The sequence below is a fragment of the Vigna umbellata genome, chromosome 10 (genome assembly GCF_029865625.1).
Source record: "Vigna umbellata cultivar VRB3 chromosome 10, Vumbellata_1.0, whole genome shotgun sequence".
NCBI classification, from domain to species: Eukaryota; Viridiplantae; Streptophyta; class Magnoliopsida; order Fabales; family Fabaceae; genus Vigna; species Vigna umbellata.
In genome coordinates this window covers 11,588,315-11,710,069 of record NC_142174.1, presented here as the reverse complement: position 1 = coordinate 11,710,069, position 121,755 = coordinate 11,588,315, and the positions used below count along the sequence as shown (strand labels likewise).

General features: G+C 32.6%; 16 protein-coding genes across 26 annotated transcripts; 9 read left to right on the top strand and 7 right to left on the bottom strand.

The window, feature by feature from the left end:
- Positions 1-1,572: 1,572 nt before the first annotated feature.
- ARK3 (armadillo repeat kinesin 3) lies at positions 1,573-11,103 on the bottom strand. 2 transcript variants are annotated; one of them, XM_047312228.2, is made up of 19 exons: positions 10,620-11,103; positions 10,177-10,277; positions 9,930-10,052; positions 9,337-9,522; positions 9,027-9,248; positions 8,769-8,925; positions 8,180-8,329; positions 7,556-7,644; positions 7,125-7,328; positions 6,787-6,900; positions 6,240-6,371; positions 6,005-6,136; positions 5,093-5,237; positions 4,881-4,973; positions 4,312-4,437; positions 4,082-4,207; positions 3,184-3,336; positions 2,162-2,290; positions 1,573-2,073 (listed from the first exon to the last, which is right to left on the bottom strand). In XM_047312228.2, the coding sequence occupies exons 1-19, from the start codon at positions 10,744-10,746 to the stop codon at positions 1,916-1,918; spliced, it is 2,667 nt and encodes an 888-aa protein (XP_047168184.1). In that variant the 5' UTR covers positions 10,747-11,103; the 3' UTR covers positions 1,573-1,915. The 2 variants fall into 2 exon arrangements, with proteins under 2 accessions (XP_047168184.1, XP_047168185.1); XM_047312229.2 differs by having other exon boundaries at positions 3,193-3,336; positions 10,620-11,095.
- An 8,497-nt stretch (positions 11,104-19,600) lies between these two features.
- On the bottom strand, positions 19,601-22,062 carry LOC124836964 (YCF49-like protein). The gene is made up of 4 exons (XM_047312234.2): positions 21,715-22,062; positions 21,510-21,588; positions 21,352-21,420; positions 19,601-19,956 (listed from the first exon to the last, which is right to left on the bottom strand). Exons 1-4 carry the CDS (start codon positions 21,969-21,971, stop codon positions 19,861-19,863), a joined length of 501 nt encoding a protein of 166 aa, XP_047168190.1. The 5' UTR covers positions 21,972-22,062; the 3' UTR covers positions 19,601-19,860.
- Positions 22,063-24,019: 1,957 nt separating this feature from the next.
- LOC124836962 (putative sodium/metabolite cotransporter BASS5, chloroplastic) lies at positions 24,020-29,156 on the bottom strand. Its single transcript, XM_047312233.2, has 8 exons — positions 28,830-29,156; positions 28,609-28,709; positions 26,994-27,121; positions 26,627-26,820; positions 26,302-26,554; positions 25,962-26,215; positions 25,807-25,889; positions 24,020-24,397 (listed from the first exon to the last, which is right to left on the bottom strand). Exons 1-8 carry the CDS (start codon positions 29,005-29,007, stop codon positions 24,314-24,316), a joined length of 1,275 nt encoding a protein of 424 aa, XP_047168189.1. The 5' UTR covers positions 29,008-29,156; the 3' UTR covers positions 24,020-24,313.
- A 4,979-nt stretch (positions 29,157-34,135) lies between these two features.
- On the top strand, positions 34,136-37,433 carry LOC124836978 (SNARE associated Golgi protein family). The gene is made up of 4 exons (XM_047312254.2): positions 34,136-34,560; positions 34,949-35,185; positions 35,259-35,476; positions 36,658-37,433. Exons 1-4 carry the CDS (start codon positions 34,318-34,320, stop codon positions 36,836-36,838), a joined length of 879 nt encoding a protein of 292 aa, XP_047168210.1. The 5' UTR covers positions 34,136-34,317; the 3' UTR covers positions 36,839-37,433.
- Positions 37,434-42,167: 4,734 nt separating this feature from the next.
- LOC124836953 (putative LRR receptor-like serine/threonine-protein kinase At1g12460) lies at positions 42,168-46,111 on the top strand. The gene is made up of 2 exons (XM_047312211.2): positions 42,168-44,245; positions 44,332-46,111. The coding sequence occupies exons 1-2, from the start codon at positions 43,083-43,085 to the stop codon at positions 45,824-45,826; spliced, it is 2,658 nt and encodes an 885-aa protein (XP_047168167.1). The 5' UTR covers positions 42,168-43,082; the 3' UTR covers positions 45,827-46,111.
- A 591-nt stretch (positions 46,112-46,702) lies between these two features.
- On the bottom strand, positions 46,703-50,036 carry LOC124836954 (1-aminocyclopropane-1-carboxylate synthase 6-like). Its single transcript, XM_047312213.2, has 4 exons — positions 49,231-50,036; positions 49,029-49,154; positions 48,776-48,936; positions 46,703-47,986 (listed from the first exon to the last, which is right to left on the bottom strand). The coding sequence occupies exons 1-4, from the start codon at positions 49,582-49,584 to the stop codon at positions 47,140-47,142; spliced, it is 1,488 nt and encodes a 495-aa protein (XP_047168169.2). The 5' UTR covers positions 49,585-50,036; the 3' UTR covers positions 46,703-47,139.
- A 3,750-nt stretch (positions 50,037-53,786) lies between these two features.
- LOC124836975 (protein TPX2-like) lies at positions 53,787-60,259 on the top strand. Of its 2 annotated transcripts, none has more exons than XM_047312250.2 (18): positions 53,787-54,163; positions 54,269-54,403; positions 54,682-54,774; positions 55,198-55,339; positions 55,709-55,817; positions 56,203-56,253; positions 56,539-56,636; positions 56,727-56,802; positions 56,884-56,946; positions 57,245-57,331; positions 57,597-57,655; positions 57,745-57,823; positions 59,024-59,089; positions 59,183-59,245; positions 59,479-59,556; positions 59,652-59,696; positions 59,827-59,915; positions 59,977-60,259. In XM_047312250.2, exons 1-18 carry the CDS (start codon positions 53,974-53,976, stop codon positions 59,978-59,980), a joined length of 1,527 nt encoding a protein of 508 aa, XP_047168206.1. In that variant the 5' UTR covers positions 53,787-53,973; the 3' UTR covers positions 59,981-60,259. The 2 variants fall into 2 exon arrangements, with proteins under 2 accessions (XP_047168206.1, XP_047168205.1); XM_047312249.2 differs by having other exon boundaries at positions 53,788-54,163; positions 59,991-60,259.
- Positions 60,260-63,763: 3,504 nt separating this feature from the next.
- LOC124836956 (subtilisin-like protease 1) lies at positions 63,764-66,025 on the top strand. The gene has a single exon (XM_047312216.2). The coding sequence runs from the start codon at positions 63,788-63,790 to the stop codon at positions 66,023-66,025; it is 2,238 nt and encodes a 745-aa protein (XP_047168172.1). The 5' UTR covers positions 63,764-63,787.
- A 2,203-nt stretch (positions 66,026-68,228) lies between these two features.
- On the top strand, positions 68,229-70,529 carry LOC124836974 (subtilisin-like protease 3). The gene has a single exon (XM_047312248.2). It carries the CDS (start codon positions 68,244-68,246, stop codon positions 70,527-70,529), a length of 2,286 nt encoding a protein of 761 aa, XP_047168204.2. The 5' UTR covers positions 68,229-68,243.
- A 2,108-nt stretch (positions 70,530-72,637) lies between these two features.
- LOC124836957 (YTH family protein) lies at positions 72,638-76,762 on the bottom strand. 9 transcript variants are annotated; one of them, XM_088100430.1, is made up of 9 exons: positions 76,625-76,762; positions 75,663-75,765; positions 74,950-75,179; positions 74,562-74,825; positions 74,399-74,475; positions 73,936-74,320; positions 73,287-73,346; positions 73,115-73,213; positions 72,638-73,032 (listed from the first exon to the last, which is right to left on the bottom strand). In XM_088100430.1, exons 2-8 carry the CDS (start codon positions 75,751-75,753, stop codon positions 73,169-73,171), a joined length of 1,152 nt encoding a protein of 383 aa, XP_087956556.1. In that variant the 5' UTR covers positions 75,754-75,765; positions 76,625-76,762; the 3' UTR covers positions 72,638-73,032; positions 73,115-73,168. The 9 variants fall into 9 exon arrangements, with proteins under 9 accessions (XP_087956556.1, XP_087956557.1, XP_087956558.1 ...); XM_088100431.1 differs by having other exon boundaries at positions 73,115-73,207; XM_088100432.1 differs by having other exon boundaries at positions 73,115-73,176.
- A 2,051-nt stretch (positions 76,763-78,813) lies between these two features.
- On the bottom strand, positions 78,814-80,178 carry LDOX (leucoanthocyanidin dioxygenase). The gene is made up of 2 exons (XM_047312247.2): positions 79,621-80,178; positions 78,814-79,532 (listed from the first exon to the last, which is right to left on the bottom strand). The coding sequence occupies exons 1-2, from the start codon at positions 80,115-80,117 to the stop codon at positions 78,971-78,973; spliced, it is 1,059 nt and encodes a 352-aa protein (XP_047168203.2). The 5' UTR covers positions 80,118-80,178; the 3' UTR covers positions 78,814-78,970.
- A 3,668-nt stretch (positions 80,179-83,846) lies between these two features.
- On the top strand, positions 83,847-86,841 carry LOC124836955 (PGR5-like protein 1A, chloroplastic). The gene is made up of 11 exons (XM_047312215.2): positions 83,847-84,113; positions 84,185-84,300; positions 84,420-84,516; positions 84,608-84,708; positions 84,924-84,980; positions 85,192-85,268; positions 85,365-85,416; positions 85,882-85,992; positions 86,062-86,159; positions 86,304-86,379; positions 86,574-86,841. The coding sequence occupies exons 1-10, from the start codon at positions 83,924-83,926 to the stop codon at positions 86,371-86,373; spliced, it is 969 nt and encodes a 322-aa protein (XP_047168171.1). The 5' UTR covers positions 83,847-83,923; the 3' UTR covers positions 86,374-86,379; positions 86,574-86,841.
- Positions 86,842-88,368: 1,527 nt separating this feature from the next.
- On the top strand, positions 88,369-89,659 carry LOC124836965 (expansin-A7-like). The gene is made up of 3 exons (XM_047312235.2): positions 88,369-88,592; positions 88,692-89,007; positions 89,095-89,659. The coding sequence occupies exons 1-3, from the start codon at positions 88,433-88,435 to the stop codon at positions 89,405-89,407; spliced, it is 789 nt and encodes a 262-aa protein (XP_047168191.1). The 5' UTR covers positions 88,369-88,432; the 3' UTR covers positions 89,408-89,659.
- Positions 89,660-90,648: 989 nt separating this feature from the next.
- LOC124836969 (B-type cell cycle switch protein ccs52A-like) lies at positions 90,649-97,101 on the top strand. Its single transcript, XM_047312242.2, has 10 exons — positions 90,649-91,193; positions 91,271-91,393; positions 91,887-91,991; positions 94,152-94,331; positions 94,433-94,495; positions 94,604-94,798; positions 95,556-95,657; positions 95,746-95,808; positions 95,940-96,008; positions 96,702-97,101. Exons 1-10 carry the CDS (start codon positions 90,783-90,785, stop codon positions 96,753-96,755), a joined length of 1,365 nt encoding a protein of 454 aa, XP_047168198.1. The 5' UTR covers positions 90,649-90,782; the 3' UTR covers positions 96,756-97,101.
- A 982-nt stretch (positions 97,102-98,083) lies between these two features.
- On the bottom strand, positions 98,084-100,011 carry LOC124836970 (protein STAY-GREEN, chloroplastic-like). The gene is made up of 4 exons (XM_047312244.2): positions 99,613-100,011; positions 99,344-99,517; positions 98,693-98,860; positions 98,084-98,608 (listed from the first exon to the last, which is right to left on the bottom strand). The coding sequence occupies exons 1-4, from the start codon at positions 99,739-99,741 to the stop codon at positions 98,270-98,272; spliced, it is 810 nt and encodes a 269-aa protein (XP_047168200.2). The 5' UTR covers positions 99,742-100,011; the 3' UTR covers positions 98,084-98,269.
- A 10,036-nt stretch (positions 100,012-110,047) lies between these two features.
- Positions 110,048-116,773, top strand: LOC124836961 (FAM63A-like protein (DUF544)). Its single transcript, XM_047312231.2, has 12 exons — positions 110,048-110,426; positions 111,814-111,932; positions 112,015-112,121; positions 112,214-112,301; positions 113,414-114,476; positions 114,587-114,641; positions 114,760-114,841; positions 114,991-115,071; positions 115,421-115,525; positions 115,615-115,664; positions 115,754-115,874; positions 116,301-116,773. Exons 1-12 carry the CDS (start codon positions 110,243-110,245, stop codon positions 116,388-116,390), a joined length of 2,145 nt encoding a protein of 714 aa, XP_047168187.2. The 5' UTR covers positions 110,048-110,242; the 3' UTR covers positions 116,391-116,773.
- The last annotated feature ends 4,982 nt before the right edge of the window (positions 116,774-121,755 follow it).

Below are 121,755 nucleotides of genomic sequence, written 5' to 3'. Positions count from 1 at the left end.
AAAGTGACAGACAGGAGTAAAAATAATGCGCTTTTGAATGAGTGGTAAAAAAACTAGTCGATTATAAATATAACTTTATTTGTAATGATTGACATTATATTTAAACAAAATAAATTAATTAATAGAAATAAAATAAGTTACTATATTGGAATTATAAATTCTAAAATTTTATTTATCATTCCAAAATGATCTCCTTTAATGAGATTGTAACGGTTTATTAAACTAAAATTATAAATTTTCATCACAGTTCACATTGTCGAATATAATTAAACAGTAAAATTGATAAATTTGTATCTATTACAGAAGTAAGTGCCTAGGTATGAGAATTCATCTATAGTGATCTATTAATTATTGCATTCCTAACTACTAAATAGGTGCTAACCATGTTGAGGTGCCAATCAACCAGTTGTTCTTAATGTTCTTAATGGAGACAAAAAAAAGAAAAGAAACTGTGTCTGACTTTGATTTTTCCTTCTTCTTTTTTTCTATCAATAACTATTTTAAAACTTGTGATAAACTCAAAGGAAAAGAAATTAATAAAAAATAATAACAACTACGTGAAATCAGGCTCACTTTCCGCATTAGATTGATCAAATATGCATATCACGGGCCTTGAGTTTCTTTTTTTTCTGATTCTTTTTTCACTGCATAGTGATGGAGGGATGCACATACATGGCTGCATAAAATAAGCATGGTTTTTCACGTAAAAATATCATGTAAAGACAAAATAATGTGCACGGAACCAAGTTCTGCATATCATAGGTTATAGCAAGCAATTAATTTGAAAACGATGTTTCCTTTAAAATGGGTTTGCTTTTTGTTCTGATCGATAATTTTTCTCCCAACATTGACCGTAATATTATAATTATTATAACTTATACTACTAAGGTTAAGTACCAGCTGTCAGAGTAGACATGCTATTGTTGCACTTCACAGTACCTGTTAAGATGTTAGTCTATCATTACCAACTAAAAGACTAACAATAGACAATCAGCTCAGGTTATAGTGAGGATAGCCAGCGTTATACTTTGATCTTTGCCCATTTTATTTCGATCGTAATATTATGCCTGCATAATTAAATTTTGGCAGGACCAATCAAATTCAGATGCAAACTCTCATATATAGTAAATAAATATTCACTTGAGTTTTTTATTACTCATTTCAGAAACATTTTTTTATATTTTAATAAATTGGACCTATATAAGGCATTTTTTTTTCTTTTTATATTATTTTGACCTCCCAATGTATAACAACGCAGATATCGTACAGTTTCTATCAATGAAAGGGATATACAGTTTTGGGAGAATGTCAGATTACAAAAGATCAGAGTATTAAACGAAAATTTGTTAAATGTCAAAGCATGGGGTGTAATTTCCCAGAATAATATTGTCTAAAAGACTACTTTTTTCATTATCTTTACAGTCCCATATATGTGAGGCGCACATGCCTTTATGTCATACCATCCCAAGTCATTCCAAATTATTAAAGGTGATAACTATATAATACATTGAATTTCACAGCTTGGTAGGGACTCTCGTTATGAAAAAATAAATGTTTACGGGGTCCACTCTCTTAAAAAACAGAACTATGTTAAAACAATTCGAATCATCACAATAAAAAACTAATGTTCCTATGAATGACAACGAGCTATTGCATAAAAGAAATTCAAAACTGTCACTACCTCTATTTATTTAATATACAAATCAATTTACATCCCCGTCGCTGCACCGGAAACACCACATTGACTTGATTAAATTATGGCCATTCATTGATGGATCAACCACAAAAAAGAACTTACGCTTGTTAAGAATTTCAGCTAGAACACTGAACAAAGCTTTCCTGCCTGAATACTTACAGAGTATTGTTTGTATTTGGATCTTTCAGCCCACTTTGGTTTACTCTGCAGAATTCTTCATTAATTCACCCGCAAACGCCTCATTTCAGATTGGAAAGTGGGGCTGGAGAGTAGTGTTCGATGTGCAAGAGTCTTTATATCTTCTCTTGAACAGTCACGGGAGATACGAACTAGTTCCCACAATGCACCCCCACTAATCATGTCTCTTGCATTTATTTCTGGAATGCATCAAACAGAGGCTCTTATGGCCGTACCCTAGAGAAAGTTTAGTTTCTAGTTCACAGATAGAGTTTACTCAGTACTTACCATGTTGCGCCAAGTGACAGAGTGCAAGCTCAATATGACGCCTGACTGATGAGGCTTCGTTGTTTGCATTTTGCACAATCCATGGAAGGGCACCATCTTCAATGAGGAAAGATCTTCCACTCTTTGTCCCTATACAATGTGGCAAAAACTTTAAATCAGGCAAGTAATACAAACTCGATGGAGAATTGATTTTGCAACAGTGAAAAGTGAAATGGAAGTAAAGGACGATTTAAAGGGGAGACATCTGTATCATTTTAGTTTGCAGTATGTGTATTATTTATTTACTCTTTCTGTTTTTTATGCATAGATTCTGTTAGAGGATTTATTTTAATTTAATTCTATTAAATGATGTAGAGTCAAATTGTTGTGTTATTTTTAAGTTGGGGTGAATTGGATTCAAAACGCTTATAAAGATACTTACAGATTATTTACCGAAAAATTCTCACACCACAGTGAAATCCAAATTCACATCCTTAGATAAGAAATTGATACTTACCAAGTTACCAACTGGACCAACCTTTGTTGCTGGGAGTCAAGTTGTAGCCAAGTCAAATGTTTTAAATATCTACTGATAGTTATTTTTCATTTGCTGTTCAGTTTGTGATCGTGGAATATTTTTAGGACCGTTATTTTAGTGGGTTGTTGTCTGTAAAGGTTGAAAAAGGTTGTGTTCTCAGTGGAATAGATGCAGTCCAACTTTCGTTTTTCTTTTCCTTTTACAGAGAGAAAAAACTCTTCCCTTTCTTGTTCAATTTAACCATTTCCTCATTTTTATAATTTTACAAATTTCCTTATTTCTCTTGTAATTAGGCCAGATTTCTGGTCCAAAATTCCTAATTTAGAATAACTCTCTAACATACATATATTGTGATCAGTATTGTAAAAGTTTGATCATCTGAGATAATACTGTTTTAATATTTCTAGATGGTAACAGAACACCTAATATAGTAATATCTGCTTCCATTTCAATGAACATTTTGATGTTATTATAATACAAATACAAGACCTAGCAAGCTGCTTACATAGGTTACCTTGACTAGATGCTCTTGACTCGCACTTCGCAAAATTTGCTATTCCACGAGCAACTTGAGCATGCACATCAGGATGTCTGCATCTGACCATTCCCAGCAGTGCCTTGATACCACCTTCGCTCCTTAGTTTCGTTTGTAGTTTATCTAGGTCCAGGGACACCAGAAATATAAGCCACGAAAGGTTATTTTGTTTCAAGAGAATCAATTTGATACATGATGCCTAGGACTAGAATTACTACCAGTCTCCACAGATCAATTAACTTAGTAACTCCAGAACAGCCTCATGAAATCCCCCATAAAGTAATTTTATAACATTCTCAAAATAGGCCAGACATATAAGAAGTACTGCGGAGTTAGGGAGAGAGAATATGAGAAGTAGCTAAGGAGAGGGATCTCTCTCGAGGAGTCTGTGACTCTGGAACCCATCCTAAGCATTGTAGAGCACATCTGCTCAATTTCCTACGTTCATTCTAATAATAACATTAGAGTTTATTATCTGATTCTATCAGATCCTAATGATTGAAATACATTTGTTCAACAGATGGCTTCATACATTCATACTGGCTTCATACATTCATACTCCATTCAAAAACAAGATTATCAACTAACAAAAGGAAAACTTTTACTAGAAGTTACCAACAATGAAGTATGGTTGTATAATTAGGTAGAATAAGCAAACGATTCATTCCATATTTTGTTGTATTACTCATCCAAAAGAGAAAAGATGGAAACATTTAGTAAAGAAGGAGGCTAAACAAATTTGTTGATTGTGATTCCTATCCTAACCTCACCAGATCAGAAGGATCTTTCGTAAGTAATGAGCATGAGATCGAATGCAATCACAGACAATTAAACACAATTTAAAAATAGAATAAGATCAGCAGTTTACCATTGCCACAAAGATTAGCAATGGCTCCAGCAACCATTCGAAGGGTTTGAGGATCTTCAGCATTGGCTGCAGTCATTGACAGCAAACTAATGCCCCCTTGGACCATGATAAGTTCTTGGTTGGCTTCTGTTGAGACAGAATAAATGAGCAGAGACCGGGAAAAAGAAAATTAATAAATATAATTATTTCACAAAAATGCTATTTGAAAGGAAAAGGGAACTCAAGTTTACCATTCATTGCCAAATTTGCAATTGCACCTGCAGCAACTCTATGAATGGTCTCATCATGTGAGCTCTTGAGCAGGTTAAGTAAGGATGTGAGCCCTCCTGCTTCTACAATCTTCCCTTGATTTGTTTCTGCAATATCAAGTTGGACAGATGTTAGGGCAAATGGACCTTACACTTTGTTCAGAAAAACCTCAAACATTTTACAGTAAAAGAAAATTAGAAAAAAAATGATATGGAGAAGTTTTTTCTTTTCGTTTTTCTTATTTTTCTTCTTCTACAGTTGTACGGAGTTGCTTTCGTCACTTGAATCGGTTCATTAATAAACCAAGCCAAATTTATGATGTGTATCAAAGGAGGAATAAGGAAAATAAGATTTAATATGATGTTGCAGTGATATTTGTTTTTAACAAATATTTCAAAATGCAAAACTTTAACTTTCTCCACAAATCCAGTGTCTCCAAATCAAATAATTTACAGGTCATACCGATTATTTTTTCCCTTTTCTTTTCATTCATTTGCATGACGAGGAATTTCTTCTAAAAAAAAAAAGAAAAAAAAGCTGGTAAAACAACCTTCAGCAGCTAGATTTGCTACAACTTTCACAGCATGGATTCTCACATCAGCATCTTCAGCTTCAAGCAAAGACAAAATTTTCTGCAATCCCACTGTAAAAATATTTATTTTATCAGGAAGAAATAAATCCAAAATTGATACAACAATCTATTACAAAATGTAAGTCAAATCGTCAAAACACAAGCATATATTATATTCTAATTATTCCTACCTTGCTCAAACAGCTTGGCTATTGAGGGCTTCTCTCCATTTCCTGAAGCTTGTTGTTGTTGTTGCTGCTGCTTAACTTGAGCAGTGAGAGAATTAGGACCACCTGTTTCTTTTTCAAACCCACCTCTGTCAAAGTGTCGCCTTGTCTGTAAGTTAAATGCCAATTAGATCAACCAAATGCGATTCCATCACAGGATCATATATGAAGATTCATGAGCAGTGCACATAATGATAAAAAAAGGCAATGAACAAGAAGGTTGGTTTACTTATATTTGCACCTAATGTTTTTCACCCATAAACCAATTAATAGTCTTCCAACAGTCGAAAATGGACAAAAATCATGACTTGTGACATATGAGGCAATTAACTATTTTAGCTTTCACTGTGGCCCTAAGCTGAGTGCCTGCAGATGCCATTGCCTCCCCTCGGCAAAAGTACGATTTCCAAGAAAAACATTGTCATAGAAAAGGGCAATAAACACTCATTGAAATAGTCATATCAAGATCAAGCCGAGTTGAAGACATAAAACAGTACCGTAATTTAATAATTTCTCTTTGTGCTAACCAAATGAAATTGGCATATTTTAGATCATAGTAGTTGTGCTTCAGTGGCTGGATTTCAAATAAAATCTTGTGAACTAATTTCTTCCTCTTTAAATTTAGGTTTTTTCGGTACAAAAGAAAAAGATGTTGGGAATGATATCAGATATTTCTCTGCGAACCAAAACGAATAAGCATGGAATATAACTGCAAATTGACTAACTAGTTAAATTCAAGAAATTCTTCACATTGAAAAGAAAACAATTAGAGGGAAGCAACATATACTGTAAAAGTGGTTTTCATTTTATGAAACACCTGTGCTAGGTAAAAGCCAAATATAACTGAGGCTTTTTTACAGTTTTGATATAGCTTACCTCATCAGCTTCAAGTCTTAACTGCAACAAATGACTTTGTAATATTGCTATTTCTCCTTCAAGTTTCTTTGTTTGATGTTCCTTATCTTCCAACATGTTGTGAAGTTTTAAGATCTCAGACTTTCCTGATGCCTATTACAATAAACACTTTTGTGTAAACTTAATCCAGATACCAACAACGGGAAAAGAAGACATGCAAGAGAAAAATATAAATATTGGAAGCACAAAAGCAAACCTCTGACTTCTTTAGTTCCGCCGCTTGACTCTTAAGATTATTTAATTCCCCTTCAGCAGCTTTTCTTAGATGAGTCTCTTTCTGAAGCATTTTTTTCAAATCAGCCAGTTCCTCAAGAGATACTCTGGGAATCTAGGAAAAGATAATTCCAGTGAGTCCCAAAGGTCAATTGACGAAAATCCCCCATTTACTAAGTGGGCAAACTATTTCTTATGGAGCTATTATCAGTTTTCAAATTCACAAATTGCAATTTATTTTTGGATTCAGAGGAATATTTCAAGTCCTTAAATCTATGAGAAAAAACTGCCCTAAGTATCACTCAAGTGAAAAGTTCATATCATAAAATCACATGGAAAAATCATTATATTAACAAGTTTGGCTACAGAAGTTCTTATCCAGATTTTACTTTACATGATACTTTTCCTCCTAGCATATTAGTCCTACTTTTATGTTTTCCAGAGAAGTTGTCCTCTACTACGAAGATCTTAGTAGTTCTATCTATTGTGTAATAAGCTTAAGACAAATATAGTATAATAAAAACCACTACCTCTCCACTAGATTTCATATGAAGTTCCTCGTTCTTTCGTTGATTCATTACTAACTGTTCTTCAAGCTTCTTAATTGATTCCATATAGTCCTTCTGATATTTTGATCTGTCCTTCTGAAAAAGGAAAATGAGTATCAGTACATATAACCAGGAAATCATCAACATCAAATCAACCATATATTTTGCCAATATGGGCATATAATATCAAAATACTGGTTATCTGATACTAGGGATTCACTGTACCAGAAACTACATCATTCGTTAAACCATGTTTGAGAAAATCTCATACAAACTGCAATAGTAATAACAGAGATATATAAAGATGATATGGAACCAACCTCCAATAAATCTACATAGTTCCTTTCAGCATCAGATATTCGTTGTTGCGCTTCAGTGGCTAACCTTTCAACCTCATCTTCAAATGCCTTCTGCTGCCTTTCATGTTCCACAATGAGTTTATCTAATTCTATGTCTAACCTCCTAGATAAGCTTTTGTAATCAAATTCTTCCTTCAACTTTACCATGTTTTCCACCTTCATAGCCTACAAGAGGCACAAATGTCAACATTTTCAGAATAGTTACAAGGCACCCATTCATTTCTATTCTATGCAATATCCTCAAATATAAATTTGCGCAGGAGAGCTTAAAATTTTTACAGAACAGGAGGTCAAGACAGCCAACAAAAAGAGCACAGGGAACTTCAGCAGCTATAATAATCTTAAGAGTAAGGGAAGAAAATAGAAAGTACACTACTGATTTTGGAACCCACCCTCTGTCCAAACATTATAGTACTGGCAGTCTCTCCCCTATGTCGTGGGGATGGACCAATAGTAATAACTAGTGAAGTTCTTGCTGTACCTGTTAAAACTTTTAGATGTCAGGAAAATAAATGCACAGATGTGGGTCAAAATATTTAAATATGATTGACAACGTTAACAAAATATGGATCTCATAATATCTCTAATATAGAATGGAACAATTTATCTATGAAATTTTTTGACCCAAGATTTCCTCTAATATCCATGGTGCTACAAAAGAGGTGACTTCTGAGAAATGTAAAACAAACCCATTTTAAAGATTTATCTACAGAGTAATACATACAAGCATTAACAGTTTAATTGTCAAACTACTACTGTACCCAAATTGTCCCAAGCTACACCACATGTCCTCTACATGCAAATTGAATATATACCAGAATAATTCTTTAATTATTGGGCCTCATTTTTATCCCACATGCAGAAACATGTGACTGATCCAGGATACCGGTGTGTTTTTACCAGCCACCATCTACTACACAGCACGCCATAATTGAGTACTTGCTGCTATATAGTAATTAGTAATAAAGAAAATAAAAAAAGAGAAAACATGAATACTTATACTCACTGAATCTTACCTCCAAATGAATCACGTAATAATCTAGTAAGCTTTGAGTCACGAAATGGCACATGTGCACTATTCTCTGCAAGTGCGTTAATACACTTCCCCAATGCACTCAAGGACAGATTGATAGATTTAGCTTCTTCTAATGTATGTCCTTCACTTCCTAGTAAGTCAACAACAAAAGAAACGATGTCACTAAAAGCAGCATAGATGTTGTACCACGCAAAACAATCCTGATTGCATGAATAATAGGTCTCTGACAACTGGTGATTTTACCATGCTTAGTTCTTAAATATGCCGTTGTTTTATTTTGACTACTTGGCCTATTTTCTCTCTAAATTCCAAGCAGAAACAGAACAGAAAACCTTTTCATCTTGGATAATCAATATTTACCTTGAGTGTGAATTACATCCAACAGCACTTTGAATAATTTCATATTGTTTCAAAGCATTTGTGTATATCAACACGTATACAATGTAAAGGAAACAGACGGGAGACAGATATGGATTGTTTCCTGAAAGTAAAGCCTCTGGTAATTTGAAGCCACTAAAAGCATATGAGTTTGGCGAGATCACAAAATCCACTTTATTAAATGTACAAACCTGACTTGTCAATTCGCTCTGAACCAGCAAGGTCAACAACAACCAATTTGCCCTTCAGAACAAGAGTTGGCTTTATTGTTTTAACCATGTGTGGATGATTGCCATTTTCACTTGAAAGAGCAGCATCTCTTCCTTTCACAGATCTCTTTACATGAACCTATAGGACTAAAGTTATATTCAAACCCCCAACAAAATTAAAAATACAAATATTGAAACGTGAACATGAGCCCCATCAACAAGATATGCAAATTGATTTACCATCAGAATAGCATGACTTCTAGAAGATTCTGTATTCAATTTTGTATTTGCAGCAAAGCGGTGAGCCTCTCCTAACCTTAATAGTTCTACAAAACTCTGCTGGTCTCGAATGTCAACAAGGCTAGCCCCAGGTAATGAAACATCACCGGTTTTGGGATCCTCTACGATGGCTATGTTATCATTAGCAGGGTCAAGCAGATCTTGTATGGTCTCCATGTAAAGCTGAACAATGAAATTAAGAAATATCATACATCAAAGACATTGACATAAACTAGAATGTTATACTAAAATCCTTTTCACTGCAAATTACCTGCAAATAAGAGACTGAGACTGAATCAGTTTCCAGGGAAATATGTGCAAGAATATCCTCCATCGCCCGCACCATTATTCCACGTGCAGCATTGTCTTCCTCTCCAAGTCGTCCAAGTGTATAAGTCTTACCAGTACCAGTTTGCCCATACGCCATAATTGTCCCATTGTAGCCATCCAGAACACTCTGCAAAAGGTCAAAGTTAGGCATGTAATCCAGGGAAGTTCCACAAAGTGACTCAAATTCATATTTGTTATGATAAACACTCTTTCCCATTTGCCTGTGACAAGATACATGCACCAAAATAAATGTAAAGATTGATTCTTGAGGAAATCAATAATGAGGAGCCCAATAAAGTAGGAAAATCCTAAGCAAGAAGTTGCATGGTTAACCCACAACACTTCACTCAAACCAGTTTTTAATTGCGGAATACGAAAATGTACATATTCCGATCAATTATACACAAAGCAAAGCAATTAAATTTCTACCATAGACACTGAAACGACTTGTTCTTGCACCCTCACACATCAATGGACTTGATCATCAAATGACTAGAGAGTTTGAACGCAAACCACTGTTGGATGAATACCCACCTCCACAACAGGCCTGGCCACAACTTCATAAACACGTTTTTGTGAGGAAAATTCGGTTAGCACCTCATCAAACTCATAGGTATCTGCATCCCAATTGTTTTTCCGAAGTTTTAACCTCTTGAGCTGCAAATAAACCAGACAAAGAAGTACGATTTACAATGAAACAGCCGCACAAAGAGACGAACAGCAACGACAACTCAAACAAAAAACAAGATTTCAACTAAGTCACGGAAAACATTTACCATACCTCCGGCTGCAGTTCCACACAATCAGCGAAGTCAGCATCCGCCACCGATTCCTCTGCGTTCCGTGGCCTCAATCTAACAGCCACTCTAACTCTTCCAGGTACTTCACAACAAGCATAATTTGCACGTTGATGTCAGGACCAAACCAAAGTGAGAACAACAACGACAACATTACTTGTAATTAAGCTTCAGTAAACTCTATGGCGTCTGTTCACACAGTCTTTCATGCATTTCTCTTAGCAAATTAACGGATCGGAAAGAATTGTCCTCCAGAAGCAGAAAAACATTAATTCCTAACTAGGAATCGGAACATGTCATGCAATCACGGAAGAAAAGCATAACTGACAATCATCGATCACAAATAGAAAATGCACACAGAATAAAAGAAAAAGGGAAAAACACGAAAGGAAGATCTCAAAGAGAAGCACGGATAGAGAGAGGTCACCAGCAGCGTGGTCCTTGCCGGTGCTATTACGGCGTTGAGCAGGCTTTGACTTGACGTGAGGTTTGAGAGAGGTTCTGTTAGTGTGCGTTCCATTCCTGTGACTGTTACCACCCTGAGAGGTGGCCATTTCTGTTTGAAAATTTCTCAAAGGGTTTGGTATGTGTTGCTCATTAAAGAAACAAAAATATCGTTATTATCGTTCTCTTTCTAGCATTGCACTGCACCGCACTGCTTCAATGGCAAGAGATGTGACTCCCATAATAAATTCTGCCACTATTTTGACTTCCTATTTGCTCATACGTAGCTGCAGACCGCCATAAAAATTAACAATGCTCCCTGGTCCCATTTTCTCTCTTCCTCCTAACGATCCTCATCATTTCTTTAAAGTACCCATTCGCCCTTCCTCATTTCATATTAAAGCTCCCTAAACATGGGCAGAATCGGAATAAAACTTAATTTGCTTTTCTTTCATTAGAAAAGGAGTTGTCACCTCACACCCGCAATGAATCTTAAGCCGGCAGCATTCACTTTCTTTCAACTCTCCCAACCGCTCTATTCACTTTCTAATCAAGGATTATTACTACTACTACTACTATTATTATTATTATTATATCTCTATGTACCACCAATTATCTCCATTGGAATTTCTTATTTCAAATATACTAATGTTCGTCACTTGGTTGCAATAAAAAAAAACTAACGTTACCGTTTTTAATAGTTTATTTTTAGAAAGAATTGTTTTGTTTCGATTAAATTGTATTTTTTGGCATTTCCAAGGTCAGTTTTTTTTTGTCCATTTCGCATGGGAACTCTGTTATTTAGAATTGCTCATACAAGTCTCTCACCAATTACCAATGTCACACATAGCAGGTGCGTCCAAAATAGAAGAACATTAGTGTCTTCTGAAATTGAATATTGTTTGAGGTAATTAAGTTATTACTATATTAAAAGTTATACTTATTATTCAAAATATAACTTTTTTTTATTTAAGAGTTCACTTATCTTCTTTCACAACAACTGTTTCACTAAAAATTTTATTTTTATTTTTAGATTGTGATTCGGTCCATCTATCTTTGTCAGAAGATAATTATACAATTTCCAACAATTTTATGACGAACAATTATCCACTGAAAATCAAACTAATGATTTTAGCTTTGATATTAATGGTTTAAAAGTAAAAGTTATAATGTTAATGTAATTCTTAATTTTAGTAGGTAATCATTCAAGCGTCAGTCTGATTGTAACTTAACCCATTTAATCTCTGTCACAGGACAATTAATATCACATTCAATGCAAATTGAGTTACACATATATCAAAATCACCATTGTAATTCTTCAAACATTAATACATTAAAATAAAATACACACTCTTATCACTTTTATCTAGATGTTTTCACATTTTTAAAATATTTATATTGTATTATTATAAGATAATGATATATGTAAGTTAATCAAGTTATAAGAGAAAAACAATAAGAATAACAAAAACTAATTAAATTGTAACAGTAGAAACTATAAATATAATAAAAAAAACCTGTGACAGTTTTATATAAAATATTTCAAAATAAAAAGTTACTTCTAAATAATTAATTAACAATTATATTTTAAAAAATAAGTTAATAATTATATTATAAAAGATAGATGAAAAAAAAAAAGGTATTTGTAGATTCTATATGTTTTGTTACAAATATACATGAACCACTTATTGTATTTAGAGACAAAACATGACACTATAAATATTCTCATTTTTATTTGCATTTCTTATATTTTTCTTTAATTTTACAACATTAATTATGATGTCTAATATTTCTTTTATTTAACTATGAATTCAAACACATCACTGTATAAGTCTTAAAAATTATAATTTGTAATTATATAGTCTAAAATGTGTTTTTAATGCACAACAATCAATTTAAAATCTATTAGACAATTATGGACAATCATCTAAACAATAATTCATATTTAGAAATATATATAGTATTTTATTTTCTTAAAACTTATCATTAATGAACATGTTTTGGTTTATGGGTTGAAATTAAGTCTTTTTTACAAATTATTTCAAAATTTCAAGTTTAGATTACGATTTTATTTTCAATCATCTCTCTGTTCAATCGAGTCGGATGCTATATAAAAAAGTTTACAATTGACAAAATTATTCTTATTGTTAATTTTGTTTTTAATCTAACCGATTGATTTACTAATAGTCTCTTATAAAATCGATTGTTGACTGCTCGGTCTACCGGCGGCCATACTAATACACAATTTTTTATTTAAAAATAAGAAATATTTTATGCCCCAAGTGAAATTAATAATTAAAATTTATAATCTTTAATTTTATTTAAAAAAAGGTTTAATTTTATCCAAAACACTATTTTTATACTTTGAATTATTTTTTTGGAATAAACATTTTATAAAATTGAATAGATAAGATTAACTCACTTTATTAACCAAATCAAATACTCTGCCATTAATTTTATGCACAGCAAATATAGTAAATAAAACATAATAAATTTTGAAAATATCTTTGATATTTAGAACGTTATTTTTGAATTACTATGTAAACAATTGATGTGATTGAAATCAGTTATAGTTGGAAAGAAATGCAAGGATTTGAGAAATTTGTAAAGAGTGGCATGGAGAGGCAAAGAAGGACTGAAGACTATGTAGTTGTCACAAAAAGGGCAAACAGGTGAATAAAGATGAATCCCTTTAAATCTATATCTCAAGATTCAAATTCAACAATCTATGGAGGGAGAAAGAACCTCCATTAAGCTTTCAAAATATAATATATGCAACTTTTATGTGTCATACACTTTTTTGCTTTTTCTATGTTCTGCATTTTCATCATGTTCTTCATTACAAACTTATCAATCGAGAAAAATGAAAGAAAATGTGATTACAAAATTAGTTCTCTTGGAAAAAGTTAAAACTGTGTTTTACAAGATATTATAATCTTTATTTTGCATGTTTAATAAATAAATAATTTCACTTCGAAATGTTTTAAAGCATCAATGTAATAGAAATATGATATTTGAAAGATTATTTTAGGGACAAACCATTTAAAACCTGTGTTTAATGGCTCTTAATTTTGGATGACAAATTAAATAAAATTTTTAAGAATATATTTAATTAATCATTTCACATTACTTATAACGTATATGATTAATTGATAAGTGTTTGAGCGTAGTATAAGTGTTTAATAAACAGTTTTTTTTCATTAATTCAAAATATGTTTTTTTCCAGATTCTACTTAAAGTAATGTTTTAAGTTATAACTTATTATTCTATTTAAAAAACTAGTTAATTGTTCAAAACTTAAGTTACAAGAGCTTTTAATTGAATTAAATGCATGTGAAAACTTATAACGTATTACTTTAGTTTTATTTTTCAGTTTAATAAAATATTTATAAAATTTTATGTTTTATTCCTTTGATTTATATATATAGTTTGCTAACATGTAAGGTATTTTTTTAGTTGTATCTTAAAACATAATATAATATATAAGAATATTTTTGTTTACTAAAATCTTATATACATTATTAAAATATACTAAAACTTTATTCAAATAATTTTGAAGATAGATTTTTATAAATGAGATAAAAATTGAAACAGCACCTAAAATAAAATAATTTAATTTTTCCATTATCTTATATTCTTATTCGTGAATTTCTCTCATACTTATCTCTCTTTCTCTTTACTCTCTTTTCGGGTATTTCTTTAGTAATCCTTCAATTTCATTTAGTTGTATTTTTTCACCTTCCCATTACATGCTCCTTAGTATAGAATTTGACATCTAAAGTGAGTAAGTCATTTTTTCTTTCTTTGGACATAGTATAATATAATAACAAATAATCAACATTATTGAAAAATATCAACCATTAATTTTCTCAAGTACATATAAAATGTATTGTTGAAAGTCTAACATCGACTGACTAAAGATAAGACTAAATTATAATATATATAAGTAGTGTGCAAATCTCACCTTACAAACCGATTTTGTAGGGTTGAGTTAGGCTTAAAAAAACCCACTTTTTAATATGGTATCAGAGTCATGGTTAGAGTCTATCCTAACGAGTTCTAAGTGGGTATTTCAATTTCTACCCATTGTCGGGCCGTTATCGGATCACCCGTCAAATTATAATATATAAGTAGGGTGCAAACTTCACTTTACAAACCGATTTTATGGAATTGAATTAGGCTTAAAAATCCACTTTCTAATATGTATTGCGTCTCCCTTTTCTTTCTTTCTTTCTCACTATATTAGACTCCTCTTTCCCTCTCCTCTCCATATAAAAACTTGTAATATTTTTAGTTTTCATTAATAGACTAATCTACTAACAGTGAATTATTTTCCAATCACTTAAGAATTATTAAACTTTTATTACCCAATCAATATTTAACAGCTTGTTCAGTGTATGAAACCCTAACTCAGCAAAGCGAGGAACTCATACACATAATTAAACGATCTTAATATTTCAATATAACAAGCATATGACAGTATTAAAGTAAAATTATCCTACTGTCAACCCTTACACATATATAAGTGGCAATTGTATAACGTATCAAAAAGCTAGTTAGGTATATACATGCAGTGGCTTACTGAATCGTTCACCTCGCATGAAATGAATATGCTGTAACAAAAATAGAAAGAATGTATACGAAAAGATGGTGATATCATAATATATTTATATATATCTCACCTACCAAAGCTTAGCAAGGACAAGTATGATTCAACATATACAAGTAACCAATAACATTCTATCATGTCCATCATAGCTGGGGCCAAAGTAGGGCCATCATATATTCAATATAAGCCACCAACAACAAAACTCATTATTATTACAAAAGGATTGCTTCAACCATAATAATTAGGCTGGCTGATGATACCTCACAAGTGCTAACATTGGACAATAATTGAAGCAAACTTAACACTCACATCCTATAAAGATACATATTATGATATAACATAGAACACGATGAAAGAAGAAAAACGATTATGAGTGTTGGTGTTATTTACTTTTTTGTTTTGGCTATTGCCCTCCAAATGAATTCAAATACTATATCTATTGTCTCATTAGAGAAATGTGTTTAAAGATATATAGAATCTTTTTCGACCTGTCTGAACAGTCACTTTACCAAGACGGACGTAACAGAGGAAGAGATGGCTAGTTTGGGCAGTGGGATATGTCTAAGATAAAGGCATAAAGTGGACCTATTGCTTTATCTTTTTCTTAGTTCAAAAGGGTAAGAAACTTAGTGTGATGTAGATTTGAAGAGAGAAGAGAGAAGAGGGTGTGCTCCACCATTGCAGGCCTTATGACTCATCCACCATGGATTCACGCTTTCTCCTTCCACGATGAAGACTCATCGAAAAAGAGTTTCAAAAGTTCAACGTTGAGAGTGAAGGAGTTGTCCCAACCTAATCATGCCTCAAAATGTTATATTTTCCCATCACCTATCCATTTTAATTTTACACCAACCAAAAATGCAAGTATTGATTTTCACCTAAATATTCATAAAAGTCTCAAAAAAATTCACTACTAGATAATAGGTATTTAATGTTAACTTTATGTTAACAAGTAAAAGTCAATCTTAAATAGCTAATAACATTTATCTTTAAAAGTTGACTCTAAGTAGTGTTGAGCTAAATTTATTATTAATTTTTAAATTGATTTTTTTAATTAAAATAGTTCAATTAAGTCAAGACTAATACAATTTTATTTAAAAATTTATTTAATTTAGTCTTTAAAAGATAAATATAAATGAAAGAATTGAATATGAACAAATGAGATGAGAAGAAGAATGGAGATTAAGGAAGTGAAGAAAAAGTGTAGATGGATGAGATGTTTCTTGATAAAAAGAATGTGATTGAAGAAGATAAGTGTGAGTGAAAGAGATGAGTGTGTAAACATGACTATGACGAATAGAAAAGAAAATTATGAATAAAAAAATTAATTATCTTTAAATGTGGACCGTTATATTAAAAATAATTTATTCTCTATATTTTGTATCATAAACAAACTCACGGATTTATATATAATATATAATTTAACATCGATTAATTAAAATAAAATGCGAAAAATAAATAAAGTTAGTTTTAACAATTCTTAAATTTTATTTTTTACTTATTTATTTTTAATATTTATTTGAGTTATTTATTTTTAATATGCATTTATTTACTAATTTATTAAAAAAAGTTAAATAGTTTTATGTTTTCTTAACTTTTTTTTAAATTAATTATTTTAAAATTAAGTAGATTTTATTAGTGTCAGCTTGACCAACAATAAACACATATTTATTTATTAAAAAATTTAATATTTTACGTTGTGTAGGAATAAGTGAAGTTTCTAATAACATTATATTTTGTCCGAGGTTAATATTTAGAAGGTAAATTTATGTTTTCTTATAGTGATTAATTACATGTAGTCATAAAATTTATACTTTTTTTTTTCAGAAAAATTACATGATATGTAATGATATTTTTATTAAATATACAAATGTGTAAACTTTGAGGTTATTTATAGATGTATGTATTTATAGATGTATGTAATGATATTCTTATTTGTGAATGTACTCTTTACTAGAAACTCAACTTTTTTATTATCTGCTTTGTTGGTTTTCGTATTTTCCTAATGTTTTATTTCATTTTCAATTTTTTTTTCTACTTGTTTCCTAATGTTATTTATATTCTGTTTTTTTTATGAGAATGATTTTTTTTCTACTATGATGGTGAAATACAAGCAAAATGCTTAGTCACTAATTTTTATTTATTTTCTTTTTGTATTATTCCACTTATCACATTTATTATTATTTTTAGTTATTGTATTATGTTTCGTTCTTTTCCTTTCTTTTTCTTTTTTCTCTCCCAGCCCACACGGAAACAGAGTTTGAAAATGTAGTTAGTGGAGGATTGCGAAATATGGTAAGTGGGTGGAGAAACCCCACACCATTTAACACTTTTCCAACAATGTATGATCAAACCCTGAGCTTCAATCTGGAACATTAATTATTAGATTTATGTGAACAATGAATGAGAACGCAGAGGCATTAAATTTGCAAGTTGAAAGAGAGGAAAAGCCAAAAAGAGATTAGAAGAATAAATGCACGTTCTTGATTGAATAGCATGATTGTGTAAGAAATGAATGGTCACAGGGCATAGGCATAGACATGAGCAATTAAGAAGGAGCATGGATATGTTATATGAATGAGAGAGTTGAGAATGGATGGCAACATGAAGAAGTTGCTTTGTTCCGAAAAGGACAGCGATCATGGCAACTTTATATTCAGAGTTATTATGACAAGCCATGAACTCTCTCATCAACGACGTCGATAGCAAAGAGTTTCAGTAGGGATAAGATGAACAGGTTTTGTTACTCGAAAAGAAGTAGGGCACGTGAAGAATCACATAGCTAATTATGGAATGGACCACAACTTCAAATCATTTATGCATGTGCCTCAGTTTCAGGACAATGTTCATCATAAAACAATTCCTCACTTCTCAACTACCATCCATCTCTAAATATTATGGACCCTTCTTCAAACTTCGATATAGTAAGCTTCAATTTCTTACAAAGAATACAAGTCTCATATTTAATAGGATGAAAAAGTTGAGCTCACATGAAAAAGGAAATACATAAACTAATTGTTTTAAATTTTTAAGTTGAAAATGATATTGTTTCAGTTAAAGAGATTGAGATCAAATTTACTTTTTACAATGGTTTTTTAACTCTAAGTACAAGTAAAAGTTCTTCCTTCACGCCACACTCGTCATCGGTCGAATTAGGGGTGTTATATACAGAAGATACTCCAATGTTAAAGTTAATGAGAGTATAAACGTATTAGCAATAAATATGTAATGAATGTAACCAACTACCTAAATACCACAAATATGCATTTATAGATTTCAAAATGAACTACTCATTAGTCTGAACCTAATTACGGTCCAAATGGTAATGGTCTAGCTTAAGATCGGCTATGCTTTTAGTCCTACCACTCGGTTTTTCGACAGACTCTAATAAAATTGTAGCTGATTAACCGTCCAGTTCTTAAGTTGATCGAACAGTCATACCATACAAATATCAATAAACGTCCCATCAATATACTCGTGAAACTCATAATACAATTTGTATGTAAACAAGCCTTAATTAACACACTCTTACCTTCAAAACAAAGACATATAAGTACAACTTTTTGTTCATACCATTTATTGCTCAATTAAATCATTGCCCAGGACAGTTTGATTGCCGTAAATTAAGCAGAAAACACCATATGAATGAGTTCGAAGGATTAAACGAAATTATGGTCCCTTGAAATCCTCGAGGATAGACATGCAGTACTTATAGTTCAATCGGGTCCTCTGCCCTGACTATTTAATTTAGGGGGAGAGATTACTATTTAAAAAGATTGTTAATAAAATTTTGATCATAGGTCATTTTAAGCATAAATTAACTTACCATACTTAATACTTCCCCTAAACTCAAATATAAAGAAAGAAATGATATGTTTGGTAGACTTAAATATAAACTAAAGAAAGTTAAACACGACACATCGATGTCTAACTTAACATTTTTTTAAATGATGTTAACACCACACCCTTATTGAAACAGATTAATTTACGCATTTCAAACTCGGATGTTCAGATTCTTCAAGGTTAAGTAAAAATGAAGGTTTGAAAATTGATATATGTATAAGTTTGAAAATGATAGTAAAAATAGGTATAAGTTTGAAAAGGATAAACCTTACACGATAGTTATACTAAAATCGTCACTCACATAGGTCTAAGTTTGTAAATACTTTTTTTTTAAACCGCAACGTGAATATATAGTATCCTATAATATAATACTCATTGCTGTTTCTTCCTCCAACCCGTAAATTTTTTAGAAGACACATGTACAAGCATGGTGGACAATGGAAGTTTTTCACCATACACAATATCTTAAACGGTTCAAAAGTAATTAAAAGTTGAACTGTGACTTCTTCAGGTAAGGGAAACTTGCGCATAAAATTAATGAACAGATTACTGTGCATAAAATTCAGAAAGAATGATCATCTCCTAGCATGTTTATCTTATAAATAAGGATATATGGATTCTATCTGTCATTAAATATTTTGGTATGCCAGCGAACTCTTCTCACATTCTTCCAGATCAAGGATAAGTTACCAATCAGCAGAAGAAGCCTTTGACTTTCATTCAGACCTATATACATGGTTCCAGATAACCAAGTACATACAATTCAAAAGTTCTAGGAGCCTTGGGATGATTTGTATATCCTATATGCAGCTATGCACATTGTGGCATTTCCTATAACAGTCAGTGCCGCTTGAAGAGCCACCAATACCTGCACCATTAGAGAACCCCAATCATGTAACATCTTCAGCATGTTACATAGTCGACCACATTGTATTACATGTAAATAACATATATGGTTAGTTATTGTAATTCAACAAGAATGTTTTCTCAACAGGGTCAGACTCAATAAAGGGCAACATGTAATGGATCAGAATTATTTCACAGAACAACTCAGTAATCCGAAATTTTTAGTTTTGTGTATTCTGCTACACATGGATGGTGGTAATAAATCAAGACGTGCATCTAGTTTATTCACAGAGAAAGACCAAATTCAAGTATCTAGTAGTATCTAATTCTACATCATCGCACAAAGAATTCTCTAACTTTGTCTCTATTCTTTACTCTTTCCAACAGTTGAGTATTCTGCTTTTACTAACTAAATGGAGAGAAAATTGACATTACAAATCAACTATGGCAATCCACCGCTAACACTTACTTCTTACTTTTCAGAGACCTTTCATTAAATTGTAATTTATTTAAACTTTCAATTTAGTGCAGGTATTTTTTCAGCTTCTAGATTTAAAAAGAGAAAACTAATTTCACACTGCTGTGATGAATTAAATTAGATTTCAGTTTATAAAACAGAATTATAAGTTACCAATGTGGCAAAGCTTGATTGGGCAGACAAAAAGAGTTGGCAACCTCTACGGGGCCCTCACTCCGCCCAAATTCAATCTTGGCCTGCCCCCAACACACACAGAGACAAGATATTTAATGTTTTCATAAGTTGGTTATTCCTTCCAGACAACAAAATGCTTTCAAGGGCATTGGTTTTACCTGATTTATAATCTAGATGTTGAATATCCAAAGTATTGTGTAGTCTAAGTTCTGTAATAAGAAAGCCTCCAAAGGAATTCATGCAAAGTCAATGGTGAGTTTTGAAATGTTCTCAAAACAACACTCAAGCATACAACTCCAGGCTCTAAAGTTAAGGTTAGATTAAAGTTAGATATCTAATGGTGAGTAGAATGAATGAGATAAAACAAAATGGAGTGAGATGGAACGGCATTATCATTCCATTATTTAGATTTATTTTATGATGGAAAGGAAACAAATACATGTTCAAAGTGTGGATGGGAAGAAAAAAAAAAGGTTTATTTTATGGAATGGAATGCATTTCATGTCATTTTAAACCATCAATTGCACACAGTCTCGTTCTATTTCAGTCCTTTCCATCAATCCAACCGTAACAAAGCTCCAAAGCCTCAACCAGAATGCGGAATTAATGATCATTGCTACACACACACTCTTCGATAAAGCAAATGTTGCACAATTTTCACAAGAGGAAGCATTTGATCTTTAATTATTAATCGTGTCAATTAAGATTGGTATAAGTAGTAATAATAGAGAGTAGTTCTGCATTAAAGACGAAAAAACCTATTACCTCAAGAGTCTCAGAGTTATAAAAGAAATGCCATGTACACGCGCAAAAAGCTCCACCAAGTAGAGGTACCTACAACAATAAAATGAGATGAAGGAATAGCAAATGATGGTACAAAATAGGCATGAAAAATGGAGAGTGAAGAAACTGAAGTCACTCACCATACCCCAAGAAAGGCCCTTCCAAGCAGGGTATCTAGATTTGTGCCCATATTGCCACACCAAAGCCATGGCTATAATCCTTCATAATTGGATACAAATACAAGCAATGAAGAGAGTAAGTGTAGGAAAATGCATGGTTCATCAGGTAATTTTGATGTGATAATAACGCTAAAGCCAATTGAAACGATGGAGAAAGCAAAGTGACCATTCAGCGACACTGGAGACGTGAATGGCCCATGTAGGCAGTGAGAGGGCATTAGAAGGTTCCTGAAGTTGCAGTTGCAGAGATGCAGCTGGTTCGACAAAGTTGAGGAAGTGGAACAGACCCAGTCCCAGGAAACCCGTTTTCAATTTGGTTTGAATTTCACACTTTACGGTTCTAATTCCACTGTCGCTCACTCTTGGCAAAGGAATTTTGGAAGTGCAAAATGGTTTTGCCAAGTAGAACGCTGTCGCCGCCATGGCCGGAGTTGGAGACTGTAACTGTAACTGCAGCTTCTAATGTTGCAGCTTGGTTTTGGATAACATCCTTTCTCCTTCTTTCATTTAGTTTCTGTAAAATAAGTAATTAAAGCTTTATTTTATAATTTGAAGATAAATAAATAGACCTTCAGAATTTTAAACACTAGATATATTTTTCTATCTTGCTGGAAAATATATTATTTCTTAACTATTTTCAAACCAACTTGTTATTTTATAAATTATCAATCACTCTGGTTTCATTCTATTAGGTCTAATAAATAATACAAAAATATTAATTGAATAAAAATAATGGGACTGAATACATTTTATTTGAAAATATTCAATGATTTTTAATTTTTCATATAAAACATTTAAGGCCTATCCTTTAGCTTTTCTAGTTAAAGGATGGAAACAGTAATAAAACAAAAAAAATGAAGATTCTCAGTGCAAAATTAATTTCATGTTAGAATTTTTAAATATATATTAAATACCAATTGCTGTGATTTAAATAAATTCTCGCTTACTTTATTTACTTCTTGTTGAATGATTAATTTTTCATTCAAAATTTATTATAATTTAAAATGATTTATGCATTGTCATTATTTTCTTGCGTCTTCATATGATAAGTTAAAAGATAAAATTACACCTATCTTAATATATAAAATTTAACCTAAACGTTTTTAATTTGTAGTTACAGTTTAGATTACTAATTCGTAATATCTATTTTTAAATTTATAAAAATATATTTTAATTATATAATCTAAAATATATTTTTCATGATAAAAATATATGAAAAAGATGGATCAAATAAAAGAAGTATTTTTTTAAAAAAATTATACAATTCAAAAAATTAATTTTAACTTTTTTTTCTATTTTCATTGCTTAATATAAAAAATTTGTAATTGCGCAATTTAAAAACAGCCTTAAAACCAAGGGCAAGCTTACTACTGGTAGAAAATGTTGAACAAAAAAGTCATCCATTGCTTACCAAATGAGATACTTCAAGTTTTACAGAACTGATTTTCAGCAATATCCTTTCCAAAAGCCTTCATATCCAAAGCAGCAACAGCTAAACACCAACGGAGAAGAAGCTAAAAGATGTAGTTGAGAGCTTCGGATATTTAAATTACATATTCTGAAAACTTTTCAGGACAAGCTTTTCAAAATTTTGAAACAAGATTTTTAGAAACAAATTTTAAAAAAAAAAAAATTCAAGAATAAGATTTTCTGAACTAAAATTTCAAAACGTATGAGATATATTTTGGAATAAACTTTTCAGATTAGAATTTTCGAAACACATGTGTTTCGAAATGAATTTTCCAAAACATTCCTGCAGAAAATATGTTTCGGAAAGAACTTCTAAGAACACATAAAATACATTCCAAGAATTTAAAAATTTACTTAAATTTTTTTAGTTTTACTTTTACCGCCGATGCGACAAACCAACCTAAGTGAAAAGGATATTCGTACTTTCACATCAATTTTTTTTCCTCCATTTGACATAACCTTTACCTTTTGTTACTTTTCTCTTTTTCTTTTTCCTTACAAAAATAAAATTAATTTTTTTTACTGTTTTACTCTTAAATGAGTTGTGAAATAGCTGTAAAATTGTGTCAAAACAAACTTTTTTTTCAAGTGAAAATGGTTTACCATATAACTGAACTTGAAATCTAACAGAAAGGACAAGATACAGAAATTGCAGGCGGCTACTTTGCATTCTTGCAACTGGATATAGAAAAAAAGTCACTTATGTAAAGTGCTACATACAACTGCATCTCATATATGCATATGGTTAAAATGTGTACCTGTCTCAAGGGTAATTGTTTGTCGCAGAGGCAGTTTTTTAATTTCGGCTTAGTAAGTAGGGAACTATAAATATGTTATTTAGGATCAGTGAAGGCAGTTTTTTAGTATGTTTATGTACTTTCGTGGGAATTATTTGTTTGGGATTCTTACATTTATTATTTCCAGCAAACCTTTTACTTGGAGTTATGTTTTTTGAAAGATGCCCGTTACCGAACCAGTTGACTAGGTTGCAAGTAACGAACTTCAGCCATCAATTATACATTTATTAAATCTAACGGCAACTAACGCATGAGGAGGATCTGGCTTATGTTAGACAGCACCTTGGTTCGTGCGTTCAAAGTAATAAATATTAAATCACAGAAGTTACTGAAGACCTGGATCTTATTCATCCTGAAGTTGCATCTTAAATTGAGATTCCTGAATACATGTGATATTATCACTGTGACTGTGATCGGTCCCTCCTGGGAAGGTGAACTGATGCTCGCTTCAATACAAGATGGACCAATTTGCAGTACATATCCCTGTACCAATACCTTTCAAGAGCTGTATTTTGTCTCACTTTTTCTTCTTCTGGTCCAAATCAGGACAAGACCAAATCCCATCAAAGACATAATTGAAGTCTGCAAGCAAATTTCGCAACTTATAATGCAATTAAATGATAATTTTTTAACAACACTACACTCACTTCTCTATGGAAAATGATGGGCTAATTCCTAACAACCCGGAAATTCATGAAGTGAGACATGTGAATAGGACCCGTACCCTCAATAGCATTCTGAGGGAATTTGTGTGAGGAATCTTCATATAAGTAGAGAGAATGTGGTAGGGAGAGGAATGAGACTTTTGGTATCTTTCTCTCTTATTATTCTCTGATACTTTTTCTTACTTATGATTGTTCGATTCTTTTCGGCAACTTTGGTTGAGAGTAGATTAGCCACAGAATTTGAATAAAACAGCATAGGAAATGAAGCAAGGATTGAACTATTTTATTCAAATTCTGTAACTAATTCATTTCCAATCAAAGTGACCGAAAGAAAGTATAGGAAATGAAGCAAGGATTGAACTATTTTATTCAAATTCTGTAACTAATTCATTTCCAATCAAAGTGACCGAAAGAAAAGAATCATAGGTAAAAGAAAACATCAGATAATAATCAAAGAGAAAGATACCAAAAACCTCATTCCTTTCACTACCACATTCTCTCTCCTTATATGAAGGATTCCTCATACAAATTCCCTCAGCATCAGCATGCTATTGCAGGTACAGATCCTAGTCTCAAGTTTCACTTCCTGAATTTCCAGGTTGTTAGCAACTACCCAATCATTTTCCATGTTTTGTCCCTCTATTTGCATATTTGCTACATTATTATTTTCCCTGTAAGACTGTCCAGCTTACACCTTCGTTACAAATACATCTCTCAATACACAATACACAATCATTTTCCATGTTTTGCCCCTCTATTTGCATATTTGCTACGTTATTATTTTCCCTGTAAGACTGTCCAGCTTACACCTTCGTTACAAATACATCTCTCAATACACAATACACAATACACAGGCATGAGAGCCCAAAGCTAGTCTTACTCTCTGGATCACACTCAATTAATCCCCACACTGGACGCACAAACTGACATGCCATATACAGAAAAACACGCATACATAACTATAAAATGGTTACTAAACGCAAAACTGCCCAATAGTAATTAAAAGCATAAGAAAACTACCTTGCAGTTCACGTAACTGTCCTCTCAATATGCACAAGTAGATACAAATGCATTATATTTTGTTGAAAAAAGCAAAGGTTTGCATCTTTCAAAACATAAAAGCTATCGGCCGTGTAGCTATAACAATGCAGTTTTAAATCATATATCATTCTATTCATCATTTTTATAGATTTAAAATCATATATCATTGAGGTAAACAGATACGTACACAGTCAAACTTATATGTAACAGGAAAGAGACACAAGAGGGTTTGTATTACCAGACATATATGATCATAGTTGAAGTTTAACTGGCGGAGAAACTTACAGAAATTGCTGGAGGAATAGCCACTACTGGATCTTCAAAGAATTTATTTGCAAGGGCCAGGGCTAGCAAGCTACTTTGCATTCCTGCCATTAGATAAATGAAGTTATTGAAGTAAAGATGATATTACAGGCCTTTGATGTCTAAAAATTGTGTACCTGTCTCATAGGAAATTGTTCGCTGCAGTGCCTTTGCATCAAGAGAATCACGGAAGACAAATCCACTGAGGAAATAACCCGCTATGAAAGATGACAAATGAAAAGCAACAACAAGGAACAAGATAGCGACTCCCAAGGAGGATTTCATAGTCTCAACATTCAAGGCAAGTGGTGCTCCAGCACAGATAGCCGCTACCAATACTGACAGAGGAGGCAAAAATGGTCGAATAACATTACAAATCCGAGGAAAGAATCTGTAAAAATGAATGGGCAAGAAGATTACACCTTTTAAAAAAAAAAACACACTGATGTTAACATATGTCTGAGATCGTGGTATTACCGATTTAGAAGCAGGCCAACTGCAATAGGTACCACCACAATCTGTGTAATGCTATACACCATTCCTTTTACATCTATAGGCAATTTCTTCCCAATGAGCAACAGTAATAAGAGTGGCGTGACAAAAACCGCTGAAGCAGTGGACAGTGATGTCATAACTATGCTTAGAGGTGCCATTTGTGGATCCGTCAGGAAAGTAGCATAACTTGAAAGCTGGGCACCACTAACACAAGCCACCAAGACAATTCCTGCACCTGATTCATTTTACAGCCAATAATTAGTGCATCCAAGTAGCACCTTTTATTGTTAAGAGACAGCAACCTCACCTACTGTTGTTGGTAGGCCTAAAGCAGTTACTGCAATCAGGCAAAACAGATATCCAAGAAGAGGCTTCACAACAAACTGGCCAAAATAACCAGTGGCAATTTCTGCTGGCCTCTTAAATGCCTCAATGAAGTCATTTTCATTTGAATTAACCCCAACTGCAAACATCAAAAAACCTAGCGCTGGTGCATAGTATCTGCAAGAATATTTGCAGTTTAAACTTTGAAGAAATGCAGCATGAAATTCTACATCAGGGATAATTGTTGTTACTTCATTAACTGCAAATCATCTGACTATTTAAATTTGCAAAATTGCAACTACTCGCATAACAATCTTGTTATCAATCAATTCATCAGAACATCCACAGACCTGCTGGTAAACCACGTTAAAGAACGTGGGTAGATTAGAGCAAGTAGTATGCTAGCAATGAGTACATGAGGCAGATATGAATTTGATTGCTTCAGAATCTCCAGAATAGAAATTGAATTTTGCTCCACCTGAGAAAAAAGAAAAAGAAAATAAACAAAAACGAAGATGCCTTTTTTCATTTTCATTTGATTACACGCATGAGAGAAGCCTGCATAGTGCATATGCATATCTGCAAGTCAAACTTGATTACAGGAAAGAAGCCTGAATGTTCTGAATCTCGATGGAAAAGGTAGAAAGAAAAAAAATTGCAAAATGTACTAGAACTAATATTTCCGCAGATTTTTCATCATGTGCATAGACATATAGAAATGTGTGCATAAGAAATATCAGAAACATGCTCTTTTCAATACACTTTATTATTGAGAAAATTGTATGTGAGAATCATTAAATGGGAAGTGGAACAAGTGATTTCGTGGTTTGTTCTTGCACATGAATTTCACAAAATCACTAGCACGAGAAAAGAAAAGAAAAACTGATTCTGTAAAAGTATTGATCAGGAGGGAAAATACTGTAACAGATGTAGCAAAGAAGAACTGCGTCATAAAATATCATGTAAATGGTTAAGGATGGCAATCATGTATCATTCGAAATTTCAAATGATACATTCATTTTTTATCCCGATTATCCTTCGGCCACTCTCTAAACTAAAAGATTTCACGCATCCGGTACCGTAGTTTAGTGGACAAATATAGGTCTTAGCTGTGCCATTGTAGAATTGAAATTATTGGTAGGTCTGGGCTATGATGAGGCCATGCTTGATTTATCAGGGTTAAAACTATGTTTCTGGACTATAACGAGTCCGAACTCCTAATTAAGTGTCTGCTAACCATTTTTTATTAGGAAAAACACAAAAGAGGTCAGCATCAATATCAATTACTTGTGAGGGTCGTGTTCCGAAAATGCTTTAGATCCTCTCCTCTTTGAAGTTACTCAGAGGATCCTGTGCAACAATCTTTACCATCTATTAATCTAACAGTTAAAGTAAAAATTAAAAAAACAACTAAAACAATAAAAATTAATTAATTAGTTCTCAAACCATGTGAATTTAGTATTTTTCATAATTCTGCGAAAAAATAGTTACAACATGTTAACTTCAACTATAGCGAAGGAATAAAATCACACATTTTCCAGAATTGAAAGACTGAATTCATCTATTTCTGTTTAAAAGTACAATTACTGAAAACAAGTATGAAACTAAAGGGTAGAAAGAAAACATACTTTAACCATGAAAGAATAGTGCCTAGTTAAGGGGAATAGAGAATTTGTTAGTTTTTATTGAATATTAATGTAAAAAAATGCCGCAACTGCAACGCTTAAAATTTATGAACGGAAGACGAGTTTTAAAAGCGGGAAAAAACTTAAGAATAGAGATGTTTTTTATGCTTTCCCTAATTAGAATTGAGGTCAAATTTCTCTGACTGGAAAAGACCTGCAGCTGTGCTTTGTCTTTTACAAAAACAGCTCAAACATTTGTAAGTTAAGTCAGTCACGAGTCAAACGCTTGTCAAATTTTGGGTTTTATTGTTGAAATGGTGGTAACAAAGAATAAAAATACCTGGGTGGAAGCAGAGGTTTGAATCTGCGAGGGATCGGGTGGGAGGGAATCCGATGAGTCCAGCGATGCAAAGTGTAGGCTCGGAATGTTGGAATTCCGGTCTACAGAAACAGAACAACGGAGATATGAAGCATAACAGTAACTAGTAGGGATTATTGTATTTGAAAAGAGAAGCAATAATAGGTGCAGAGAGAGAGAGAGGGAGTAGTAGTGTAAATTACATGGGAATAGTGAATTGAAGCGAATGGAGATTGGAGAAGAGATATTATTGTTGGTGGAGAAGCATGATGATGAGAGCATAATTGGGGATTTGGGTTTGGAAAGACAGAGGAGAGAGAGACGCGTGGAATGAATGTTGTGAAACTGCTTCACTGCACCTGAAATCATGGCTGTGTTCATTCTCCTGTGATGATGCTCAATTTTTCAGACTGCTTCACTGCGCCTGATTCTACTGAATCTTTCTTACTCCTGTTCCTTTCGACATCTAACCACGACACTGATGTTTTTCCCAACTTGACTGAGTTTTTCTCATCATCAGATCCATTTTTGAAATGAGAAATCTATCAATTGCTCTTTATTGTTTATATTTTTCTTCTTCTTTAGTTCTTAATTAATTTTGTTTATGCATGATTATTAAATTAGAAAAATTAAATTACTATATATTTTTTATATTTTCATAAAAATATGAAAATGATATAAACACATGTAACATCCCAAAATTATACAGTCATCAACTATATACTTAGAATAATCACATTTATCTATATGGCAAAACAGTCTTAAAATAACAAGGATTAAATTCGAGAATAGCCGAACGGCCTTAAATGCATTCATAAGTTACGAGCGTTTACAAAACAATGAGGACGAACGGTTTACAAAATAAAATACCGAACGTCCAAGTATTTACATCAAGTAAAAGGGCGCTCGCTCACAAGCTGCCCGCTATCCTAAATACACTAACTAAAAACCGAACGCACTACTGTTCGGCCTTCACTTCTACTTCCACTAGATTTTCTTCCGCAATGAATCCTTCTTCAAGCGTTTGCTCCAGTGAGGTATCTCCTTCTGCTCACATCCACACGGATGATCATTGCAAGGACATGACGGATATACATATACAGACAACACAATGGAAATGCAAGGGTAAGCTTATTGAATTTAATTCAAGTAAAACATACAGTTCATACATACCAAATATATCAATTAATTCACAACACATGCATTCAATTCATCCATTAACTCAATCAAAATCCTGGTACTAGACCGACCGTCCGGATTGTATGAATTCTGTGTAGCTATGACGTCCGTGCACCCAGGTGGAAGAGCTGGAATACTCGTCAGCTGCCACCTGAGGTTAGTCCGTTCTGTCCAAGTTACAGTTATGGACTAAGACCTCCTGCCATTCCCACACATGACCTACTCATCTCTACTTGAGAACGAGCACTCACGGAATATCAGGATGAACCGCCAGCTAAGCTTACCACATTCATACTTTACAAATCTCAACTTTCAACCAAGAGTCGTTCCTCCCTGGAACGCTCGTTCAAAATCAACAATCATAATTTCATCTCTTACACCATTCGCACATCTCAATCTTTCATCTTATTCACACTTTCACTTTTAGTTCCACTTCCATAAAAGAACGAACGTCCAACCCTCTTTGTAATAGAGGACGAACGTTAATACAATACCAAGAAAAGCTCGTTCACGAGTAGAATAAAACCAACATAAGTTATTTAGATGGACTTCAGTACAACTTGAATCAGTTAGATGAACTGACTCTAGAATGATCTGGAAATTACTTAGAATAATTTAGGTTCAATAACGCTAGAGTGAATCCAATGGATAGATATATCACAATTTGTTTGGATAAATAAACCGAGCACGACTTAATTCAGAAGACAAATCGCCAGTCAATGACCAAGCGCGAAAATAGGTATTTAAATGAAGATTTTGGACGAACGTCACTAAAGTATTGGACGAACGTTACTAGAACTATTGGACGAACGCTATTTAAATTTATGGACGAACGCTTTTACTGCTTGTTGATAATTACGGAGAGAACGAGCGTTCGGTATAGGACCGAGCGCTACTTATCATTTACACTTTTAGGACGAGCGTTCGGTCTAAGACCGAGCGCCACTTAGGACGTACGCTTTTAGGTCGAGGCTATTCGCTGATTCAAAATCATAGAAAATTTGGATTTATATAAGATGAGATACTTAAAGTTTATGTTTTAATAATATGACTAAGAGTTCAAAAGGATATTTTCAGGCTTCTCAAATTCTCACACAACACTCATGATGTTTACGTCTGGCCGAAAGCACAAGCGTAAAGCTATATAAGAGGGCGTTCGTCCTCAAGGATAATCCTTTCCAAATGAAAGGGTTCTACTACTTCAAAGAATTTACTACGAATACCGAACGGTCAAAGACCGTTTCGATAACGAACGTTCATTTTCATAGGATTTTCATATTTACATTCCACATACAGTAACCATATTTTCCAGTAGAAACTTTCATGCATTAAATCACTCATATCATAGTACAATTCATACATGTTCATTGCATCATCTCATCATATAGCTCACGTTTCAATTTAATCAAACCATAGCACATTACATCACTTTCATACATCATTTCATAATCATATTCTCATACCAAAAGTCCAATATCATAGATCATACTTTAAACATCACATAAACGTACATGCAGTACAGAAAATCATATGAATTAAATCTAATAAGCTTCCCTTACCTTCAAGAAGAGTGTTCGTTCCTCAAACAGAAAAATCAATGCCCAGAAAAATCGTTTCTACCCTTAACGCTCAATCAAGCTCTTCAAGCTAAGATTACAGAAAACCAAGATTTGGTTTAGATAAGATGCATGCAGTCCAAAGTTGGGTTTGCATGTGGATATGGACGAACAGCTAGGGACGAAGTACTTACCCGTTCAGACTTCCAGAAACGTTCGGTTCAACTTGAAGTTTGTAACGCCGGGAGGGTTCCCACGGTGTCTGATAGTTGATCTGAGAAGGAGGAAGTGAGTTAAGGTAGAGAGAAGATGGAAGTTCTAGAGAGAAGGTAGAGAATTTGAAAATCCAGAGTTTGGGGAAGAAGACGAAGTGTGCAGAAGAGTGGGGAAGAGTTTTTTTGAAAATTAATTTCTCTCCCCACGTAGAACGAACGTCCATTCGCCTACTGCCACTTGGATTCCATTAAAGTTTCCGAATGTTCCAAAGTGACACTTGGCAGTCGCATGCAGAGTGAGTGTGAGTGCATGTTAATGGAGGTGCACGTGTGGCGAGGTGCATTTATGGAAGCACAGTGGTGACTCAGCACAGACATTAATGGGACGTGACAACATACAAGAAAAATAATTAATGTAATGAGTATCTTAACATCCGTAATAAAAATTGAAGTTACATTTTAATTATACTTTATTTATATAATTATGTTATTATTTTAACATAATTTTTTTGTTTAACGAACTTATAATGATTTTAATATTACAAAAATTTTAGGTAAGGTTATATATTTATATTGATGAAACATTCGAAAGAGAAATTATAATGAAAAGAACAATAATGAAAAAAGTTAAAAAAAAAGTTAACATCATTTATAAATCGTGACCTTAAAACAATTATTTCTGAAATTGAGAGTTAACTTGGTTGAAATTTTTGTTGGTCTCTCATTATTCTAGTTGTCATTTGATTTATTTATTTGTCTATTGATATTTTCTATTAGTTGAAATATTAAAAGTATGATCAATCTTTATGAGTTGTGAGAAAGTTTAAATTTTGTTCCTTATTTTATTTTTGTAGTACGATTTTAATAAATTCTGTTATTGTGTTTTTTTTGTTGTGGATCTTAATATAATTTTCTCATGGCTGAAAAAAAAGGTTTTTGTTTAAAAAAATAAAAATCAAATGTAGAAGGTTTTCTTATGCATAATTTTCAATATTTAAGATTAGCAAAATTTGAAAAAAAAAACGTTTACTTTATAATTTATTTATTGTATTTTTAAAATTTAAAATAATATGAAAAATATAAGGACAACAAAACGAAAAGTAAAAAATATACTAATAAATGCTAAAAAATAAGAAAAAAAATATACACGTTTCAATTTTGACGAGTAAAGTTTTAATGTGAATAGAACATTTTATATATTTTTCACTTAATTAAGTTTTAACTAATATATAAATTCAGATATTTTGAATTAAGTTTTATTATTAAAACTTTGTGTTATATTGCGTATTTAAAATATATTTGATCTTTTACTTTTATATTGTGTTATATTGGGGATCAACTTGTGTTTTTCTTTTTTCATATTTTCAATCCATTGATAGATTCATTTTTGGAGAAATAATAAATAATTTGACAAAAGAGTTAGAGAAAATAAAAATAAAATGAATTTATTAGTAAATTGCAAATGATAAAATAAAAGTAATAATTATTTTATTTCGTTATAAAAAATTTCAAACGAACAATACTTAAATAAAAATAAATATTTTTAACATTTAATACAATATTTTATTTATAAAAATTTAACAAATTTTTTTTTAATTTATTATATACTTACAAAGTTAAGTAAGTTTATATTTTTTTTTTGACCAAAATGTTTTTTATTTATATATTTTTTAGAAACACAACATGTTTATTTTCAATTGTCTATATATTTTTTGTTTATTTTTTATTATTTTTATTTTCACATTTTTTGGTACTTATTTATTTTTCAACTATTATTTTTTTTTTACCCTTTTCTATGTTATTTCTTTCATCTCGAAATTTGACAATCCAAATATAAGGCAAAGCATATTTGTTTCAATCTTTTATAAAATTAATTTGTTTTTGTATGTGAAAACACACATTAAAATGTATATAAAATTGTAGATGTTAACTGACAGAATAAGTACTTATATATATATCTAGACAACTATGCACATTACAATACGTAAAAGGGAAAACAAATTTATTTACATTGTGGATCAACAAATTTTGATGTTAATTATATACGTCCATATATATTTAAATAAAAATATATGTGTTATTATTTTATCAGATATCTGATGTATAATTTAAACAAAAAGAAAGTTAAACAAGTAATATAAATTACATATGCAAATGAAAGTGAAACGTATAATTATACTGTAGAACAATGACGTGTGTAATTATTTTAAATCGACGAGTGATTGGTTTATTTTATGTTTTTTTACTGTAATATATATATTAGAACAATAACTTTTAAAATATAGTTAATAATAAAATAGAATACGTACCTCATTATCATAAATTAAAATATAATTAGGACTAAAATTAGACTATAAAAAGTTTATGAATGGTATCTTTTCTCTCTCTCTATATATATATATATTCAACTGGTGAAAAACAAACTATTTAGTTATCGTGGTGGAAAACAACAAAGAAAAGAAAGCAGACAGTGAGGTCCACAAGGTCAAAACGGCAGCGTTTCTATGACACTTGATTTGATTATATTAATATAGATATTATTACACATTATTACTATTTTTGTAATCTTCTTCCATCCGCACCTCCCTTCATTTTGCGGGAGTTAGCGGTTGCATTTTGTGTTGTGCTCAATCCAAACCGTTACTGTGCCCCACAAATCGCTGAGACTGCGTTTAGTTTCATTCCGGTGGCGTTGAAGCCACCGTTGACACCGTCGAACCATCCTAGCCTTTCAAATTCCAATGACATATTTGGATGAGGATGGCATTAACGTCGACGGTGATCATACGAAGGATGTGATGCGTAATCACGGTGGAGGAGAATACGTCAAATTGAGGTGGGACCCCCAATCGGAGGTCACTATCACCACCGAACGGAAAGGCTCGCGTATATGGTATTGGGTCAAATCGGGGCTCTGTTTCCTATGTCTGGGCTGCGTGGCTCTCCTTGCTGCCAAATGGGTTGGCCCATTGTTCTTAGAAAAGGTTTCATCTTATTCTTCCTTTCAAATGCCTTATGCATTGCGTTTGCATTTGCATATGCTTTTCTTGTTTTTTGTTCTTTCAATGCAATGTGATTTCAATGTTCACATCAATTGTAAATTGTACATGCACTTCCTCAAGGGTGATGGTCTTTTTTCAGAATTGGAATTCCTTCTTGCTAATCTACATAATACAAGTTTGTTGTAATGATAAATTTAAGATATAGATATAAAATTTCAATTCTGCGGGGCAAGAACGTGTTGGGTAATATAAGGTAGATAGACGAAACTTATTTTGAAAAGAGAATACATCACAAACATATTTTTTACTTGTAAATTACAATATTGAATGTTGAAACTTCTATCTCATGATGCATTGCTTTTATTTGCAGGCGATTATTCCGATGATAAATTGGGAGACGAACAGATTCACTTCACCGGAGCTAGCAGTTCTGGTGTTTGCTTCTGTAGCGCTATTCCCTACCCTAGTTATGCCATCCTCCCCTTCTATGTGGGTGGCTGGGATGACATTTGGTTATTGCTTTGGATTCTTGCTAATTATTACTGCAGCAGCAATCGGAGTATCACTTCCTTTCTTGATCGGTTCAATCTTCCATCATAAAATTGAGGTACATGTGTTGTGACTTTAGATTAAGTTGATATCTATCTTCACACGTTTGCCTCACATGTGATTCTTTGTAGGAGTGGTTAGAAAAGTATCCAAAGAAAGCTTCTCTGCTAAGATGTGCTGGAGGGGGAAATTGGTTTCATCAATTTCGGGCAGTTGCTTTAATCAGGGTTTCTCCATTCCCATACATACTGTACAACTATTGTGCCGTGGCAACCCGTGTTAAGTATTGGCCTTACTTGATCGGATCCTTGGTAGGGATGGTGCCAGAAATATTTGTTTCAATCTATACGTAGGGTCTTCCTTCTTCTCTCACTGTCTCTAGTGCTCACTTTATTTTACTACTCTGTTTTTGTTACCCCTGGTCGTTTTCGTACTGGTTTACTTCTTGAATATCTAATAATTGCGAGTAGATTTAGAAGTCTCCATGTGCATCAGAAAATATAGAAGATGACCAGTTTTTGCTCAATTTATAATGCCCATGCCATACTTTTGTATTTGTATAATTGGTTCAGATTACTTTTCCTCCCCAATATGAGTATATTTCTCCATAGTAAGGATTATTTCAGAAAAAGATAATCTCTTAGACCTTGATTCATCATTAGTTGATAATTGCTTCAATTAAGTATTATGACACCTGACATGATTGAGATTCTCCAACCTGCTTTACTATATATCCTTTGCTGTAAATTGTAATATGTTATTGCTCATGATTTGTCAAGTAAAATAAATATATCTGGAAATGATTGGACGAATTAATTAATCTTAATAATAACTAATCCAGTTGTATTGGCCTAGTAGTGGGGAGGGATTTTGGAAGTTTAGGTTGTAAGTTGAAACATCAACTATTTCAGTCAGTACGCCTAAAAATATCTGTTGCTAAAATTGGCAGTCTTTCTATTTTACCTTTTTTAATTTCGTATGTGCAGAGATTTTTCTCACCTTTGGATTTTTCAATGCATGGAGTCTTTAATCTTATAAAACTTCTTTATTTGTTATTGGGACCAAACTCAACGATTGTTTGTTGTCTTCAAAGTTTGTTCATTGAACAGATCAATACGAGTTGATTCATTTCCATTCATAAATGTTACACTGTCATCTTTGAAACAAGTGCATCTTTTATTGTGTAAATGTTTTCGTTACTATTTTATAATATTCTTTGAGCAGTGATGTGTTATTGGGGAATGTTATGGAGTATTTCCTCTTAAGCACTGCCCTGCCCCGGGTCATCTGTGAAAACTCAAATGCACTCGAACTGTTATTCCTTTGCTTGGCTTCATCTATCTCCATTCAAATATTTTTATCAGCTAACAGCAGTGATGATTTCCCTTAACTGATACTTTCATGGTTGTATTTTGCCATTTATTCTATGTCCTTAGCCATTTCAAATGTTGATTTGTATATTTTACAAAGATAGGAATTAAGAACTAATGATGCGGAATATCATATTAAATTCATTGTCTTCCACTGCAGGGGAATTTTGATAAAAACATTAGCGAATGCTAGACATCATCATCACACTCTTTCTGCTCCGGAAATTATCCTCAATGTTGTTGGCTTCTGCGTAACTGTTGGTACAATAATCTTTTTCACCGTCTATGCTAAGAGGAAGCTCAAGGAGTTACAAAAAGTGGATGATCTGCTCTTGAAATAATCTAGTAGGCTTAGTCTGGGTTTATTTGCTGGCTACACGAGGCAGTTATTACCATTACCCTATACTGGTACATATTGATAATGCACACGCACAGTCGAGTGAGGTTTAATTCATTAAGTAGCCTCATCTATGGGAGGGTTTAAGGTCAATTTTTTCAAAGGCTCGCCGCAGAACAGGCTAACATCACCATTTCTATTTCTATTTTCCATATGTTGCCTGCAATAACTGTTTTCTGTGGTGGTTCTTCTATCTCATTACGCATTAGCATGTTTGGATTGACATCTTGGATGTGATTTTTCACGTATTGAATGCGATATAAAAAAAACTATCCACATTTTGAATGCAAATTTTCTCATTCTAAATGGATTTCCAAACATGCTGTGTATTAAAGAAATGAAATTCCAACTTTTGGAGTGGTCCTTTTTAACTCGCCAAGTTTTGTCCGTGTAAGTCATCAAGTATATCGTTCTTGACTTGTCATGTGATCTATTATTCAATGTTCTAGTCCTCTTCATCTTCTCATTTTTCTTCTAACATTTTGTTATGATGGAAAGCACAATAACCAATAATACATAAATGTTGCATATTATAAACATTCGTTTGTTCCACCTCTGCCCACACTTCAATCGACGATTCTGAATTATTTTTGACTTGCTGGTTATGAAAATAAAATATATTTCTCTCGCATTATTTTCATTTATCCTTGAAATTTCTTGTAAAATTTTGAATCACTAAAAAGAGAGAGGAAAGATAACGAAAATAGTTAGCTTTCAATAGCTGTGAAGATAAACTATACAGAGAAGTGATATAGTCAGGTCTATCTTGAGTTTTTCTTTGCTTAGTGAAAATAAAGTACATGGGTAAATAAAAATAAGGAAGTTAGATTGAAGAGAATTAAGAATATATATATATATTCTAAAGAAACGAGATTCACCAGTATTTACTATTTTATTTGTTAAATACTTGTATTAATCTTTTTGTCCTTTTTTCCCACTTAAACACATTTAACTTTTACTTTATTCTCATTTTTTTCTATTTATGTTTATATTTACCATCTATTCTATTTCTTTCCTTTATCCAATATAAACTTTTCATGTGATGTGAAAATCAAAACTATGACCGGGAGAAATGAGTTTGTGTGAGCCATGAATATCTTTTCGTACTCCTTAATGCTAGACCAATTTAGATTCTCCCGTGTACGATATTTTGGGTTTAATGAACTGGATTCAGCTAAATTTCAATTGAATTTATTACATTTCTGCGTACGATTCACATGGGATTCGTTCATTTCCCTGAATTTGACAAGTTATATTAATGTTTCCTGTTTTTTTCCAGCTACACACTTGTCCACTAATGATCCCATATCTTCACTGATTTGTCGTATAGGTGTAGCTATCACATTCACAACTTTTCTCATTAGTTCTAAAATGTAAACAATTTACTAAAGAAAACCAATAGAATCCCACGTTGCTGAAAGCTCCACGCAGGGAAACTGGAGTCTGCCTGACACGCTTAATTAGCATAAATCTCATGTAAATTCTAAGAACTGCAAGGATTAACTTATCAGAGATGGGTTTTCAAGGACTAATATTTTCCTTAATTAATGTTTCCAAATAACATATTTTCTTGTTTTAATCGGGCTTGCGGATTTTTTATTTAAAATGTTTCCTTTTATTTTTGCAAACTAAGGACGAATTAACGATAAGATCTCAGTTGTGTCAATGGTTGACAATAAGATCTCAGTTGTTATACACCTCGTACTTGTTGTGGAATAATGCAATAGGTTTGGTTTGCAACAGTAATCTTTGGTATGTACTGTAGCAATTGGATACATGTTTTGGAACTCCACACATTCGTTCTTATTATGGTCTTATCGATGTCAGTCGGTCGCTTCTCTTGTCCGATCACTAGTCTACATGAACTAACAATATCAAATGTAATTATTTCATTTCATTAAAATACTAATTTTGTTAATTATATATTGTTATCTCCATCATCTTTTTTATGTTCACTAGAAGTGTAGTCGTACATTTATTTTCCGATTCAGTTGTATCAGTTACCTTTTAATTTGTTTTGAGATTTTTTTCAACTGAAAAGGTACTTGTGATGACATTCTGACGTTCTAAATCAAATATATCCGTACAATAATAAATACAGTAATAAATTGAGTGAATATTACTCATATTTGATGAATAGTGCTCGTTTATATTACAATCATGCGTTTTCACTGAATGGACCTACGTTGAATATGTCAAATTTATCTTATGTTATCTAATATATTATGATTTTTCCTTAATTCTTGATTAATTAGACCTAAGTTTACATATGGTATTAATTTTATTTGACGTAATTGAACGACATGATATTCTGTCAATACCATCTACGTCCCCATCGCGAGACATTAACTTTTCTAATAAAAAAACCATTAAGGCGTTGCGAATAACTAAATTGACTGTAGAATTTTCTGTCTTTGGTTTGTAGTCAACTTGATTTTTCTTATTAATATGAAATTACGTAAACAAGAAAATGACATGTGTAGAAAATCATATATAATATGGTCTTTCATATTAGTTATAATGTTTTGTGTACGGTATGATGAACTACTAATAGAATGATATATCATAATAGTATATTAGAGTTTGAATCAATTAGTCATTTAGTTAAATTTTAGAAATGGGCTGAACAATTATTTAAACACCTTAATTATCATTAATAATTAAATTTTACTTAAAGATATATTTATTTGGTAGTGAGTCATGATTAAGTCTATATTAATTAAAAATTAATCTCGAAATCTATAAATATAAGTTTAAAAGAAAGTATATTTATTGTTAATTTAAGATTTTCTTGTGTTAAAAGAATCATAATAAGCGTCATAATATTTTTTAATCCTGCATAACTTAAAAAGTGTGAAAAACTTGGAAGAACTTTATAACTAGGACTAAAAATAAAGTTAAGAGATTGGAAAAAAAAAAGTATGTAAGAGTGTTTTGATTTTGATCCCCCACACTCGAAACCCCTTATATATGTAATTAGTTATTTATACTTATTATATACAAGTGTATAGGGGCGAGGGATGTCTTATAATTGAGTATGGTACATGATGTCCGAAACAACATATGCAGTTTATAATGTTGTGGTGGGAGGTATGTTCATTTGTCCGCAGTTTGAGATTGAGTGCGGCACAACTCAACAGGACGATTTGTGTTTGTTCTCCTTGGTTGTATTTAGTGTTTGTTCATTCATAAAAAAAAGCGTTAGAACTCAGAATGACGCTTATTGAATATGTTACCTTAAAGTGTCCTTTAACAATGGTCTGAACAATCCACTGTTTCACAAGTCTAAAAACACAGGTGCAAATTCGAATTCGATTGCAAAACGAAATGGGTTGTATGACGTGGATTCCATAAATGACATTGAAGTGTTTATGTCAGTTGGCTCTCTCGTTTGTTTTCTTTTGGGGGACATGGCTCAATACTGGTGTGTACTCTTTCTCAGATGGAGGCCATGTCTCATAGATTATCTGCAACATTTTTTCTCTTTTAATTCATAAATATTAATGGTTAGCATTATGTTAACGAAATAATTGAATCCACTTTTTAGACTAATTTCTCTCTTCTAAGTTTAAGCATTTAATTTATGGAATGCTGAATTCAACAAGAAATTAGAGGTTCTTTATAATTTTTCAAAAGAGGTAGAAGGATCCAAAGATTAGGAGGACCCAGGACCACGATTTTATTTATTATTATTATTATTATTGTTATTTAATGCATTTTCAAACAAAGGCACGATGGAAACCTACCTTTTGGAGATGTTGATTTATGCTTAGATGGTATGTCATTTGCAAAAGTTGGTCTTTTTAACCGTTGATTAAGTAAGAAAAACAAAACCCTTTACATATAAAAGGAAAAGAAGAACAGAAGTGAAGAGATTCTTGTCCCTCTCTACGCTCAAATGCTAAAAGACAAATTTGAACAAAAGGGAATAACGTTTTAAGAGAAGGACTTTTCACACCCTTGAAATACGTAATAAAGAAAAAAATAAATAAAACGTTTAGAACACTTAATGGAGAGGACCATCCTTTTTCCATTTCAATCGGACGGCCACAATCACCTATCATGACAAATAAATGCCACGTGTCAAGAATCGGTTCGCCTGTGTATTTTTGATAGAATATTGTGTAATAATTTTGAAAACGTCCAGTAAAACAAAAAGACCAATAATAATATTCATTAAAAATATAAAATGTAACTATCCAGTTATAATATTCATTAAAATATATATTTTTTTTTCATAACTGTAAGCGGTTTGGTCCAGCTTCTTTTAGATACATTGATTGTATGTTTTGATTAGTGAAAATTAAATGGAATTGTGAGAATGGAGAGCACAGGGGGGAAAGAGTTATATATATATATATATATATATATGTATATATATGTATATATATGTATATATATGTATATGTATGTATATATATGTATATGTATGTATATGTATATATATGTATATATATGTATGTATATGTATATATATGTATGTATATGTATATATATGTATGTATATGTATATATATGTATGTATGTAATAAATAAAATTACTTAAAAATATTTTTTTTAAATTTTAATTTAATTAAAAAGTTAATTTTTAAATATAATTTAAATTATTCAATGAATATTAATAAATTATTAATGTAAATAAATTTGAACTTTTAAAAGTTTAATTTAAATAATTTATATCAAAAAATAAATTTTAAAAATTAAAAAAATGATTTCAATATTATAAATCTAAATAAAAAATAAAAATACATAAAATCAAATTCTAAATATTTTTATAATCAATATCTTTTTACTAATAATCTTATTTTAATAAATAATTTGCATAGTATAACTATCCGATGAACCGTATATCGGATAGTCGCAACGACCAGCAATAAAACAATATATCAAAATATTAACTACATTAATTGTTAATAATATTTAGATTAACCTTAAAACAAGTTACGTAGGTTATAATTAAACAAGTTTTAATAAAAAATTCATTACAAAAATTTATAAATGCATATTTAATATTTAGATAATTTATTGTTTTTATTACACATTTATTACGTAACTATATAATTGTAAAATATTATATAAAAAAATGGTGTCTATAAAACATAATTGATTATATATATATAAGTGTAAGTAAATGGAGTTAGAAAATGGTTTGGAAGTGAGTAAATTTTCTTGAGTTGGGAGCTGGTAATTGGGAGGAATTGGTATGAAAAGTGTGGCGAAGGAAACGGATAGATAGAATAAAGCAAGGAGGGCCAGGAAACGGTACTACAGACAAAGAAACACACTCCTTAACTCTTTTCTTTTCCACTCTCATCTTCTTCCTTCAACTTTTCTTTTATTTCTCCCCAATGATTCTACTACATTACCCATCTCCTCTTGCATATTAAATGGGATGGTGTTGGAGATAGCGATGTGGGAGGTGGTGGCTTGGTTGGTAGGGAAGAATAAATGCCGGTTAAGAGAAGCAGGCCCTACACAACAATGCAAGACATGGTGGAGAGATTAGTAGCAGTAACTCCTCAAGCTCACAGACACAGATTGGATTTTCATTGTTCAAGGGCATCATTGCCTTACAAAGTCTAGAGAGAGAAACACCCTCTCTCTCTCTCTCATGCACGTGCTTCATCCTTCATTTGGTGGCAATCTCTGAATTTATACATCACACCCTATTAAAAGAACTTTATTTAATTCCCTCCCACTGTCTCACCTGCTTCCTTTCCAGCAAAGGTACAGCCACCATTTCCACCTTCTTCATTTCATCACATTTACTCTTCTCTTCCCCCCCCACTCCTCCCTGCCCTCCATTCCTTCTCTCTCTTTCTCTCCAAAAGCTCCCATTTTTATGTCACCCCACAATCAATCAACCATTAAAAAACACGGAACACGACGTGGGCATTATTGAATCTTTCTTCTTCATGCTTATACGGAGAACCATGGAGGAAAAAACAGTGAGAGATTAAACGGGTACTATTTTTATTCTTTTTTTTTGGGTTTGTTTCTCTCTCCTGCAATTCCAGTCTTCTGAATGAGAATGCTCCCCGTCGGTGATGATCGTGATGTTTTGTTTCTTATTGGACCGACTTTACGATTACCTGAAACTTTGTAGCTGAGGAAGCAACACCTCAGAATCGACTCTGGTTCGGTTGTGACAGCTATGATGTCAAAGGGGTGATCACATTGTTTCGAGCATGAGAAGACACCGTGCTATTCATCTCTCTCATGCTCTACTGTGCACCTTTTTTTATTGTCTTGTGACAGCTTCTGCAGTGACCGAGAAGGAAATTTTGCTTGAATTCAAAGGTAACATCACGGACGATCCACGCGCCAGCTTGAGTTCGTGGGTTTCAAGTGGGAACCCGTGCAACGATTACAGAGGCGTTTCGTGTAACTCTGAAGGGTTTGTGGAGAGAATCGTGCTGTGGAACACTAGCTTGGGAGGGGTGTTATCCTCGTCACTTTCGGGGTTGAAGAGGTTGAGGATATTGACGTTGTTCGGAAACCGTCTCTCGGGTGGTATTCCAGAAGGGTATGGTGATCTTCACTCACTGTGGAAGATCAATTTGAGTTCCAATGCTTTATCTGGTTCTATCCCCGAGTTCATTGGTGATTTGCCTAGCATTCGGTTTCTGGATTTATCCAAGAATGGCTTCACTGGGGAGATACCTTCGGTTTTGTTTCGGTACTGCTACAAAACAAGGTTCGTTTCTCTTTCTCATAACAACCTCGCCGGTTCAATTCCTGCCTCCTTGGTGAACTGCTTTAACCTTGAAGGGTTTGATTTCTCCTTCAACAACCTTAGTGGGGTTGTCCCTTCCGGGCTTTGTGGCATTCCAAGGTTGTCTTATGTGTCGCTGAGAAACAATGCCTTGTCAGGGAGCGTGCAGGAGCTCATTTCCTCATGCCAAAGTCTGGAACATTTGGATTTTGGAAGTAATAGGTTCACTGATTTGGCACCGTTCAGTGTCCTTGAAATGCAAAATCTTACCTATCTCAATTTATCGTATAATGGGTTTGGAGGACATATTCCTGAGATCAGTTCCTGTAGTGGGAGATTGCAAATCTTGGATGCTTCGGGGAATCTTTTAGATGGGGAGATTCCCACCAGCATAACAAAATGCAAGAGCCTAAAGCTCTTGGCGTTGGAATTGAATAGACTGGAGGGGAATATCCCAATGGATATTCCGGAACTGCGGGGACTAATTGTTATCAAATTGGGTAATAATTCCATTGGTGGAATGATCCCCAAGGGCTTTGGCAGCGTCGAGCTTCTTGAATTGCTGGATTTGCACAATCTGAACCTCGTTGGCCAAATTCCTGATGATATAAGCAATTGCAAGTTTCTTCTTGGGCTGTGAGTTTTTTATCTTTCTCTAATTGCTCTGTATTATGTTAAACCCTCTGAATAAAATCTTAGTTCATTCTTTTTTGTCGCTGCAGGGACCTTTCTGGTAATAAATTAGAAGGTGAGATTCCTCAGACTCTTTACAACTTGACAAACCTGGAATCCCTTAACCTACATCATAACGAGCTTAATGGAAGCATCCCCCCAAGCCTAGGAAACCTATCAAGGATTCAGTACCTAGATCTTTCACATAATTCACTTTCTGGCCCAATCCCTACTTCCCTTGGAAATTTAAATAACTTGACACATTTTGATCTCTCATTCAATAATCTGTCTGGTTTCATTCCTGAGATTGAAAACATACAGCGTTTTGGTGCATCTGCATTTTCCAATAATCCTTTTCTCTGTGGTCGTCCTTTGGACACCCCTTGCTTGGTAAACGGAGCTACATCGCCTTCATCTCCTGGGAAGGCTAAAGTTCTAAGCACCTCAGCAATCGTTGCAATTGTTGCTGCAGCTGTAATTCTCACTGGGGTTTGTTTGGTGACCATCATGAATATGGCGGCACGTGGTAGAAAAAAACAGGATGATCAGATTATGATTGTTGAGAGCACCCCTCTTGGGTCAACAGAATCAAATCTTATAATTGGAAAGCTGGTTCTCTTCAGCAAAAGTTTACCATCAAAATATGAAGATTGGGAGGCAGGTACCAAAGCATTGCTTGATAAAGAGTCTTTGATAGGTGGTGGATCAATTGGTACAGTCTACCGAACTGATTTTGAAGGCGGGATCTCAATTGCAGTGAAGAAGCTCGAGACTATGGGAAGGATTAGAAACCAGGAGGAATTTGAGCATGAAATTGGGCGACTAGGCAATCTTCAACACCCTAATTTAGTTGCTTTTCAAGGTTATTATTGGTCCTCTTCAATGCATTTGATTCTATCAGAGTTTGTCCCAAATGGGAATCTCTATGATAATCTACATGGGTTGGGCTATGCTGGAACCAGTACTAGTAGAGGAAATAGGGAATTATATTGGTCTAGAAGGTTTCAAATTGCAGTGGGAACCGCAAGAGCCCTTGCTTATCTCCACCATGACTGTAGACCTCCAATTCTTCATCTCAACATTAAATCCTCTAACATACTCCTAGATGACAAGTATGAAGCTAAGTTGTCTGATTATGGATTAGGAAAGTTACTTCCCATTTTGGATAATTATGGTTTGACCAAATTCCACAATGCTGTGGGATATGTTGCACCAGAGTTGGCTCAAGGGCTGAGGCAGAGTGAAAAATGTGATGTTTACAGTTTTGGAGTCATTCTTTTGGAGCTGGTTACAGGGAGGAAGCCTGTGGAAAGTCCAACCACAAATGAGGTGGTGGTCTTGTGTGAATATGTAAGAGGTTTGTTAGAGACTAGCTCAGCTTCAGATTGCTTTGACAGAAATTTACTGGGCTTTACTGAGAACGAATTAATTCAGGTTATGAGATTGGGACTAATTTGTACTTCGGAGGATCCTTTAAGGAGACCAAGCATGGCTGAGGTTGTCCAGGTCCTTGAGTCCATTAGAAATGGATTAGATTCCCATTAATCAGTTATAGCTTTTCCATGCTGTGCAGCTCAGAATTGAAGTGATTGCTTAATTTGTTAAATTCTTCATGGACAGGAGGTATCAGATTTAGGCATTTAGGCATACATGGAACGAGATTTGGATCAGGATGGAATGTGTGTGCAGGAGGTATCAGATTTGTTACTCGGCCATTCAAAACGCAGAAAAGAAAAGGATAAAAATTCTTTTGTATTCTTTTTTATATTGCCATTATTTTTTTCATAAATTTGTAACTTCTGCAAATAAGGGCATTTGTTTATTCCATTACTTCTCGTGCTTTCAAGGGGGAAACAAAAAGTCTTGTTATTCATTTCCTACTAATTCTGTTTCGGCTTCGGTAACATGTCATGAGGGATAAACCACTGTATGTGAAAATGTGGGAGATCACATATCTTTTAATTGTATGACTAAAATAGAGTATATATCCTAGAGCAAATTTCATCTTACAGTTATATGACTTTTTCTAGTTTTTATCTTTTCTTTCTGCCTCTGCCTTTTCTCCCCATGAGCAAATGATATGCCTGTCATTACCATAAACGAATTGTTTTTTTTGTATGAAGACCATGTCTAGTGGCGCAGAGCAAACAAAACTACTTTTGCTTAGGTTCTCTGCTGAATTTCCTATCAACATTAGATTTGATCCGTCTTTTTGAAGAGGAGCTCACCTGATAAAACGACTTCAAGGAGATACATCATCTAAAATCACATAAAGACTATTAAAGTATATTATGGATGTAAATCTTACCAACATTGATTTTATTTTATAAGACTACATTAGGACAACACCAGCTTCCAAGAAGGATATTTTGTTAAAGTCCGCCCTTCTAAATTTTTAATTATCACATCAAATATAAGATGTACAGTAGGACTTTCGTACTAAAATTCACAACAAAAAAGAATGTGATTCTCTATTATAAGTTTACAGAATAAAAAAAAAATAAAAACTACTATCATGCCCATAAGTTCATAACAAAAGGAGTTTCTATCTTTCTTTTCACATTCTCCTCTCATTGCAAGCTGAGCAGTCTCCTTTGATTGCATCAATTTGAAGACATCAGAAGTGATCTACCAGGTTCTGACTACACATTGAAATATTTTAGTCTTGAAGCGTAGGTTTTTAAAAATACAATTTACAACCTATCATTTTGAAGCAACTCCATTGCATAACGACATATCATCCAACTCCCCTTGGTGATTGATTATTCCTACGAGGATGATGCTGGGTTCTCCAAAAGAATAAAGAATCAATAAACCAACTAAATTTGCGGAACTAATTGACCCCACATCAACTATGTTCACTTTGTGGAGTCGGAAATTCTCCAAATCCGTTCCATCACTACAGAAACATCCTTTTCAGTGGATGTAGCAAAACAAAAACGAAACCATCCAGGTTCAATACAGTGACATGAAGAACCCGGGGTAACATTGATCTTGACAACATTCAACAATCTATCCCACAGCTCAAGCTCCCCCTTTTCACTGTAAGACCGAATCAACCTGCTCATGTCAGCCCAACAGCAAAAACCACCACTGCTCCTAGTGCACTCAATCCCCAACTGCTTTAACCCTGTCACAAATATATTATACATTTTCCGCATCCTCAATCTGTTAACCTCAATAAACTCTTGCATAAAACTTGTATCTGAAAGCATGGAGATAAGCAATCTTTGAGTTGGGACAGAAACAGTGGAGAACCTTGCCAATTTGCTAGAAGCAGCTACGACATTGTCATTATAGGAGTAGATAGCACCCGCCTTTAAGCCTGGAACAGAAAGCTCATTGGATAAATCATACACTATATGAACTCTGTCCCGGTCATGATCTTCTGCCTCCATTATTTCTGCCATGCTCACAAATTCTTCATTACCATAAGAAGAGCCTGCAAACATCTCGCTGGAGATTATATGAATGTTCTTTTCTCTAGCAAAGTCCAAAAGATCCAACAGTGTTTCCCGATTCAACAATTTTCCAGCAGGATCTGACGGGTTGGTTATTATAATTCCACGAACTTTTTGACCACGCATCTTTGCTTGATTGAAGGTTCTCTCAAGTGAAGTTATATTTAAATTGAAGTCATCAGCGCTACGACAGGGAACAGGTACTATCTCAGCTCCGGTGCGCCATTTTACAACCTCGTCAAAACTGCATATTGTGTATAAAAGTGAAAAAATAATACACACAATTTTTTTGTAATTTTATTTAACACATCAATCATTTACATTTTATTATTGTATTATAATATAATTGTCAAACAACTATTAAATTTTTAATGTATTTTTTCCTGTAATTGTAAAGTTAAAAGGATAATGATACCTATTAAACAATTTCTATTTCTTTTTATCTTTTTAATCTTATCAAAGTATATATTTTATAACATCTTTAAGATGATAAAATGATAACTTTTTCATCAACAAAAGAATTTTAAATACGAATAAGACGAAAAGGTTGTTTAAGGTTGTTGGGTTAATTAATATAGTAATACATCTCAGTCTATCACTTTTTCTTTTATTCTTTTTTTTTTCTGATGTACATCAACTCGTGGAATCCACATGAAATATATTCCTTTTTTCTGTTAAAAAGAAGAAGAAAAACTCTGGAACCATAATGACTTTTAATTAAAGTACATATGCAATTTTCTGCAATATAAAAGTAAACATGTTGTGGTAAAATGCTATTACACTCCCAATTTAAAGCCTGTTAAGGTTTGAAAAACTCCCAATTTAAAGCCTGTTAAGGTTTGAAAAACTGGCCGTGACTCAGATTATGACCACAAATATCAGTTTAGAATTTCGGCAACTCCAGTGCGGTGACATAGGCCATTATTTATACTATCATGACAAGGATCAGGACAAAAGTGCCACTATAGTTCCAACTTAAAACCTTTTCTGCAACATAAAATGAGGAATTGGGAGATTGGGAAGTGATTGTTACCCGGGGCTAAGAGGCGTGGGAACAAGAAATGCATTTCCGTGATCTGCTAGGCAGAAGCTCAGAATCTCAATGGCAGAGGAAGCACCTGCAGTCAGTACCATTCGCGAAGTGTTGAAGAAAATGGGCTTTTCCAAAACTTGACACATGAAACCAGCCACAGCCTGCAGGGTTAGAGGATCAACATAGATTGTTTGTTCATCCAACGTTTTCATCAACAATCCCTTCATCACATAAAGAAACAGACAAGAATTACCACTTTGAGCTCCATCAATCCATCGAGAGGTTGGTAAGGAGCAATCCTGGAAATGGTGAGAGGTGTCCCCAATATAGCAGCGCTTCCGTTGCAGTGAATCCAATCTTGAATTAAATCAAGAGATAGCTACAACCAGCGATACATAACAGAGTGAATTACAGCTCAATTGAGAAAAAAACAGAGGAAAAAAAAAGTGACTCACGGTGTTTTGGTGCAAAGCAAGTTGAATAACTCCATCGGGATTATGAGTTTCATGGTAGGGATCATCAGCAACCTTGTCGAAACCAAGATGGAAAGAAGAGTTAGTAGCGGTTACGGAATTGGCGCGAGGGGAGACGTAAGCAGAGGCAGAAGCGTGCCTTGCGGTGAGAGATAAAGAACGGTGGAAGGTGGTGGAATCCTCCTTATGGTTGTCGGAAGGTGGTGGTTGGTGGTGACGTGTCTTGGTTTTGAAGAAGAGTTGAAGAAAGTAGAAGAGGGCACAAGGAATGACGGAACCCCAGAAAAGACCTCCTGTGCCTTGAACAACCCCTTGTAGAGGCACTATCACTCTCATCTCTCTCCTGCTATTCCTCTAAACCCATTTCTCTCTGTTATGTTACTGACGCAAGCCAATGCAATACGAAACAAAGTCTTGTTGTTTCTTGTTAGTAGCGTGTGGACACTGAACTCAACACAAACAAGATCAATATTGAATATACTCTAATCTCTTTCTTTCGGATATTCTCAGCGCCAAAATAGCCTCACAATTTCTCCCTCTTTTTACCCTATCACCTCTGTTTTACTCACTGTCATCTTTTCCCGCAAACTCTGTATCTTTACGAAATAATAATGTGGAATGAATAGACATAAAATCAACCAATGCATTTCCTTATACCGTAACTAAAATGCATGAAATGAAATTTTAAACTATAAATGTGCAGTATTCACAATTCATGGTGTGGCCAATTGGTTTATGCACCGTTCAATTTGTTGGTTGATTAGAAAGATAGATAGAGAGTTGCGACGTAGGGCAAAGAGTTTATCATGAGTGGTGAGAAGAACAATGGGCGAAATGAACGGCAGATATGAAACACATATGTGAAGTAAAGAAACAAAAAGAGTGTCTGGGCCACAAAATGACATCGCTCGCGCACAAGTGATGCAATGATTCAGGTAGAAGAGGAGAAGCAGACAAAACACCATTGAGTGGAGGAATGAATAACCTCTGCAAATCATAAAACACGTAATCTCAGGCATTCCTTTCAATTTTATATACATTATTATTACATAATAAGTTTTACTACAAAGGGAAAGAATCATACAGTAACTACATCGTATATCCATTCAAACTAATTGAAATGTTACTCAAATTTGAAACAGTTATCTGCATACTAAAATGTTACTAAAATTTCAAATAATATATATCCATTCTCCGATTTTAACAAGGGTTGGAGAAACTCTATCCATTGTTTCCAACATTTCTATTTTAAATGTAAAGATTTATTGTTTTACCACTCTAGACAATCTATTATGTTTGCAGACTGAATAAATATTATGAAAATTTATACTATTATTATTATGCTGGGTGTGAGGTTGAGAATATCTATCAAACATATTTAATCGGTAGTATCCTCAAGTCGGTATTCTAATCGATTCGTATTAAAATTTTAAGTTCTTAAGTTTGTAAGAAATGTAATCACTTATTTTTTTGTTTGCAAAGAAATGTAATTACTTACTTTTTTGTTTATGCTGAAATGGTTTGCAATGAATTTACTTTTTTGTTTATGCTGAAATGGTTTGCAATGAATATAATAACTTACTTCTTGTTTCTTGTTTCTGCTGAATTGGAACGAGGATGACTGATGTGCAACACTTCTATTTTGACAAATTTTTACTTTCACTCGGTTCTGAGTGACTGATCAGTTTGAGGGGAGTTGAGTTTGAGGGGAGTTGAGTTTGAGGGGAGTTGATATACAAAAAACACTCTCATGTTCAAGTCAGATATTTTTTTTCTAGAGGTCTAAAGTAATTCAATTATGAAAAAGTGTCTTTTACTTCAAAATTAAACCTCTATTTATATTTAAAAAAATCAGATCAATTAATTTACCTCTTAATATATCAATAACAGTTATCGTATTGATAGAGTTAACTGTTCTCGCGCTCAATCCACTGTGAATTTTTTTTTTATAACCCATGTTAATCCATTCGACTCGACAGACAGTATACTGATTATCAATTCTCATCGTATAGTAACATTTATTTACCTCAATGTACTTATAAGTTTTGATATTAATTTATAATTAATAGAGTCGTAATCATACCCTGCTACCTAATAAGTAAAACTTATCTATAAAAAGATTATGTTTAAAACGTACATCGTATGTTGTCTGAATAGTCTATGACTAACTCATGCGGTGCACCGTACAATTATTATTTCTCTTTCAACTTTTCCTGACACTGGGAAGTTAGAAAAAATAAAAAGAAAAAAAAACTTTCATATTAGAAGGCTGTGATTCATGATCGTTATCATATCATCCTTAAGATCTTTCATTTGTGCATAGAAAACAGACGTGGACGTTTGCGGTTGAGGGTTGGATGAGATTCCAGTTCCGTGTAAACTTATTTATTGCTAACAAACAAACCATTCACCATAGCATGCCCCAAATCTCAATGTACCACACACTTTTTTTTAATGTGAAAATGTTAAATTAGTTTTAGAGAATGGTATATGTATTTTAAATTATTAGATATAATTGTCTCTGATTAATTTATTTTAGAGTATGATATTACATTTTATTTGTCTCAATCTAATTAAAATTTCGGATTGAATTAAATGAATGACGAATTCCATCTTAATATGTAGAATGTGAAAATCGTTTACGTGGTTGTCTGATTAAACTTATTGATGTGTTATAATAATTACTTCAAAATATATATTTATGTTCAGTGTTAATTAATTAGCGGTATAAAAATTTGTAATTATTAAAATTGAACTTATAATTCTATTCAAATTATGAATATGTACCACACTAAGAAATTTAATGTTATACGTATTTTAAAATGTACAATAACTGTAAATAACGATCGTTGCTATAAACTTTCGTATCTGAATCATAAATATTAATAAAAAACAATTTCGTTCGAAAAATATTGAGATAAAATCCGACTCTATCGATACATATGTACATCGTTTGATAGTTTTCTTTTTCAAATTTAATAAAATATTTAATTTTTGTTTTAAAAAATAATTTTGCATTCATTTTATTTATTTTATTTTGATCTAATTAAATCTAAGACATTGTTTTTTATTTTTAAGATATCATCAAGAAATGACTTAATTCACCAAAACATAAAATAAATAACTAAATAAACAGATAAAAATTATAAAATTGAAGACATGTAAATTGCAATTTAACCTGAATAAACTTAAATATACTTATATAAACATGATTAAAATCAGTTTAAATTTATTAATAAAAAATCAATTCAATCTTAGGAAAAAGTATAGAAATTTTAATTGTTAGTTGTATTTAAAGTATAGAAGATTAACAATATTTAAACTATAGAAATAAGTATCTGTTCATAACAGTCTATATAGATTATCTCTCTTTACCAAGAAGCTCTTTATCCTCTTTACTATCTCACTGAATCAAAGTTGTTCCAAAAGCTGCTAACTTCACACTGAATTTCTGCACCTCCGATTTTATCACAATATACAAAGATTATGCGTTGTCTTCAAAAGAATCGAGAATCCGAGGGAAGTTTCCAAGGACAAGTTTCCAAGAACAAGTTAACACTGGATAAGGATGAATTTTTGACCTTGTGTAGAAAAATATCCAATTCGTCTGCTACTAGCCATTAGATATTAACAAATTTTCATTAAAAAAATATATTTAAATTTTCCTTGATTTCTCCATAATTTAATTCTTGGCTAGGAGCTACACTGTTGTACACGTGTTTGTGTCGAGTTTGAAAAGTAAAATACTAAATTAAATATGGCCCTAGTTTTTAAAAATATATGTAATTCTTTATTTTGATTTTTATTTATTTCTAATTTTTTAAAGTTGGTCAAATCTTTACTACTAAAAAGCAATAAAATCTTTACCCTTAAAAATGAAATATTCTAATAGTCTTTTATTTAGATTACAAGAGTTAACTCATTGTATATCATAAACTGACAAAAGAAAAGATTTTTGTCCTCTACTGTTCATTGACTCTCCCTCTTTAACTTATTACAGAAGGAAATTAATTTTTCAAATCTTGTAATGTAAAGTGACAATACCTGAATTCAGCCAAGAATAGCTTGGTAAAAAAAGAAATAGGGATTGTGAAAATAAAAAAGGATGTGCGACTATCAATCATCACCTTTTGTTTGGATTGCATCTGTGTTACCCGGCCCGGCCCAGCCCAAGAACGAAGAAATAGAGCCGTTGGGAAGAATTTGGTTTGGAAATATGATGGATTGCGAAAGGTGAAGGAGGGGGCGCCGAAATTGCAGAGTCTGAGGAGTGTGACCACACATGACGCAGCCCAAAGCACACCTTCCCTTCAAATTGTAGGGCAAGGGCGAATCCGTCCAAACACACTGTCCCACACAATTCAAATTTTGGATCGTTGGTCGTTACTCACTTACCTCATGTGGGTCCCACACTAACCAGACAAACAAGATTACAAAACCGATGTCTTCCAATTTCTGTTTTGCACTTATCTTAATTATCATCTAATTAAAATAATAATATAATACTTATCCCTGTGGCTGTGGTGTAATTACGAAACCTCAACACTCAACTGAAACACTTCAAGAGTGGCACTGCCATCCTTTCTTTCAGTTCGCGAGTTTGAACGCACACAAAACATTTATTTACATTAAATTAAATTAAACATAATACAATATAATATGATGGCGGTGCGATTTGACATTTGAACCAAAACCTATCTCATCGACGAAGAAGAAGGTACGGCAATGATGATGATGATGGTGCAGGAGGAAGAGATGGAGATAGAAGATTCACAGGTGTTTGTTGCTCATGAGATTGATTTGGATTATGAGTTCGACGCAGTTCGTTTCTTCGATTTCAGTGTGCAAGAAACTCCTGATCAAGCTCGCCAAGCTCAACTCTGGTTTCAATCCGCCGTCAGCTACCCTCCTTCCCGTCCGTTTAACCCTCTTTTTCTTCCTTTCTTTCATACCTCTTCATAAATGCTCGTTGTTTGCGAATCACTCCTTTTTATTTTTTATTTTTTTATTTTTATTTCAGCTTTTGTGGTGAAGCTAGTGGTGAGAGAGGACGAATCAGAGGGTCGGGAATGCGCAACCACCGTTCACGGTGCCAAGCCTAACAATGTTCCGTCGGGGATTGGATTTTCGCGCTCCGTTTTTCACTATGACGGTGGTATGCAATCTACTCTCGTGCTCGGTCTGAATTGTTGTGCGCATTTGTCACTTCCGTATTTAACTTTATGCTCATCTTAATCCTGATTTTTCAAGCGACATTCACTTTAACCCAATCCTTTTTACGCAAAAAGATTAGGGATTAATGTGAGAATTTTGTAGAGGACTATGCTGAACTACATTTGCAATGTCAGGAAGAGAAGGAGAGTTGGCTCCAATTTTCTACTAATAAATATTTTAGAAGGAGAGCTCACTGATGTATTTTTTTCTACTCGCCAGGTTCAAAAGGAGGGGATGATAGCGGGAACATCTCTGCCTTGCTGAGTGGAGTTCCACAGGATGTTAACGGGAAACTGTTACAAGTAACTCCAGGTAACCAATCTTATAGATGGCGTGATGATAGATTTGCTGAGTAAGGAAAGACAGTTTTTAAGAAGAAAAAAAAATGCTGATATAGCACCTTGTGAGCCTTCCCCAAGCATCAACTGGATTAGGTGCACCACTTTAATTTGGCTTCATGAAAAATAAAATTCTTTAAACCCAATCCGTTGTCTTAGGCAATCATACTGTTGTATGATTACAAACCTGGTGGTCTATGCTGAAATTAATATCTTGTTCTAAGCAATTTTGTTTTTAAACTTTAGTTTTTCTATTCTATAATTCACTAGATTCTTCTTCTATTATTTAGGACATTATGTTTTTTGCATTTTTCTCTAAGTTTTATTCCTCTTACTCTCTACCTCGAACTGTTTTTTTCCACCACTTTGAGCTTGACATCCAATTATATCTTTGCAGGACTGACCTTTAGTAGCAAGACAATCAATGGCAATTTGAGTTCAAAAGTTAAACCTGCTGCCATGAAGGGTTCAACACTAATGAAACCTACTGCTAGTCAGTTGGCTAAGCAAAATCGGCCCCATCAAATTGTTAGCTCAAGGTAATTATTGGAGAAACTTGCCCCTTTCTCAAGATTCAAGGCGTGAATTATTAGTAAAAATCAAACAGTTAAGCACCACTTGATTAGTTGGCAAGCTCCTTTTTTAAATGAATTATATCACTGCATTTTGCCATGAGATATATTTTTTCTCAAACATGGTGCACTTATTTAAATGCTTTCTTGCTTGGATGGTCACTCTGTCCATATGAAGTCTAGCATGCCGGAATATGACTGCATTTAGTCCCTACTTACCCTCAAGTGCTGTGATGTTTTATGGTACAACTGTAGTATCTAGCTTTCCAATCCATGGATGTCAAAAAACTGCTTTTCCTTATTTCATCTACAACTCAACTATTCCTTTGTCCTCAGGTTTCAGAAAGTACAAGATGGCAACAAAAAAATGAATTTGTCTACGTCTTTTGGCATAGAGTGTCAAGCTGCCAAACGACAGAAATTAGAAGGTGGCAGCTTGCACAAGGTCTGTACATTTGACTAATCTTCTGCCTGTAATTATCTTATAGCTGAAGTGGCAACTGTTACTTATGTCTCTGCTTGAATGTTTGGATATAAGCCAGGAATTGAACGTTTAGTGTTGATGGTACATTTGTGGTTAAAAATTTTGTTTCGGCTCTCAATGATTTGCTGATGATACATTTGTGGTTAAGAAAGTTATGAGAACTTAGTATCTTTTCGTGGTGAACAGTTACATCATAGATTATTAGAATTAATTTTGGCTCCATGTTTGCTGGGTAGCTTGGAAGTACTTGAAACCATGAACCGAGAATTTAAATGTGTCTTTTGCCAGCATTCCATTTATTTTTGTCAGGGCAGTTGAAATTGCTTACTGTATCTTCTTATGATAGGTTGGTGATGTGAAGCAGCAAGTTAATTTTGTCCACAAGGCACCTAAGAAGGTAAGGACTGTGATGCAGACTGCATGCGTAGATTGTACATGTCAAATATTATTGATCTGTATGATGCTCATATTCTGTCCGATGTACTTTTTGTTGTTATTCATTATTGCTTTCCCTATTTGATTTTTTCTTGTAAAGAAAGAACAAAAATTCTATCCTCATTGTTTTGCAAATTTGAATAGCTAAAGTAGTTATTAAATTCCTTAGGGCAAAGGGGACCATATTTAACTACGGATTGAAAATAGGTCACATGATGGTGCTCTATAAATCTGCATATTCTTGCAGGTTGCAAGTGTTGATCAAAATTGTGGACATTCCAAGCTGAAGATTACAATTCCTAGAGAGCCTGACTTAGAAACAGCTCACAGAGCACAAAGGATTAGGTTTGTTATTCTAGTGTACTAAAATCTTTGTGAAGATCATTTTCTCCCCTCACATAATTGAACTCAATTTATTACACATGTGCTTTCCAGACCTAAAAATGCTGCAGAGGCAGAAGTTGTGACAGTGGCAGCCCCCAGATTCAAAGCCCGGCCATTAAACAGAAAAGTTGGTACTTGCTGTGTTTAGGTTCATTTTTCTTGTAACCTTTTAATTCACTTTCCCTAACTAGTTATGCTCATAATCTAGATTCTAAATGCTCCTTCGTTACCATTTTCCAAGAGGAGCACACCCCGATTGCCTGAATTTCAAGTAAGCTCTTGACACTTCCTTTTGTACTTCATCCGGTTTCATTACCATTTCATCATGCAGAGCATGCAAAGAGAAACATAAGTTGAAACTGTGTGTTTCAAGTACAACATGGACTTCATATTTATGTAGTGGATATAATAAACACAAAGATTCAGTTTTCCTAATTATTATACACACACACACACACACACACACACTAAATACAATAATACAGGAAGTGGAGAAGAATTGAACCAACAATTTGCCAGAGACAGCATTGTTTATCTTGCTCATGTTCTTTTTATCTCTTGCTTCTCAGGAATTTCATCTCAAGACACAGGAGAGGGCCATGCAGCATACATCCGCGTCTTCATCATCTTCACTTCATTGCAATGATTCAAATAAGGTTAATTTAGCTCCCACAATTTTAAATAGTAATATTATTGTCTCTTTACATAATTGTATTATTTGATTAGTCCAATCTCATTCATTTTCCTTGTACCAGATTTACAAATTACATTGGTTATGAAATTTCTGAAGCTGCAATTGCTTGTGATTTTTTACCTGGATTTTCTTGCTTTAGTTTTTTGTTACAAAATATAGATACGTCAAACAATTGTTTCAAGATAGAGGAGAATAGTATCTGGGAAATTGAACTTTACTGGTTGCAGGATTTGGAGAAACCTACCACTGTTTCTGCTCAAGAAAATAGAATCGGGGATTTCAGAAGGTACTGTGATGATAAATGCAGAATTAACATTCTAACTCAATAAATCATGCAGCAATGGTATAACTTCAAAATACTTCCTTTGCACACAGGCCATCTGGCATGGGTGCTCCAAAGCATGATGGGTTGGATTTTGCATATTGTTTTAAAGCTCGGCCTCTTAATAAGAAGGTAACCAGATATTAGCAATGTATTTGGTATGAATATACCTGGACTTCGGTCCTACAAAGAAATGAAACAATAAACTTTAAATTACATTCCTGTTGTTGTATGAGTTAAGATTTTAAAATTTCTTACTTTTAACCAAGCATATATCTTTAATTAAAATAGTTTATACAATTTTTAATCACTTTAAGAGATATATATAAGTCAATTGCATTACGAATTGGTTTTTCTTATCATAAGATGTGTGTATATCTATCATTCATGCAAACACAGTTTCAGTCCCAAGTTAAATTACTAGTCAAACTAATTCTTGGGGGAAAACAAACAGGTCCTTGGTCTTCGAAGTAATTCAGTTTCATGTAGAAAAGTAGTTATTTTGAAAATAAGAACTGTTATCATCATTATATTATATAATATACTTGCCATTTGTATCTAGACTAAAAAATGTTGATTTAGTGTCTGGCTCAATTTTCTTAGAACTTAAAAGCTAAGTTAAAATTAAAAATACTCGAAATGTAAGTTAAAGATTTTGGTATTTCTGTAACTATTTCAAGTTGAAATAAAAAGGAAAAGAAGTCGAAATCCAAAGCTGCCAAAACTAGCTTCTGTAAGAGTTCCCTTTTAAAACTTCTCTTCATTAAAAAGAGAATTGATTTATTATAAGTTTCATATCTTAAAATTCTGTTTGGCAAAACTTCTCCTTTTAAGGAGAAACAAAACCCGTCCAAGTTATAACCAGGCTCTACCACCATAGTGGGTGGTCCGGTTGACATTTATTATACGTTTGTGGGCTAGTTTTACTTATGAATTGTATCTTATTTTCATTTTCCCTTGTAATATTTTTTTTTGTGAATTCAGAAGATATTTATTTTCGTCACCCAGCCTTAGGATAAACATAAAGTTATTTCTTTCACATTTTGTCTACCTTTGAAACTCAAGTTATTATACTTAATCTCAAACTCAAAATAAATAATGTAAATGAAAGTATGATAATTTTTGCTTATAAAACCTTCTTTTGCTTATGATTTTTCTGTATTTGAATAGTTTGATCTGTGAAAGATGTGTCAATGAAAAAGTGGGGGGATTCACATTAATTTTATAAAAATAGTTCATTCTCATTCTCTTAACTGCATCTAGTATGTTCTACCTTTCTTTCCACTATTATTTGTTTGATCTGCTGTGATACGAACGGTATTGTCCGTGCAGATTCTTTCAAGTAAAGGAGATATTGGTGTTTTCCGGAACAGAAAGCAGGAAACCACTGTGCCAATGGTGAGTTGGTTTGCTTGTTTTTTCACCCTTTAATAATAACGGTAGTATGGTTAAAGAACTTGTCTATATCACATCTTGCTTCAATTCATACAGGAATTTAACTTCCATACGGAAAAGAGGATTCAGCATAACCCACCAATTGAACTCTTTAGCAAGGTGAATTAAGGCTAATCTTTTTATTGTTCCTTTTATATATATATATATATATATATATATATTTTTTTTTTTTTTTTTTTTTTTTTTTTTTTTGCTTTACTGCAATTTCTTTTAATTTACTCCTTAGCTATTTTGCATGACCGGTTCTTCACTTAATCTGTACTTTCACTTTTTGATTCAAGATATCTAATTTCATATATTCTCATTCATTTTCTATTTTAAAATGTTAGCAGATGTCCCTAACATCAGAAGTCCAGTCAAATAATGGATCTCACTTGAAGCTGCATCGGCATTCTAAAGTGTTTAGAGAGGTTTTCCTTCTATAATTTTGAATTGAATAGAACGATCATAAATTGTTTTTCATTTGTCTTGGTATCATACTGAGTTGTTTCTTTCTGGGTGTAAGGATTCAAAAGAAAATATAGGGAGTTCTTTTCATGGGAATGCAAAGGTAATATAGCTCTGCATGAAGAATACGTTTACCCTTGATTTTTATTCATATCCCTTTTTGCTTCTTCCCGTTCAAGTTTGAATGGTTTTCATGTTAAATATTCATCTTTTAGCTGACACAATTGGTGTAGGAAACGCCTTTCATATTTGGAGGAAAGCAAATTCACAGTAGGAGAGAAGGCTGCGACCCTGAAGCCGGTACTCTGTTAACTGCGAGGAGGTATGCATAATTGCTGCTGCTGCTGTTTATGTTCGGTATTGGCTATATTATCCACTTTCAGCTGAAATGGTGCAGGAGCTTGGGTATTCGATGACGGCAATATAAGCATTGGTCAATGTGCAAGATAGCTGGGAAAATATGTCTGCGGAGTTGAACTTCAATTATGACATAGCTGAATCTAACAGGAACCTGACAACTTCTCTCAGATTTTTTCAAGTACACAGAATCTTAGAAAATTACTGTTAGGACAGAAGTTAGCATACTAAATTCTGCATCACTTGTATCTTGTAAAACTTCCCCTAGATTACAATCCGTTAATAAAATCGTTAACAGGTATTACTACAGAGCTGAATGTAATTTGCGCCAACAGCTTTCTCAGATTTTATTTTTCAGTACACAGGATCTTAGAAAATTGCTGTTTGGACAGAAGTTAGCAACTTTCTAGGCCCAATAAAGTGATAAATTAATGAAGTATTTATACTTGAACTGATTATTACATTGATCAGGGCCACTGAAAATGAGATTGGGTTAAGATATGCAGCAGCTGAACTACATCCCGTGAGTGAAAATCTTTTAGATTTTGTAACTTTGGATTCCGGTATCAGGGAGTCGACCTTACAAGTCAGATGCAGAGAGAAGTACAGGTGCATTTTTTAACAACTTTCCAGGACAACATTTTGATAATTGTCTAAGTGACAGCTTTTCACTATTGCATTTAAAATATTTTAAAAACAAATATTTAAAATGAACCAAAAATTTTTGGACATGTAGTTATTGTTAAAAAGTTGTTAATTTGAGAAACAGCGGTATTTGTTCCTCTTCTGCTAATCCAAAATGGGCACTATGCGGAAGCGTAAAAATAAAAGTGTATGCGTAGGGAAAAATAACACCGAAAATTTTAACGTAGAAAATTCTCTCGAAAAAATCACGGGACCTAGTCCAGAAAATTATCTCCACTATGAAAGTAGGATTACAATGTTTCTCTCACTCTCTGATGATCTCTCAATAAATCTCACCCTCTTGGATGGTATAAAAAAAAACTCTCTTTTGCACACTCACAGTTTCTACTACACAGTGTCTTTCACCTTTCGGTGATGTTTCTCTCTACACGGTAGTACCCGTGGCTTTCTCTCTTTCTCCTCTTGAATTCTTTCTTCACCGTTTGATTCTTGGTGAATTATGTTTTGCTGCACATTTTGCATTCATTTTATAATGAATGAAGGAAGAAAGGACAAGAAACATGGTTAGTGCATTGGAGTAATTTACGGAGCTTTAACGAAGGTGGGAGACATTCTTCCTCAATATATGGTATATGAAAACATTGACTCTTCTTTTCAGCATGTGGATGGGTCCCATTTTTGTTTTTATCCAACAAAACTCCCCCATAAAACTCAAAATGGGTATTCCATCCTTCATTCCATCATTGCATCTTGTGTTTAGTTGGAAGGTACCACGACACCAACACCTTGACAACAATCTTCAACCTTCTTGGATGGTATTGACTTAGTCATCATGTCAGACCAATTTAAGTCTGTATGGATTTTCTTTATCTTCAACTTCTTCTCATCCAACGCTTCTCGTATTCAATGATATCGGACGTCGATATGCTTCGAGCGTGAATGAAACATGGGGTTCTTGGTTAGATGAATGATACTTTGATTATCACAATTCACCACATAATCATCTTGATCATGTCCTAATTCACTTAGGAAATTCTTCATCCATAACATCTCTTTAGAGGCTTCAGTCACCGCTACATACTCTGCTTTAGCAGTAGACAATGTCACACATTTTTGTAGCTTTGACTGCCAAGAAACAGCTCCCCCTGCAAAAGTAATCAGATAACTTGATGTTGACTTCCTTGAATCAACATCTCCAGCCATGTCTGAGTCTAAATATCCGATTAGCTTTAGATCTCCATTGCCAAAACACAAGCTTCTTTTGACAGATCCTCTTAGATACCTTAGTATCCACTTAACAGCTTCCCAATGCTCATTTTCTAGATTTGACAGGAATCTGCTCACAATTCCTACAACATAGCCAATTTCTTGGAGCAATTTTCAGAGCTTTAGCGAAGGTGGAAGACATTCTTCCTCAATATATGATATATGAAAATATTGATCCTTCTTTTCAGCATGTGGATGGGTCCCTTTTTGTTTTTATCCAACAATTACAAACTATATGTGTCAATAATATTTTCCAAGAACTTTTGACAAGACTATGTGCATATATTTTTTGTATTTCTAAAGAAAAGAGTGAAGGGTAATGAGAAATTGTATCAATGGTTGTAAAAAAAATTGATGTTAAAGGATCATTCGTCTAAATGTTAAAACAACACGATGTATACTAAATCTAGAAGAGGGCAAGAATGAATTAGTTTCTTCTTGAAACAGCGAGCTATTGAGAAATAAAAAATATTTTGACAATCACCATTCTACATAAATAACTACATGGAAACTCATTTTAATAATAAAATATTCACTTAAAATATAAATTACATTATTCAATAAAAATAAAAGTATTGTTTTAAGATAGTTGTATAAAATTACATGATCTCCAATTGTTTTTACTCGTATGAATACACCGTATGTATTTACTTTTGGTTTGATTATGTGCCCTTTCAAGAAGGTTTTTTGAGTTATCCGTACACCTACGTATTTAAGCTTCCTTTAGAAGTGGAAAAATTATATCTTAAAAATTAGTATCACTTGGTTAATTATTGAGAAATGATTTTTTAATATTAAAAATTCACGACAATACAATTCAAAAATTACGGTTGTATTTGTTCAACAATTCAATTTAATATCTTAATTGAATGTTTTATTATTAATCACATTTATCAAACGGTTGTATTTACAAAAATTATTGAGACTCAAATAATCAATCATGAAACACTATGTTTTCGAAGGTGATGATGATACATTGACACTCAAAATTACTTTTTAATTGCAATTTTTTAATTGAAAAAAAAAGTACTTTCTCTTCACTGTCAATCTATTACCATATAATCTTACCACTAAACAATGTTCTCTCAAGTTGCCAATTGTTAAGATATAAATTTTCTCTTTTACATGACAATCGATTGAAGTATTTCTTAGCTTTTTTTAAGTTCCACTGAAGACTTTTGTTTAATTTTTTCATTTATAAAATATAAACTCAAACCTTCAAATTATCTGAACCTAATTCCATTCTTACTGTCATCTACCTTGATACAGATAACATCGGCTGATTAATTTTCAAGATAACAGGTGTATAATAGTTGAAACATTAAGAACTAAAAACAAAGTGAGATGAAGAGAATTCTCTTTGACGAATATAAAATTTATTCGGAAGAGAAAGAGTCGCTACAAATAATTATAGACAAAATTGTATAGATGAATATGTAAATTGTCTTTTTGCATGCAACTGATGAGAAGAAGAGAAGCATATGATATGACGTTAAAGTTATAGAACACAGCTGTCGGTAGAGTGGAGTCTCCGCCAATTAATTATCACACAAGAGTTAGAGCGAACATTACCATGTTAGTTCCTTATTTTAAGTATTCATTTTCTTCATACTTCCACACAATAAACCGTCTTAGGCCAGCAAATTATCGTAAGAAATTACACCTTCTACCACTATTTTTATTTTCTCATACAAAATAACAGACAAGGCTAAAAACTAACGCTAATTATACTGCAGGCCCTTTCCTTCTTTCTTTGCTGAGTATGGTAAAACATTGACCAATTGGCCATTGTTAATCACTCCCATTTTATGTTCCATGCATGTGTACATGTGTGTGTGTATATGTATATATATACACACATGCATGGCATTAAGCCAACCTCCAACCAAGTACTTAACATTTGTCTAGCAAATTAAGTTCCCAACTATGGAGAAAAGCAAGTATGTGATGGAGCTTGCGTTTCTTCTGGGTCTCATTTTCATGCTTGGCACCAATGCAAGTTCATCTGCCAAAGACCATGGGAACAACTTGCAAACTTACATTGTTCACGTGAAAAGGGTAGAAAGTAGACCTACTCTTGAATCAGAAGAGTTGCATAACTGGTACCACTCCTTCCTTCCAGAAACCTCCAAGAAGGATCGAATGGTTTTCTCTTACCGCAATGTGGCCTCTGGATTTGCCGTGAAGTTAACCCCAGAAGAAGCCAAGGCTCTTCTAGAGAAAGATGAGATTGTGTCAGCTCGTCCTGAAAGGACACTTTCTCTGCACACAACACACACTCCATCATTCTTGGGGCTGCCACAAGGAGGATTGTGGAATAGTTCCAACCTTGGCCAAGGCGTCATAATTGGAGTCATAGACACAGGTATATACCCTTTCCATCCATCTTTCAACGATGAAGGGATGCCACCTCCACCGTCCAAATGGAACGGACACTGTGAATTCACAGGGCAAAGAACCTGCAACAATAAACTAATTGGTGCAAGGAACTTGGTCAAAAGCGCTGCTGAAGAGCCTCCTTTTGAAAACTTCTTCCACGGAACTCACACTTCTGCGGAAGCTGCTGGAAGATTTGTAGAGAACGCCAGTGTTTTTGGCAACGCTCGGGGAACTGCGGCTGGCATGGCGCCTCATGCTCACTTAGCTATGTACAAAGTTTGCAATAATCAAGTAGGGTGCACTGAAAGTGCCATCTTAGCCGCAATGGACATAGCCATTGATGATGGTGTTGATGTTCTTTCTCTCTCCCTTGGATTAGGCTCTCTTCCGTTCTTTGAAGACCCTATTGCCATTGGTGCATTTGCGGCTATTCAGAACGGAGTTTTTGTTAGTTGCTCAGCCGCAAACGCTGGCCCTGACTATGCCACACTCTCCAACGAAGCCCCGTGGATCCTCACCGTTGGTGCAAGCACTATTGACAGAAAGATAGCAGCATCGGCAGTACTTGGAAATGGTGCAGAATATGCAGGGGAATCTTTGTTCCAACCCCAAGACTTTTCCCCTACACTGTTGCCACTTGTGTATCCTGGTGCAAATGGGAACCTCAGCACCGGCTTCTGTTTACCTGACTCCTTAGACGACGTCGATGTGGAGGGAAAAGTGGTGGTCTGCGACATAGGTGGAGGATTTTCAAGTGTAGACAAAGGACAAGTAGTTCTGGACGCTGGTGGCGCTGCCATGATTCTCGCCAACCCAGAACGTTTGGGCTTCAGTACTTTCGCTGTTGCTCATGTTTTGCCTGCAGTGGAAGTTAGTTACCTTGCTGGGTTGGCCATAAAGTCTTACATAAACTCAACTACCTCACCAAATGCAACAATCTCGTTCCAAGGAACCGTGATTGGTGATGCACTTGCTCCCGCAGTTGTTTCATTTTCTTCAAGGGGTCCAAGCCAGGCTAGTCCTGGGATTCTGAAACCCGACATTGTTGGACCAGGAGTGAACATTTTAGCTGCATGGGCTATCTCTGTAGACAACAAATTCCCACCATACAATATTGTTTCAGGAACATCAATGTCTTGTCCTCACCTTAGTGGTATTGCTGCATTGCTCAAAAGTGCACACCCTGATTGGTCTCCTGCGGCTATCAAATCAGCAATTATGACCACTGCCCACACACTCAACCTCGGAGGAAAACCCATATTGGACCAGAGGCTTCTTCCTGCTGACATATTTGCCACCGGTGCAGGCCATGTTAACCCTAACAAAGCGAATGATCCGGGGCTTGTTTATGATATTCAGCCAGATGATTACATTCCCTATTTGTGTGGCTTAGGTTATGATGATAGAGAAATAGGAATTATTGTGCAAAAGAGAGTGAGATGCAGCGGTGTAACAGTCGTACCAGAAGCACAACTGAATTACCCTTCGTTTTCTATTGTGCTGGGGTCAACTACACAGGACTACACCAGAACATTGACGAACGTTGGACCTGCAGAGGCAACTTACGTGGTGGATCTTGAAGTTCCTCTGGCGACGGGGATGAGCGTGAACCCTAGTCAGATAACATTCACGCAGGTGAAGCAGAAGGTTACATTCTCTGTGGAGTTTATCCCACAGGAAAAGGAAAATAGGGGCAACCATAGTTTTGCTCAGGGTTCTCTTACCTGGATCAGGGTGTCTGACAAACACACCGTTAGAATCCCCATATCGGTTATTTTCGAGTGATGGATACTTGCATGCATGCTCAAGAAATAAGCAAGGGATGAAATGTCTGCGATGTGTTAAGTCCCTGTCTCTGCTCTGCTACTGCTCTACCACCTCATTTAATTCATTACCAAATAATTTGTTGTATTCAGATCATCTCTCATGGCTGAAATGCACCACTTGTCATTTATTTTTTAATGCCATAGTTTTCTAGTGAAATATAGTCTTTTGCCTGCTGAAAATCGAATGATACTTTTGTGAGAAGACAATCCTTCGTCTCCATAAATTCTCTCCTTTTCCTTGAAAGAAATATTGCGCATGCAAGTTGTACAACGCTTGGTTAGCTGTTCATAAAGCCGGTTCTAATTATAAGTTTGTGTGAAACCTACAAATACAAATACGAAATAAGGTGGCTAATAATTATATTTACTGTGAATTTAAAATTTTTCTATGCTAATCAAGTCGAAGTACCTTTAATAGGTATATCGGTTTGAAAAAGAAATATTAAGAACTTTGAAAAACTTGATAACTAAAACTATAAAAACAACCTTAGGAGACTTAAAAAAAAAGTGTGAAAGGAATATTTTGAGTGATCCCAAATCTCATGTCCGAAGTCGAATATTATTTTTAGATTATGCATCCTAAGAATCATTTTTTTCCTTTAAGAAAAACTTTTAGAGTATAGAATTTAAAAATTAAAAACAACAAATTATATAATTTAAAAGTTAAATATTTTAAAATAAATTGCTTTTAAATTATATAATTTGAAAACTAAAATACTTTTCAGATTAATTCGAAATTCTTTTCAAATTACATATATAATAAAAAAACCAAAAATGAAAAGCTTCTTTATAAGATACAAGAAAAAACGTATGGAAAAGCAGGAAGAAATTACGTTAAATACAAGTATACAAAAACTTATTAGTCAGCTCTGTTCAAAAACCGAAAGTTACTCTTGAACAATAGAAATTTATTATCAAAATAAATAAGTATTTAAATTAAGAATACCAAATAGTTTTGTTAATAAAACAAACCTTATATATCATATTTGTTAACGTTCAAATTTTGTCTATGTGTAAAAAATTTTGATTGTGTAATATTGATACAACAAACACGAATGACAAATGAGTACAATCATATAATAAATTGACATCACTGTTTAACCAAAACTTTTCATAGGTTAATGGGTCTTTCACATTTATATACTGTTCTACTTTCTTATTTTCATCCAATGTGGAACTTAGACTCACATCCCAACCATCTCCCTCTCAAGGGTGAGTCCCTTCAACAAAGGTACATTCCCCCTCCAGCGTAAGCATTTCCAACCAACCACAACCATGAGTAGTCCTTCGTATCGTCGTTTATCTTAACGGGACTTGCTTACCTGAATATCTTATGAGGAAGACTTTTTGTATAGGGATCATTATACTCGTCTGAACCTAGCACTAAGACAAATCATTATTAGGTGTATCATCTTAGCTAAAATTTGAGAGAATGAGAATAAGCATAAATCTCAATAAAATATTAAGAAAAGTGTGCTTTGGAAACTTACGTGAAATAGTATATGGTTGCTGGACTTTGCATTTAAAGCAGGAACCACTCGTTATTAAGGAAAAAAAAATTTAACAACTTTTCTTTGTCAACTATTTTACAATACGTGGTGAACTGTGATTGGTCTGTTTCAAACATTTTTTTGAAAATAAATTCAAACAGACCAATAAAACGGTGATACATATTATGTTGTAAAAAAATTGTTAAAAAAGTTGTTAATACATCATCATCCCATTGTTAATGACACAAGTAATGTTAAAGTGACATTGACTTTAAGGTAAGATTTTGAATTTGAAAGTGAATGATGAGCTACAAAGAGGTTTTGTGACCAAGAAGGGTAAGAAAATAAAATAATTCATACATTTAAACCAGACAACCGCAATAATATTGGATAGCGGACATCACCATGTATGCATCTGCCTAATTTTACGTGATGATAAGTTGTTACCTAGTTAAGTTCTAACCAGCTAGCCTCTGCTTGCATATATATACTTTGGTATATATAGTAGCCGATCAGAAACATCCTTGGTTTAATCGATGACAGCATAACCTTAAATTTGAATGTTCCCCGTACTATATAGGTAACAACTATGTTTTCCACAGTATATATATAACCACGTGGAGTTTCCAGTTACTACCACTCTATAAGAACATCATAATATTAACCAGGCAAGTATTCTCCACTAATATGGAACTTGCATTGCCTCTTGCTCTTATTTTCGCGCTAATTAGTGTATGTCCAACAACTTCGGCACACCAAAATCCAGAATTCGCCAAAGCAATAGAGGAACATTATCTTCCAACTGAAGAAATCAATGTTCCAAACAGCTTGCTGACTTACATTGTTCGCGTTGAAAGGTCTGATGAGGGTGGTGATTCTCTTCGGTCTAAGGACTTGCTTGGTTGGTACCGTTCGCTCCTTCCATCCAGTTTGGAAACTGATCAGAACCCGCGGCGCATTATTTTCTTATACCGCAACGTGATGGATGGATTTGCAGTGGAATTGACCCCAGAAGAAGCCGAAGCTCTCGAAGAGAAGGAGGAGGTTGTGTCAGTGCGTCCTGAAAGGACCTATTCATTACACACAACTCATACTCCAACGTTCTTGGGGTTGCAACAGGGACTGGGATTATGGAGCAATTCTGATGTTGGTAAAGGCATCATAATTGGACTTCTGGACACGGGCATAACCCCTGATCACCCTTCTTTCTCTGATGAAGGAATGCCACTTCCACCGGCAAAATGGAATGGCCTCTGTGAATTCTCTGGACGGAGGACTTGCAACAACAAGCTCATTGGTGCAAGAAATTTTGTCAAGAACTCAAACTCATCCCTTCCGCTGGATAGTTTTGGACATGGGACCCACACAGCCAGCACAGCCGCAGGAAGGTTTGTGCAGGGTGCTAATCTCTTTGGCAATGCCAATGGTACGGCGGTTGGTATGGCACCTGATGCACACTTAGCAATGTACAAGGTATGTGACCTCGCTGGTTGTTTGGAAAGTGCAATACTTGCTGGAATGGACACTGCCATTGAGGATGGCGTGGATGTACTTTCTCTCTCCCTTGGAGGACCCTCTTTTCCTTTCTTTGACGATTCAATTGCACTTGGTGCATTCAGCGCAATTCAGAAGGGAATTTTCGTTAGTTGTTCGGCTGGTAACTCCGGTCCTTATTATGCCAGTTTATCTAATGAGGCTCCGTGGATTCTCACCGTTGGCGCAAGCACCATTGACAGAAGAATATTAGCAACAGCGAAACTTGGCACCGGGCAAGTGTTCAGCGGGGAATCTATTTTCCAACCCCACAACTTCACGTCAACGTTGCTACCACTTGTTTATGCAGGTGCAAATGGAAACTCCTCGTCGGCCTTCTGTGTTCCTGGATCCTTGGAAAACGTGGATGTGACGGGAAAGGTAGTGTTGTGCGAGGTTGGTGGATTCGTTAGAAGTGTAGACAAAGGACAAGAGGTTAAGAACGCCGGTGGAATAGCCATGATCCTCATGAACTCAGTAATTGGAGACTTCAATCCCTTTGCCGAGGTTCACGTTCTTCCTGCTACACACGTAAGCTACCGTGCTGGGTTAGCCATCAAAAGTTACATAAACTCAACTTCAACGCCAACAGCAACAATCTTGTTCGGAGGAACCGTTATCGGAAGCCTCTTTGCACCTGCAGTTACTTCCTTTTCCTCAAGGGGTCCGAGTTTTGCGAGCCCGGGAATTCTAAAGCCTGACATCATTGGTCCAGGACAGAACATTCTAGCTGCATGGCCCGTGTCTTTGGACAACAATGTGCCTTCGTTCAATATCATTTCTGGCACATCAATGTCTTGTCCTCATCTTGCTGGCATTGCTGCTTTGCTTAAAAATTCTCATCCAGATTGGTCTCCTGCTGCCATAAAATCAGCAATCATGACGACTGCTAATACAGTGAACCTTGGAGGGAAGTCCATATTGGATCAAAGGCTTCTACCGGCTGATGTTTTTGCCACAGGAGCTGGACATGTTAACCCTTTGAAGGCCAACGATCCCGGGCTTGTTTATGATCTTCAACCAAATGATTACATTCCTTATTTGTGTGGCTTGAATTACACTGACAAAGAAATTGGACTGATTTTGAACCAAAATGTGGACTGCTCCGAGGTGAAAACCATACCGGAAGCTCAACTCAATTATCCCTCGTTTTCAATTCAGTTGGGATCAACTCCACAGTTCTACACTAGAACACTTACAAATGTTGGAGCCACCAATGTAACCTACTTTTCCGAAATGGACCCACCTTTGGGAGTAGGCATAAGCATAAGCCCTGCTAAGATAACATTCACAGAGGTGAAGCAGAAGGTTACATACACTGTTGGATTTATTCCTGGGGACGCAAAGAATAGAGGGAATCACACGTTTTCTCAAGGTTCTATCAGGTGGGTATCTGGTAAATACTCTGTTAGCATCCCTGTAGCTGCTGTTTTCCTATGAAAATTTGGACGAGTTAGAGTATCATGTCATTTGGTATTTAAGGAATAAAGATTGAAACCTGCACTCTCCGAAGATGCATTCTTGCAGTGCAATTACATCAGGAGCTATTCCAGTTTCTTTAAATATGTAATTCTCTACTGTTAACTCTCCTAATAATATGAAGTTATTAGTTTTGAATGGTCCTATTCAGGCTGTTGATATATTCTCTTTTTAGTTGAACCAAAGTTTAAAAGGTGTAATTTTGTTAAAGACAAATGAGTTTGGTCTTACACCAGCACATAGGTGGAAAAGTCTATGTATTGTACCTTTTTAGCTGCCAAAATTCACTTATATATTAATTTTAATATTTTCAAATATATTAAAGAAAAATATTAAATATTAATAGCAATATACTTTTAATGTTTTCATGTTGAGCAGAGAACAACACTAAAATTTAATAGAGAGTTTGGACTGGCTTTATGGTGTTACAGATTTGGTTTTACAGTTATACACACCAACTTGGTATCTCCGCATGAAATATATTTTTTTCTCCAAAATTTCAAAAAATAAAAAACGTTTGATGAAAGATGAGCATCTAACCATTAGCTATATATTGACTTCATGCACCACAGTCAAACATGAAATTAGAAATACAAATATTTACCTAAAACCGTTTTAAGTCATATTTTAGCATAATTGTAATTTTAAAGGACTCATGTCATCTTACCTTATAATATTGCAAGAGGTTTATATGTTGGAAAAAGATAGTTTGACTTCCTCCTTCTCTTTTTTTCTAAAGAAATTAACCTTGAGAAGTATGTGTATATAATAGGATTGTGAACATATTAGAACCCTAATATCTTTAAACACACTCTTCCCTTAAATATATGTATTATGATATATTGATAACTTCCATGTCTTATATAACCAACCAACAACCATTTATATTGATTTGGTTTTCCTAAAGTATATATGAGTGCACTAAATGACCTAATTTTGGTAGGCTTGTTCCTTTAATGGATTAACTCTTTGAAAAACTATAAGCATAAGAAATGTTTAAGTCTATTATAAAGAATAGATAAAAGCAACTACAAGTCTCTAGGTCTTTTTTTATAATAAAACAAGTACTTGAAAACATATTGATAATTAAATAAATAATTTTTTTAACCATAAAAAAACAAAATAATGCGTATTAACTTGTTATATAAATTTGTTAAGAAAGTTAAACCTATAATTGTTCTTTATTTTAATTAAGGAATTTAAGGAATAACTATTTATCTAAGAATGGAAAAGTGGATTAAAATAATGAAATCTCCTTATTCTTAACCATCAACTGTCCTCTAATAGTTTTATATTATCCCCCCTTAACTTTTTAAAATGTTTTTTCATCATATATTATCAATCTTCAAATATTTCAAATATATACAAATTTTGAATATATGGAGAACAATTTATTTTAATATTTATATATATAATAAAAACAACCTTTTAAAAATGATTTTAATATTTAAAAAATACATACAATTCCGTAATTAAATTTAAAGTAATAATATTTTAACATTTATTTTATATAACTAATTATAATAATTTAATAATATAAATGTCTGAATTAATAGAACAATGTCTAAATACTATATTGAAGGTTGTCATATAATTATATATAAAACAAGAATTATTAAAATATCATTACTCTAAATTTTAAATGCCAACAAAGGATGCCAAGCAGTGATATCAAGTACTCCAAAGATATCCCTATTTTGCCTGCCACAATTGCAAAGAATTCTACCGGAAGAGTAGTATAGTATATTTATCAACAATATTCAACATTTTGGTATTGTTAAGGTTGTCTTTGAAATGTTAAGAAAATATTTTGAAATGTTATTTACATATTCTCTATGCATCTCAAGCATCAAAGGCAACAAACAGCAATGACATTCCCCATTTTTGGCCCACAGACGATCATATGTAATCCAATCAACTTCAGATCTATAAAAACAGAGCATATACATGGAAAACCGAGTGTTTCTTCATGCTTTAAAAAAAATAGAAAATATTTAAATACGACATGCTGAGTTCAATATTATATAGAGCCCAAAGTAATCTCAAAACATTAACAAAATTAAAGACAGTTTAAAAATCAAACCAATATCACCATCATCTTTGCTGACAATTTTCCACAGGGACAAAAATGCCAGTTTAGCATAGGGATAGGGGGCATATTATATACACAAGGTACGTTTTGGTTCTGACTCTAATCTAAACTCTGTACAATTTGTCAACAAGCCTCAAAGTAGCCTTGGAATTGAATCGCATTTATACGAGGTTCAATATCAAGTTCTAATTTTAGACAATTACAATTAATTTCCATGTCGTCTTTGCCATAAGAAAACAGGAAAAGGGCCTCCTTGCCCAAAAAGTTACCATATTCGCATATTGCAAGAGAAGTTGTAACCATGGAAAAGATGTCTGATGAATCCTCCCACGAGGGTTGCTCCTATTTCTATCAACACATTCTTCTATGTTCCTGCAAAATACATCCTAGCTGTGGAATCACTGAATTGACTACTTATTACGATTTGGAATTTGATTACAGTAAAGACATTCACCTTTCACCATCAGGTGGATTACTTCTCAGCAATTCCATTCATTTCCAACATGGTTTAGTTGCCTGAGAATTTTGATGCCTTGGTTATGGTTTCCTGTGACTAATGGATACCATGTCTAGATAAAAAAAAATACACAAGAAAATAGCAAAATGATGTTGATATAAATACTGACACTGGTGCGTAACTGTTTCTTGCCTCTGCTATGGACCTCCTCCAGGTATTCTTCATAGGACTACAATCAACACAACATACATTCAATCAGAATTAGCAGAGGAAACAAATATAGAAAGACACATTAAAACTGGAATATTCTCAAATAAAAAACATAACAATCGGAGTCACAACAGGATGAATAAAAAGTGAAGGACTTGCATGATCGACCTTTACATGCCTTTTGAGATGTCAAATGATCCAAACCAAATGACAAATTGTTCAATGTATGCTCTCTAACAAGATCTGACTAGTTTCCTCACTAATGGAGAATATTCATTTATTGTGATTATAGTTGCAGCGCAAAGCCATAAAAATGATTTTTTTTTTTAATAAAAATTCTTCACAAATCAAGAGTCTGCCTAAATGGTGATTCAATATTCCATTCTAATAGCAAAAATAAGACTTCATTCCAGGTTAAGGTCATTTGAAATTTAGCACCACGTTTTAGAACAAGAAAGATCTTATATTTGGTTTTGGCTTTGACAAAGCCATTTGATCGCGTGTCATTCCCTAAAGAGGATTCTTAAGGTTGTCTAGCCAACAATCAGAAATAAAATGGAAACAATAAAAAATAATTTATTAGAGGAAGAAAGAAATACTCCCAGTACCATGTCAAGAAAATCATCCTCAGTTAGGGTACTACCGGCTAAAGGGCAGCCTGTAGACACACCCCAAAAATCTAATTGAGAAGACACGTCCTTCTTTGTTTGTAGCTCTGGAATATGTCCACTATAATGAGCACGTTTAATCCCTGACAGTTGTGGCGATGCAGAAGAAGAGATAGGCAGTGTTTCAGTAAGCATTGTCCCACTGAATCTCTGCTTTGTTGAACGAAATTCATTTATTACGGGTTGATTTTGGTAAAACAGGGAAGGATAAGCCAGGGGCATTGACCATGACATATGAAGTGGACGAAATTTATAGTCTTCGTCTCCCATTGAACTTGGAGTACTCACATAGCGACCCTTAAATGAAAAATCACCCCTTAAGGAACTGCACATGCAAAAACCAATAAGCAGGAAGCCTCCTCTAAACAGTGCTAGACAACAATTGCCTCCCTAAAAAATATACCTGGTCAGTAGGTCATTGGTATCATTCTTACCATCAAGAAGTTCACAAAGAGCTAGGCCAATGTCTGGAGATAACTCCTAAGAGGGGCAACTTGATTTAGAGTTACAATTGCATAACATATGCAAAATTTTGAAAGATCTGAACGGTTAAAATAAAAGAAAACCTGACAGTCTCTGCTAATTTTGACAGGCTTATAGTCATTCAACGGATTCTTGAGATGTAGAGTTTTGTGGAAAGGCAAATCATTGAAACGCAGCCACTGGACCTTAAAACTGCGGCCCCAAGGATTACTTTTACCGATTCCCTCACTCCAAACATTGTCTCTACCCCTTCCAATGGAGGACATCATTTGTGCGTATCCTTGGAAGGAACCACTCGTGTTGACACTAAATATAAGGATTACACAGCCCGAGTTCTGCAACATATGCTGATAATTCTCAAGAAAATTATTTTTATCTTATGGTAATTTATTTCCTAATTCTTGACGGACCCTAAAGCCTAGAACTATTTCAACAATACAATTGGAGACCAGAAAAATAGGCTCTACTTACATGAAAAGCTTCGTCTAGAATCCGTTCATTCATAATTTGAGTAGCCCAAATTCCTTTCTTAATAGACAAATCAAGATTTTGACGGTTCAAACTCTTAATGATGAAATACTTAATATCATTCCACTTTTCCACTCCAATTCCTGTTGGATGCCCTATCAGACCATAAGAGTGTTCCGCTATATCTGTCCGAATTGGATTATTGTTTTCATTAAACTTGTAAGAGGAGCTCTCTAACAAAAAGGATCACAGATAAATCAGAACTCAAAGTAGAAAAAAAATATTAATACAAGAGAATATGAAATGAAAAAAGCTAGCATGCATGCATCTGTGCTTAAAAATAGATATGTACATGAATGATTTTGAGTATAACAAATTCCCAATCCCAATCTTCACTACACATGCCAAAGTCAGTGATCATACGGACAACTCCAAGAAAAATTTGCTAATTAAGAGTACGTTTGGATTTGTAAGTTTTTATGGATTGAGAAGGTGATTCACCGTTTGGAAGTATAAGTAAACAATGGAAGGAAGGATGTGGGACGAGTGTTTAGGTTAGAAATATGTAACTTTACTCTTTTTTGTCAGCCATTTTGTTTTACATATTTTATCTTACATGAAATGTTTAGTAATTTTAAATCTCTAATTCCATCCCCCACAATGCAAACTCCTTAATCCACGTGATCTGCATGTGACAAGAGAAATATTATCAAAACCTGGATCATCTGAATTTCCAATGTCATTCCTCCATTCAGTGACCGATGAATCAACTACCGACACATTTTCCTTTGCGCTATCAGAAGACATATCCGAATTGACCTGTCATGAAATTATGAAAGTTAAAAGCAGAATACAAAGTATATACATTACAACAACCCAATACCAAAACTAGGAAGAGAAAACCAAAACAACTATGCAGAATACAGTTATAACAACACAATTTTCATAAATAACTGGTTTTGCTAAAGTCATTAACATGGTTTCGAAAAAAATTAAGCAGATAATCCATGTGTTACTTTCATGATATTCATTCATAGGAAATACTAACAACTACAAGGATTATGTTTGTTGCCTCCGATAAAATTAGGAGGGGGAGGGAGGATTTTATGGATGAATCTCACCAAGAAATTTATTCTTTATCCTAAGACGACAAAACAACCACACGCCTGTTCTTCGGTATTCATGCGCACTAAAATATAAGTAAATAGCATAAACAACCTCCCGAATACTCTAGCTGTCTCTCTCTCTCTCTCTCTCTCTCTCTCTCTCTCTCTCTCTCGCTCTCTCTCTCTCTCGCTCTCTCCACACTCAAGAACACAGAATACCGATATGAGTCAAAGTTCACCTCAGTCAGAAACTCCTATTTTGCCTAAAGTCGAAGCAAGGAGATCAATGGGTGCTACAATTAGTTACAGTATGAATAACAAAAATCGAAGCAAAACATAAAAAGCAAAATAACCCCCTGAAACCTAAGTGCGGCATGATTGGTGAAGAAGAAGAAAAGGTAAGGCGTAATACATAAAAACCTACCCCTTAAACAGTGAAAAAGTTGCAAATGTAATGATGTGTGTGGTGCTTCAGGTGAAAGCAAAGTTACTGAATCTTGATTCAAGAACGCATTCCATTTCAGCATGATAAAGGAGAAGAGAATTTGTAATGGAAGTTTGAAGAGACTCACCAAATAGAGGACTGAAGTTTGAGGCGCCAGTGTTTTGAGTTTGGATCCTTATCGCTTATGTAACGCCCATGCTGCACTCGTTGCTTTTCTTTACCGGGACTTTCTTTTCTTTTTGCAAGTGTTTCTGTCTACTTTTTCATGTTTTTTCTAATTTATCCATTCATTCCTAATTAAATTATGTATTATATTTAAAATTTTAAATGTTATTTTATTCTTTCAATTTTATTCAATTTGTATTTTCTGTCACTCAATTTGAAAAAAAAAGTATCTAACTTAGTTATTTGTTATTTTAATCTAACCTCTAATTTCTATATTATATTTTATATTTTAAATAATTAGATTTTTTTAAAGATAAGTATGTATCCATCATGTAACCAAAATAAATAAAGCATACATAAATTTCACTTTTAGATTACAATTGAATATTTTAAAAAAAATGTCTCTATTCTAAAATGGAAAAAAGAACGTGGATAGAGTAAAAAAAAACTAAAATTTCATTTAAGTCTGTTTTAAAGAATAATAAATGTGAAACAGTATTTGTACTAATTATTTCTTTTATTTTTATAATATTGAATATAATCAATTACTTCCATATAAATATCAGCAGTCTTAATTATTATTTAATGTTGAATGAATTAAGTATAACTTTAAATAAATAAAAAAATTAAAATTATGAATTAAAATTATGAAAAGACACCACCGAGTTGCTCTCGTTATGATTTGTGGTGTGGGTACTTGCAGGTAACACCAGTTACGTTAATTTAATAGATATTTAAGTTTAAACTAATCAACGTTTAAGGAATATAATTGGTTTGAATTTTTTTAAATATTTGTTAATCCAATCTAAACCACCCTCTTGTTCAATCTGAGTAAAGTTTTGCTAAAAGAAAAATAAAAATATATAATTACACTGCATAGCAATTCTAAATTAAATATTTTAAAACTTTAACCTTTTTTTAGTAAAAATAGTGTCTTTTGTTTTATTTTATCCCTTGAAAAAAATAAACAACTTTTATTTATAGGTATTTTTACATACTTCTCTTCGACTAAATAATCTTTTTTTTTTCATTGTTTCACTTTATTATTTTCTGTATATTTCTTTAATTTCTACCAAATATATAGTTGATTTATTACTTTATTACTAATGTTAATCCCGACTTACCAATATTTATATATGTAATTAGTAACTTATATTGATTATAGTTAAATTTGTTTATTATTCTCGTTGGTATACTCCTTTTTAGATGATCTTAGGCTATATTTACTAGGGTGATAAATCGGTCGGTCTTGCCCATTTTATTCTGATCTGTTTTTTATTTACCAAAAGTGAATCAACTTTTCTTTTTAATTCTTTTTAATTTTTCAATTTTTTTCAAATTTATTTTTTTATTTTATTTTTTAACTGTATTTATATATATACTTATTAATAAATATTTAAAGCATATTTAATCATATAAATGTTTTATAAATTTTGACATGCTGACATGCGAGTCAGAACTTATTTTAATATCCTTAATATTTATTGTATATGATTTACAAATTTAGATAAGAGTATTTTTAAAATAGAAACGTTAAATTGAATTGAGTTTATTAAAATTTTATACATATATTTGAACATAAACCAAGTAATGATCATATACAAATTTTCCATTAGATATGTTGTCGTTCATAAATCAATCACATGAGTTATAAACCCATATAAATCAATATTTGTATAAAAACTAATAAAGAAAAAGCCAAACATTAATAAACTCTGTTAATCAAAAGAATTCATAAATAAAATGAATTTATATGAATTGTTTTTAAGTTTTTAATAAAAAAATTCTAAAGAATTTTCAACAACTTAACACACACGTATAATATATATATATATATATATTATAATTTAGATTTGATTATGGTATATGATAATATTTATTATTTACTAATAAAACTAAGTAGTTTGAAGAAACAATTGAGACGTTTTTTAAATAACCTTAAATTTTAGTTGTTTATAGTTGCAACTAAGCTCTTTAATGTAGATTTTGATGGATATATTTGATTTTGTTCATTAAAAAAGTCAAAGTGGGGGACTAAAGTATGTCGCATATATATTTATTTATTTATTTTTAAAGAAGCAAAGACTTGGCCATATTTTTGATATAATGATGAAAAACATGTTTAAATAATGATAAAAAGAACAACTTCAATAAAGAAAAATAATATATTTAATAAAGGAGATGAAAGAAACTTAACATGAAGAGAGAGACCAGACGAGTGGTCATTTTATTAGTACAAGCAAAAAGACTAAGAAGTGCAGAAGAGAAGCATAGAGAGTAGAGTGATGATGAATGACGAGACAGAGACTCAATTCGGGAGAGCTTCCTCGTCCTTCCTGAAAAGTTTGTGGTGAATATGTTGAGCAAAAGTGCGGGGAGGAAAACGTGCCGGTTCTTTCTCCGTCACAAGTTCAGGCAGTGGCTGCAAGATGATCTTCTCCTTCGGTGGTTCACAGAACACCGCCCACGATATTCGAACCTTTTCTTTGTTCACCAATCCCCTGTGGAGAATACTCTTGTACCTCCCGTTACTCAGGATCTCAATGGTGTCTCCGATGTGCATGAAAATCGAATTAGGCACACACTTCGCCGTCACCCATTTTCCCTTGTAGAAAAGTTGCAGACCCGGCACCATGTTATGAAGGAGGAAGGTCAGTGAACTTATATCGGTGTGAGCTTCAACTCCCAGAGCCAATTCCGGCTGTGGACAAATTGGGTAGTAGTTGATCTTCAACTGAAGCAAAAGCTCTTCCATTCCACCCACTTCCTTCTCTAATCTTCCACCTTCCAACCCCAATCCAATAGAAAGTGCCTCCAGTATCTTCGTCGCAAGACTCCTCAGTTGCCTTGCATACTCGCTAGTTGCCTCACTTTATCAAAAACAAAACATAGCAATATATATGTAAGAAACTATAATCAAGTGGAAGGAACGAAGAAACGATGACGATGAATGCTCACGTGTAATCAGAAGGTTTGGTTGGCCAGATGGAGAGGTCGCGTTTGTCTTCAGGATAAACAAGGTGGAAGAAGTAATCTTCCCACTCCAATTGCCCACTGGCATTGTTGGCAAGCTTGCTTCCGTACCCCTGAATCTTCCCAGAGGCTTGGTCGTTGGCGTACTTCTCCTTCTCCTCAATGGGAAGAGAGAAGAAGGTTTCCCCTGCTTTCCGCAGGCGATTCAAGAGCTCCTCGGGGATGCCATGGTTCACCAGGTTCATCACGCCCCATTCCGCCGCCGCTTTCTTCAGCTTCTCCCGACACTTCCCTCGAACAACCTCCGACGGCGAGTCTATCTCTCCCAGGTCAATCGTTGGAACTTGAGGCCCTTCCTTCTTCTCCTCCTCGAACACGTTTCCTATGTTGTCCAACTCCTCTTGCGGCCTCACGTACTCCTTCGGGATACACGTTATCCCACTGCTCGCCAAGCTTTCAACTCTCGGACCCACCGTACCCATCTTCTCTCTCCAACCTTCTTTCACTTCACCTCTTGGATGTTCAGTTCTTCCTCTCCCTGGGTTTTATATTCCAATTCTAAGCAAACACCACTGTCAATTTCCCTAACAGTCTCCATCCATTTGCGTTGGTTGTCACGTGGCAGCTCCTCAACAAACCAAAACTTCAACGCGCCTTGACTGGAGGTTAAGCTCCTGCATCATCTGCATCCACACCACTCCGCCTAACCCTCCATTGCCATTCTCGAACTTCTCTTTCAAGTATTTTACTCGTTGAATAAATTCTTTTTTATATTTCTAAAAACAAAAACAAATTAAAAAATCAAATAATAAATAGTACTATTCTTTTCTATTTCATATCTATCAACCACAATTAGCTCCCTCCAACACCGCCTGAACACCAAATTTATTCGACCATATTCTCCCTTTATTTATTACGCCTTCCTTCCCTCAAATAATTCTCCATTCAACCAATTTTGCCTGCTTCAATCAGAGGGGAAAGGGAACGCAATCTTATTTATTTATTCAATTATTATTTCTATTCAACCTTAACCAAGTAAAACGAAAAGGAATCGGCAAAACAAATTAATTTATTGATTTTCAATGTATGTGTATATATTTGCTATAAAAGAATACGTCGGATCAAAATATATGGGTCATTTCAATGTCGTGTCGGCTATGATTTGGTATCGATGAATCTCAAGATGGTTCTATTTAGAGTGGAAACTGGCCAATTTGTTTTATGCTGTCGTTGATCTTTCTAAAATGGGTGAGGTAGATTGACATGCATTGTTTAAAAAATTCAAGTTGTCAATTAATCGAGAACTTAACTCCCTAGAAAAAAGTATTCACAAGTTTACGAAATGGTGATTTATTAAAATAAAAAAAATAATATATAAATAAATTATTCCATTAATATTTTCTATAAAGTTAACCGGATAAAAAGAAGAAGAAAAAGTAAAAAATAACATCTATAAGATATTTCGTTGTTTTTATTAGTCAAATGTAAAAAATTTAAGTTACTCTTTCACATTTCACGTCACATTCTATTTTGGTTGAAGTTCCTCCTACTTGTTTTCGTCTCTTTCGATCGTCAAATCTTTTTGAGAATACATTTCTGATAAGTTGTTGACCTGCTCAAGACATATTAAGTCAAATATATTTGATAAAAATTTCTCTATTTTATTAGAAAGGATCGTGATTCTTTTACAGAAACATCAATCATATATTTATAAGGTTTGTAGTGACATAGTTCATTAATTAAACACACTATACTTTTAGATGATATTTTATTTAATTCTTTTTCTTATATTTATTTAATCATGAAAAACTTTTTTATTATATATTACTAAATCTCATAATAATTTTTGTTATATTAATATAATTAATATGTGATAATCAATATATATATATATATATATATATATATATATATATATATATATTTGAACAACGACCAAATACATTATTAATATATTTTAAAATAATTAGTTTATTAGTTTTTACTCTCTTTTTTAATAATTAAAGTTTTAAACTTTGTATTTTTAAGTTGAAATAACAAAAAATGAATTTAAATAATATAATACAAAATTTATAAATATTTCAAATGATTTTTATCATTATAAATATCTCAGATGAACGTGTAATATTTTAATTCAATTTATTATAAATATAATTATTTAAAACTTTATGTGCTGTAATAGTTTTCTATTAAATAATAATAATTTAATTTCTGTATACTAAAAAATATGAAAAATATTTAATAATAAAAATATTTATACATAAATTAATATAAAAAAAGATAGATGTACTTTTTTAAAAATAAAATTACTATGTTATAATTTATTTTATATTACGTGTAAATAATTTGTATTATTAATAAATATATTACTTTTAGAAATAAAAGTAAAATATCGTTTTTTTAAATTTTATTTTATTAAATGACTAAATAATTAAAAATCACAATGATAAAAATAAAAATGAAAAACATAATATAAAAAAATAATATTTTAAATATAGTTATTTTTATCTATGTGTATGTATGTGTGTATTTCATATAAAGTCTTAAATTATTTGTCACAAAAAATTGTAGTTTATTTTAAATGTTTAATCTAATTTTAAAGAGTTTGTAATATTAATTTATTTATAGTATTAATATATATATATATATATATATATATATATATATATATATATATATATATATATGGGTTTGCTAATTTGCGTACGTTTGTTTTTCAGTTGTTACATTTTAACAGTATCGGATTTTAGTAGACAAAAATACCTTAATATATCATGACTCTAATGACTCTAAGTTTAAAGGTTAAGGATATTTTAATATTTTTCATTCTCAAAACTAAAAAGAAGAAAAAAATAAATCTCGAAACCCTTACTCATCTCCCTCGTTCCTCTCAACTTTTTCTTTTATCTCTCTCACTCAAACATTTTCTCTGTAATCAGAAACATTCGCCTAAGGAAAAAGATATAACACAGTCCTTCAATCAAAAACCAACATCAACTATTTTGTTATTAAAGTGAAAAACAAATGAACAGAAACAACAAATTATAGTGTCGCAGGTTGCTGTGTGTGGACGAGAGAGTGTGAAGATGAGAGCGAAACAAATTGGATAAATGAAGGTGAATTAAGGTCAGACGAATGTTTTTGATTTTTCAGTTGGGACTACAATATGATGACAGAAAAAAGGTCGGAGAGATGAAAGAGAAAATGATTGAGAGGTATAAGGAAAGTGAGTAAGGATTTTTGGTTTTTTTGTTAGTTTTGAGAATATAAATTATTCAAATACTTTTTACCTTAAAACTGAACAAAGATCATACGTAACTTAACAAACCCCTAGAAAAAAAAAATATATATATATATATATAATATGTTATTTTTCAGAAATTTTGAAGATTAATCTAAAAATTTAATAAATTAAATGGATAAAAGAATAAAACTTGTTAGAAAGATAATCTTTTATATGATAATATAAAAAATTTGTATAAACAAATTAGTATGAAAAAATTGGTATAAACAAATTAGTTTAAAAGTCAAATAAATAAATAATAAATAAATATTAAATTAAAAAATTAAAAGATTAAATAAATAGACAGGAAAATAAAATAACTTCCATACACAATGGATATAAATAAAAAAATTAAAATGACTTAAAAAAATTTTTGAAACACTTATTAACAAAAATAAACCTGAATGATAATATAATTCTTTTAATAATTTTTTATTAGAATTGATAATTAGTTGATAGTTTTTTTAATAATAGTGTAAATACAATGATAACATACATGGCTATATACAATGACTGCATCAAGTAACAAAAATGTCACGCCCTTGGGGCACAACCACTTTCTTGCTTCAAATCTCAAGAAATGTAAAATTTTCAAGCAGTGTCATATTTCTTTGCCATTTTGTGTTTGTGATTCTCCACATCGTCTTTTGAACATCATTCATCATCTCTGCCCACGTGATAACCCTCAGCAAACACGTGGCCAACGGAATATCTCCACGTGTCCACAAGAAAGGGAATGGGGCTTCAATTGACACATGAAGAAGACATGCCACTTAGTCAGAAACCTAAGTGAAACAAAACAAACAAGAACACGATGTGAACTGTGAAGACAAGAAGATCAAAGAAGGAAAGGGAGAATAAACCGTTGCACTTCCCTCCACACGTTCATCCTTTGCCTTATCTTTCCCTACAACCAAACAAATTAAAACAACCCTCTTTAACAATGAATTATCATAAAACAATCACAATAACACCACCAAAAACATTCTCTGTTGCTAGATAACCATGGCTACCAAACTCACCTTCACACTGTTACAGCCGCGACCATTCACTTCCCCTAGACCAACGCCTTTCATTCCAATCTCTTCCTTCTCCTCCACTTCCGTTTCCCCTCTCCACCTTCAATTCAATGCTCGCCGCTTCTGCCTTCGCCGTCGGCTATTTCTGTTTCCTGTCAGGGCCGCTGCCGATCAAGGTCTTATTCCTAGCATCATCTTTTTGTTTCATGCATTGCTCTCACGACACCGTTTCCTCTTTTTCTTTCAGGCAAGGCTGAGGAAGATGACGTTGTGGATAGTAAAATCCTACCCTACTGTAGCATAGATAAAAAGGAGAAGAAAACAGTTGGTGAACTCGAGCAAGACTTTCTTCAAGCACTGCAAGTACGATAAAAAGAACTAGTTTTTTTTAACATTTATTTATTGCTGGATTTGTTATGCGTTATGAAAGAGGGAGCGTTATATTTAACTTGAAGTGGGACTCTGTTTTTGTTGAGGAACAGGCATTCTATTATGAGGGGAAGGCTATCATGTCAAACGAAGAATTTGATAATCTTAAGGAAGAACTCATGTGGGAAGGGAGCACCGTTGTGATGCTAAGTATATATATATATATATATGGAACTAGCTATTTCACTCACAGTGGGATGAACTCTTACAACATTTTGAGTCATTATTGGTTGCTGTGTAGGTTCAGAAGAGCAAAAATTTCTGGAAGCGTCTATGGCCTATGTATCCGGAAAACCAATCCTGAGCGACAAAGAGTTTGATGATTTGAAACTCAGGCTAAAGGTTTGCCATTAATTCTCACATGAAAACAAGTAACTTTAAATGAAGTTAGACAATCATATTTCTGCACTGATGTAAGATCAAAGAAGGATTCAAATCAATTTAAATTTTATGTTAAAAGTAAAATATTATTCATTGCTTAAAGAATAATTATTTTTCTATGAACTCGGATTAAATTGAAACCTTTTAATGTTTAACTGCACATACTGTGGTTGTAGATGGAAGGGAGCGAAATTGTGGCTGAGGGTCCTCGGTGCAGTCTTCGTAGTAGAAAGGTGTGTGTAGATAGTTTAAGGGATTGTTATATAAAAGTATACAAAAAAGTGATTGTACAGTGGTCAATTGTACACATTCTAGTATCCTTCGATATATATTGCTGTTTGCTGGAATAAATCATTCTCTGAACATTGAACCTTAGATAGAGATCAGTCAAAAAGTGTGTTAGATATGTTAATTCCCTAATTACTAATTGGCATCATTTTACAGGTCTACAGTGACCTTTATGTTGACTACTTGAAGATGTTCCTACTGAACGCCCCAGCTACTGTGCTTGCACTTGGACTGTAAGTAACTCTATTTTCTTCTGTGTATGATAACTTCATCCTGCTTAAGGTCTTCATTTCTTTTGGTTTTTCCATTCTTTTCCTGTATATTGTTAGGTTCTTCTTCCTTGACGATTTGACTGGATTTGAGATCTCATATCTGATAAAGGTATATGCCCCTGTCATTTTTCCTTGTTCTAGCATTCTTAGCTGGTTAGTTCATGTAGTTTGATCTGAAATGCCTTAGTATCAGACAGGCAATAGTTTTATTTATGCAGTTCACATTACATTGCCCTCTTCATTCAAATAAGAAAGCACTTTAGCTGTATTGTGTAAAATATATTCTAGTCAGAAAAAGATCTTCTAGAGTGCAGGGTTAAATTTAGAGAGGAAAATGCAAGTGGATTTGATAACAAAATCAGAAGCACATTATAACGAGCTATGTAGATATATTCTAGTAGTAAACCCAAAAGAGTTTCTGCTATTTAACAAACAAGATTTATATCTGAGGGTGAGCAGAATCGATAGCTGGGACAATGACATTGATTTATTCCTAGACTAGAAATCATTTATTTGAAAATAGTGGTATTACACCTTCAATGTTTTAGCTAATGTCGTGAATTGTTAAGTGCAGATTCCGGAGCCATATAGTTTTATTCTAACTTGGTTTGCCGCCATTCCCTTTATTTTGTGGCTGGCTCAATCAATTACAAAGGCAATTGTAAAAGACTTTTTGATTTTAAAGGTACAATTTTTGTTGCACCGTCTCTTTATTCTGCACAACACAAGTACTAACATAGTTTTATCTGTAAAGGGCCCCTGTCCTAACTGTGGCACTGAAAATACCTCTTTCTTTGGGACAATACTGTCAGTTTCAAGTGGCGATTCCACCAACAATGTCAAATGTGAAAAGTAAGTATAAAAGTGGTTTCCCGGCGGCACTGTCCTCACCCTGTCTTTCCATATTGTTCATTATCCTATGATTAGACTAATACAGTGATTTATGATTTGTGATGGATCATTAGTTTAAAAACCAATGTTTATATTTTGCCTCAGCTGTGAGACTAAAATGGTGTATGATTCAAGAACAAGATTGATTACATTGCCGGAAGGAAGCAGTGCCTAAATTGAGGTACATTATCACTGCTAAGTAGCATTAAATTTCTGGCATAAGAAAAGCTTCAAGTTCGCTTTGTGACCACCGGTTAAGACTCTGGAAGTGAAAACTTTCTTTGTTTTTCTTTGGTCTTTTCTGCAAAGACATCTTAATCTAAATGTTATATATACCTGAAGGTTTAGCTTGATACTATTCTTTTCTGCAATTAGTTGAGATGGTGAGGATCAGAAACTACTACTTACGTGTGGAAGCTAGAGACTAATTTATCAAGCCAGCAACTCAAGGTCGCTGTCATAGGCCATGAAAGTAATCATTATTCTCACTGTGGCACACCATATATACAAGTACAAGTTGTAATTTTATGAACTTTGTAAACAAATGCAGGATCGTCCACTGGAAGAGATGAGTTACATGATTTCTTTTGTAACAAAAAAACAATCTAAAAAGTTATGAAACCGCCCTGGTGTGGGATTTTTATTTGTTGGCATGCTTTAGTTTTTCTGCAAAGTCTTGCTTTATTGAGAACTACTTTTTTTGACAAATTTCTCCAATGGAATTTGAAGAAAGAAAACTAGAATAAAACGATGTTTTTTATATAGAATTTCTCCCTAATTTAAATTATTATTTTAATTTCTGCCTGAGTTAATTTTAGCTGATGAATAAACTTATTTGATCAATTAATTAATTTATCTAGAAGTGTTAAACATACCCTAAGTCATTTAAGATAAATTTTAATAGCCATTATTAAATAAATTATTACGTATTGGTCATTGTGATTACTAAGTGTAAACGATATAATTAATAATTAATGATAATAATAATAATTATTACTAATTAATGATAACTTAAAATACACACAAATAATAACTCCTACATTATTTGGCCTAGTTTATTTTTTAAAAAATTGAGTTGATTAAGTTTTTCTTCTTCTATTTTTAAAAAATAGAATCTGTAAAATTATATAGAAATTTAGTTGACTCAAATAATCTAATTAAAACATTAAATTTAACTTAAAATTGAAAACAAAAAATCTTAATTTTTTTCTTCTCCTTACCTTATATATAACTTCGTGTTTTATATAAAATCCATCCACTTTACAAGAGAAACTATTAAATTTCTAAATCCTTAACTGTCTACATTTTTTAATATATCCAATCGATGATAAACTCTAAAATATTTAGAAAAAAAAGTAGCAGCTTGATGAAGTAAATAAAAGAACAGCGGTGGGATCGGATTCACTCAATTTAGTCTAAATAATCTGAAAAAATTTAAAAGAACAGGCATATGACACAAATTTAAAAAATTGAAAGTGAGCTAGGGCTTTAAATAATCTTCTGCAAAATTATATAAATTATATGTGCTTGGTTCTTTTCGTTTTCAGAAGCAAAAATAGGCGTGGATAAAATATTTTTCTTGTAGAAAAGAAGCATTTTTCTTCTAAATTAAAGTTATACAATGAAACCAAACTTCGGTTTTATCTATGTTTCTTATTGAATAATGATACTTTGACAATATTTTTTTATAATATTTTAATATCATTTATGTGTCATTCTGTAATTAGTCTATATTGGTGTTTATTATTATTATTATTGATTGTTGAGTAATTTTGGATTAATCACAAAATGACTCGTAATTGTTGATGTTAAAATGTTATTAAAAAAATATTGCGAAAATAACATTATTCTGGTTCCGGGGGTTTCGTGGACTTTGTTATTAAATACAAAAGTCAATACTTAAAATATTATGGACTAATTAAGAAGTAAGAAGAAATAGTGTAATGGCTAATCAAAATAAAATTTTATAATGACACGAAAATATCAAACTTGTCTGCACGTTTTCACTCAAAACATATCCCGGATTTGTCCTGTCTTGTCGATTACGTACATATATACCTGCGAGGGCCAAAAAAACAAAACAACAATACTGTTGACTCTGCAGTCGTGGGAATCACTAAGCCAAGACGTGCCCTAGAAACTGTACTTCCTATATAAAGGATACATGCACCAGTCAATCACCATATCGCATTGTATTCCTTCTCCTCCACAGTTAAACTATTCAAAACTTCATCATGGCTTCAACTCTTCAAGCTTTTGCTTTTACAATGAAGTTCATGTTCATTCTGATGTTCATGCGAGAGCAAGCAACAGCTGCGGGGATATTTCGACCCAGTCAATGGGCTCTCGCCCACGCCACCTTTTACGGTGATGAGACTGCTTCTGCCACTATGGGTATGTGTGTGTATCTCATCACTACCATATACTATTCGTGATTAGTGTTCTTGAAATTACTATTTTTTTTTTCTTATCCGATTGTCAATGGACTTGTAGGAGGAGCATGCGGGTACGGGAATTTATTTCAAAATGGCTACGGGACAGACACGGCGGCTCTAAGTTCTACGTTGTTCAACAATGGTTATGCGTGTGGAACTTGTTATCAAATAAAGTGTTACCAATCAAGTGCGTGTTATAAGAACGTTGCCTTTACGACGGTGACCGCCACCAATCTTTGCCCTCCTAACTGGGCGCAACCCTCCGATAACGGCGGCTGGTGCAACCCACCACGAGTTCATTTTGACATGGCCAAACCCGCTTTCATGAAGATTGCGCAGTGGAAAGCCGGCATCGTCCCTGTTATGTACCGCAGGTAAATCTCATAAATTTCTTATACAGTTGATCAATGTGTGAGTGATAATCACTGTGAAACGTGATTAATTTGTTGATGTATATGCAGAGTGGCATGTGTAAGGAAGGGAGGGGTTCGATTCTCTTTTCAAGGAAACGGATACTGGCTATTGGTGTATGTGATGAACGTGGGAGGTGGAGGAGATATTTCGAGCATGTCGGTGAGAGGAAGCAGAAGTGGATGGATCAGCATGAGCCATAACTGGGGTGCTTCATATCAAGCATTTGCAACTCTTGCTGGCCAAGCTCTTTCTTTCAGGATTACTTCATACACCACCAGAGAAACTATAATTGCATGGAATGTTGCTCCTTCAAACTGGAACGTCGGACTCACATATTCCACCACTGTTAACTTCCGCTGAACAATTCCAATTTGTGTCTGCTGCAAGTGCTTTTTCTACATACTAGCTAGAGCAGCAGGTGCACATACAGATAGATGTAAAGAAACTGTCACTTTTTGTTATAGTTTGACAAACTTAAAGTGAAGTTCATCATTTTCCTCGAAGTTAGCTGGAAATTTGCAATAAAAACTTGAGTCTGATTTTATACTGAAATTTAGTTACCAATGGCCTCTGAATGGAATTGATGTTTAGCTAACTAAGTTTTGTTCGGTTCATATTGGAAAACTGGAAGTCTAAATATCTTATCTTGCATGAAACCTGGTTTTTATCGGTAAGAAAAAGGTAAACTATTGCTTAGTGCTTAATTTTTTAGTTTTCTGTGTTGTTATTTTTTCGTCTACTTTTGTTTGCATTAATCAAATTTAATTCAGCTAATTATAATATGTTTCATTTCAATGATAAGCATTATGGATATCATTTTCATATTTAATGTTGCTAGTTCAGTATTTTAAAATATTAAATGATTACCTTATATTGAAATAATATGATTACTGCACTATTAAATATATATCAATGTTAAATTTAATGATTAAGATATAAATTATATTAAATGTATAATTTTTTCAACCTTAAGTTTTGCTTGCAATTAATGTTTATATACAGTAATTATGAACACGTGCTACACAATGATAGCAAATACGAACTCTAAAATTGAAATAACTACATATTAAATACTGTATACAATATTTCCATTTTTAAATTTATATTTACAAATAATTATGAAATTCAACACACTTAATATATATTTTTAAAATAAACATGATTTAATTAAAATATAACCAGTCATCTAATTCAATTTAAATATAGTTAGATTAAAAAAATTAAATATTTCAAAATTAGTAAATTTATTTACATATATTTTAAAAATATATAATTTAAAAGAACATGACATGAACCTAAAATTAATATACAGTGTCACTTAATCAAAATCTAGAAACAAATCCAAATAAATAATAGACAAATCGAAAGATCTTAAAGTTGTTCGTCTTGAGTTAAAATTAATAAAAATTTAAAACGGGTTTTTAATTAAAATGTATGCAAATTATATTTTTCTAAAATAAATCCTTTTCAACTGCATGACGTGAATACGACATTAAAATTTACGGAATGAAAGTAAAAAGTGACAAATTATTTTACATTACCTAGTTTTGTGTGTGGTCGGGCGAGATGAGAAAGAGATAATACCATAGATAATAGGCGCCATTCTCACTTTTTTCCCGCGAAAAAAGCGTCTATTTCCCGGGAAAATTCTGGGGGCTTCTCATTTCATCAAATCGAAGGAAGAAGAAGAAGAATAAGGGGGAAAGAGAAAAGGGTTTGGTTAGGTTTGATTATTATGGACGAATCGTTCACTCCACCTCCTCCAATGTCCTCTTCCCAGCACAACCATGTCAAACGAATGCTAAATTCCAATCGCTTCAAATCACCTTCCAAAACAATCTACTCCGACCGCTTCATACCCAGCAGATCCGCTTCCAATTTCGCTCTGTTTAACCTATCGCCGTACACGGAAGACGGTTGTAGCTGCAGCCCCTATGGCAGTGCGCTGCGGAGTGCCTTGTTTGGACCTTCTACACCCAACAAATTCGAAAGCCCTAATATATTTCGTTTCAAATCGGAGACTCGACAGTCCATGCACTCTCTTTCTCTCACTCCTTTTACTTCCCAAGATGTCCTTCTCCCTGGCTATGACTACAATCACAAGCCTCTTAAGCGCCCTCGAAAGATTCCTCCCTCGTCTTTTAAGGTTTTTTTTTTCTTGTGTTCCTGTTTTAAGAGGTTTTGTTTTTGGATGTTTGGTATAATTGCAATGTTGTGTTTTAGGTTCTGGATGCGCCAGCTCTGCAAGATGATTTTTATCTGAATCTCGTGGATTGGTCCTCCAGCAATGTCTTGGCTGTGGCTCTGGAAAACTCTGTTTATTTGTGGAATGCTTCCAGCAGTAAGGTTTGTATATTTTTTTTTTTAAAATGACGACTAATTGTTTTTACTATTAGGATCTTTGTTTCTTTGATTCCTTTTGGGACCAAGACATCCTCACAAATTTTGGTCTTTCGTGTTGGTTGTGAGACTAATCCTTGGTCCTTAGTCCGAAGCTCACTCGTATCTAAAACCATCTGATGAATATCGAGCATTCACACCAATTTGGGTTAAGATTAACTAGAAGTCTTTTATAGCAAACTAAAGCTTGAATTTTTTATGGGAATTATGTTCGTATTTAGTTTGAGACTTCGCTTTGATTAGGATTGTTTTCAAACCAGGGTGCTTGTGCGAAGCAAAATAAAATAAAATAAAATTTAGATATCATGTCGATGATGTTACTCGAGGATGTTCTGTTTCATAACTTGAATTGTTTTCTATTTCCTTGTGTCTGTGCGTTTTATATTATTTGCTGGTGTGCTTAAGATGGAACTGCATATTCAAAATGACATATGCGCAGGTAACGAAGCTATGCGATTTGGGGGTTGACGACTCCGTTTGTTCAGTTGGCTGGGCTCCGCTTGGCACCTACTTGGCTGTCGGATCAAACAGTGGAAAAGTCCAGGTAAGAGTTCATATGGAAAACATCCCATGCAATTGTAACCACAATTACCTATTTTCAGTTTTTTTTAAGTGTCCTAGGTTAAGCAGGATTCTTTTATAGGTATTCTTAGCAGATTCAGTGCACTCTATCTGTTGAGGAATTTTTTCTGCTATTTTTTCGCGAGAGTACTTGTATACTTATATATAACTAGCCATGTACTATAATTCTAAAGAATCAAAGGCATACTTTTCCCGTGTTAGGAAATGTCTCTCCGTATAGGAAGGGAAGTAGCATAACATATAATATGACAAAGGTCTCTGTATAGGGATCGCAGTTGCAGTGGCATTTGATATAGCATGTCCAACTGTTTAGATGAAGTTGGGCAGGAGTTACATTCATTATGGTAAGAACCTCTTTTTAAAGGTAGTCTGGCATCGAGTTTAGTGAATATAGTGTTGTAGAAAATACAAAGTTTTCTTTAGTATCATCATAACAAACTAGTTCGTCCAATTTGCGAATCTGGACTAAAACATTATTCTCATTACGTTTACTAATGGCTTGGTGTTGACAAAAGGCTTTTATTTTCTTGCTAGAAGTTTCTCTCTTAAGCTCGATCCTAGCCCAGGGATAGGGGCGTCATATGAGGTCATGATTAAAAACCCATAACAAACCTAAGAGTATTTGGGAGCTTAGAAAAACCCTTAAAATCTAAAAAAACATCTAGAAATGACAAAAATACTAAGGAAAAGTCTAGGGAAAAAGGTACGAGTCCAAGGAATCAGCGTGGAAAAATGATATTTTTAGAGAAAGAAGAAGGCATACCTATTAAAGCTTGAAGTTGTTGAAAAACCTTCAAAGAAGCATCTAAAGCGGATGGCTGAGTCTTTACGTTGAAATTGGCTAAATTTGTGTCCTGTCATAACTTCAGAAAACGCCCAGGTACTGAATTCAACCTTTATGCCGAGTAAAGGCTAGGGGGTTGTATAGTGTCATAAACTTCAAGAACCAACCACAACTAAACATAGAGGATCAAGCTTTTTGATCAAACTTTCGGTGAACATAAATTAAAAATAGATCCCTATAATCCCAGAGCTATTATAGAAAAAAGTAAGATGCTTATATCTGTAAGTAAAATATCCTAAATGAGCTTTCTGGTATTTTATATCTTCATAGATATGTAGAGATATAAGTTGCTGAATCTACCACCCTAATGACTCTAAATAGGAAGGTAGTCTAAACACTTGGACACTTGAACTCTCTGGTTTGAACTTACCATTACTTTGAACCATGACAATCCTAAACACTCATTCCAAATCTTTTGTTCTTCAGTTTAGCATAACCCTAGACAGGAAGAACTACTTATTGACAACGGGATTGTTTTATATATAGGTCATGTAAATTATATTTCAAGCTGGCTTTTATGTAATTGTGTTGATATTAGATGTTGCTATTCCGTTAATAAAATTATTTGCTCAAATCAATTGTTGAACACATAGAATGCAATTAAAATTAAATAATTGAGAGTAGAACCCTCGTCTAAAGCTAGGCTGCTATGCGGGGCATGGAACTACAAGTGCAAGTTCTCTCTATGTCTTGCACTTGTTTGATATCAGATCCATGCTCCTGTTCAGACCCCATTGGTTTGAAAGCGTGGTTCACTTACACTTAAAGCCAAGGCTGACGTAAGTGAGTCTAGTATGGTACCAGACTAACGACAGTTTATTAAATGGCACTATCAAGTCTTTTCCCCTATTCTATTTGTGCTATAGTGATTGGTAATTGCATATCCTGCTACCTTAAACTTGACTTTTGATGTTAAATATAAGTTTGTCGTGTTAGTGAGTCCAATAAACTTAGCCTCTTTGTTTTTGTGATTTCTATTCATTTGATAGATATGTTAATGCAGTACATAGGCACATGATGTGTTCTACTTTCATTTAACATACATAAACTTTATTTGCCCGCCTGGTTTAAACTTTGCTTTGGATCCGTATCCATACTCAGTTGACCTAGAGGTAGGTATCCAGTGCATCATTTCCACCTTAAACATTCTGAATTTTTGATATTTTGACCCGTAAAACATGGTGTCAAAAGTCATCTTTTACTTTTTTTGTAATGTCGAGTACTTTTTTATTGCATCCCTGGGACTTGCTAAGTTCCTCTTAACCTTTCTTTATGTAGATTTGGGATGTATCTCAAGGCAAGTCTATAAGAACTATGGAGGGTCATCGATTACGTGTTGGGACCTTGGCCTGGAGTTCATCTCTTTTGTCTTCTGGTAGCCGGGATAAAAGCATTTACCAACGAGACATACGTGTACAGGAGGATTTTGTCAGTAAACTGTCTGGGCATAAATCAGAGGTTAGTCTTGTTTTTATTTGCAGTGACCTTATCTGATAAAACTAGCTACCTACTGTGTATGACTTAATGATTGAATTCCCCCTTTTTTTGGTTCTTCAAAGGTTTGTGGACTGAAGTGGTCTTATGATAACCGTGAGTTAGCATCAGGTGGAAATGACAACAAGGTACACAATATCAAGTTGTGTTATGCTCATGAACTGTGCCACTGCACTATTGCCCTTTTGATCTGTACTTGGCATAGGTTACTAATAATTTGTTTACTATGTTTGTAGCTACTTGTTTGGAATCAAAACTCCACCCAGCCCATCCTGAAGTTCTGTGAGCATACAGCAGCTGTTAAAGCTATTGCGTGGTCTCCTCACACAAATGGACTTCTTGCATCTGGAGGAGGTACTGCAGACCGTAGCATTCGTTTCTGGAGTACAGCCACAAACTCACAGTTAAACTGCATCGACACTGGAAGTCAGGTATTTGCTTCGCTTTAACTCTGTTGATCTAATAAATGACTTGTTATTAGTTAGGTATATGAAAAACTGAATTTATTTTGCTACAAGATTCATATTCCCCTTTGAAGGGTAATATGTTAAGTTTGATAAAGCATCAAATGATAACAGCAAACTATCACGCATAATCAAACCTTACTAAATGGAAAATATGAAAAAACTTAATTTAAAAATAATTCTAAATAGAGGAATGATATAAAAAAAGGGGTGAGGGACCACAAACTCAATATTAAAACATTGAAACTTCCAAATTCAAGACTGACATGGCTCTCTATTGTTGGATCTTCGTGGAACTTTTCAAAGAACATTTCCTTGTAAATTCGCATTCCTACTTTCAGCTGGGAAGAATAGGAGAATAGGTATTCGATTAGTCATAGCTATGTCAGTTGGGTCATATGACTAACATCTAATCCAAGTGGTGCAATGAAATTCTTATTTGTTTTATCATTGAATAAGAGTAATCCATGTACAGAAAATAACATCTGTTTAGTGTTCCATGGAATCATGGACCATTATTCATAATATCTGAGAAAACAAAATTTATATATCCCGTTGGCTATTCATATCCATGCCAGTAATTGTTAGATTATATTGAAGAACTGCTTTCAGAATTCATGGAATTTTCTCCACATATACAAGGATTATGGGTTTCTACCCCACACCGCCATCCCCTCTTTTTATATCCAATAAAATGACTATGACATATCTTACATGTTAACAGGTTTGTAATCTTGTCTGGTCTAAAAATGTAAATGAATTGGTGAGCACGCACGGCTACTCCCAGAATCAGATAATGGTTTGGAAATATCCCACCATGTCAAAGGTATAGATACAATCTGTTGTCATAACATAGACATGGTTCTTTAAAATTAATTTTAATGTTTTACATTTATTTTGTCCTTTTGATGCAGCTGGCAACTCTTACAGGCCATACTTACAGAGTTCTTTATCTTTCCATTTCTCCTGATGGACAGGTGTTTCAATTGTTCTTTTGGCTATTATTCTTTCTAAGATTTTATGTAATTAGCGGCTTTTTACAAACTTTTACTGTTTTCTGAATCTTATGTTCTTTTCCTTGTGACATGACTTCCACTTACTGTATTAGACTATTGTCACTGGAGCTGGAGATGAAACCCTAAGATTTTGGAATGTATTCCCTTCGCGGAAATCACAGGTAACTATTTATTAAAATATAAAGGAAATAGTTTGTTATTTTCATTTTCAGTTCCTCTTGCTTACATAATTTGACCATGGTTTGAACATTTGATTGTCATTCATATCCAACTGTATTGCTATTTCCTTAAACGTAAATGCAGATGCAGGAATTCAGCTTAATGCTGGATCCAGAAATGTATCGAGGGGGGACTGGAATTTTTTTTCTTGATCCTCTGTAATAGTTTTTGAAAATTTATTTTCTTATTTTACACATGATTGAAACTATTTTCTTTTTTTCAATGATAATAATAACCTTAAACGTTACTGTAATAATCAGACACGGAGTTTTATGCAAATTTACGTTGCGGTAATAACAGCAAACACTACTAGTCCTACACAATTTTACACTTGGTAACCTTAACAATTATTATAAGGACGACATATGCAATCAGTTTTACACTAACATATGTGTGTGTATGTATACTATGTATATACGTGAGAAATCCATGGGAGGAGGGCCCAGCCCCCTCTGTATGTAGATTAGGATTTTTATTTGTTCTGCTCTCTGGTTGAAATGGCTAGGGCAACATTTGCTTATTTTAATATTGGCATCAAATACGTTATGTGCATATACGTAGGAGGGACTTGGTCCTTTTATTCTTTTCATTGTTTATATACTCAAGATAGGCGTATGGCTCTGATTATTGTGCAGAATACTGAGAGTGAAATTGGAGCATCTTCTTTTGGAAGATCTATCATAAGGTGACTTCAACTTGCATATATATAGCACAAGTGGCTGAATGAAATTTCAGAACAGCAAGAATACCGTAACGGTGGAAAATTGTATGTAGAAGACATCTACTAATTATGAAAGCCTTAGGGAGCCATGAATTTACAAATATGGCTGCCACTGGTGGAAATCCCTGTCCATGAATTACCTTTAGATTTATGTGTACATGTTTGTTGAGGGGAGTTGAAGCCAAGTTTTGTTTTCTCCATTTTTTGTGTTCTTTCCTGTAATGCGCCTTGCATTACATTGATAAATTAAGAATAGAATCATGTTTTCCATGTAATGGAACAGCTTTTGTATATAAAAGTATACTTCCCTCGGATGGTGTTTGTTTGTACAAGGGTGGTATCCCCTCAAATTAAGGCCAAAATTTCAGTGACCTCTTCGAGCGATGATATTTGTTAACTGAAGAAAATATCTGGCGTCAAAAGTATTTTTATTCAAAATATCTGGACAGGTTTTCTTGATTACCAAGAGAATTTTGACCACTAAGTCGATATTTTATCTGTTGGCAAATTTTATATATACACACATGCTATGCAATTACCATTAGCCCACAATCTCTGTTTTCTGAGTTCTTTCCGTAAGTACGTGTAGAAAATAGAAGAGGGTGAAAAAATGCCATGCAGTGTCTAATTTTTGGTTTTGTAAGTAGTTTCCAAAACTTAATATGTTTTTGTGTTGGAAATTAATTGGTAATAATTAGTAAGAAAATACTTTTTTTAAAAAAAACAGCTAACAAAATTGTACAGACCCTAAGGCTCTGCTAAAGTAAGTTAAGATTGATTAATTAAAAAAATTGATTAATTAAAAAAATTGTTTAATGGAGAAATAAACTTTTTTGAACCCGATATTTATCAAGAAATTTAAATTGTAAACATTTATAAAGAATAATTACATTAAAATTGAAGAATTAAAAATTTTATGAAAAAGTTGAAAAACAATCACTTTTCTCTATCTTTATTTCATCTTAATCTGCGTTTCTTCTCTTTTCTCCTGTCATAATCATAGTGTGGAAATGACACTGATATATTTGACTATTGTTTATCTCTCTTCGCTTCTTCCACTATAATGAAAAGAAAAAATCATCTCCAATACGTTCTTCAAACTCATAAATGTAATAACTTCTCTTCATTGGAAATCCAAAACTTATCACGCAAACTCAGAAAACAACGTGACAGCGAAAACTGAAATTACTGTTAGCGTATATATATAAAGGAAATGATACTTCCATAAATTTATAGATGGACTTTCACTCCCTAAAAAACCGGTTTAATTTTTAGACCAAGCACATAGACACGTGATACACGAACCAAATTAATTTTCTGCAGAAGAAAAAGAAAGTAAAATAAAAAATTGCAAACACGAGTGTCCTTATTTACATTGAAAGGATATTTGAATGGTTCAATTTATCCTAATTTTCTATACAGGGAAACGTGATGCTAATTTTGGCAGAAACCCTGTAACTGTGACATGAAGCTTTTGTTTGTTTATAGATTTTGTTGTGGCTCAATCCCATCACAAGGTTCGTAATGGCGATTGGGAACTTCTTTAGACCACTGAATTGGGTTCAACGTCATTGGGGGAAAGCAACACTCGCATTCTTCTTGGCATGGCTGAGGAATCGCTAACCCCTCCTTGCTTCCAACACTTTCTTCCTCCGCCATCTCTTCCGGGGCCCCACCGTATGCATCCCTCAATGGGCCCCAGCATTCCACCTTGTTGAATTCTGGAATGTTGGAGTGAAAATATACCCAAACCAAGGCCTCTTGCAATTCCGGGTAGTTGTTGAAAAGATCACCATCGCCGTGAACCACTGCCTTCAACACCTGATTAACACACGCAATTGCATAATGTTACGTTCAATTTTCGTTCATTGACCCTTCAATTTCATGCCTGCAAAACTAGCTTACCACTGGTAGCTCCTTGCAGAAGATGAAGTATCTTAACCTCGCTAACATGTCCAACAGAAAATGACCTCCACTGATGTGGCAGTGAACGTGCAGGGACATCCTTCCCTTCACCTTCTTCCACTGCGCCACCACTTCGTCCCTTTGCAATCTGTTGTACCATCCCTGCAACTGCAATTCATTCCAAAAGTCATCATCACCCCTTCGTTTTAACACTCTAAACTACCTTTCCTACACTAAAAATTCAGATACAATTTTAGTACCATTTACTACATTCAAACTGTAATTCAAAAACACCTTTCAAATATCTCTTTCATATCAGGATGAATTGGACTTTGGAGTGTTGAACTACCCATTCCTATTCCCCCTTTATAAGAAAAAATCATTTTTTTTTCAAACAACTGAGAATAAATTCGATGAATCGAACCAAGCATCCATCCAATATTTTACTTCGTTCAACAGTATAATTCACGTGTTAACATCTATCATGATTTCCCACCCTTCCTCCCCAAAAAACGATCTCTTAACAGCAAGAAAACCCTGATTTCCTCTGTTTCGAGACAACTTCTGCATCCTCTTCTCAACTAATATTTACGTAACAGCAATTTCAAAAGAATAGTAAGACACAACAGAACTGTGAGATCAAAAGAATACCTGAGAGTTATTTATGGTTTGAGAGATTGCCAGGGTGAGCTTAGCGGTTATATCGCTATGGGTTAGCGTATAAGTCCTAGGAAGATTTCCCGGGTGTTTATTTTCATCCACCCCCAAGAACAAAACCTTCAGCTTCGAGGCTTCAAATATGGCAGGCCCAAACAACCTAGCCATCTGTTCCAATTCCAAACAACCCCATCAGACAAAACCAACAACAACAGTATCAAAAAAACCAAAAAATAAAAAACCCTAAAAAAAAAAAGTCGTACAGGAACCATTGCTTTGTTCTTCTTGCGGTGCGGTGTTCCGTAGGGCGAGACAGAAATACCGTGGCGTGGAGGAAGCGAAGGGTTATTAAGCTTGGAAGGGAGAAGATGAAGAGTAGTGAGAGTACCCATGTTGTTCCAGTGATCTCGGAGGATTCAAATTCAAAGAAGAAACAGTAGGTTGTTTAGTGAGTGAGGCAGAAAGGATAAAAATTTAATTTTTAAGCACTAACTGAGTGGGAATTCTATGTTCCTTTGCTTCAGAATCTACTTTCTCCTTTGCTTGTGAGCTTGAACAATGAAAACGCGATTATTGCTATAGGTGGAAGCGTTTGAGAGATGCGTGTAGTAAACCACTGATGCGTGTGACTTTTGCTCATAAGATTGCGGTTGCTTTAAGTCGTAGCTTATATGTGTTTTTTTTTTTCGGTACTTTGGCATGTAGTGGTTGCTCTTCCTCGTTTGGACACGATTCGAAGGTTTGCGCTACCCACTTTCATGCTTTTTCTAATTGGGGGTACACCTAATTTTTTTCGGGTATATAAAATACCTGACTTTAGATTTATTTTTCTTTCTCTCAACGAACTGATTAAAAATCTTTTATTATTATTTTTGTAAAAATAATAATAATAATAATAATAATAGTTTATTAGGATTCTTTTTCTCACACGTTATAAGTTGTGCTCTTATCGGTTACTGTTACGTGTTATGTATTATTACTGATATTTCTTTTTAGGACTTTCAAAAATGGCAGCTACTACTGTCTTCTTTTAAGATCTTCATCCGAAAGCGTTAGTAATCATATAATTCGTGGTCGTGGAAATATTCCCTCTTAAAGCAAAAACTATGCTGTTCTGCGTATGACTTCAGTAAAAGGTTGTCGCAGCATATCTTGAAGATTCACGATAGTGTGCTGATTTTCTTGATAATGGCTTATGAATAATTTAGTAATGATCACTAGTACTGTCACGTTCTGATTAGATAGTTGTATAGGTAATAAATTCTATTGTTTTTTCATAAATTACAAGCTTTTTTATTAATTTAATAATTCGACTTATACGTTATAGATGTTTTGAAATAATAGGTACTTTTTTTCTAGTAGGATTAGAACTTTATTTTATTTTTTAAAGATAGGTTAATTTAGTGACAAATTGATTAATATAAGTTACATCGTATACGATTGTTTAATATGGAAAAATATGGGAAGGTGTGATAGGGATAGTAAAAGTGACTATGATCAAATTCATTAGAAATATTGTAATTCATGAGTGAGTATCTGAAGTTTTCATCTTATCTTTAAAAATTATCATATTATCTTAAGTGTCAACACTCTATTACAAACTCATATATGTAGCTCGTATTATGTATTACATAGAATAGGCAAATAAAAATTTCTTTTTATTTTATGCATATATAAAAGTTCTTTTTATTTTATGCTTATATAAAATTTTCTTTTATTTTATAAAAATAAGTATAAATTATTTGGAGTAGCTGGTGGAGATAATGAAATTCACCAACTCTATACAATATCATTTTCTTTTTCCCAATTTATTTTTTTTCTTCTCATTTAAGTATTGAACAAAACTTCTATGAAGAAATTAATTTAAATTTAAGTAGATTTGTTAATTATTCATTATATATATATATATATATATATATATATATATATATATATATATATATATATATACACACACACACACGTGCATTCACATGTATACATATAGGTTAATATATATTATAATATATTTACTTCAAAATATACTTTTTATTGGTTTAAAATATTAATTATTTAGAACTAATACACAATACCATAGTTATAGCTATGAAAAATGTATAAAATGTTAACGAGAGTTTATAAATACCAAAGAAAAAAATAACATGAAATAAATAAAAATAATAAATATTCTCTTTTCTTTTTATTCACTTTAAATGGTTTTATTTTTTAATTGAGTAAAAAGACTTTTATTTTATTCTATCATCTCTCTTGTTTGTCTTTGCGCATTTAGATAAATTTTGAGCCTAATATGAAGTAATATTATAATTTAATACACTGAATAACTTATATTATTTTCGTTAAAAATATATTAGATAACAGGTTATATCACTCACATCACATAAGTGTGATGATATAATAAAGAATCTAATATTGTTTTCTTGAACATATTTTTAATTAAAATAAAAAATATTAGTTGATCGTTTTACAATATCTACAATTTTATTTTATATTAGTCATAAAATTTCATATCTTTTAGATAAACAAGATAATAAAATAATATAACAGGTAATTAATGAAAAAAATTAAATTATGGTATTCAACTAAAAAATATACTTAATGCACAGTTCATCAAAAGAATTGTGCAAAGGAAGTAAAGCTCATTTTTTATTCTACTTCTACATAGAATCCTATACATACAAGATTTTTTAAATAATGACATCCAAATTTCGTGGATATATACATCATACACAATGATCATTCTCATCTTCAAATTTGATTAATGACCAAAATTAAGATTAATATGATTATTTTTCTTTTTATTAATTTTATTTATGATTCGACTGTTCGACAGACCGAACTTTTCGTGATAGATGAAGTATCACTATTTAATTCTTAATATTAATTTTGGTTTTTATTTTTTATTTTACAAATTTATTTTTTAGAAAAATACTTCATCTCCAGTTAATTTGATGTTAACATTATTTAAAATGTATCAAACGTTAAAATTTAAGTAATTTCTATTTTGAAATTATGATTTTTTTTCTCTTCATTCACATCTCTCCATTTTTATTTATCTCTCTCACCATCTCCCTTTGTAATGTCAAGTAAAGCGACTATAGTGAGAAATTTGAGGAAAAGAAGCGTTGTATTTATATTAAAGTACAAATTAAAATCATCAATTTGAGACTTTTTCATTTTAAACTTTAGGTAGACCAACCTTGTGTTTGGAAGGTTGTGAGATATGATACGAGGTAAATGGAGGTACAAACGGGAGAAGGAAAGTGGTAAAAAGTAAAAGGAGAAAAATAATATAAAAAAATTGTAAAGTGTCAGATATTGATACATTGCAAATTTGAAATCGTGTTAAGAAAAATTTAATGGAAGATATTATGTATACTGAATTCTTTTAATAAATATTATAACACTGACTAAATTACCAGCTAAACCTTTTTAATAAATATAATTATTATTTACTTAAATATTGATACTATAGTCTATACCATTTTAAAATCATTATTTATTTAATTGAAAATAAAGTCCCAGTACGTCGTATTTTTTACCAAACGATGTTCATGATTTTTATAACGTCTTCCTTATCTTTATCCTTGATCGTAATGTGTATGACCAATTGGAGCATTGTATTTCAAAACAAGTACCATCTATTAAAAAAAGTACCATATGTTCAGCATCTTGTCTTGATTTAAAAAAGAAAAAACAGACAAATTTGGTCAGTGAAATTGTGGTTCAATTTTATACTATGTAGGACTTCTTGTCTTGTATATCACGTGCTTTCAGCAAGCATGATTTAAGTTGTTTCTAGGTACACTTGTATTATTGTAACAATTTTATGTTAATTTGTTCTACCATTGTATAATTTGCAATTGGATAAAACCATTTCATATTTTTTGTTAGAGCTACTACATTTTCATTAACCTAAATTCGTAGGACAACGAGATATTAATTAAGAAATAATTAATCAACAAACCTAAATTCATAAGACAACGATATATTAAGAAAGAAATAACTAATCCTCAAACCTAACTTCACAGGACAATGAAATATTTATTGAGAAATAATTGTTGTTTTTCTTTTGATAACCGAAACTTGAAAAATATAAATATATTGTATGAACTTTAAACTTTGATCATTTTTTTTAGTTAATGAAAGACATTCATAAATATTTTTAGCTTTTTAATTTTAAAAATGCTTAAATTTTTATATATTTTTATTGAATTTTACTTTTGTAGAATTATTTTCCTGAAACAAAGACACAGGAAAACAAACAAACAAAAAAAATATCCGTTCCCCCTGATCTGGAGTTCACATGGCCTTCCTCACCCTCTCGTCGTATTCTTTGGAAGGTCTAAAGATATATCTTTAAGTTTATATATTTAAAAACAAGTGAATTCTTATTAAAATTTGGCTTCCAAGATTTACATTTTTTTAATTTGTATTTTAAGGTTTGATTTCAATGCCGAGTTTGATTATTTTCATTTTTTATGAACATGTGTTATTTTTTTTATGATATTATTATTATGAAATTAAATATAATTATTTTTTTTAATTTTATTTAGATGGTTTTTATTTATTTTGCATGTAATTTTATAATTAAAATTTGATTAATTTAAAAAACAATAAAGTTAAAAAAACAGTTAAATATAAAGAATTTGTAAGAATGATAAAATAATTATTTAATTTATTTATTTTTATGTAAATAGTAAATTTGGAAAATAAATAAATTTATACATGCATACTTTTTAGTTATTGAAGAATTTGAATATTTTTTTCAGATTCGAAAAGGAACTCTCAGAGAGATTTTTTTTTTTTTTCATTCTGGAAGATACAAGAACAATCAACCATTATTATTGGAATACTGAGAAGATTTTTCTAATGTATCAATTTTTTTGTCAAATGAAATTCTGAAGTATAGAAGTAAATCTTGTCAAATAAGAATTTTTCTTCTAACCATTTTTTTAATTTGGTAATACTATATATAAGGGTCGTTATTACAAAAAAAATACTGCATACTTGATTATAAAATAATAATTACTTGTTGAATCTGTAAATTACGTAAAAATAAGATATTTGAAATTTAATAATCCAAGAGTTTTATAAAACTCTCTTAATAAAAAAATATGAACAATAGGTGAAATTGAAAACTTTAGTTATCAGTTATAATATACTTCATCTAATATGTTAGTAAATTATTAATATTTTAAATTGCTTAATAAATTATAAATATTTTAAGCCACTTGATGAATTATGAATATTTTAATAATTTAAAATAAGAAAAGATAGATATTAGAACATATACGAAGTTGACAACGATACATAAGAATATATATATTTACACTTTCCATTCTATGCCTAATTTTAAAAAATTAATAGTATTCATATCCATAAATTTAAAAAAGTTTGATATTATTCATACCTAATCAATGCAAACAAATTTCATTAAAACGAAACATATTTAAATAATACCATAGTATTATTTGTCATTCTTAAGCGTGAATCATTATGTATTTTTATATGAAAAAATAAATATTATAACTAAATTTTATGTGTCTATAAATTTTAATATAATATTATAAGTATAAAAAATATAAAATATAAAATTTTAGTTATCATTATCAAAATGATATTAATTTTTATTGCATAGTTAATTTGACTTTTACATTAATATTTAATTTAAAAAATTCAAACAATGTAATACTTGATAATGGTAAATAGAGATTTAAAATTCATTTAGATTATCGTGATAAAATCAAACTATAAAAATTTATAAGAGAATATAACTATTTTGTTAGACTTTTTAAATATTTTTAAAATAGTTAAATATATTTTTATAAACAACTTAAATACTGAAATGTTATTAGTATTATATGTATTTGTGATGTAAAAAAATTAACGTAATTAAATTAAAAGAATTATATTTATTAATTTTTAAAGTTTAATTATCAAAATATATCATAAATTTTAATAAAAATAATTTTTCATTTCACATATATAACTTTATATCTGTATTTAAGTTATTTTGAAGTGGAAATTCAAATTAGAAAATATATACATTGGACTGCGGATTTTAAGGTGCTTATTATTTTCTAATGAAAACCACTTAGGATGACAACGGGTCGGGTCGGGCACGGATAGTGTCTACCCGCAACCCGACCTGACAAAAAAAAAAATTCACTCACTACCCGTACGAATATCCGCTTAAAAAATATTCACAGGTATTTTAAAATCCACAGATACCTGTGGATACCCGCAAATATCTTAAAAAAATATATTTTAATAAATTATTAAAATAATTTAAATAGAATTACAAAAAATATATAAAATATAATATAATATAAATTAAATATAAATTTAAATTCAATTTTAATTAAATTTAATTTTGTAAAGTATAAATTAATGTTAATTTTAATTAAATTTAACTTAATAAAATATAAATTAAATTTTTATTTTTAATTTTTGCGGGTAGCGGATATCCGCAGGTACGGATAGTATAATACCCGCATCCGACCCATTATAAGCGGGTATTAAAATATCCGCTACCCGCGAGTTGCGGATAGTAAATATCCACGAGTATCAATTATCCGTCGCAAATTTTATTCGCGGATATTCGCGGGCGCAGATTGTTTTGCTATCCCTACTCTTCCTACTACATTCTAATATGATTATTATACTTAACATTGTATAAACTCAAATAAAATAATAAATCAAGAGAAATAACAAAAATAAATAGAATCCCAGGGAAGAGATGTATTTAATTTTAACATAGCAACCATTTTATATTTTCATTTTGAAAGTATCGGCACATTATTAAGTCAGAAATAAATTGATATCTCTTAAAGATAAGATGTCGGCATTTTTTTAACTTTTCTCATGTAAGCGAAGGACTTATAAAAATACTCAATTATAAATTTGCGCTCTTCTTTCATATCATATCATTGGAAACAAGTTTGCATTAATGTGTATAAATCATCAATGTATTTGATCAAGTTTATATTAAAACTAACTTATTTAAGGATAACAAAACATATATTATAATTCAAATCACTTTTTCATACAAATACTTGTCATTTAAATTATTTTCCATTATCCTAAAAGGATAGTCATGAAAACGTTATTACAATATAAATAATGAAACGACAACTTTAAATAAATACAAAAAAAGATTCGCAAAACTATTTCGGATTGAAACGTGATAAATATGTGTATTGACAATTCACAATGTCAAATATCTAGGGAATATTGTTTTAAAATTTTCACGAAAAATTTAAAAGAGATAAATTTATTGTAGGAAATTTAAACTTTGATTACTATTATTTTAAAAAAATTTAATTAAAAACAAACTTTATATGCATATATATTGATTTTTTTAATTTTTAAAATGCATAATTGTTGTAATTTTTATTGTATGTTTATTTTTATAAAATTACTACTTACACCTAGACGAAAGGAAAACAACAAGACCGACGCTGAGTGTGGTCACCCTGATTCACGTGGCCTTCGTCCTTCGTCACTCTTGGCCACAGGCGTCAGATTCCGACACATTTTATTTAGAGTGTTTGTACGGTTTATTTATTGGAATACGTTTTTTCTGTATAAAAAAAAATATATTTTGATAATATTTTAACATCAATAATTTTGTGATTGATCTATATTAATATTTATAATTATTATTATTGATTTAAAATAATTTTGAATCAATCACATTACATGATTTTAAAATATTGTGAAAAAAGTGTTATCAAAATATTATTATTTATAAAAGAAAATTGTTGTGTATTTTTTATATATATTGTTTTTATTTTTAGTTTCTGTGACTTTAAATAATAAACTTAAAGTAAAACTGGTTTGCTAGGAATTTTAAAACTTAAAAAGTAATATGTGTAGGGATTAAAATATCCAATTTTTAAATATAAAAAAATGCATACCCTCATAAAGATCAAGTGAACTCATAGGATTGCACTGTGATTCTCTTTTGATTTATCAACCTTTCTCTGTTTCTAAGATTATTCCCTGTGGTTCTTATAGATAATTAGATAATTAAATATATTATATCTATTTTTGGGTCGGGTCAACATACACAATAAAAATGGCAATGGATTAGATTCATTAGATTGAATAGAAATAAAAAGGGTTAAATATGTTTTTAGTCCCTAAACTATTGGTCGTTTCTGGTTTTCGTCCCTCTTCCAAAGTAAGGTACAATTTGGTCTTCATTCTTTAGAAAAACGTTCGTTTTAGTCCTCAAAATTTTGTTTTTAGTCCTCGTTTTAGTCCTCAAAACGTTCGTTTTTTCGACTAAAACGAACGTTTTTTAAAGATTGGGGACTAAATTGTACCTTACTTTGAAAGAGGGACGAAAACCAGAAACGGTCAATAATAGTTTAGGAACTAAAAACATATTTAACCCAAATAAAAATGACAATGGGTTAGATTGAATAGAAAGAATATTTATCCCTATTAGGAAATTTGATTTGATTTAGTATTTGGTGAATACTTAATTAAAAAATATATAAGGATTTTTTGAAACATGTGGATAAGAATATCCATAAATATTTAAAAATAAAATAATTTATAAATTTTAAAAATAAAATTTAAATAAAATTATAAAAATATAAAATATATATTAAATTAAATTAAGTTTTAATTTTAATTAAATTTAATCCAATAAAATATAAATTAAATTTTAATTTTAATTCTTTATAAGTGGTGCAGGTATTATAAATAAATATTAAATTATCCATTATCTATTATTTGTGAATAACTATATAAAATATCCACTTGCTACGTAACAAATTTTATTAACAAATTTTCGCGAATATGAATATAAATAACTTTGTCATCTAAATTTAACTCAATGCTCCGTTAACAAGCAAATAATAAAATACACATATCTACTATTCATACAAAATATACATTTAATATCTATTGCAAATTTTATTAGTAAATATCCGTAATTGTGGATTTCTTTTTATCATCCTAAAAGTGAAAAATATAATAGAAAATTTAGAAAATATAGTCAACAGTAAAAAGCGAAAAAATGGTGTTAATATCGTAGACCTAAAAAAAAAGAAAACATGGAGACGTTTTGATACATCGGTCACATTCTGCTCTATAAAAGGCACCGCAAAGCAAGTGAGAGTGGAGAAGAGAGCCTACCAATGCTTATTTTTGGTTTGGCAATTACTTCCTACACCCCATCATTTTCTTCCTACTATCTATTACTTTCGGAAATTATTTTTTGAAACACAATAAACAATTTTGGAAATTAAATAAATCACCCCTCTTTTTACAGAAAACATACCAAATTTGATACAAACTTCTACAAATTAAATTGACTAATCCGATATAATCTTCCATATCTAGTTATGCATACCAAACTATTCAATTCATTAACCAACTTCAAACTTTCGAATTTTGTATTATAGTTAATTCGGTGATTAATACCAAATTTCAACCATGACCACTGCACTCTTGCTAGAACCCTATAGGAGAAACTACTACGAAAGTTATTAAACGACTCATACCTTTTCTTTATTGCTAAGATGAATAAGGTCTTTAGTTGATATGCTCTTGCTACATGCAGAAAGAAAGAAAGAAACAAGAAGAAGTGATGCACTGTTACGAGATGCCATGTCTAAAACAAGAAGGGGGTTGCAGGAAGAAATACCCTGTACAGTATTACAGTAAACAAGCCCACGACCAAGCTCAACACACACACACACACTAAAAAATATATTTTAAAATTAATTTTTAATTTTTAATTTGTTTGAAAATTTTGAATGCTATTTTTTAAAATTCAAGAAAGAAAATGGTAAACCAATTTTTAGAAGGAAAACCTGAGACAAACAAACTTGTCTTTAAAAATTGTTGTATATTGGCTGAATTTTCACTTTCTTCGTTTTTCAAAAGAAAAAAAAATTATAAGCTTTTTAAAGAAGATGTAGGAATACAAATAATGTCCTTGTTATATTGTGTTCCGACGACCCATTTCATATCTATTTTATAAAAATCTAGTTTTAATAAATAAAAAATTGACTTTCTTTCTTAATTCCTCATTCTCTTTCATCTTTTATTTTTCTCCTGTAACTGTATCTTTTATGGTGAAGTTGCTTTATAGGGCAAGAAAGAAGAAAAAAATTACAAAAACAACAAGAACAACCAAGTTTCAAGGCTTTTGTGACTACAACATCACTTACGTGATATCTCAAATAATGCAAAGGTTGTCCCTGAAAGACTATTACTATTTCATTTTTTTTTATTATAAAACTAAACTTTCGAAAAGTATTTTCTGAGTTTATTTATAAACAACTTTTTGAAAATTATTTTTTGGAAAAAACATAGATAAAAAGATATTGTAAACTGTACGGTGTAAGTAGCAATTCATTGGCTTTTGGATCCATGATGGGCTTTGTTATCTGAAGTCATCGTTAAACGGGAGGCCCAACACCACAGCGTAACTCTTTTCATGATTTTGGTATTCACGTACATTGAAGCATCTTATTTCAATTTATAATAAATTACAAAATAACTCAAAAATATTAAAAATAGTATAATAAGTAATAATAGGTAAGAATGAAAATAATTTAAATATATAATAAATTATAAATTATAAATTAGAAGTGAGTGAAATAAATTATTTGAAATATTTTAGGAAATATTAATTTTATAGAAGGAGTGCAGGGGGTGTTAATTTTGACAGAAAGTTAGTTAGGGGAAAAAAAAGAAAGAAAAAGATTTGGAAAAGGAAAGAAATAAAATGCGAAGTAATGTGGGGGGTTTGACAATAGGGTGGAGCAATCAATGAAAGAAGCTTTAGTACTGCTACTCCATTGACATATTTGTTTTTCATAAAGTAATTGTGGCGTTGTGTGGGTTCGCAGCAAATCCGGAACGATCGAAATGGCATCGCCGTCTTCGCCTACGGACCAACAACAACTCAGAGACGAAGATCGTGAAGAGGACCATCCTCCGCCGCACTCAGTCAAAGACTGCATTCACAAAACCAAAACGATTCAGTTTCTCGGACGCACCACTCCGATCGTTCTCCAAAACGACAATGGACCGTGCCCGCTCCTCGCTATCTGTCAGTGCATTTCTCATCCTAGGGTTTCTTCATTTCTCTATTGCCTTTCCTCAACCAAATTGAATTGAATTGCGTTTCGCATATGGAATTCCCTCTTTTATGTTTCTCCTTTCTTCATGATTGCCTCTTACTGTCAATTCCTTCCTCTATTTATTGTCTTTATCTTATTTATGTTACTTCTTGATTCTTTAAATTGATGGCAGGAATCATTTTTTCTTTTTCGAATTATTTACCCTCACGTGTTAATCTTGATGGTTTTTGGTTATTTCTTGATGTTTCTTTTCACACCACACCGCACCACCGTCTCCCTTCATGTTCGTTATTAGGTCGTGGTCATCCTGTTATCTGGCTTGTATTTTTCTTTCCTCTCGGAGATTTACCAGAGCAAGTGATTTGTCGATAGATGCCAATTTTTACAATATCCGAGATTATCTTTTTATTATACCTGATAGCATATCACAAACAAATACAACACACGTAAACTCAACAAGGGTCTTACTTCTTTCTTAGTAGACATAGTAAACACCGTTAGTGTTTCCCAATCTCAGACTTAGGTATTCTGCCATTCGTGTATGATCTTTCTAAGGAAAAGAGATTTGTATGTTTTTGAATCTCTATATATCTATGTATATTTACTAATTTAAAATGAAATATTGAAAGTGCAGGCCCGCCTTCAATATAAACGGGAATATAATCTCACACGGGCTTCAACACATATCTTTTTTCTTGAATTCTTTTATTGCTTTTTAGTCCATGTTAGGTGCTGTGCTGCGTTCTTAAACCTTCCAATGCTATTTCTTGATATTGTTTTTGGATGGAAAGAAAAATTCTCAAAATTTTGTGATAGCTTAAATTTATTTGCAATATTTGTTGTTTAACTTTTTGAAGTGGGTTTCCCCAACCTAAAAACACCCAATAGGCATGGAGATATGTTTAATATTTTCATCAGTCAGGGAGAGCGAAGCTCACCCTGTTTGTTATGTTTACTCAATAGTTTGTGGTTATCCCTGACCTGAGGCTCTTTTCTGGCAAACCTGTTACAGTCTCCAGCCAAAGTGACCATTCATATCTTGCTCTGTTTTGTTCAATCATTTTCTGTTTTGTAGTCTAGGCCTTTCATCTCACTCTCTTGTGCTCTTTCCTACGATTTACCCTTTGCCATTTTTATATTTTCCCTTTTTTTTTTTGTATTATTTGGACGGATATAGGATTCTGCACAAACTGATGGTCTCTACTCTTGGACTATAATTTGAAAAATGTGATTAACTGATTGTTTCCTTACATGATATGCTTAATTTGTTCTCTTTAGAAGGGTTACTCGCAACATTTGTTTGGCTTTATAGCATCACAACTATTACTTAATCTCTTATATGTTGCAATGCTGCAGGTAATGTTCTTCTGCTAAGAAACAATTTAAATTTGAGTCCAGATATTTCTGAAGTCTCACAGGAGAAATTACTTTCATTGGTCGCTGAACGATTAATTGATTCAAATAGTAATGTGAATGTAAGAGTTGCATTTGTTATCAGTGGTTACATTTACTCCTGTGATGTAAGTTTATTTGACAACTTTTATTATTATCTTGTAGAACAAAGATGCAGGCTATGTTGAAAATCAACAACAGAACATTGCTGATGCAATTGATTTGCTTCCTAGGCTTGCTACTGGCATTGATGTAAATATAAAATTTAGAAGGTTAGTTTCGCAGTTTTGCTCATTTCTTTTTGCAGTTATGTTCACCCGTTAACAATTCTGAAGTTCTGATAAGAATTACACATTAATTGCAGAATTGCTGATTTTGAATTCACTCGAGAGTGTGCTATATTTGATCTGTTGGACATCCCTTTGTATCACGGCTGGATTGTCGATCCTCAGGTATTTTTTTCACCCTCGATCCAAATTAATTAGTTCCATTTTGTCATGATTGTTTTGAATTTGGTTGCAAGCAAGGACATTTTGCGTGTTTGGCGGGGAGGGGGGGGGGGGGATGTTCAACTATTATTTTGTTGTGACTGTTTATTAAGTGATATTATTAGGTTATCAAAAATAATTTTAAGGTATTTATGATAGAACTGCAATCCTTTGGGATGCCAAATGAATTTGGGATCTTCTGCAAGAACATTTTCTTGCTAGTTGTTGACATTTATCAAGCGATATTATTAGGTTATCAAAAATAATTTTAAGGTAGTTATGATAGAACTGCAATCCTTTGGGATGCCAAATGAATTTGGGAGCTTCTGGAAGAACATTTTCTTGCTAGTCGTTGGCATTTAGCCTAGTTCCACCGTGCCTGTAATAATCTTGCTGCATGTAAAATGAGATATGTATTTTAACTCTTCAACGTTAGATTAAGGACATTTTATTGTTGTGTTCGGTACATTCCAGTGGCCTTGTAACAATTCCCCTTTTTTTATTCCTTTCATTTCTTTGAGGATGCAAACCCTCAGTTTTGAAATGCTATAATAATGGCAGGTTTTCCCTATTCTTTATTAATACGTTATGTATTTCTGCTGCTTCAGTATTGATGTTGCTGTTTTGCAATCAGCAAGTTGGAATTTAATTTAATTGAAGAAAAATGCTTGTTTATTACATTCAACTTTTTTGTTACCTTCCTGAGAGAGGTTTCAGGGGGCAAAATAAGGAAAAAAAAGCTATTCCCCAACAATCACCTGTCTGTTAGGGAGTCTTTAGATTTAATCAGAACCATCCTCTTGTATGCATATTATTTATGTCTCAGTCTGCAAATTGTCTGAGTTCAGTGATTGTCGAAGCTGCTGTATCAGTTGGCTCCATATGCCCCATCTTAAAGTTTATCTAGCCTTAGATTATGATGAAAAATGTGTGGTTCAATTGTATACTGTAAATTTTAAATGGCCAACTCGTCTTGAATGTCTATCAAATGTTGTCTTCATGTTATTCTCAAACAATGTGGGGTTTATTTATTATTTTATGTTTTCATTTGATATAAAAATGTTCATTGGAGCCAGGATTATGACACTGCAAATGCAATTGGATCAAAGTCCTATAATGCTCTTATGGGAGAGCTTGTCTCTCTTGAAACACTAAACATGGATGTCCATCATAAAAATGTTGCAGAAGAAGATTGTGTTGACTTTGTGGCTGCAACAACTGCTACGCTTGGAGTTCCTTCTCCCAGTCTTTCAAAAACCAGGTCTTTTGAAGATTCTTCTCAATCTATTTCTGATCAGATACCAAGAAAAGGTGATCTTGAAGAAGAGGCAGAGTTGTTGAGAATCTTGAAACTGTCCGAGGCTGATTCTAAAGCTTCAATAAGTGATCCTGTTACAGTTCACGTTAACGGAGGAGAAATTTCTGCCAGTATGGAAGGAAATATCAGTAATGAGCAGGTTGTAAATATGGATTCTGGAGATAAACTTGGAAGTAGCGCAGGTGCTGGTAACAGTCACTTTCATGATTCAGAGCCTTCTGTGTCTGACGACTTCACTGCTTCTGACAAAGACCTCAACAGACAGATATCTTCTACTTCTACACTGGGAGACGCAGCTAATTCATCCTTAAAAACTGATACTGTAAGGGACCTTCATCAATCGACTTATGCGGGAACCAAAGAATCTTCTGACCAAAATGATGTGATAGAGAAGAACAACCTTGATGCATTGGTTCAGAATGAGAGTGAAATTATTCCTTCTCCCAGAGAATACTCTGTCTCAGACGTTTCTGGAGATGGAAAAATCCATGACCAGTCCACTCCTGCAACTATAGATCATGAAGTTGTAGGTGAATCTCATGGACCTGATGCAACAAAATCATTGCAGTCGTCCCCAGGCCATGCAGACTCAGACTCATGTAGCATCAGTTATCAGCAAACTGATGTTTCTGGAGCTTTGACTTCAACTGTTCATGGGAGTGAGCCCATATACGAGGGAGAGGAATGTGTGTTGGACACAAGAACTTTTGAGAATCGTGAACCTGTTTATGAAGGTGAGGTCGTACTTGCAGAACAGGCTGACAAAAGCACCTTAGCTTCTCCTGATCTTAGAGCTAAGGATGAACTAACTCCAGAGCAAGGTAAGTAGTGCTATATATCAAATAAGTGGATTGCTCCTCATTAGAGTATTATTTTTGTAGATAACTATATGTTTTTATCTCATGGGAGAGGTGTCCTTTAATTGTCATAGGTGAATTGATCAAAAGTTTCTTGAGGAATAATGCCAGCCAGTTGACATTTTATGGGTATGTGATGTTGTCTTGTTGGTCTAATTATCTTGTTCTATCTTTGTCTTCCATAACGTCGTAATTGTCTGAGACAAATTTTCTTTTTACATTTTATACATGATTAATTCTTTTGCAGTCTTTTCTGTTTACAAGATGGGCTTAAAGAGCGTGAGCTCTGTGTTTTCTTCCGTAACAATCATTTCAGCACTATGTTCAAGGTCAGTAAAAGTCTTGGAATATTATTTCTTTGGACATTTAGATTACTGATATCAAGTGCAGTCAGTAGCACTTTTTTGTCATTGAGAAAAAAATGTTGGCCGTGTCTTGCAGAGTCTTCATACTAAAGTTATTTTCTCTTTATCCACAGTATGAGGGTGAACTCTATCTTCTAGCCACTGATCAAGGTTACATTAATCAGCCAGATCTGGTCTGGGAAAAACTGAATGAGGTAAAAAGTATTGTTATATGATCTTTTGTGTTGGTATCATTTTAAAAATTTCCGTCTATGTTGCCACTGGTAGATGTAGATATTCTCAGCTAAACATCCTGAAAACTGAGTTTATATGCTTTGTGATTTGAACTCCTTCAATACTTAGGGACAAGTTGTGCTGGCAGTTTTTTTTAAACTTGTAGTAAATTCTGTGTGCACGAATCTTTATTAGAATGTTGTGCTGTATAGTTTCTTTTTTTATTATACTATCTGCATGTTCTTCCCGTTCCATCTTATTCCATTGTGTATTTCCTTACTGTCGTTGAGCAATATTGAATTGCAGAAAGTTTATGTACTTATGTTTCAGGTCAACGGTGATTCATTGTTTATGACCAGTAATTTCAAGGAATTCAAGGTAGAAAATCATGAAAATAGCACATGGGATGAAAGCAATGCCCTGACCAGCACTGCTGTATGTATATATATATTCTTTTAAAAGGGGAATATATTAATCTTTGCAAATCAATTTTTCTTAGATATTTGGACATCTTCTCGTTTCAGGATTATCTTGCCAGCATCGATAGTGCAACACAGGCAGGCTTAGATATCAAGTAATTTTCATAATTTTCTGTTGGCCATGAAAACTTGTAAATTATTCCTTTTCAAAATTATAGTCTTAACTAGTGTGCAATTGTTACAGTTCTGATCTGCAATTAGCAATAGCCTTGCAACAGCAGGAATTTGAGCAGCAGCCATCACGCCAGAATAATTTACAACAATCATCCAATAGTGGTAACTCTAGATTGGTCACAGGACCCCAGGTACATATGCCTTTACTACAACTGATTTAAAGTGTTTTTGGCAAATGATATTGTTGTCTGCACTCTTTATATATAGTATGTATGTCACGTACACTGTTGCCAGTTGCCTTGTCTCGTTGAGTGCCATTGGATGGGATCTTTTCAATTTGTTGGGAGGGGGATCTTTATTTTATCAATTAGCAAATCCAGATAGTTTTTTTTATAGAATTTAGTTTTACTACTTTTATTCTGTCATCTACTCAGTCTGTGTCATATACTATAAGATTGTTGATTACTGTAATAACTACTATAATTTGTTGAAAATCTAAATTTCTTTACATTGAAATGCATGATTCTTGTAAGGAAAAGATTTGGTGTTTGACTGCACTAGTAACGCCTGCATAGATGATTGTTGAATTTTTTTCAAGAATTTACCTGTAATTGCAGGTTGCAAGAAACACTGGAAGACAGGCTTCGTCTGCATCTACATCTCCCAGGCCTGATGGAAAATCCAAAGAAAAATGTATAGTGATGTGAAATTCAGGGAGTTTGTGTAGAAGCATGCACTTCAAAATGTGTCACCCTGATAATGTATCTCCATAACAGCAATCTTATTGAGCTTGTATGAGATAATAGGTTGAGTTACTTATGTAAATATTGGAAGTATATATAGTGTATAACAGTGCTAGGTCCTTTTTAACTGTGACCACAACGCTCAATCCCTTCCCACCGCCGCCACTTGATATTGTCTGGACTAACCATCTCAACCATTTTATGCTGATTGATTGTGCACCACTCTAAAGTAGGGAGTTAAAGGCCAGTGAGAGACAATTCAGGATTGATATTTTGATGTAATATTGCCAGATAGAAACTTGATTGAGTGAGAATCAAATTGCATGATATTATTTTTTCTACCAAAATTATTCATTTTTATTATTTTAGGTGACATTTTTCTTTTGTTCGTCCTTTTAATGACAACTATTGAAATCGTCTAGTAATTCAACTTTTAAACAACTCCTGGCAAGATTTTTTTTAAAACGGCTAGCCGTTGTTTTCACGTTCAATAAAGCTGGTATTGAGTATAGCTCGTTTTTTGATAAATTTTATAAATTTTTTTATAATGTCAGCATCAGGTTATGTTCAAGTTCCCCATCAGATTTGATGGCTCATTTTAGGAAGTGTTAGTTGTCTGCCTTGTGTTTGTTTTGGATATGAAGAGAAAATGGGATGATAAAAAAAAAAGTAAAAATGAAAGTTATTTTTTCTCAAAAAAAAAAAGAATAAAAAACATGATATAAATGTCATTTATTTCTTTTACTGTTTTGCCCATAAGATATATTTTTGGATCCGGATATTTTAACAATTTTTTTTAATATTTTTTGACAATGAATTATGTGTTATTGTTTTATTAGTCCGTATATTTGAAGCATATTTGAAGTGAACCAATCACAAGTTACTATATAAGCTGTTGTAAAAAAGTTGTCAAAAAAAGTTGTTAGAATATTTTCCTATATTTTTTTATAGATCCCAATATTTTAACAATTTTTTAACAATTTTTTGACAATGGATCACATGTCACTATTTTATTGGTTTGTATATTTGAAACGGATCAATTACAAGCTACAACACATAAGTGGTTGTCAAAAAAATTGTTAAAAGAACATTTTATTTTTTATAATTTCCTTATGTTTGACTTCTATTCCAAACAATGGAGAATATTTTAGTAAACCTTCTTTTCCCTCTGTTTTCTTTCATCCTTTTTTCTCTCTCATTTTTTAAAAATTGTAATAGGTGGGTTGGTCCCATGAATTTCAACATATTTCAACAACAATCCTAAGAAATTTGTGTGTTTGTGGAGTTGTATCTATATTAAACCTACTTGTCCCCTAATTTAATAGAAACAAAATGACTTAACAATAGAAATAATAAATATAATAAAGAATTGTAAAAAAAGAATAATGGGAATGAGTGAAAATAGTGTTTTGTTATTTGATTGTGGTCAGGTGAAACGAAAGCGATGGATGGAAGATGCCTTACTAGAATGAGGGGTTTGGTTTTCAGTTTGATTTTTGTTGTGTATTGTGAATTGTGCTGTGTACATAATTTGTCGTGTTTAATTGAGGTGAGATTTAAAAGGGGACCACATTAACATATCGTGTTATTAACGAGGAAATTAATAATGATAGAACACGACAGTACTACAGCTGTGATGCTGATGCAATCTCCAGCTGTTACCTTTCTTCATTCACCACCATTTTTTTTTTTAATTTCTTGGGGACTACGTTCTCAACTCTCATCTCGTCAATTACCCTCTTTTCTTCCTTCATGCGACTATTCTCACTTTCTCTCTTAAACTTTTTTTTTCTCTAAATATTTCTTCATAAACATTTCTAAAAAGAATAGAAAAGTACTTTTACTATTATGATTAACTTACCGAGTTTTCATAAAGATCAAAGGCAACTGTTTATTATATGAATAGTCCCCAAAAAGGGTGAACAACTTAATCACTCCACCACTATCTTTTAAACCATTAATATTGACATTTACAGATGTCTATAAATCTCTTTTTGGACGTATATATAAATATTCTTCTACCAGTGATGATATACTACATTTTTTTATAATTAAATTTGTGCAAAATATTAAACGATTATGTTGTATATGATTTTAATGAACTTGTATTGAGATATTATTGACATGGCATTGTTAAGATGTTTATTTTATGATTAATTAGAAGATATGTTTTTTTTTATGGATAATATTTTATGAATATGATTATAAAATATTTGTAGGTGTGATATTTTGGTTTCTGCTTTGTTGAGTGTATAAGTGAATGGTCATAAACAAAAGAGACCATGATTTTTTGTTTTAAATCTTATATTGTTATGAAAATTATGAGTTAAAATTTATTATAACAAAATTTGTTATTTATTCAATCTATTAATTGACAAATCATTTCTAATCTTTAATTTCACATACAAAATATATATACTTTAATACGAGATGTTGAAAATCCTACGTCAACTATAAATAGACTAATTCACAATATTAAAATGAATATAAACATTCTAAAAATCACTTTTATTTAATTAAATTAAATTTAAAATTCCTTTTTAACAAGTTAAATATCAAATAGAAAAAACAAAAAGTAAATTATTAATATAATACAAAAAGATTTCTCAACAAATATTACAAAATTTATTTTGTACTGTTATACTTTATATTTATGTTATTTAGAAATGTACAAGTCTAGGAAGTAGCACCATTTATGCATATAGGACAATTTATCCAATTTATTCTCACGTGATGTTCAACTCAAAATTTACAGTGTTTTTTTTTCTAATAAATACACTGGTATCGTATGCCATAAGACATTCCTTACAGTTTTATTAAATAATCATATACTCCATATATAGATGAGAAGAACTATTTTTAAACTAATTATTCATAATATTGTTTCCATATATATTTCAACCTTATTATAAAAAAGATAACATGATTGATAGACTCCAATTTTCTTAAAGCAAAATGGACATCTAAAATCAAATTTATCTGTAACAAGCATTTTTGTGACCACTGTGGTTATATTGTATAATTTTATATTATAGTACATTTCTATATCTATGCATTTCCTTTCTTCATTTTTACAATAAAGACACATTCTACTATTTTCTTTTTCTTTTTCAATAAGCAAGCTGGAAAAAAAGAAAATGTCATCTAATGAATTCACATTAATATGTTAAATTATATTAATAATTTACATTGGTTCATGTAATTTAAAGTATAACTTTGATGTAAGGATTCTAATGTGATGATTATTAGAATATAAGGTATTAAAGTTATTGGGATTATTTTAGAATTATTAAAATTAATCCCTCTCTTCTCACTCTAAAAGGGCATTTTGGTATTTTATTAAAGTTAATTAAAATATCATAAAAGAGGAAAAAGTTTTAGTTCTGTTGACACATTAAGTTTCTGAAGAGATATAGAGAACGTAACGTTCTCAGGAAAGAAGAGAAACTGACAGAGAAAACCATCCTACAACTTCTATATCATCCAGAAGGCATTAAAGAGGAGTAAGAGGAGAGAGAACATTTGACAGGAAGAGACAGGAAGAAGTGCACAATGAATCCAGGTTAGTTCTCTTTTACTGTGTATTATGGAAATTGTGAGTATCATGAAAATTCAAGATCCTGTGTGTGTTGTTTTCATTTAATTGAAAATTAAAGATTTGCTTACATAATATGGGTAAAATTTTAAATAAAATAGTTATAACGTTTATATATAAAAATTATACATTTTACTATGATATTTTTTTGATTAGTTTAATAAAGAGAGGCATGTAAGGGCCTTGTGTAGCTTCTAGAATTAAAAGTGATATGGCTAATGTTGTAAGCACTTGACAGTTACTTTATCTAATTGCAGTGAAATAGTATTTCTTTTATCGGTGACACAATACAGAGAAACGTAAAATGTGAGATATATTGTCAGCTTTAAACGTTCCATTAGGAAGTACTTCTTCATAGACAAAATGACTTAAGAAGTATTTAGCTGCACAACTTTCTCCAAAAACGCTTTTTTTTTATTATGTCTCTACAATCGTATATATATTTTCGTACCCACTCGATATTTTATCAATTTTTTCACAATAATTATTTATCATTATTTTATTAGTTTGTATATTTAAAACACAACCATCACAAATTATTACCTATATTATAAAAAGTTGTAAGAAAATTATTAAAAGAACATTTTTCTTTTCACAATGTTAATACCAAGTAGGATTGACCGACCGAGCGTGTTTAGACGATACCGAGTATGCGGGAACGACAGTTCAATCTATCCGGTGGGGCCTCTCCAGCCGTTTGCTGGAGACCGCGTTTGAATGTTCATGAATGCGTAATTAATGAGATAACGGTCATTGTTGAGTAGTTAAAGTGAGCTCATTAAGAGGTAAATTAATGGATAATATTCTCTGAAACCATATAAATAACAATCGATTGAAGGTAAACTCTCTGTTTTTTTACTAAATTTCGATAGATTTGTAAGGACAAATTCTGACTTAAGCGTCGGAGTATTTTCAAGTCACCCCATATTTGAGATTGAGAGAGTAAGAGTCAGGAAGGAAGAAGAAAGTGAGAAAAACCGATCGAAAGAGGAAAAACATTTCCGAGCAATTCCAGCATGAGTTGCCCTCGGTCCCTTTCAGCATAAACAAACCATTATTTATTTTTCTACTTCTGTCTCCTTCACTTTTTTCAATATTTTCCAATCCTCTTTAGCCACAAACCAAACACACGGTTGGGTCTGTGAAGAGAGAAACAGCGTGCAATGATCACGAATTATTATTGTTTATTTGTCAATAAAAATTAATTTAATCGTTAAACATCATTTTCAAATTTTAAATGAATTTGGATAGGAATGACATTATGGATACCCTTTTAGCAATACTTTGTAAGCCTTTTATGAACTGCCAAACTTGTTTTTTTCTTATGTCAGGGTGTAAGGATTGAAAAAAAAAACGAGAAAAAAGAGATAGGATTAAATAGCGTGAGAATTGTGATTGTTAGTTTAAAAATACATCACAAATTACAGTGACAATTATTACTATTTTCACTTATATTAAATATGTCTTATTTTAAATTAACATTAGTCATTTGACTAAAGGTGATTCATGCATCAATTTATTCAAATTTAATTCATAAACATTATGTAATATTAATGAAGCTATTATGTATCCTTTACTTAATTAGCTAAGACATTTACACTCTAAAGGGTCACGTATTATAAATAAATGTAAATAGGTCACCCAAAATAATATATAACATATAAATATTATCATCATTACAGGTATAATCATACAATATATATATATATATATATATATATATATATATATATA

Excerpts from the sequence above, each read along its gene's own strand:
- LOC124836974 (XM_047312248.2), top strand. The coding sequence starts at position 68,244 with ATGGAACTTGCATTGCCTCTTGCTCTTATTTTCGCGCTAATTAGTGTA.
- LOC124836978 (XM_047312254.2), top strand. The coding sequence starts at position 34,318 with ATGACATATTTGGATGAGGATGGCATTAACGTCGACGGTGATCATACG. Across the intron at positions 35,186-35,258 it reads TCTTCCATCATAAAATTGAG|GAGTGGTTAGAAAAGTATCC; the intron begins GTACATGTGTTG and ends GATTCTTTGTAG. Across the intron at positions 35,477-36,657 it reads ATATTTGTTTCAATCTATAC|GGGAATTTTGATAAAAACAT; the intron begins GTAGGGTCTTCC and ends CTTCCACTGCAG.
- LOC124836975 (XM_047312249.2), top strand. The coding sequence starts at position 53,974 with ATGATGATGATGATGGTGCAGGAGGAAGAGATGGAGATAGAAGATTCA. Across the intron at positions 57,332-57,596 it reads ATTGCAATGATTCAAATAAG|GATTTGGAGAAACCTACCAC; the intron begins GTTAATTTAGCT and ends TACTGGTTGCAG. Across the intron at positions 57,824-59,023 it reads CTCGGCCTCTTAATAAGAAG|ATTCTTTCAAGTAAAGGAGA; the intron begins GTAACCAGATAT and ends TTGTCCGTGCAG.
- LOC124836956 (XM_047312216.2), top strand. The coding sequence starts at position 63,788 with ATGGAGAAAAGCAAGTATGTGATGGAGCTTGCGTTTCTTCTGGGTCTC.
- LOC124836954 (XM_047312213.2), bottom strand. The coding sequence starts at position 49,584 with ATGAGAGTGATAGTGCCTCTACAAGGGGTTGTTCAAGGCACAGGAGGT. Across the intron at positions 48,937-49,028 it reads GATTGATGGAGCTCAAAGTG|GCTGTGGCTGGTTTCATGTG; the intron begins GTAATTCTTGTC and ends CTAACCCTGCAG. Across the intron at positions 47,987-48,775 it reads CCCACGCCTCTTAGCCCCGG|TTTTGACGAGGTTGTAAAAT; the intron begins GTAACAATCACT and ends CACAATATGCAG.
- LOC124836965 (XM_047312235.2), top strand. The coding sequence starts at position 88,433 with ATGGCTTCAACTCTTCAAGCTTTTGCTTTTACAATGAAGTTCATGTTC. Across the intron at positions 88,593-88,691 it reads GACTGCTTCTGCCACTATGG|GAGGAGCATGCGGGTACGGG; the intron begins GTATGTGTGTGT and ends ATGGACTTGTAG. Across the intron at positions 89,008-89,094 it reads GTCCCTGTTATGTACCGCAG|AGTGGCATGTGTAAGGAAGG; the intron begins GTAAATCTCATA and ends ATGTATATGCAG.
- LOC124836955 (XM_047312215.2), top strand. The coding sequence starts at position 83,924 with ATGGCTACCAAACTCACCTTCACACTGTTACAGCCGCGACCATTCACT. Across the intron at positions 84,301-84,419 it reads ACTTTCTTCAAGCACTGCAA|GCATTCTATTATGAGGGGAA; the intron begins GTACGATAAAAA and ends GTTGAGGAACAG. Across the intron at positions 84,517-84,607 it reads GAGCACCGTTGTGATGCTAA|GTTCAGAAGAGCAAAAATTT; the intron begins GTATATATATAT and ends GTTGCTGTGTAG.
- LOC124836953 (XM_047312211.2), top strand. The coding sequence starts at position 43,083 with ATGAGAAGACACCGTGCTATTCATCTCTCTCATGCTCTACTGTGCACC. Across the intron at positions 44,246-44,331 it reads TGCAAGTTTCTTCTTGGGCT|GGACCTTTCTGGTAATAAAT; the intron begins GTGAGTTTTTTA and ends TTGTCGCTGCAG.
- LOC124836961 (XM_047312231.2), top strand. The coding sequence starts at position 110,243 with ATGGCATCGCCGTCTTCGCCTACGGACCAACAACAACTCAGAGACGAA. Across the intron at positions 110,427-111,813 it reads GTGCCCGCTCCTCGCTATCT|GTAATGTTCTTCTGCTAAGA; the intron begins GTCAGTGCATTT and ends GCAATGCTGCAG. Across the intron at positions 111,933-112,014 it reads ATTCAAATAGTAATGTGAAT|AACAAAGATGCAGGCTATGT; the intron begins GTAAGAGTTGCA and ends ATTATCTTGTAG.
- LOC124836962 (XM_047312233.2), bottom strand. The coding sequence starts at position 29,007 with ATGAACACAGCCATGATTTCAGGTGCAGTGAAGCAGTTTCACAACATT. Across the intron at positions 28,710-28,829 it reads CTTCAATTCACTATTCCCAT|ACCGGAATTCCAACATTCCG; the intron begins GTAATTTACACT and ends CTGTTTCTGTAG. Across the intron at positions 26,555-26,626 it reads AGGCCTACCAACAACAGTAG|GTGCAGGAATTGTCTTGGTG; the intron begins GTGAGGTTGCTG and ends AAAATGAATCAG.
- LOC124836964 (XM_047312234.2), bottom strand. The coding sequence starts at position 21,971 with ATGGCGGCGACAGCGTTCTACTTGGCAAAACCATTTTGCACTTCCAAA. Across the intron at positions 21,589-21,714 it reads GTCTCCAGTGTCGCTGAATG|GATTATAGCCATGGCTTTGG; the intron begins GTCACTTTGCTT and ends CCAATTATGAAG. Across the intron at positions 19,957-21,351 it reads ATAACTCTGAGACTCTTGAG|GTATTGGTGGCTCTTCAAGC; the intron begins GTAATAGGTTTT and ends CTAATGGTGCAG.
- LDOX (XM_047312247.2), bottom strand. The coding sequence starts at position 80,117 with ATGGGTACGGTGGGTCCGAGAGTTGAAAGCTTGGCGAGCAGTGGGATA. Across the intron at positions 79,533-79,620 it reads ACCAAACCTTCTGATTACAC|TGAGGCAACTAGCGAGTATG; the intron begins GTGAGCATTCAT and ends TTTTTGATAAAG.
- ARK3 (XM_047312228.2), bottom strand. The coding sequence starts at position 10,746 with ATGGCCACCTCTCAGGGTGGTAACAGTCACAGGAATGGAACGCACACT. Across the intron at positions 10,053-10,176 it reads GTGTGGAACTGCAGCCGGAG|CTCAAGAGGTTAAAACTTCG; the intron begins GTATGGTAAATG and ends GTTTATTTGCAG. Across the intron at positions 8,926-9,026 it reads GAAGTCATGCTATTCTGATG|GTTCATGTAAAGAGATCTGT; the intron begins GTAAATCAATTT and ends TTAGTCCTATAG.
- LOC124836957 (XM_047312218.2), bottom strand. The coding sequence starts at position 75,753 with ATGTCTTCTGATAGCGCAAAGGAAAATGTGTCGGTAGTTGATTCATCG. Across the intron at positions 75,180-75,662 it reads TGGAAATTCAGATGATCCAG|AGAGCTCCTCTTACAAGTTT; the intron begins GTTTTGATAATA and ends CCTTTTTGTTAG. Across the intron at positions 73,347-73,935 it reads AGGATGATTTTCTTGACATG|TCCTATGAAGAATACCTGGA; the intron begins GTACTGGGAGTA and ends TGTTGATTGTAG.
- LOC124836969 (XM_047312242.2), top strand. The coding sequence starts at position 90,783 with ATGGACGAATCGTTCACTCCACCTCCTCCAATGTCCTCTTCCCAGCAC. Across the intron at positions 94,799-95,555 it reads GCATCGACACTGGAAGTCAG|GTTTGTAATCTTGTCTGGTC; the intron begins GTATTTGCTTCG and ends ACATGTTAACAG. Across the intron at positions 96,009-96,701 it reads TCCCTTCGCGGAAATCACAG|AATACTGAGAGTGAAATTGG; the intron begins GTAACTATTTAT and ends ATTATTGTGCAG.
- LOC124836970 (XM_047312244.2), bottom strand. The coding sequence starts at position 99,741 with ATGGGTACTCTCACTACTCTTCATCTTCTCCCTTCCAAGCTTAATAAC. Across the intron at positions 99,518-99,612 it reads AGAACAAAGCAATGGTTCCT|ATGGCTAGGTTGTTTGGGCC; the intron begins GTACGACTTTTT and ends GAATTGGAACAG. Across the intron at positions 98,609-98,692 it reads TCTGCAAGGAGCTACCAGTG|GTGTTGAAGGCAGTGGTTCA; the intron begins GTAAGCTAGTTT and ends TGTGTTAATCAG.